This window comes from Protomyctophum bolini (assembly GCF_963924005.1).
Source record: "Protomyctophum bolini genome assembly, chromosome: 5".
Classification (NCBI taxonomy): Eukaryota; Metazoa; Chordata; class Actinopteri; order Myctophiformes; family Myctophidae; genus Protomyctophum; species Protomyctophum bolini.
Genome location: NC_137866.1, coordinates 29,021,165 through 29,136,772, shown reverse-complemented (window position 1 = coordinate 29,136,772; position 115,608 = coordinate 29,021,165). Strand labels below are relative to the sequence as shown.

Genomic DNA, 115,608 nt, shown 5'->3' with positions numbered 1-115,608 from the left:
TTAAACCTAGAGTATCCGGATCTGTTGAAACACGTCATTGGAAAGTCCATCGGTCATTGGTTGGTTGGTTCCGTCAGAGTGAATGGACTCATCTCATCCGCTGCAGCTGTGTGTGGATTTACAAGCAGCACGCACACACACACACACACACACACACACACACACCGGCGAGTGGAAGTAGGCAGCCTGCATGCACTCACAAACGTGTTATATTAAATTAAATTAACATCATGAATGTTGTGTTCTTATATCCATACTGAATTGAATCATATACATAAGATTGTCTTTCTGGTTTCTTTATTATCATGACCGCTCCTGTCGACTTGCCGGTCTCAATCATAACATCCTGTTACATCACCTTTGGTGTCCCTATACATTTATGTTACCTGTCGTTACCTGCTTGCTTCCTGGTCATGTGACTTCAGTAACCAATACACGACAATGAATATAAATTATAAACGGTTTATTGATTAAAGAACCCTGAAAGAAGAGATATATAAACATAGCCTACTCTGTTGTAAAGTATAGGAAGTAAAACAAGTATAGGAAGTATACATGAATAGATAAATAGACAGACAGACAGACAGACAGACAGACAGACAGACAGATCTAGAATGGTTTGGACATACAGCAAATTAATGATACATGTGATTGTTCTTTATAGCAATTTTATGTTTAATGCATTTATATTTTATTTATTCATTCATAATTATTTGAATAAATTGTCACCTTTTACTTTGAAATGATTTGTAGTTTTTGAGCATTTTAACTTAAACGCCCAATGCATATATTTTGCCAATGGCAATAGCACAAACTTCGGCACGCTACTAGTCCTATACATACATACACCTATAGAAATATGTTCATCTTACGGTGGACTGCATGTTTGCCTGAAAACGAATCTCTGAAATGTTCCATAGATTTAGAAATATTATAGTGCTTTAACATTTGAGGATTTACAATGGGGGTCATCCCAGTCATGCTTGCAAAATATATGTAAATAATTCAAATAAAATATACACAATATACAAAACATGGGGTCAGTTTCCTTCAGCCCATGAAGGCCTCGGAGTGATTTTCGTCTTTTTTTCAAATCCTCAAAAATGATTAAAAAAAAACGTCATGCATACAATTTACAATTTACAATTTAGGCATTTAGCAGACGCTCTTAATCCAGAGCGACTTACATTAAGCAAGAACAAAAAAGCATGGGAATACATCACATAAAAACATTTATCATGAAACATGCGTAAGCTAAGAAAGTAACAGTGGAATATCTATAATGAAACTATACATATAAGCTATACATCTATACTACTATGCTATACATATGTACTATGACGTGCTATGACAATAGCACATACAATGCACTTATGCTGTCTACATAACATGCTATAAGTCTGTATCAAATGCTATCTAAGTCTACAGAATTGCTATCTAAGGGGGTGGGGTAAGTGCTATGGGCCATGATGGAGTCTGAAAAGGTGGGTTTTCAGACTACGGCGGAAGATTGGGAGTGATGCTGCAGTTCTGACTGCAATGGGAAGTGCATTCCACAGTTTTGGAGCCAGAAGGGAGAAGAGTTTGGGCCGTGTGGAGTGTTGTCCCGGCGTTTTTAGTGAGGGTACTTCCAGCTTCCCTGCGTTGGCTGATCTGAGTGAGCGGGAGGGTTTGTAGGGTTCGATCATACTTGCAAGATATGGGGGAGCCATACCTTTGGTTGCTTTGAATGCCAGCATCAGAGTTTTGTATTCTGTGCGGGCAGCGACCGGGAGCCAGTGGAGGGAACGGAGCAGGGGGGAGACATGTGAGAATTTTGGCTGGTTGAAGACCAAGTGAGCTGCGGCATTTTGGATCAGCTGGAGAGGTTTAAGTGCACATGCTGGTAGGCCAGTAAGGAGGGAGTTACAATAGTCAAGTTTTGACAAGACTGTTGTCTGGATTAGGAGCTGGGCTGATTCCTGGGTGAGGAACGGTCTAATTCGTCGTATGTTATAGAGTGTGAACCTACAGGATCGAGTGACAGCTGTGATGTGAGTTTTGAACGAGAGCTGACTGTCCAGGACAACACCAAGATTCCTGGCTGTTGGGACAGACGTTACCAGGGCGTTGTCTACGGAGATAGTTAGCTCCCGCATAGGGCAGGACTTAGCTGGGAAGAAGAGAAGCTCAGTCTTGTCTGGGTTCAGTTTGAGGTGGTTGGAGGACATCCACTGTGAGATGTCAGCCAGGCATGCGGTGATGCGCTCTTCCACCTGAGTGGCAGAGGGGGGGAAGGATAGAAACAGTTGTGTGTCATCGGCGTAGCAGTGATAGGATATATTGTGAGCAGAGATGATAGTGCCAAGGGATTTAGTGTACAGTGAGAAAAGGAGGGGACCAAGTACAGATCCCTGTGGGACCCCAGTTTGGAGGGTTCGGGGGGATGATAACAGACCTTTCCAGGAAACCTGGTAGGTCCGGTCGGTGAGGTAGGAAGAGAACCACTTTAGTGCCGTTCCACCGATGCCTAGATCCGCTAGGGTGTCTAGGAGCAGCTGGTGGTTCACTGTGTCAAATGCTGCCGATAGGTCTAGGAGGATCAGTACTGCAGAGTGGGAAGCAGCTTGGGCAGCATGTAGTGCTTCTGTGACTGCCAGCAGGGCAGTTTCTGTGGAGTGGGCCTTCTTAAATCCGGACTGGTTGGGATCCAGCAGGTTGTGCTGTGAGAGATGGAGAGAGAGCTGGTTGGAGACAACACGTTCCATGGTTTTAGAAATAAATGAAAGGAGTGATACCGGTCTGTAGTTCTTGACATCTGAGGGGTTAAGAGTTGGTTTCTTGAGGAGTGGTGTTACTCTGGCTGACTTGAGGACAGATGGGACGCAGCCTGAGGTTACTGAGGTGTTGATGATGGAGGTGATGAAGGGGAGCAGATCAGGTGCGATGGTCTGGAAGATTGGAGACGGGACAGGGTCAAGAGGACAGGTGGTAGGTCTAGAGGATGTCACTAGTTGTAGAACCTCGTCTGGGGAAAGAGGAGAGAAGGAGGACATGCATGGTATGTTGGGGTTAGTGTTGGTTGAGTCAGATGCCACTTTATGTGGGAGGGGAGGAAAGGAGCTGCTGATATCATCAACCTTCTTCTCGAAGTAGTTGACAAAAACATCAGCAGTGAGGGATGCAGGTTGAGTGGGGGGAGGGGGTTTAAGGAGGGAGGAGAAAGTGGAGAAGAGCTTCCTTGGGTTAGAAGTACAGGATTGGATTTTGGTGTGGTAGAAAGAGGTTTTAGCAGTGGTTAGTGAGAGGGCGAAGGCAGAAAGGAGTGAGTGAAAGTGGGAAAGGTCATCTGGTAGCTTTGTCTTGTGCCACTTTCTTTCGGCTGCCCTTAGAGGTGTTCGTTCAGATCTGAGAGTTTCAGATAGCCAGGGAGCCGGTGGACATGAGCGAGCTGGCCTGGATGAGAGCGGGCAGTGTTGGTCAAATGCAGATGAGATAGAGGAGAGGAAGGATGAGGTTGCAGTGTCAGGTGAGAGGGAGAGGAAGGACTCCAGGGAGGGTAGAGAGGAGAGAATAGAGGATGAGAGGGAGGCGGGGTTTAGGGACTTGAGATTGCGCCGGGAGGTGACGTTCGGAGGGTTAACAGGTTTAGGCGGGAGGGTGGAGAGAGAGAGGGAGAAGGTTATGAAGTGGTGGTCAGACCTAGTTAAGGGGGTAACAGAGAGTGTGGAGGGAGAGCAGGCTCTGGAGAACACAAGGTCCAAAACATTACCAGCCTTGTGAGTGGGAGGGGAGGGAGATAGGGAGAGGTCAAATGAGGCCAGAAGGGATGTAACGGGAAGATTCTCTGCGGTAGGAAGGTTGAAGTTACCCAGTAGAATCAGAGGGGTGCCATCTTCCGGAAACGAGCTCATCAGAGAGTCTAGTTCTTCCAGGAAGTTCCCGAGAGTTCCTGGAGGGCGATAGAGCACAATGAGGATGAAGGGGACTGGCTGTGATATTGAGATAGCATGAAATTCATATGTGGACAGAGAAAGGTGAGAGAGATTTAAGACACGGAAATTCCATTTGGGGGATGTTAGTAGCCCTGTACCACCCCCTGTACCTGTTTGGCGAGGGGTGTGGGTGAACTTGTGTGAAACAGAGAGGGCGGCGGGAGTTGCAGTGTTATCTGGGGTGATCCAGGTTTCAGTCAGAGCAAGGAAATGCAGAGACTTGAGGGAGGCGTGGCCTGAAATGAATTCAGGCATATTCTTTTTGGTAGCTGGTGAACGAGCTGGATAGATGAGATTTGAGGGATCTCTGTGACTGGAGAGGTAGTGTCTAGGGCGACATGAGGAGGACAGTATAGGGACGGTGGGAAAGCACATTCTAAACAGGTATAAGGATAATAATAATAATAATAATAATAAAGTATAACTAATAATTATAACATAATAGTAGGAAGTAAGTTGATACAGAACCCCTAGGACGGCCTCCTTCGATGTGTCTGGATGTCCGGGTCTTTGGATTGGACGCTAGGCTATATTTAGTCAGCCTGTGTGATTTTCAAAAATAAAGAAAGGAAATGTATAGAAAAGGTTCGGAGTATGTGCTCACTTACTGTGTACCAGAGTGCAGGTTAACAAGCAAATGCAGAGTCAGACCGGTAGTCAGAGTGTATGTGAAAGTGGGCCCTATATATAGAGGGCTGGAGAGATTTTCTACAAATGTAGGTGGAGCTAATAGTTCAAATGAGCTGTTGTTGATGGCTCAGTTGATAGCAATTAGTCCTAATGATCTCTTGGTTCAGTTTCAGAGATACAGTCTGATTAGTGTGCTAACTAAAACACAGACAGAAGACAAAACAGAAGAGTTCAGAGTATGTGCTCACTTACTGTGTACCAGAGTGCAGGTTAACAAGCAAATGCAGAGTCAGAGTCAGACCGTACGATATAGGCTATAGCCCATGGTCCAAAATGATGAGAAGTGAGGATAACTTTTTTCTGTGCTTGTCAAAGATGTGTGGCGCATTTAAAAAAAAATAGCAGACCTACAAGCTTGAGTGGCGCGCTATGAGCTTGTAGATCTGCTATTTTCCAATAGCTAAAGTATAACATAATGCTTAGTTAAAACACCAAAGGGTTCCCGTCCAGAATGGGTATAAATCAGAGAGAACAATCACTTCTACATCAATAGTAGCTATAACTCTTATATCTTTATTAAATAAACAAACTTTAACAGCAATGAGATATTTTAAACATTGTCCACTTCGCATTCACAGTGCTTAGAAGACACACGATGTAAATGTTCTTCAGGGAATAAAATATGTATATCATGTATTATATTAAGAGTATTAAATACAATAAGACACAGTGGTTGACGGTTGCATTATCGCTGTCGTCAGGCACAAACATCTCATATCCATAAAATTATGCTTTTATTTGAATCCTGAGAAGTGACAGTTTTGGAAACTATAGGGATGTCCTGATGCACTATTTTCGTTTCCGATCTGATCGCGATACCACAATTTCTGTGTTAGCCGATACCGAATTATACCGACACCAGAGAATAATATTTATACCAATACAAAAAGAAAAACAACCGGGAATAGTGTTTATAGCTAATCTAGCAGTATATCTCGTGTTGTGTTTATAGCAGACTCCTCAACTCAAATGTGTACTTGCAGTTTGGGGCAACTCCAACGCAAACTCCACATCATGCCCCAACATTTACCTGCCATAGAGAGTCAACTATACCTTAACCCTGTGTCAGATCGCTGGTCAGACTGGCATAGAGTCAACTATACCTTAACCCTGTGTCAGATCGCTGGTCCGACTGGCATAGTGTCAACTACACCTTAACCCCGTGTCAGATCGCTGGTCAGACTGGCATAGTGTCAACTACACCTTAACCCTGTGTCAGATCGCTGGTCAGACTGGCATATTCACCGATATGATCAAATAAGGGCCGATACCAATACAGTATCTGGACATATCTCTAGTTTTGGACATGTGAGATTCCCCCCCCCACCCCACTTTATAGGAGGGGCTAGCGCCCCTCAAAAAATAGGCCATGGTATGCTATCTATGCTATAGATGTCCGTAATGAAATCAATTAAAACAATCTGTAATATATTTAATGATCCATATTCCATAATGATTATTAATTATTACGTCATGTCAGCACATTACTACAGGGGACGTAAACAATATTACTAATCGATATGGAAGTCTGGGCTCTGGAGCTCTCTGGTGGAGCTGTTGTCCTCGCGACCCAACTTAATCGGTTGAAGATAGATGGAAGGATGGATGAATGGAGACCTATTCTTTATCAGAAAGGGGAAGGTCTGCGGACGGCTCGGATCGAGGCTCCTCCTCTTCGGCGAAGGCGCTCTCCAGCACCTCCAGAACGGACTCTTTATTCCGGAGGTTCCGCCGCACGGTGGCGTACAGCAGCGGGTTGAGGCAGCGGTACAGAGCCTCCAGGCAGCCGGCGGCGTACGTCCAGACGGCGTGGAGCGCGTCAAACGCATCGTCTTCCCCGGGTGCTGCGTAGAAGACCGACGTGACGTGATAGGGGCCGAAGCACAGGAAGAAGGAGGCCGTGACGGCTGCAGCGACGCTGAAGGGCCGACCCAGTGGCGAGCGATGGCTGCCGACGCCACCAACGGCGTTTCTCCTCCAGAGAATAACGGCGTAGCAGGAGACGATGACGACGAGAGGCACCACGTACCCCAGGAGGAAGTAGGAGACGTTCAAGGCCCGTTCGTTGAGCCGAACCTGTAGGGTGGGAGATGTGGAAAACAAAATAATATCTGTCACCATTCTTTTTCAAGAGTATCATCATGATCCATGATATCATCACTAGGGATGTCCCGATCACGTTTTCTTTTCTGCTCCCAATCCGATTCCGATCATATGATTTTGAGCATCTGCCGATACCGATTTTTCCCGATCCGATATTTATATTTTATAGAACACGTTTATGCCAAATCACGATAGTTCAATATCCCAGTCAAATATCATGATATGGTTATAATATTGATACTAGGGATTTCATGATTATTTTTCAAGTTATTTTAACAGTACAATTAACCGCCTACAAGGTAACAAAAAAGGCAGGAACGAACATTTAGAAGCTCGTTCCACACACAAACAGCACACTCGTAGGGTCTCTCTTATCTGATTTACTAACGGCACAGCTGCAGTGCCTCTCTTTTCTTATTATTCACATCATGAGTGTCCAGATATTTACAAGCTTGTTTCACAAACGGCACAACCGTATGGGGGTCTCTCCTATAGCTTATTTACAGGCTGCAAAGCCGTGCAACCAAGGGGGGGGGGGTCTCTTTTTCCACAAAGAAAATGACACACAGTACCTGAGATAACTCGAGGTAGTCTGAGTTTGATTCGGATGATTCGAATTCGAGCACATTGAGGTAGTCTGAGAAGGCTGCGGAGGTGGAGTTGATGAACATGACCATGCATTCGGTGGAGTTCTCCAACCAGCGGCTGGGCGGAGTGTCCAAGGCGGCGAACAGAGGCGAGCCGAGGACCGCGGCCAGGGCCCAGACCCCCGCCACGCTCACGTAAGACGCCTTCCTCCTCCAAGCACCGCCGCGGCGGTTCTTCTGGACCCACGCTGACGATGGCCACGCCACGGAAACACATCTGCAGTGGAAAAAAGTACATATATTTAAAAAGTGTAATGTTGTGTCTTTACATGATGGAACCAAAAGTAGACTATTTATGATCAAACTGACTGCTTTCTTGTTCTTAATTCTTTCTATACGTACGTCGACGCTAGGTGGCGTCATATACCAAGTCCGTATATATACCCCAACATGGACTCTGTCTATATAATGGTTGATGCCTACAGAAGCCTTTAATATTGGTCCGGTTCCCATAGCAACGCCCCACCGTTCCAAACTTCCAACTATGGGAAGGCATAAATATATTTTCAGTTGAGAGCAGTGGAGAGGTGGATTTTCAAACTCTCATAACTCTTCTCCTAAAATCGCTGTCCATGGTGGATTTTCTGCCATCCACATTTCAGATTTAATTTGTGCAAACACAGTGTAGTTAGAGTGGAGTGCTGGCACCCGGAGCTGTGGTTAATGCTACAAAAAAGGAGTTAACAGAGGGATGTAGTCTGTAAAGGGAAAACTAAACAATGTCTCAAAGTCAACAGTTTTTTCCCAATTCAGTCAAGTACCAAAAGTAAGAGTACTCATGCAGAATTCCAAGTTTTCAAATTATTCATTTGTAAATATATTTTCAAATGGCCGAAATGTATATTGCTGAAGTAATGTATGCTTCAAAACAATGTAGTGGAGTAAAAAGTTCAATATTTGTTGTTGTGGCTCTTTGTTGGTTCCAAACATTTCTACCTTATAGCCAACAAACCCACTGATGCACCTAGGGACTATGGATGTACGCAGGTCAAAGAAAGAGATTGTCCACAGGTTCAATGTCATGTTGTTGTATTTACTTTCCTTTAAAGTGCATGGTACATTACAAGCAGCTCCTTCTGTGTTGTCTCTTCTGTGTTCTGTCTGGTAAAACTGGTTTGTCCACCAGGTGCATGCCACTCCCCAATCACCCAGGCCTACATATGCTCTCTCTCAATCAATCAATTAGGCCTGGGGAGGCGTGCCCTTGGTGTCCAAACAGTGATTCCAATACATAATAACCCCTCAAACCAATACCCAATAATGCCAAATAATAACTACAACAATTGTGATAATAATAATAATAAATAGACATACTAAACAGTGAGGATGGCTTCTACACTCCCCCCTAATTGTGCACAGTATATGGACACAATTACAAAATACATTTCAAAGAAGCCAAACACAAAACATTATTCAAAGGTATGTGGTATGTGTGTTGTATTTAGGCTTGACTGAATCTTCTTTGGTCGAAACTGCAAAAAAGAAAGAAAGGGAAAGATGGAGAAAAGAAAAGTTAAAGCTCTCAGTGGTCTGGAGAAGGCTTGATGTAGCCCTCAAGCCACCACAGGAAGCGGAGCAGGTGGTTGTCCCTTTCCTCCGGCACATCACCCTCCTCGTTCTCCTTCTGCTCTCTCTTCTCCTGGACAGGCCCTTTGTCCTCCTTTTGGTTCCTACGCCAGCCTCTCTTCTTCCTCAGAGGCAGCTCAGAGGCAGCTCCCTTGCCACCACGCTGGTCATGGTCAGATGCAGCCCTCTCCATGGTGCCATTTTCCCCTCCACCACTGGCCCTCCGTGATGGGGAAGGACGCCTCTCTCCACTGAGTGGATTCCTCACCACTCTGTTCAGCCTCTTTGTGTCATCTGACTCAACCCAGCTAGCGTTGTTGATCATGGCATCCTGCTTGCCGTTTTCATCTCCCTCACGCATCTGTCCATAGTGATCTCCAGCTTCAGATGTGACGCCGAGAGCTGAGGAGCCGCCCGTCTCCACAGCCATCTCACCGTCCTCCGCTCCGTCCTCTTCTGCAGGGTCAGTCAGCTGTTCCTGTTGGAAATCTTTCAGCTGCAGAATGTTCTCCTCCTGAGGGATGTTCGGCTCGGAGACACTGTCCTCTCCTTCCTGCCATGTCTCTCTGCCATCCTCTCCTGGGGGTGTATCTTCTTCCACTACGCCGTATGTGGCCAAAATGCTTTTTCTGTGCTCCCTCTCCATCTCTCGTGCCATCCACTTTTGCACGATAATTTCAATCTCCTTTCGACTGAGCTCTGGAGGGTCTTCCCACCAGTCTTCTACAGGTGGTAGAGCAACATCACTCACTGCTCTCGTGACATCTGAGTCAGACATTGTAATTTCCTTTTTTGCCACACGTAAAAGTGCAGTGCAGTGTAAACTTCCAAGAAAGTGCAGCAGCGCAAATGCAAATGCCCAAATAAATAAAGGCAGTGCAAAACAGCAGGTGTCACTAGTAAAAGTCCGGCAGTGACAAAAACGAGAATAATAATGGACGGCAGTGCAGCAAATGGCCAGCAAACAAGTCACCAATAAAAGTTAAGCAGTGGAAAAACACGAAAATAAAATAACTCCAATAGTTATTGCTGTTTTCCTATACAGCTTTTAAATTCGATGTCCAGTGTCCACTACATACCAGGCTCCTAATTGATGAGTCTTTGTGGCTTTGAGCTACGCGTCCAGTTAGTTAATTCCCTTCAGTCTGTTGTTCCAATCCTTTTTCCTTGTTGTCCCAGAATGTAACATTTCTGGTTCAGGTCCTCTTTTTTAATTTGAAAAACCAATACATCTAAATCCAACAGGACACAGTTTTACTATGTTGTGGCTCTTTGTTGGTTCCAAACATTTCTACCTTATAGCCAACAAACCCACTGATGCACCTAGGGACTATGGATGTACGCAGGTCAAAGAAAGAGATTGTCCACAGGTTCAATGTCATGTTGTTGTATTTACTTTCCTTTAAAGTGCATGGTACATTACAAGCAGCTCCTTCTGTGTTGTCTCTTCTGTGTTCTGTCTGGTAAAACTGGTTTGTCCACCAGGTGCATGCCACTCCCCAATCACCCAGGCCTACATATGCTCTCTCTCAATCAATCAATTAGGCCTGGGGAGGCGTGCCCTTGGTGTCCAAACAGTGATTCCAATACATAATAACCCCTCAAACCAATACCCAATAATGCCAAATAATAACTACAACAATTGTGATAATAATAATAATAAATAGACATACTAAACAGTGAGGATGGCTTCTACATTTGTACTACCGAGATGTAGTGGAGTAGAAGTAAAAGTTACTCAAGTGAAGTATAAATATCTCACAAGTAGCCTACAGTACTTAAGTAAATGCACTTAGTTAACATTACATCACGGAAACACACCTGTCAACGCTGATGACCACCAGAAGGTAGACGCTGGCGAACATGGTCAGAGAGTCCAGGGTGAGGTACAGCTTGCACATGACCCTGTGGTGTAAAAACAATTTGTGGTATTGATTAATTTAATGAAAATGTAGATGAAACTTGTAACCCTCAGCAAGGGGCCTGATTATGGGGGCAGCGGTGGATCAGGGGTTAGAGTGGCCGGATCGAACCCATGCAGGCTCCCCCAGAGTTAGTGTTGAAGTGTCCTTGAGCAAGACTCTGAACCACCAATTGCTCCCGATGTGCAGGTTGGTGCCTTGCATGGTTTCCTCCACCATCGGTGTGTGAATGTGTGTGAATGGGTGAATGTGTAATGCTATGGTAAGGTGTATGAATGTGTGTGTGAATGGGTGAATGTAATGCACAATCTATGTAAAAGTTTATGAATGTGTGTGTGTGTGTGTGTGTGTGTGTGTGTATGTGTGTGAATGTAATGCACAATCTATGTAAATGTGTGTGTGTGTGTGTGTGTGTGTGTGTGTGTGTGGCGGTGTGTGTGTGTGTGTGTGTGTGTGTGTGTGTGTGTGTGTGCATGCATGCGTGCGAGAATGGATGAATGTAATGCACAATAAAGCGCCTTGGATATAGTTTTAGATTTAGTTTATTTTCTAAGGTTGCTCCTACAACCCTTACTGTCAAGCGCACCTTTAAAAATGCGGTTGGATTTGGGAAGGTCCGCAGCTGGTAGCCAAACGATGTCGTGGTGTCTCGCATCTTCGTGCTTGGGCTCAAATTAAACCCCGACCTGCAGATGGCCGTTGGCTTGTAGTCAGGTAATATTATCGTTATAATGTAATATCTGGGAATACATTATTTTCTTACCAAGACTTTTCTTCATCAATGTGTTTGTAAAGATGTCTACTAACATATCCCACATTGGCTTCTATTCAACCACCCTAGGGGCATTTTTGACAGCTGCTGAAAGTTGGCGTACCATCAACAACCAATATAAGGCAAAATGCTCTAAATTTCATTATACTTTAAGTAGCATGTGATGTGTCAAACTAGGGCTATGGCCATGCACGATCGCAGTACAGCCGATCGCAGTACTTGCACGCTCTGCTTACGCAAGTAATAAAGAATTATGTTTGAATCCTCATGACAGTGTTGTCATGTATCTTCCTGATCTGTTTCCGTGTTGTTTTTGGCAGCACATTTCTATTTTAGTTTTAGTCATAGTCTTTTGAATAGTTTTAGTCACCTGGAATGTCTTAGTGTTAGTCTAGTTTTAGTCGACTAAATGCCATGGAATTTTAGTCGACTAAATCTACAGTTCATTTAGTCGACTAAAATGTATTTTGGCGGGCCTTGATGCCGTCGCAATGCACTTGCTGAAAATAGCCGATCTACGAGCTCACAACGCGTCACGCACGTTGTGAGCTTGTAGATCGGCTATTTTCAGCATGCAACAAAGTATAAAATGACTTGTACTGGATCTCTTGTCCACTAGTCCCTTCCAAACATTCGAGTCTAGATTTGTCGACAACATTGTCAATAGATCTAGTCTTAGATGTAGTCATCATATATAGCTTATAGTTTTAATTTAGTATCCATTTAGTTTTCGTCAGTAAAAAAAAGGTAGTCGACGAAATCAACGCTGATCTGTTTATTATGACATCAAAAAACCTTCCATGACAAACCTGCCCAGCGGCCATTCGAAGTCCAGCGCCTGGTGCATTATGCCCAGCGGCAGCGTGGCAGCGAACAGGAGGTCAGACACCGCCAGGTTGAGGAACCACACTGTGCTGGCGGTCCTCTTCAGCTTGAAGGCCGTGGCCCAGACCACCACGCCGTTCCCCAACGCGCCCACCACAAAGACCAGGCCGTAGACCACGAAGCACATGATGTCCAGGGAACGGAACAGTTCAAGACGGTAGTCTTCAGAGCTGTTGAAACCAGACAGAAACCAGACAGATGATCCATGTTGATAATGATCCATGATGAAATCGAAATGTTGATCCATGATAGTTGTTGAGAGACCTGAAATGACAAAACATGATTTAAAATCACACCCGTGTGAAGTGAGTGGTGCAACTCGGTGTGGGGGTTCCCGGGGGGCCCACATTTTGTGGCGGTCCCTATACTGTACCCTCTACTGTACTGTACTGTCACTGTACTGGCACACCCGAAAGCATCATATATACAGTTAATACATGCGTTTGTGTGTGTGTGTTAAGTGTTAACACACACACAAACACACACACAAACATGCTGTTTCCGTGCTCATACCCAGCCAGGCAGCCACCCACCCAGCCAGCCACCCAACCACCCACCCACACACAAAGCTCTGTAAGGGTTGCACCACTCACAAATCCAAAAAATATCAGATCCATCAGTCTGAACTGAGTGGTACTGTACTGTACTGTACTGTACTGTACTGTACTGTACTGTACTGTACTGTACTGTACAAGCTCTCCTCCCTGGCCTGTGTGTGTGTGTGTGTGTGTGTGTGTGTGTGTGTGTGTGTGTGTGTGTGTGTGTGTGTGTGTGTGTGCGCTCGTGCGTGGCGTTATAGGCTGTGCAACAACACTTGTCCCGATACCATTTCTTTCAGACAGAGTACAAATACTTAGGGACACACACTGCTGTCTATATAGGAGTGGCTAGCACCACTCAATAATAATAATAACATTGGAAGAATTAAAAAATGTATGGCATCGTGACTACGAGCTGTGCGGCCTCTTTCCTCTCTCAGTCAAAGTTTTATCTCCTCCGGTCAGCACCTCCCCACTACTGGTGTGCGCTCCTATACCTTTTTGTTTGTGTGATATTTGATATTGAAACATTAGAGCGAATACCTCAGTTTGCTCATATATATATATATATATATATGCATGCACACACACACACACACACACACACACACACACACACACACACATAAGTTCTAGGGCTAAGCATGCATTATACATGTGTTACATTACATTATACATGCATTACATTATACATTTACACTGCTGTGATGCCTCCTTCCTACTGATCTATAATTGTAGATTAAAACGTATAAACAGCAGATTAAAAAGTAAAAACAGCTCACCTCTCTCAGAGAACCGAATGTCCTGCTCAATGCTCTCTTAATGTCCTGCTCAGAGCCTCTCTGTCCCGCCCACACACCAGATGTGAGCTGGGGGAGGAAGACATTAAGAAAAATACCCCAGTGAATCTCTCTTTTGTGTGTGTGCGTGTGTGTGTGTGTGTGTGTGTGTGTGTGTGTGTGTGTGTGTGTGTGATATGACATGAACTTTATTTGTATAGCGCTTTTCAAAACATGGTTCCAAAGTGCTGCACAGAACAAGAAGAAACACACAGTAACAAAATTATAATGGCACACAAAACAATAGCAAGCATGTACAATTGGTTAATTAAGTGTGTGTGTGTGTGTGTGTGTGTGTGTGTGTGTGTGTGTGTGTGTGTGTGTGTGTGTGTGTGTGTGTGTGTGTGTGTGTGTGTGTGTGTGTGTGTGTGTGTGTGTGCGTGGTCGAGACAACGCCCCACAGTAGTAGTCCTGACAGACCTAGACTGTGTGGTCCTATATGCAGACCACACAGTGCCACCACTAGGCATACGCGCAGCAGCCCTGTGCACCAAAATAAACTAAGGCCATCACATTTTCTCACCTCACAACCTTGACCTCGAGGTGCATGCTCCCATGTGGATCTGCTCAGAACTGAAGCGGACCCTCCTCCCTGCCTGGTCTGGCTTTTTAAGTGTTATTTAGCACCAATATTAGGACAAAGATATTATGCGTAGAGCACGCAAATGGCCAGCAGCCGCCCTGGGACGACATCAGCCTGCTCCTCAGACAAGCACAGGAACTCCTGAACAGAATAGAGTTAGAGATTCAAGTTCGGCCTTAGGCTAAGTACCTGGGCTCATGGGTCAACTCAACTGAGCAAGACTTGAAAGGCGGGAGAGAGAGAGAGAGAGAGAGAGAGAGAGAGAGAGAGAGAGAGAGAGAGAGAGAGAGAGAGACTGGTCTACCAGCTGCAGACCTTCCCAGAGACTGGAGTACCAGTAGGTGGCACTATAGAATCACATGAAAATGAAAAGCTCTATAGTTGTAGAATGGTGAAAAATCAATGACTCAGGCATTGCAGTATCTGATTATCTGACAATTCTAACTCCAAAGATTGCAAAATAACTATGCAGCCTACACAAGGTTTCTAACTTTTCTGTGTTGATATTGTACACAGAAAATGTGATGTTAGAATAACTGAGTCACTTGATAATTCTTACAAAATTACGAAAAAATACGAGCATAAATACCTGCATAAAGCTGAACATGTTGAAGTTTGAACTAGATTTCTAGCACAAAGTATGTGGAAGTAGTTAGATTCTGTAGAGAACTATAGTGTGTGCTCGCTGGAGAGAGACCAACAACATACATACATAATGTGTCTGTTTCCTGCATGTTCGCTGGCCCATGGTGGCCAGATGGATCAGTGATTGTACAATAAAGGCCTTGGCTGCTAAATCCATAGATGAGCCTGTTGTTCTCTGCTATGAGAACAACCAAAACTCCACCACCCCCCCATGCACAACAACAACAAGTGTGTCTCGTCAAACCATGTGACTCCCATTGGAAATGAATTGCGAGCTTGCGACACGTAGAGAACGCAGGACACACTGAAGAGACAAAGTGTGTCTTATGTGTGAATGAGGCCTAAGGCCTGACTCACACGTGCACAACAGATGGATGTATAGCTGATGCATGAGACTTATTGACTGATGCAAGCTCGCAATGCATTTCCAATGGGAGTTACATGGTTTGACACAACATTTTTGTTGTATGAGGGGGAGGGGGGTAGTCGAAGACTCGAAACACAGCCGAAAGCCATACAACAATATGACTTCCATTGGAAATACATTGACACTTACCCTTTGTTTACATCTAGCATGCATCTAGCATGCATCAATGTTGTATGCTAGATCGAAAGGTGTGAGTGAAGCCTTAGTCATCTGCTATGTTTCCGTTTTGCAGATTTCTCCTAGTGAGATAATCAACTGTCAATAAAGACTTGAAGTGGGCTTAATGGGCTGAAGTTAGATTTTTTTTCTTACCACGCCACACACGTGGGAGAATTAGCGGGATCGTGGGGTTTACTTTACACACTTTATGGGAAGTTGTATTCAAAGGTAGACAGTACACTTCACAATGACGTCTCTCCCTGTCTCTTTCCCTACTAACTTAAATAAACAAACAAGAAAACAAACTCAAAACAACAATCAATATTTACATCCAAACCCCCCTCCCGCCCCAAACCAGTCCCAAAGTCAGCGGAACGCAACTGCGCAATTAAACAAAGATCGCGTCCGTCCTCCTCTTCTAACGAGGCGCGCGCATGTGAAAGTCTGTAGTATTTTAATCCAGCGCAATGAATGAACCGTGTGGGGTTCCCCTTAGTATTGACAACCCGAGTCCAAGAACACTTTGGAATGATCTCACCGATCGCAGCAGCTCTGTTAGACTCCAACCGCTGGCAGATACGTCCCTGATTCCAACGCCGATCCCCGACGGCAACAACAAGCGCGAAGCTTATTTTACCCGACGGCACGACTGTTCTTCAATTGTCACGGCTGCAGATAGACACGTTTGAACTTTGATAACTGCTCGAATGCTATCTGGCGCCTGGAGCTCCTCTTCTCCTCCGTGTAGGCCCTACACACTGTTTGTTTGGGAGATCCTTCCCGTGTGTCACTTCCTCCCCTTAGTAAACTTGGGTGGTGGCATCAATCAGTCATTGACACCTACGTATCAACCACCCTAGTACCAGACCCGTTACCTTTCACATAGAAATAGGAAAGAATAAGCCTCTCACAACCCACATGTTAATAATAATAATAATAATAATACATTTTATTTATATGGCGCCTTTCAGGTCACTCAAGGTCGCCTAACAAAACAGAAAAGAAATACAATACAATAAAGCAAGTTTTTAAAAAAAAACACACAAAGGCCTGCAGCAGACTTCTACTCAAGGTGGGAGTAGGCTTGTCTGAAAAGGTGAGTTTTGAGGTGGGATTTGAAGGTGGGGAGTGAGTCCATGTTACGAATGTCGGGGGGAAGGCTGTTCCAGAGGCGAGGGGCAGAGCGGCTGAAAGCTCTACCCCCCATGGTGGACAAACGAGCTGGGGGAACAGTGAGGTTGGTGGAGGAGGCAGACCTAAGTGACCGGGTAGGAGTGTTGATATGGATGAGATCAGACAGGTATGGGGGGGAGAGGTAATGGATGGCATTGAATGTGTTGAGGAGGATCTTGTAATCTATGCGGTATTTGATGGGTAGCCAGTGGAGTTGGTGAAGAACGGGGGTGATGTGGGAGATGGCAGGGGTTTTGGTGATGATGCGGGCTGCAGCGTTCTGCATTCTGGAGTTTGTGGGGGAGACCGAAGAGAAGGGAGTTGCAGTAATCGAGGCGGGAGGTGACCAGAGAAAGGACTAGGATGGCAGTGTTGTTGGGGGTGAGTGAAGGGCGGAGGCGGTTGATGTTGCGGAGGTGAAAGTAGGCGGACCGGATGGTGTTATTGATGTGGGTATGGAAAAATAGGGTGCTGTCAAGGACGACACCCAGACTCTTGACCTGGGGGAGGGGGAAACCGAGGAGTTATCTATGGTGAGTGTAAAACTGGGCTGCTTGGTGAGTGAGGATTTGGTGCCAATGAGGGTTAACTCGGTTTTATTGCCATTTAGTTTGAGGAGGGATGAGGTGAACCAGTCTTTAATTTCATGAAGACAGGCACAGAGGGAGGGTGGTGGGAGGGTGGAGGTAGGTGTGGAGGAGACATAGAGTTGGGTGTCGTCCGCGTAACAGTGGAAATTGATGTTGTGTTTGCGGAATATTGAGCCAAGTGGGAGGAGGTATATTATGAATAATATGGTGCCAAGGACAGAGCCCTGGGGAACACCAGAGGAGAGGGGAGAGGAGTGGGATATGAAAGATTTTAGCTGAATGAACTGAGTGCGGTCGGAGAGATAGGAGTGGAACCAGTGTAGGGGTGTGTCAGATATGCCAATGGAGGCTAGACGGTCGAGGAGGATGGAGTGTGAGATGGTGTCAAAGGCTGAAGTCATGTCGAGAAGGATGATGTTACATATCACACGTATACAAATAACATGCACAGAAAATAAAGCAGAATGACATTAATAATGTGCTTTTGTCACAACATTTTGTGATGATTTAAGAATGTTTTGTATGGAAAAAAACAAATAAACTAAACTAAACAATTCTTTTCCACTAATTTCTGTGTCTCTTAGGAGGGCTGTGGGCAGTTCAGAAACACGTCCACCGTCGTTATTATCTTGAGAACGATGGCTTCCATTATCGCATTGCAACTTTTAACCCATTTAGGCCTGAGGAAGATTCTATAAACTCTTTTGTTTTCTGAAAAACTTAAAATGTTTATATAGCAGCATCAATTATATATATATATATTTTAAATACTGTACTTTGGGTTCCTGAAGGGGTAAAACACCAAAAAGGGTTCCCGCCGAGAATGGGTTGGAATAGCTTGGATTCCCTGTCGGACAGTGCAGTGTTGTAGAGGAGGTCTTTCCGAACGTGTGCATTTTTTTTAACAAAGAAACAATGTGTGTTCCGTGTTGTAGAGCATCATTTCAATGCTTAATTTATAGTTTTAATGTGCAAATTAATAGTTTTTCAATGGATTCAGTTTACTCTAGACGGGTACTCTTATTTTGAACAGATTCTTATATTTGCTAGTTTGCTACCTAATATTTGGCAGCGAGACACAGCGCTATCAGGCCACTATATGTGTTTTAAAGAAATGAAAAATGTTTCACACGTTGAGACCATATCCGTGGTTATTATATCACATTAGTGATTTTTTTATATCAAACGTGTCTAGGCTCACATGTTTTGGCTCATCTGCAGCCAACAAGTTTCCTAGTCAGCTAGCTAAACTACTTGTAAATGCCCATGTGTTTACTAACCTGCTCTGTGTAGTCTGATGTGTGGCTGTACGTCCAGCAGTTTGTTCTGTCTCTCCAGCAGAGTTTCTAGTGTCTCCATCTCTCTCTGGAAAAGGTTGCACATTAACTCTCCCACCGCGCTGAGGCGCTCCAACACAACCACTCTGACATTAAGCGTCACACTACAAACATCAACACCACGCTGTTTGTCCAAAACACACAATATCTCCTCTCCCACCGACGTCATGTATTCATTTATCTTCAGCCGTACAGACTCCATTTGACTCCTTTTACCTCCTTTAGGAGACATTTTCACCAAGCTTTCTGTTCCTACTGTAATATATTTGTATAATAACGTCTAATGTGTAAACTTTAGGCACAAAGTCGACAAAGAGCAAACGAGAGCAACGGACGGTGCATGCTCCCACCATTACGCTAAAAATGAACAACACGCATTTACTTCTGGATCAAAGTGTTACAAGCAGGATCCAAGCACTGTTGTCTTTCGCCGCCTGGTGGAGAAGGTGTGTAACTGTCATTGAATACACAAGTCAGTATAAAAACTGCTACTGGGGATAAAACCAGTTTACATCCTAATAATAATCCTAATAATAATTCAGCGAATGTCTGAATGTCTGAATGAATGAATGTCACTGACAGCGCTTTATCTCATCATTCGCTGCACCAATCACTCCCACTTTTCACACAGGCATGGACCATAATTATATGGAACCCTAACCGAGCCCTTTTTTCGATTTGACACATTAATGATTTATAATGAATTTATTAGTGGATTAAAAAATGCAAAAATGGGTATTGTACTGTCAATATGACATGAATATGAATGCAAAGTAGCGGTCCATGTGTGGACAGGCTACCTGTCGCCGTTGTGCATGGTGAGATGTGTGCAAACCGTGTAGTTTATCAGGAGAAGAATACCAAAGGATGCAACATTTATTAGTCAATTAAAAACTCACCGGGCGCAGTAGTAAAAAAAAAATGTGGTCACTCGATCTTGTGCAAATGTAACCCCTATAGGCCTATATGCCTTGCAAAAATTCACATCTATTTCCCAAACTAACTATACAAAGCATTCGCTGCATTCTATGATGTTCAATATAAAGTAGGCCTTGATTATGTCAATAATGTGAAATTCATACTGTAGCCTACCACAAACAAAACAGGGCTCTTAGTTCTCAGTGCCTGGTTGTTGATTAACTTAAATTGCATGTTTTACTACTGTAACCTTTTATGGATAACTTAGACTTTGCATGACAAATCTGCGTTGTGACTCGTGAGTGAGCTCTGTGAAGCCTACTCTCAGTGAAATCTGGATTGAGGTTTAAAGGGGAATAGGCTACCACTCATTTTCAACATTGAACTATCTTAACTATAAATGCACCAAGTCTGTGTGTGTGTGTGTATATGTGTGTGTGTGTGTGTGTGTGTGTGTGTGTGTGTGTTCCAGGTAGGCCAGTGCCCCATGGGCACCGCTCTAGTGTCATTAATATACCTTAGAGTTGTTGTGTGGAAAGTCCCTCCTTAATTCTGTTTAGCCTAGAAATTGAGGTCATGTGATCAGATGATCAGTGTACATCACGTCAGTGTACTCTTTGGCCTGCAGAGTACGTGATCACATTGTTAATAGACTGGAACCTTGCTTGCCTAATGGCCCTATACACACTGTAGGAGTTTTAAAGTTGTCGCAGGATTCGAACTCGGGCCTCCCGCGTTAAAGTCCAACATCTTAACCACTAGACCAAATTAGGATATCCCTATGGACCGGGGGAGATATTAGACTATTGAGGCCATCAGGCAGAGAATCAGAGCCACTCTGCTACATAGGGATAACACACTTCAAGAGTTCACCAAGATGCGATCCAGACCTATACACATCATTCGTTCTTGCGGCACACTGCCAGACTGGATTACCTGGACTGCTGAGCCACGGCCCAGGCCTCTCAGACCTCTACTAATCCATGATCTGAACACTTACACTTACAAAGAACGTGCAGGTCATCAGTGACATCACAACGTCCTAACCCTGGTGTGTAGGTGACAGGTGGAACAGGTCCGGTGACTGATAACGACGTCCGCCCGAGAAGAGGCTGCTATTAGTCTATCTCTAATCTGTTGTGATAAGGAACGGCTCACCTACAGCCTACTGCTAGTCCGTTGTCACTCGCACCTTTTATGGAGACCTTAAACGTTGCATGACTTGACAAATCTGTGTTGTGACCTGTGAGTGAGCCGGACCACGCTCTGAGAAGAAATGCTGTGGATGAATGTACTGACAAGGACCCCCAAATTGACACTAATTAGCCCACGGTCCCCCATTTGAAAAAGATAGGGTGATTGGCTACCCTTTGCCCCCCTTTGAGACCCTGTTTAGGAGTAGGGCTTTGAGGAGGGCCAGGAAGATCATGGCTGACCCCGCACACCCAGTCTTTTTGCCCCACTCCCCTCAGGCAGGAGGTTGCGGTCCCTAAAGACTGTGAAGGCCCGACATTCAAACAGCTTTTTTCCCGACGTCTATCCGGCTCCTCAATGCTGCTGGTGTCTCCCCCTGACCACCTTCTATCCTCCCTCCACCCCCACTCAGAGTAAAATGCACTGACTTGTGCTGACTGACCTGAACACTTGAACTCTCTGCACTTTATATTTATTCACTATTCATTGCACCATGTTGTTCTTGTAACTGCACTCTTCTGTCCACCTCACCAAATTCCTAAAATGTTTACATGTCATGGCAATAAAGGCTCCTGATTCTGATTCTGATTCAGATAGCCTATGACAGGGGCCCCATGAGAGAATTTTTACGGCTCTAGCAGTGATTCTCAACCTGTTCAATTTCAAGGACCCCCACTTTGACATTTGAAACCCCATTTAATGGCCCCAATTTGTAAAATCAATGTTAATTTTAACTCTGAGAGGGTCCAATTGGTTCCATTTGTACACTCTCAGAGTTACAGACCCATAAGGGTCCATTTGGTTCCATTTTTACAGTCTCAGACTTACAGACCCATAAGGGTCTATTTGGTTCCAAACTATAATTTAGCTGGGGACCCACTGGAACTCCCTCAAGGACCCCTGGGGGTCCCCGGACCCCACTTTGGGAACCACTGCTATAGAGACCTATACTCTCAGTGAAATCAGTGTTCCCCTTTAATGGACAAGAGCAGTGGTTCTCAAAGTGGGATCCGGGGACCCCCAGGGGTCCTTGAGTGGGTAGAATTAGTTAACATAGCATCGATAATCTTGAAAGCAACACAATATATTTTTTAGATGGGGTTCGTTTGGGGGTACTTGACATGAACATGTCTGAGGACTATACTGAACACAATATAAGAATGAAAAAAAGGTTGAAAGTATATCTGAGCGTTGACCCTTGATATGAGTTGGTTACTGTAGTGAAGTGTTGGTTTATTACAGTGACATTTGTGCACACAACACAACGCAAACAGACATGTTGTGTCATGTCTGACATATCCATTACTTACATAACATTATTTTCATAGGGCTATTTGCAGGGTTAAACAGGTAGTTATAGAAAGAATGTGCCTCTGCGTTTGGAAAAGCGAGCACTGACATAATAATAAATACAAAATAACGTCATAGTAGTAGCAGTAGGACAGTATAGGTTATAGACTGCAATAACAAACAATGCAGTAGTGATTATCTCAAACAAATCTTTGTGTAAGTACTCCAGTACACCAGTGTGGGAAGCAACAAGCAAGAAGTGCTCAGACACGTGATGCTTCCATATTGGGCACATGGGGGCCGTCCCAGTATTGCTGCAGTGATTTGAGGCAGAGAGGGACAGGTCTCCTATAGCAGTTGTTGTTCAACTCTGCAGGGCTCAGGAGAGGAGAGAATCAGATCAGGACAACATCATGTGGTTCGTCCCAGACTTCTCCATCGAGACCTGGACTCTCATAGCCATCGCCTTCTCTCTCTTCATGCTGTGAGTGTTATTGGCACAATTATCAAGCTTGCTTTTAATAGTAACAATTATAAAGCTTGCTTTTAATAGTAACTATGGCTGTTTTGATTTTGATTTGAATTTATTTTTTATGTAACACTTATCTACATGTTCAATAGTTGTTCAAGTTCACTTAGGCTATTTTTTATTTATTTTTTAACCAAAAAACCAGTGGTGGATTACATTTACTCAAGTACTGTACTTAAGTACAATTTTGAGGTACTTTTACTTCACAGGATTATTTAAAATTACCAATACTTTTACTTCTAGTCCACTTCATTTCACAGAAAACTTTAGTTACTATAGTTACCTTGTGGATTTTGTTTATTGTTACAACACATGCATTCCGAGGACCCCCTCTAAAACATGGATTATACGAGGACCCCCTCTAAAACATGGATTATACGAGGACCCCCTCTAAAACATGGATTATACGAGGACCCCCTCTAAAACGAGATGATGCATGTCAAGGGGCTATCCTTTAAATAAATGTCAATAATAATTAACCACTTCAGCCCTATATGCATTTCGGCCATTTGAAAATAGCATATCTACAAGCTCACAGTGTGTCGCGACGCAATAAATACATTTGAATACAAATTTTGAAATAGGACATACTGAATAATGGGTATACTCTTACTTTTGTAACATTAAGTATATTTTGAAAATACCAATTAATACTTTTGTAGGCCTATAGTACATATTTTCCTCTAGACTTTTACGTCATCATTTATTTCATATTGCCGTATTGATACTTTTACTTAAGTAAAACATTTGAGTACTTTTTTTCCACCACTGAAAAAAACCCAAACACTGAACAGTTGAACTTGTCTGTTATGTAAGACTACAAGTTTCTGACCTGTAAGACCTCCAGTTCACCACATGTTAACCTTTTCTCCACTTTTGGTGTTTTACCCCCTCAGGCCGGGAACCCATTTTTGGGTTCTGTACAGTATGTACAGTATTCGAAAATGTAAAAACGTTTTTCAGAAACCTTAGGTCAGGATTTAGAGGCGTTTTTAGTCGGCCTCAGGCCTAAATGGGTTGAAGCTAGTGTGGATCCAGCATTGTTTCCACACACGCATGCAGACATGGTGGTTATGTAACAAGACAAATAACACGGCTTTTAAGGGTTAGACATGGCAGGTGCAATGGGTAAAATAATTAACTAATAGCTATCAGTCACAATTAAACTTCTCAAGTTGATTACTTGCATTGAGACTAAGAATGTTTGTATTAATATGTTTTCTGAAATTATATGTTTACATTTGGAAATTAGGCATTATATGCAATAATTTGCATAGGCCTATGCATTTCGACAATAAATCTGAAAATGGATAAAGCCAGGTTAAAAAGTATTGTTTCTTTATTTGACATATTAGAGACGAAACAAATTACAGCGGGATTTTAGATATATGTTCTTATCACTCCATAAATCAGAAAATAAATTTGACGACAGCGCTTTGTCGCTCTATGTAAAGTGTCTTGAGACAACTTGTTGTGATTTTACACTTTAATAAAATGTAATTGTAGGAAAAAGCTTTCGCACACCTAGAAATCAGGCGTATGCAACTATGCACAGGTGCGTAGGCCAGTGGACATCAATGGAAGGGATGAAAATACACTGCTCGGTACGACGGTACATGAGTTCTTTCTTTTGGACCTTCATGGACCTTCTGCAGGCATCAATGCATCATGCCTGAAGAAGGTCCGGAGGGACCGAAACGTTGCCTTATTAAAAGAAAAAAACTCATGTACCGAGCAGATACAGTGTGCAGGAGTATTTTCATTCCTTTCAATAAACTTTAATTGACTTCAATTTAACCCGGGTCCGTATAGAGATCTAAGTGGTTGAACTGCATGAAGTGACATTATTACTGGATTCCTAATATCACCAAAGCATTCGAGTATTCACCCCTGGACTTGCGTCAAGGCGCCCACTTTGAGAATCCCTCACTCACCTACAGTATACTAAAGGCCTGTCCACAGTCACAGTGTTGTTCAGCCTCACATGGACTTGAGACAACGATAACACTATCACAGTAATAATTATGGCAGTGCTACCGAGGTTAATGAGCCATGATAGCTGTAAAATGCACATATGCTGATATAAGAGTGTAAACAATACTAAACATCTAACGTATATGACCCATGTTATATTCCTGGTCCCGACTCCCTCCTATAAGCTGGTTGGTAACTTATGCAACATAATCATTTCCACCACTGGGGGGAAGAAAATGAACCAGATTTTTGGGTGCACTCAACACGCATGTTGAATGTTGATGTTGAAGGTCCGTGGAAATTGTAATTAATTTATTATAAGATGTATTTATATCGGCCACATGACGTTTTACGGTGTAATTTACTGCCCTAAACAAACATTAAAGTCTGCTGGCGTAGCCGTCTGCGGGCACCTTGGCTGGTAATCCAGTATGGCAGTGTGCCGCGGGTTCGACTCCCGATCCCAACGGCCTTTACTGCGTGTCACCCCCCCCCCATCTCTCTCCCCATTTCCCGCCAGCCTACTGTATGCCTATCCCTCTATAAAATAAAATAAAGGTGAAAGCTAAAGTCAATAGACTGCCACATGATGTCATTTGGGAAAGCCATGCATTGGAGGGGATATGGCTCCCCTCAAAACTAAAGCCATGCATTGGAGGGGCTATGGTGCCCCTCAAAACTAAAGCCATGCATTGGAGGGGCTATGGCGCCCCTCAAAACTAAAGCCATGCATTGGAGGGGCTATGGCGCCCCTCAAAACTAAAGCCATGCATTGGAGGGGCTATGGCGCCCCTCAAAACTAAAGCCATGCATTGGAGGGGCTATGGCGCCCCTCAAAACTAAAGCCATGCATTGGAGGGGCTATGGCGCCCCTCAAAACTAAAGCCATGCATTGGAGGGGCTATGGCGCCCCTCAAAACTAAAGCCATGCATTGGAGGGGCTATGGCGCCCCTCAAAACTAAAGCCATGCATTGGTCAAAAGCAGGAACATATTTATTTAAAGACCTTTTAAGCGTCGTACGAAGCCAACTCTTGTCGTGACAAATCATGACAACACACACAATATTTTGGACCAAACTAATAATTACAAAGAAGAAAAACAACAAAAAAAGTGTTGTAACCTGCCGTTTTTTTTCTACTTTCTAATTCTTTGTTCGGCCCCAAAAATTTTGTTTGTTGTCATGATTTGTCACGACAAGAGTTGGCTTTGTCCGCGGCGTAAATGTCTTTAAATAAATACTTTCTGAAAAGTCTATGAGGAAAATTAATGGGGATTTCTTTTCCGGGTCTCTCAAGGGGGCGGGACTGTGACGCTCTATAGGCAAGCAGACTATTGTTATTGCACCTTAGCTTGTAAATCCTTGAAAACCTTTAAATCGTTAAAAGAAAAAGGAAAAAAACGTAAAAAAATGTTGAAATCGTGCAATAACTCTCTATTCTCTCCTCCGATTGGCTAGCGATTGGGAACTCTTCCCAAGGCATCTGATTGGACAGTATACGGTGACATCATACCCAACTCAACTCTTCTAATTGAGCAATATTCCTGTAGAGATATGCAACCACACTCACAAATCCGCAGGATTGCATCTTTCTAGTTATTTTGTATTACATATTGTATAATTGTCTCTTGTTATTATCATCATCAGGTATGGATTATGCACCCTATGGGTTCTTATTACTTGCGCAAGCAGAGCGCGCAAGTAATCATTTCGCTTGGTCTCTTCGAAGTGAAGCCAAGTTTTCTTCAACCGTAAGTCTGTGCCTGGTTTGCTGGGACTAGTTACAAGTTACAACATTACGTCATATACACACCATGTACTCTCTCAAGGATGACGTAATGTTGTAACTGGTCCCAGCAAACCAGGCACAGACTTACGGTTGAAAAAAACTTGGCTTCACTTTTTGGAACCAAGTAACCACAGTATACTGCTAATCAAATTACAACTACATACTCTGTATGTAGTTGTAATGTGATTTGTAATTTGTAAATCTGTGCCTGGTCTGCTGTGAACAGACTACACAGATGACCATATCTCTTACGTCATCACTGAGAGCTAGTCATACATATACACACCATGTACTCTGGTCCCAGTTCTCAACGATGACGTAATGTTGTAACTGGTCCCAGCAAACCAGGCACAGACTTACGGTTGAAAAAAACTTGGCTTCACTTTTTGGAACCAAGTAACGACGGTATACTGCTAATCAAATTACAACTACATACTCTGTATGTAGTTGTAATGTGATTTGTAATTTGTAAATCTGTGCCTGGTCTGCTGGGACCAGACTACACAGATGACCATATCTCTTACGTCATCACTTACTATTTACTATTACTATTTTTCATATAAAGGCAGAAGATAGTAGAAAAGATAAAGACACACGGTTATTTGATCTGGATTGCACAAAAAGTAAACTATCACAAACAGGAGGTTTACCAACAACACTCAGTATAGCAATTGGTGCACAAGTGATGTTGACTACTAATGTAATGGTATCTGATGGATTAGTCAACGGTATCAGAGGACTTGTTGAGTATATTGACTTTGAGAAAAACGACACCTATGTTACAGTAATACTTGTTAAATTCCAAGACAAAGATGTTGGTCTTAAAGTTTATACGTATAAATTTCATTATATAGATATTCCACTGTTACTTTCTTAGCTTACACATGTTTCATGATGAATGTTTTTATGTGATGTATTCCCATGCTTTTGTTCTTGCTTAATGTAAATCGCTCTGGATTAAGAGCGTCTGCTAAATGCCTAAATTGTAATGCGAAGTCTAATAGTAAATATAAAAATTACCCAGAAGCAGTTCCAATATACAGACATGAAGCTATAATTTTCCATGGAGGCAGAAGAACAGGATCAACAAATAGGTTTCAATTCCCGTTGACATTAGCTTGGGGATTAACTATTCATAAGGTTCAAGGTTTAACTATACAAGAGATTGTCGTATCTATGAAGGGCTCACGTTTTAACCCGGGACAAGCCTATGTAGCATTCAGTCGAGTGAAAAGGATAAGAGATCTATATATACTTGATTTTAGTCCTAAAAAGATCAAAGTAGATAAGAATGTAGAAAGAGAAATGATACGATTACGACAATCACCTCTAGAAAATCCAAATATACGGAAGATAACTCAATTACCATTAAAACATTCATTAAAAATTGGATTGTTGAACATCAGAGGTTATCTAACACATTTACAAGATATAAACTCAGATTCCCAACTCGAAATGTTGGATCTAATAGCTTTTACTGAAACACACTTAAAGAAAAATAATAACATTACTTTTAAATTAAAAACAATGAACACCAATTACAAAACAATCAGGAATGACAGAGAATATGATATAGGTGGGGGAGTTATGTTTGCTATAAAAGAAGATATTGCCATTGAAATAATTCAAAAAGAAATCGAGATATTAGAAAAAGTAGAACACGTATGTATACATGTAAAAAATAAAGATCTATATATCATTCTTATGTACAGATCACCTAAAACAAACCTTACGGAATTAAACACATTTCTCAAGAAAATGGTAAAGTATCTATCATCTCCGACTTCCACAATTATGATAATAGGAGATTTCAATGAAGACCATTATACTGAAAAAGATATAAATATAAAGACCTTCATGTCAAGATTAGGCTTTAAACAATTAAATACAAATCCAACTACAGATTTCGGAAGTATTTTAGATCATGTATATTTCAACAAATTTGAAAGTATTATTACAGAAATTGAAGTTAGAGACACATATTACTCTGATCATGATTTAGTATTAATATCACTATAGTACAATTGACAATTTACAATAAGTAATAAAATAATTATACTGTATAATATATTTTAATTCAGTTTATATACCTTTTTTTTCATCACATATCAATGATTCATTTTTCTGTAAAAAAGTAGTTAGGTAGCAAATAGTTACACGTAATGATTATACATTTCAAACGTTCCTTCACAGAGATACTGAGATGTGATACTTTCCAGCGGTCGAAAGTACTTGCGCGCTCTGCTTGCGCACTAGTAGGCAATTTATGGCCTACTAGTGTGCAACAAGCAAGTATGCACTCGGCAGAGTGCAGTTCTAGTTGTTATTGTTATCATCAGGTATGGATATGCACCATATGGGTTCTTATTGTTATTGTTATCATCAGGTATGGATATGCACCATATGGATTCTTCAAGAACACTGGCATTAAAGGACCAAGGCCATGGCCGTTCATAGGGACCTTCTTGGAGTACAGACATGTGAGTCGCCTCCGGCTGATATGTTAATGTTTGTGATTATTATTATTACAACAATTTGAGATGTTTTTTCTGAAACTTAAAAACACACTGATTTCATTTGTTAGGGTATCCATAACTTTGACATGCAGTGTTTCCAGAAGTATGGTAAGGTGTGGGGGTAAGTTGGAGTGTATGGGCTGTATTTTCCTTCCTGAGGAGAATTGATATGAAATAGCCATAACTTTTAATGTACAGTATATATGCAGTACAAGGATAGTATTGTACAAGAATAAGAACACATTCATATAAATGCTAGTGCTGCACACTTCTTGCTCAAATGTGAATCTAGATTTTCCTCCACAAGAATTGAGATCACGATTCTCACACAAAATGTAATTTGGTCATCCCTGCACCTTTCCGTCATGAAGCTGTTTTCAAATTGTGTCGGTGCAGGTTCTTCGATGGCCGCCAGCCGATGATGGGCGTGATGGACACGGCCATGATCAAAGCCATCCTGGTGAAGGAGTGTTACTCCGTTTTCACCAACAGACGGGTAAGGACACTTACAGTAGGTCACTAAACAGTATGTAAGGACACTACACAGTATGACTTAACCAATAGACCGTTAAGGACACTACACAGTAGGTCACTAAACAGACAATAAGGACACTACACAGTAGGTCACTAAACAGGGTCACTAAACAGACAGTAAGGACACTACACAGAAGGTCACTAAACAGACAGTAAGGACACTACACAGTAGGTCACTAAACAGGGTCACTAAACAGACAGTAAGGACACTACACAGTAGGTCACTAAACAGGGTCACTAAACAGACAGTAAGGACACTACACAGTAGGTCACTAAACAGGGTCACTAAACTTGTAAGGACAAGTCACTAAACAGACATTAGGGACACTACACAGTAGGTCACTAAACAGTTTTTTGTGTTTTCTACTTTCCCTATGTGCCACCATGTGCTAACTAACTTTACAGCCAGGTGTACATGATGGATGCTTATTAGATTTAAGCTCACATGTTTTTTTAGTTTTCTAGATAAAGGGGGTGGTTCAACTTGCCCGCTGGCTCATCTTACCCCGTTCTCCCCTATCTGTAGGCTGTCAGGAAATGGGGGAGAGAGATGGGGGGATGACGGGATCGGGACACTGCCAGACTCTCTCTCTCTCTCTCTCTCTCTAGAGAGACAGAGAGAGATAGTCTAGAATCTAGATGTATACTGTACATACAGTACTACTAATGCCTTTCTTTGCTTGTGTTAAGGTTTGAGTGTATAAGATACTGTATGTTCCTCATCTGTACCTTGTGTGTGTGTGTGTGTGTGTGTGTGTGTGTGTGTGTGTGTGTGTGTGCACATGCGTGCGTGCGTGCGTGTGTGCGTGCGTGTGTGTGCGTGTGTGTGTGTGTGTGTGCGTGCGTGTGTGTGTATATGTGTGTGTCAGGACATTGGACTGAACGGCCCTCTGGCTGACGCTGTCTCAGTCGTGGAAGACGAGGCATGGAAGAGGATCCGCAGCGTGCTTTCACCATCCTTCACCAGCGGACGACTGAAAGAGGTATAACGGAAAGAAAAAGGACAATTTTAGATCCATCTCTTATTAGAATTCCAATATGTAACAAACAACAAACAATATGTCCATTCCAACAACATTTAATGTCTCCTCTCCTTGTACAGATGTAGAAGATCATACGAGGCTGCATTCCAACAACATTTAATGTCTCCTCTCCTTGTACAGATGTATAAGATCATGCAGGTCCATTCCAACAACATTTAATGTCTCTTCTCCTTGTACAGATGTATAAGATCATGCAGGTCCACTCCAACAACATGATCAAGGACCTTCACAGGAGAGCAGAGGCCGGGGAGGCCATAGTAGTTAAAGAGTGAGTGCAAGAGCCGCGATTACTTATTTTATTCATAGTCTAATCTAAAGTATATACATTACAATTAAGTCATCTTAACGGCACAATGCAAGAAAAATCGAATTCCAATTGGTATAACTTCTATTGTACTGGCTATTCTAACTCACTCAGTGCCACAGGACGACTTTGGACGCCTCCCCTTTATTTGGCTGATATTTTCATGACTTAAAGACTTATGCTATATTATGATATCCAAAATATCCAATAGGATATCTGGTCTCATAGTCTCGCGTAGCCATACAACTATTCCACAATCTCTGAATGCCATGTAGATTCTGGAACTACAGCTCCAGAAATCCGAATAAGGAAGCTGCCATTTCCGTTCACAAAAATATATTTTAATAGCTTTACATGTAGGCCTATCTAAATCCATTTCTGCTGAGCAGCACTGTATTTTATTTTTTACAGTGTGTTTGGACCGTACAGCATGGACACGGTCACCAGCACAGCGTTCAGTGTGGACATCGACTCCATCAACAACCCGTCCGATCCGTTCGTCAGCAACATCAAGAAGATGGTCACGTTCAACTTCCTAAACCCGCTGCTCGTGCTCGTCGGTACGTGTGTTTGTGTGTGTGTGTGTGTGTGTGTGTGTGTCTGTGTGTGTGTGTGTGTGTGGAGAGGAGACATCAAATGTTGTTGGAATGGAAATGGAAAGTGCCATGGCTTTTGGCCAAACGAGGTATGAGTTATGTCTGTTCAAAGGTTTCATTTTCAAACAATTGCTATTTGGCCCTTTGGCCAATTGGAGTAAGACTGGTTTCAGTGCTATTTGGCATGAACCTCAACCATACTGTAGTTTCATAAACATGTGCCGCTGCATGTACTGTATATAGGGTCAGGAGAAGAATTGTCATAAAACTGCAATTTTTATTGGCTTTTCCACTTAAAGAAATGTACTCCTAGTTTTGTGTCCGTATAGGTCCAAAGTTCATAGACACATTTTTGTGCATTTTGATCAAAGATCCCGAGTTCAGTTCAGTTGTAGTGAAATTAAAAGCATGATATTGTCCTCTGGGTAGAAGGAAAATTATTGGAATTTGAAATAGTTGAATATTTAAATACTCAAGTAAAGTAACAAAAGAAAAATGACAAAAGATTGTACTTAAGTTACTTTACACCAGTGTTCTTAACCAGCATTGTCTGTGATATTGTTTCTGCTAAGAACTGAACTTACATTCTTTCTTTTATTCCAATTCAGTTCTGTTTCCGTACCTGGGAAAGATCTTAGACAAGTTTGAGGTGTCCTTCTTCCCTGCTGAGGTCTCCAAATTCTTCTACTCCTTCCTGGCGAAGATCAAATCTGAACGGAGCATAAACGACCACAATGTAATTGTCACATTTAGTTTTGACACTTATTTGAAGATGATTAAAGGTGCAGTAAGTTATGCCTGAAGGAGGGGAAAGGAACTGGTTTGAATAACGTGTTCCTTGTGCACGCGCTGTGTCCTACCAGAGAAACTCCCCATTGTCAGGTGATAAGAAGTGGCCTGCTGACTCCTCATGCATTGAAGGAAGCATGAGCTCAGTTCAGGTTGGCAGATGGAGAGTAGACGCCTAGGCAATTGGCACCGGGTTAAAAATGGGCTACAAAATCATCAGATAAAAATTATAGTTTATATTATAATTTTTATCCAACGATTATGTAGGCCATTTTTAACCCCAGATTATATCAGAATAGCGATTTAACTGAAAAGGCTTAAAGGGGCCACTTCACCACTTTTGCAACCAGATCTTATTTGAATGCTGTTTAGTACCCTTTCCTGGGGTTTTGATCATGGTGCCATGTTCATGACCAAAATCCTGTCATGACAATGTGGTCTCACTTCCTTCCTGGACTACAAAGTCACACCTCCATGCAGCCTCCTCCCTCTCCACAAGGAGGTGAAGTGCACTAAAGCATTATGGGCATTGTAGGAATTTGGCAATCCAGTCAAACCTTAGGCAAACACACAGACTTCATTATTTTTCTTGCCATAGGGTGCAAATTTCAAATTGTGCTACTGTTATACTACAAATACTATTAACATTGAGTGACTGCAGTGTATTCCAGGGGTGAAATGTGTACCTTTAACCAAAAATGGTATCAGTGTGACCCACTCTAGTCCCTAACTGGGTTAATTCAACCCGGCAGAACCGAGTGGACTTCATGCAGCTGATGGTCGACTCTCAGAAACCTGAGACCGCCAACCATGACAAGGAGATCCAGAAAGGTAGGAAACCACGCGAATAAAATAGAGATCTAACGATACAGTTTAACAGTGATATGATCGCATCACGCTATGTAGCAGACCCAGCTGGCAATAAGGAGTTGTAGCTCGACTGATGATTTTTCCCATTGTATTGTAGTAAATCAACATGAAAACTGAAAGAAACATACAATACATACATCAAGGTCAATCAACATTACATCAATAACTTCACATATCAGTAAATCATATATCAGCAGTTTCATATATAAAAGTAAATCACATTTATGCATTGCACATTCCCCATACTGTACGTCTAATAATGTATACAATCAATGCATCCTGAACCATAAACAGTCCACCATAATCCACATTAGACAGATCAGGAAACAATAAAACTCTAAACAAACATTCAGTGAACAATAACAAGAAAACATCAAAAACTAGAAAAAGTGCCCTTCTGGCCACAGGTCTCCACCATGAGGACAGGACTCTGTGTGAGATGTTTGGCAAAATGTTCGTAATCGAAGTACCTGTAAACTATTATTTGCAAACTATTATTTGCATTGAGAAATGACACGATACGATACAACGTCAAACGGTACGATATGTTGCCATCTGCATGTAGATGCAGTTGTATTGTTGAAATTAAAATGGCGTCACTGCATCGTTACAGCCCTAGAAGAACATGAATACCATCAGTGTGCCGACTTGGACTCTCTTTATGTGGACTCGACTACAACAATAGTGGTTTGTTCATCTGTCTGTCTGCCAGGGCTGACGGATCACGAGATTCTGTCCCAGGCCATGATCTTCATCTTCGCCGGCTACGAGACCAGCAGCAGTACGCTCTGCTTCCTAGCGCACAACCTGGCCATCAACCCTGAGGTCCAGAAAGCCTTACAGGAAGAGGTGGACCAAGCCTTCCCACAGAAGGTATGAATGAATGAATGAATGAACGAATTAACGAATGAATGAATGAATCACGCACGTACCAGGTGTTTTTCTTGCTTACTGTAAATCGCTCTGGATTAAGAGCGTCTGATAAATTGCAATTGTAAATTGAGTGCTCCATCCACCACCTTCACCACCAGGCCAAGCCTACGTACGAAGGCCTGCATCAGATGGAGTATCTGGACATGGTCCTGAACGAGTCCCAGAGGCTCTACCCCATCGCCAACCGCCTGGAGAGGATCGCCAAGAGCTCTGTGGAGATCAACGGCGTCACCATCTCCAAAGGAACCTGCATCGCTGTGCCCGTGTACGCCCTGCACCGCGACCCGTCCCTCTGGCCTGAGCCCGAAGCCTTCAAACCCGAAAGGTAAGTTACGCCCTGCACCGCGACCCAACCCTGTGGGAGGAACCCGAGGCCTTCAAACCCGAAGGGTACAGACCCCTCCCTCTGGGCCGAACCTTAAGCCTTCAAACCCGAAAGGTATGGTGTTGAACGAAAACCCAAACTAAAATACAACCGGCGCTTGAACACATTTGGCTGTTGGTTAGAGCAGTGGTTCCCCAAACCTTTTAGCTCAAGAACCGAAATAAATTAGACGTTTGTATATTCTATACTTCCAGGTTCAGCAAGGAGAACAGGGACCAGATGGACCCCTACGCCTACCTTCCGTTCGGTGCCGGGCCCAGGAACTGCATCGGCATGAGGTTCGCCGTCATGTCCATGAAGCTAGCCGTGGTGCAACTGCTCCAGAACTTCACCATCGTCACCTGCAAGGAGACCGTGGTGAGAAGACATTCTACTACGAATACACACTAACATCCACAGGGCTGGCTCGTGTATATATAGGCCACAGGCAGATTGCCCAGGGCAGCAGTTGAGTCACCCCCCCCCCCCCCCCCCCCCCATCGTCATTTTTCAGATTTCTATTATGAAACTACAGAATGTAAGCTTTCATTGTATTGTTCATTGAAATTGGAAAATATTTGAAACTTGAAACTTTGAAAAAGCCGGCCTAGGGCGCCAAATTGCTTAGAGCCGGCCCTGAACATCCACAGTATAACAAGGAGACTGTGGTGAGAAGACATTCTACTAATATACACATTATCCACAGTATCAGTTTAACAAGGAGACTGTGGTGAGAAGACATATTCTTCAGAAACGCACATCTTCTGTTTTTTTATGCTGAGCCAAACCGTAAAAACAGTACAGATGTACAGTACTTGTACATCAAGCTGCCTCACGCTACAGAAACAGGAGATTTCTATGGGCCTCATGGCTCGGCAAGGCTTACTACTATTGGAATAGAGAGCTATTTAACTCTTACATTAAAAAAAGTATAGATCTATACATTTGAATGATCTGTGATGTTATTGTGTTTGTCCCGATTCCCATGGAGCTATAGGAGTTGATCTGTGATGTTATTGTGTTTGTCCAGATTCCCATGGAGCTATAGGAGTTGACCTGTGATGTTATTGTGTTTGTCCAGATTCCCATGGAGCTAGGAGTGGACGGCTTCACAACACCAAAGGACCCCATCCAGCTCAAGCTGATCTCAAGAGCAGATGTGGCTGCTTAACCTGCTAAATGCTAAATATGCCTCAACATCATTTGACTGCGTTTCCATTCTTATGTAAGCTTTAACCATTCTTATTGTATATAATAAAGCGATTATATTATAGAGTGATTATTACATTGACCACCTGACCACACACATGTGTGTTTGTATACAGAGAGCGAGTTTATCCAGGATATCAGGACATTATACTGCCTTCTCTGTGCAGAGTTCAACAATGACTGCTTTAGAGATGAAAGCACGGAATGAAAGATAACACCCAACAGGTTTCTGCTACCATACTGCATTCAACAACACCACCAGTGTAATATAATCATTAGCTCATATATAGTAGCTGTCACAGAACCAGTCCAGAGCACACATTCTAAAACAGTGGTTCTCAAACCTTTTCATGTCAAGGACCCCTAAATTGACACAAATTAGCCTGTGGACCCCAATTAGAAAATAAATGCCAAGGACACCCATAAGAGAAGACCCTATAGGGGTCCCCGGACCCCACTTTGGGAACCACTGCTCTAAACAGGTTTTCACTGCCAGACCGGCCTTTCTCTCTTCTTGGCTTTCTACTTCACTGAATAGATGGCCTCCTTTCAAATGTTTGGACATATTGTTTCAGGAGGAAGCAAGCACTCCCACTGCTATCTAATCTCACGCCCCATCTCTGCACACACACACACACACACACACACACACACACACACACACACACACACACACACACACACTACATAAACAAGCTCCACCTCTATGTTCGTAAATGATACGGTTTCAAGTCCCTACTCAATTCAATTTGCAATTCAAAGGAGCCTTTATATAGGCATGAGAGAACATATATGTTTGCCAAAACGCATATGCCAAAGCAAGTGTCAAAATATATTAAAAACAGTTGAAAATACAGCATTTTGTAAACTCTACTCAGCATTGTGAAAGTCTGATCTCTAGTGGAACACTGTTGCATTGAAATATTACAGAGGTTTTCAAGCCTTTTCATATCAAGGTCCATTATTTATTAGGCATTATTTGAGCCACGGACCACCGTTTGATGACATTCAGGCTTGCAGACCCAAAACTAAACAATAGCCTATGTTGTTATCATTGGATACATATTTGTCCACATTTCCATGCTGTATTGATGTTGGTACCATTAGGTGAGATAACTAGCCCCTTTTTGGACGGCGGCCATCCACAATTCAGAAAAGGTAACGGAGGGTCCCAAAAGGGGCTAGAGAGACAACAGGCAAACATTGATCAAAATAACAAATATTTTACATTATCTAATTGTGTAGACTTCTTGAAAGATGAAGTAATGCCAGATGTTTAACTTTTCTTTTACTCTTGAGAGCTTAAAATGGACCTGGTCAATTTTGGTTTAATTTTACACCCTCAATATAGTTACATATCTAATTAGGGTCCATTTGGTTGGACTCTCCATAATTTATCTTGGGACCACATGGAACCTCCTCCGGGACCACTGGTGGTCCCCGGACCACTGTTTGAGAACCACTGGAAAATGAGGACATGGCAGTGTGCTGCTATGATTTTGGGTAATATTTAGCAGAACTATTAGGCCTATACTGCATTATACCAGACCTCAATCCAGGTGAAAAGGTAAATATTTAAACACACAAACTATAGGGAATGTGTACAACCGTGGATGACTCACCTAGTTTAGTTTGAGCAAGGGTCGGGTAAGGATTGGGTAAATGTTTGCAGGGTTGTAACTTGTGTCTGGAGTCTGAAGACCATTGTTGGGAGGTGGCGAGGTGGTTGTAATACTGCTTTTGAGCCACCAAGGGGAGCTAGAACGCTACAGTGTGGTTGTGTCCGAGGTCAAGAAAGACTATAGGCTACTGTTTGTTTGTGGCAAACTTTTACTTGTTTAGTAATACGTGTAGCCTAAAGGTTTAAATGTACATGTATCCTAATGTAGTGAAGCTATTACAAAGTCCAAAAGTAGTCTTGGAGATCTGTCAAATTCTGTCAAAATCAAATTAATTCTAGCCTAAAATACCTAGAGATTAGACAAAAACCGATGGACATCATGCCATGGCATGTGTCCAAGGTGTCATTTTATATCATTAAATCTATTGTGTCAATGTGTCTACAACACCGCTGCTGGAACTGTGGGACTGGAGACCGAAACTGAACTGAACTGTGTGATGATCAAACAATTGAAACAAAGAGCTTTATCCTCCTCACCAGCGTTGCCAGATTGTGTCAGTGAGAGAAATAAGCAAACAAGCCCAAAATAAGCGACTAGGCTACGGTATTTGAAAATAGCAGATCTACAAACTCATAACGCATGCAATGCATTGTGAGCTTGTAGGTTGGCTATTCAAAAAATACAAATGTGGAAAATATTTTTTTAAACATTTTAAAGGACCACGTCACCACTTTAATTGGTCCTCACTACTGTACTGTTCATGATAAAATACCACAATATTAACCCCCTGTGTCTCATAGGAGGGCTGTGGGCAGTTCAGAAACCCGTCCACCAGTGACATCATCACATTAGGGAGATTTTTATTATTTATATTTATTTTAGTTTAAAAGATATATAGGCCTATGTTTACATTTTTATTATCGTGAGAACGATTGCTTCCATTATCGCATTGTAACTTTTCAGGAATAGAAAGCCTGCCGTTTCTATTAGGTTGGATTCCCCATCGATGATGTCACTGGTGGACAGGTTTCTGAACTGCCCACAGCCCTCCCATGAGACACCTGAGTAGGGGGGGGGGGAGTGCTGTTATATCATGAACATTATGCATTCAACTTCAACCGCTTATCCGTAGTCGGGTCACAGGGCAACACTTCCAACATAGATTTCCAGCCTTCCCTCTCCAGAGCAACATTAGCAACTTCCTCCTGGGGGATCCTGGGTGTTCCCAGACCAGTGTAGAGATATAATCCCCTCCATCTGGTCCTTGGTCTGCCCTGCCCGAGGGTCTCCTCCCAGTGGGATGTGCATTCAGGACCTCCCTAGGAAGTAGCCAATTAAGTAGGGAGACGCTCGAGAGGCATCCTAACCAGATGCCCGGACCAATTTATTGGCTCCTTTCCAAGCGAAGAAGCAGCGACTCTATACTCTGAGTCTCTCTCGACTCTCACATGACTGAACTTCTCACCCTATCTCTAAGGGAGATGCCAGCCACCCCGCCCACCTGTCTAAAAAAAGTCATTTTGTCCGCTTGTATCCGCGACCTAATTCGTTCCCTGAATAAACCCAAATGTTCACCTGGGGGTGCTTGACTGGAAATGTGTGAGAATCACTGGTTTATTCGACATTTAGGAAACAAGCCCAAATAAGCAATTTTTGTTTCTATAGCCTATAGCCCTATATATAAAAAAAAAAAAAAAAAAGGCAACTACCATTATTATTTTACAACTAACTAAAACCGTGAACCACTCCATACTGGTTAACAAGCTAAAAGCAATTGGTTTTGATAGCACATCAGAAATCTGCAAACTGTTAATAAATACTTCAATCAATCAAAACAATAGTCACTTACAATAAGTGGACATGGCAACAATGCTCCTCACACTGGGAACTCCCCCCATGCGCGTAAAGATGCGCATATTGGCCAGCCCTCTGGCTGCTGCTCTCCATCCTGATAGGCTGGCTTTCTTGTCACTGGAGCCGCTTATTCTGGGTTGCCATGTCCACCTATTACAATCGACGTTGGGCCACCTTTTCTGTAAATTTAGATGTGGGCTGCGCTTTTTTGGGGCTTGTTTCTAATGTGATTGATTGATTGAAATTAACAGTTTGCAGAATTACAGTACATTTCAAGCACAACTCAATACAAAGACTGTTAACTGTGACTGAGTGGACAACCCAATAAAGCATTACACTTGTTTACAAGAGGGTCCACCTTAATTGTTCAATTAATCAAAATTCATCATTTGCTTAATAGCTTATTTATGCTTATTTGTCAACACGGACCCCCATCTGAAAAAAGGTCTGTGCCAGGGACCCTCATACACCATACCATACCACTGATACCAGGTGTGATTGATTGATTGATTTGATTGATTGAATAGAATTATTTAAAAAATAAAATCCCAAGATGTTTTGGAAAATAGCAGATATAGTCTTGTAGATCTGCTATTTGCATAGGCCTATAGCTGATCAATGCATTATTTTATTTTTTTGGGTCTTGTTTTCCTAGAGCTGGTGCACCGTCGCTTATTTCTGTCACAAAATCTGGCAACACTGCGCTCAAGACTGTTCTTCACAACGTGCGCCTCCAGGCAGCCAGTCAGTCAGTCAGTCAGAGTGGCCGAGTCCAAGCGCTCATAGCCGGGGTGGATTCTCCAGTCAGTCCGCTGATGATAGCCGGGTAGGGTGGGACGCTGGGACGGGACAGCGACAGCGACAGGGACGGGGCTTGATTCATGGTGTGGTCCGGAGGACAAGGCGGATTATTTTTGGACTGGGAGAAACTTGATGCAGCAGAGGCGGAGGAGGAGCGCATGAAGAAGGTAGGTTTGATTTCCAGGAGGACTGAGCCAATATAAAATGACTGTTTTCCTTTCCCCAACTGTTTTATCACATTCTTATAAATATGTCATTAGAAGACACTACAGGTCAGTCTCTTTCTCTTACCCTAAAGCAGGGTGAAACTTTACTGCTGGCAGAATGATGCTCTGTAGCCTAAAAAGGGGACTTTGTTTAATGCAGATATATCTTATTTTTTTTTGGGCTGGGCTTATATCTTTAAAAATATGTATATTAGTTACAATAGTTAGCCTATTATCTGTGAGCCGGTCTGACAGAATCAATTGTTTCCCGTTGAACCTATTATCTGGTTATAAAGGGTGTGTGTGAGTGATAACTCAATTGGTATTGATGCGGTATTGATTTCTAGACATTACACGCATGCAGGGAGTAAGGTGCGGTGTAAAAGAAATGCATTACATTCAGTGCCTGCCTGGTGTATTATTATAGCGGAGACAGAATGTTGTGAGTGATTTAGTCTCCCGTGTTGTTGAGAGACAAAGGCTTGTGTTCCAGCCCAGGATGGCATGCATGGAGGAGGCAGGTGCATTCAGCTAGCTAGTATACTGGGAGGAGGAGGAGGCAGATCTTGGGTTGAACAAATTGTGCCAGTATCTTCAGTGCATTGTGGGGGAAAGTATACTCACTTTTTTTTACTGAAGTAAAAGTATCAATAGGCCTACTGCAATTTAGAAATACTCATCAAAATCAAAATGTACTATAAAGCCATGAGTAAAAGTATAGCTCATTGTGCAGAATGTCCCATTTCGAGATTTCAAATCCTATAGGCTTTTATAAAATCTTTTGAAGATAGCAGACTTGCTTGTTTCAAATGGCTGAAAGAAGTGGTTAATGTATGTTTTTTATGTTTTGTCATAATAATCAAAGCAACTAGTAAACTAAAGTTTTCAAATCAATGTAGTGGAGTAACAGTACCTACAATATCTTCCTCTGAGATGTAGTGGAGTATAGAAGTAAAAGTATTGGAAATTGGAAATACTAAAGTATTCAAACTTGAAGTACAGTATTAGTAGTAAAAATTTACTTTTACACCACTGGCTATCTTATTCATCTTCCTTAATTGTTGCAGTCTGTCTCGTCTCCACATGCTAGGAGCTCTCATTTACAGTCTGGCATGAAAGGAAATAAATAATTATCGCATAATTATTCTCATAATTCTCATAATTATTGAAGGATTTATATTTGCTGCTGGACTGAGTCTGAGAAATGGAGAGAGAGAGAGAGAGAGAGAGAGAGAGAGAGAGAAGAAATCACTGGAGAAGAAATCACTGAAGTGCAGAAAACAATGAAGTTAAAGAGGGCTGTGTCTGTCAGAAGATAAATGTGCACATGCACACACACACACACACACACACACACACACACACACACACACACACACACACACACACACACACACACACACACACACACACACACAGTCGCACACAGTCGCACACCACAGGGAGGGTACAGAGAGTTGCCTCTTGGCACACACACACACACATCAGTGTTTGTCTTAAATGGGCGTGATGATGATTGTGTTTCTATTGAGAGTCGTAAATCCATCTCTGTTGTCCTTCCTGAGAAATCTGTGTGAATGCAAAACTGAAAAATGTGCGCATGTACACGCACACACACACACACACACACACACACACACACACACACACACACACACACACACACACACACAGAGAGAGGGGGAGAGAGAGAGATGAGTTGGAGATGAGCTAGCTGCTGTGGCGTATTTTCTACATTGCAGTATTGATACTTTTACTTTAAGCAAAATATGTGAGTAAATGGTACATTTATATAGCGCCTTTATCCAAGGTGCTTTACAGAGATTGTGCATTACATACACTCATATTCACGCACTGATGCAGGAAGAAACCATGCAAGGCACCGATTAGGGGTTCAGAGTCTTGCTCAAGGACACTTCGACACCAACTCTGGGGGGAGCCCACAGGGTTCGAACTGGGAACCTTGCGGTTGCCATATCCGGCCACTCTACACCCTGAACCACCGCCGCCCAGTACTTGAGTACTTGTATTTCCCCGTGTCCCCTGAGAGCCGCTGGCCATGATGAGAGGGATCCAGGGATTACCTCTGTGTGACAATTCCCATGGCGAGGAAACATCCCAGGAATGTGCTGCTAATATCCATGCTTTTCCATGGAGGGAGGGAGGGTCGGGAAGCATTATGCTACGATTGTTGCTTTAGTTCAGAATGTGCTGCTAATATCCATGCTTTTCCATGGAGGGAGGGAGGGTCGGGAAGCATTATGCTACGATTGTTGCTTTAGTTCAGAATGTGCTGCTAATATCCATGCTTTTCCATGGAGGAACTTAAGGAAGGGTCGGGAAGCATTATGCTATAACGGGTGCTTTAGTTCAGAATGTGCTGCCAACTATAATATCCATGGTTTTCCATGGAGGAAGGGTCGGGAACATTATAATGAATTGCATTTTTATAGCGCTTTCCCAAGTGCTCAAAGCGCTTTCCAATGGTTCATCCATTCATACATTGGGAGGTGAAGCGGCGAACAGTCGACGCCAGCGTCCTCACTATCCCACATTCACACACCGACGGTGGCGAGCTCACACCGACCGACTCATTGGAGGCAATGTAGGGTTCAGTGTCTTGCCCAAGGACACTTCGACATGTGGACAGACAGGAGGAGCCGGGACTTGAACCGCCTAGCGCCTACCCACGGATTATTGGACGACCTGCTCTACCTCCTGAGCCACAGCCACCCATTATGCTATAACTGTTAGTAATAAGGTTTTCCGTGGAACCCCGCCCTGGTTTGGTGCTATTTTATCATGGTGCTATTTTATCATTAGTGAGGACCATTTATAGGAAGATAGGTTGAAAAGTGGTGACGTGCATGGTCTTTTAATCAGATATCAGTTTATACAAGTCTACAATCTACATATATATACCGCTGCTAGAGAGTTTAGCTAAACCGCTTTGAACCTGGCCTTTCCTATTTTGGTCATGTCTGTCATCATAGGTAAAGAAACATTCTTTAGAAAATAAGGGAAAAACAGGGCGGGCTTAAGTGGCAGCTCAGCCAAGAATAGGCTATTACTAACAGAGTGTGTGTGTGTGTGTGTGTGTGTGTGTGTGTTTACCTGACGGCTCAGCCAAGACTACAGGCTGTTACTAACACAGACACGACTAAGAAAACGAAAGCAGGAAGACATAATACAACAAGACCAGACAACACAATAGATGAGACACACTGTGTGTCAATGTGATTTAAGCGTGCGTGCGTGCATGCCCTATCCTCTCATATTCAAGCAGTAGCACCAAGTAGCTAACCATTAATTTGTCCCCCAGTGTCGTGTCGTGTTGTGATTGAGTGGCGAGCCACAGAATGCAGTGTGTGTGCGCGTGTGTGTGCGTGCACGCATGTGTGTGTGAGAGTGTGTGTGTGTGTGTGTGTGTGTGTGTGTGTGCGACTGTGCGTGTGTGTGCGTGCACGCATGTGTGTGTGAGAGTGTGTGTGTGTGCGACTGTGCGTGTGCGTGCCCCAGTGTGGTGATGTGATTGAGTGGCGAGCCACAGAATGCACTGAGCTGTGTGTGTCTGTGGTGATGACATGGAGGGAGGATGTTTTGGAGCCCAGAAAGAGCACAACAGATACAGATACAGGAATGCAAACAATGCCAAGAGAGAAGTGATCGACCGTAAAAAATAAAACACGTTGTGAGCTTGTAGATCAGCTATTTCCGGGGCGCAACCCCAGCACTCTTTAGCTAGTGGAGATGCGGTGTATACGACATGGATTTAGAAAAAAAAAAAGTTCAACATAATATGCTGCATTCAAGTTTATTCTCCTGAATGCTGCCTTCCGGCATGGCATGGAAAGGAGAGGCATTTGTTTTACAGACGGGTGAAAGGGCAGGGGCTGAAGCCCCCTTTGGAATTGGGTCCCATTTTTAGAGTCTTTGGTATGACCCGGCCAGGGATCAAACCCCAGCCTCCCAGTCTCAGGGCAGACACTCTAACCACAAGGCCACTGAATTTGTGTTTTGCAGTGCTGTAACTGTAAAGTACATTTACTCAAGTACTGTACTTAAAGGACCACTTCGCCACTTTTCAACCTAACTTTATATAATTGGTCCTCACTAATGTTCATGAAAAATACTCAGTCTGTGTCTCATAGCAGGGGTGTGGGCAGTTCAGAAAACCGTCCACCAGTGACATCATCGTTGGGCAGATTTAGTTTTAAACAAGATTTAAAAAGAAAAGAAAAACAGATTTAGATTTGTATTATCGTGAGAACGATGGCTTCCATTATCGCATTGCAACATTTCAGGAATAGAAAGCCTGCATGCAGTTTCTATTAGCTTCAATGATGTCACTGCGAGGAGACAGGTCAAGATGTCCTTCTCACCCATTGAGATGCATGTTAGATGACGGGATTTCTCCATATAAATAATGGATTATTTCAGAAGCAAAACCTTCAAAATGTCTTCTAAATCTATAGTCAACCAGGCCTGCATGACATTATTTTAATAAACTAGAAATACGGGGAAATGACAGAGGGAGAAATCAACTTTTAACGACTACCCGACAGGAGTTTTCATGTACGGTAAGACTACACTCATTAGCTAGTATTGCCATCACCTGGGTGGGTCAGTCGTGTAACTTTCCCGACGTTAAGCCTGTGTAAATGTTCAACAGCCATGCAAAATAACATTGACAGCTATGATGTGACGAAAGCTGACCTGCATAGCAACAGTTGCTAAACTATTTGGATTGGCATTGGACAAGCATTTTTGGGATGGGATTTAGCGAAGGGCTAATTAGCTAAATGGATAGTTAGAAACAAGTAAATGTTTGTCATTTTGTAAATTTTGTAAATGCGACCGTTAGCACTTCAGAACTATATATATTTCGGCCATTTGAAAACTTGAAATGGGACATTCTGCTCAACGAGTACTTTTACTTTCGGTACTTCAAGTGCATTTTGATGCCAATTAAAACTTTTGTAATTTTTGAAATTCCAGACTTTTACTTGTAACACAGAGTATTTATAGATTGCAGTAGCCTATTGATACTTTTACATACTGTAAAAAAATAAAATAAAAATAAAGTAACTTTGCTAAGCAGAAAGGAATATGAAATGTGGTGGAGATCACATCGTACTGCAAATGGCATATTATACGTTCAAGATTGGAGGTTCAACTTTAGTGTCCCTGGGGGGTTACATTCTGTCTTGGCACAGCAGTGCTGCACACATAAAACATCTTAACCTCTATTGAGTTTGGTCCCTCAGGGTGACTCCTTTTTCCCCTCTACACCAAATCTCTTTGCAATCAATCAATCAATCAACCAATTCACCCAAACAGATCGTCAATCTTCAGGAGTTTAGACGTAGACGAAAAAGACCAAGTATAGAGCCATGCAGCTAAGGTGAAGTTCACCAAGTATAGAGGGTTTAGTGGCTATAGGGATGAAGTCAGCTGTGTGAGGAGAGTTTTGTGACCTGACCAAGTGACCAGGCCTTTACAGAGAGGACCTTTATGATTCACACGCACACGCACGCACACACACACACACACACACACACACACACACACACACACACACACACACACACACACACACACACACACACACACACACACACACACACACACACACACACACACACACACACACACACACACACACACACACACACACACACACACACACACTCTTCAGTATGCTGAGTATTGCGTCGCAGAGTGGAGAAACGGACAGACAAGCGTTCCTCAGTGCTTCGCAGGGGCTACACATTGACATGCGGATATGCTAATGAGTTCCTGTTTATAACCCTGAGCACAACCCTGACAGGACCCCAGAGTCAGTCATAGGGCTCCCCCAGAGTTAATGTCTTTGAGCAAGACTCTGAACCCCTAATTTATAAGACTCTGAACACCTAATTGCTCCCGATGAGCAGGTTGGTGCCTTTGTTTCCTTCGCCAGTGGTTCCCAAACTTTTTCATGACAAGGACCCCCAAATTGACACTCATTAGCCAGTGGACCCCCATTTGAAAATATAGTCCAGGGTCCCCCACACGAGAAGCTGTTTCCGGCTCTAGCAGTGATTCTCAACCCGTTTAATTTCAAGGACCCCCAGTTTGACATGCATTAGTCTACGGTCCTTGAGGAAGTTCCAGGGGGTCCCTAGCTGAATGGATAGTTAGAAATTAACATTGATTTTACAAAATAAATTATAGGGTCCCAAAGAAAAATAAATAAAAATCCCATTAAATTAAATTAAAATGTCAAACTGAGGGTCCTTGAAATGAAAATGGCTGAGAGTCACTGCTAGAGCCTAAAATGTTCTCTTATGGGGGGTCCCTGGCATATCTTTTCATATGGGGGTCTGCAGGGCTAATTAGTGTCAATTTGGGGGTCCTTGACATGAAAAAGTTTGAGAACCACTGGCTTATGCCATCAGTGTATGAATGTAACGCATGTACCCCTCTCCTCTCCTCTCCTCTCCTCCCCTGTAGGAGATGATGGATGTGGAGGCTCTGAGCAGAGCGGAGCTGCTGACTCTCCTCTCCATCCTGGAAGGAGAGCTGGAGGCACAGGATGTGGTCATCCACAGTCTGAGGGTGAGTCCACCACACACACGCACCACACACGTATGCACACGCAGGCACGCAGTGCACCACCACAGAGAGAGTTTAAATTAACTAGAAATACGAGGAAATGACTGAGGGAGAAACAGTACTACGGCGATTAGTATAATTATTGCCATCACCTGGGCGGGTGAGTCGTGTAACTTTCCCGCGACGTTAAGCTGTGTATATATTATATATGTGTTCAACAACACACAGCCATGCGAAATAACACTGACAGCTATGAGGTTGACGACAGAAGCTTGCCAGACCATAATATTGCCAGCTTAGCAACGGTCGGGTTTGCTAAAATATTTGGATTGGCAATTGTGGAGGGGGTCCATTAGCAGCAAAAGGATGGCATACCATTGCCAACCACGACACGTTGGCACTCACATGGCAGCAGGAGTACGAGTAAGAATGTGTGAGTGAGTTATAGGCCAAAAAGGAGAGAGAGCAGAGGCCGTCTGTCTTTCTGTCTTGGCTGGCACTCTGGATCAGGCACGTGCAGAGAGTGTTAGAGAGGCAGGGGCTGAAATCCCGTAAGAGGGCACTTTTGGGCAAAAATAGAGAAAATAGCTGATCTACAAGCTCACAGAGCTTGTAGATGAGCTATTTTCGGGGCGCAACCCAGCACTCTTTAGTTAGTGGAGATGTAGGGTGTAACAACATGGATTTCGAAACAAATTTGTTCTGCGTTCCAAGTTCAGGAGACTGAATGCTGCCTTCAGGTATGGCATGGAAAGGAGGCGCATGTGCATTTCTTTCACCATCAGTAAATGCTGCATTCCTGGTCTGAAGAAGGCAGTTTGTTTTGCAGACGGGTAAAAGGGCAGGGGCTGAAGCCCCCTTTGATGTCTATGTTATTGTGTACACGTGTTTACTTGGCTGGTACTCTGGATGTACTGTATATAGTCTACATGCCAGCATTTTGAGTACATTTTGAGAAAAACATTTTTTTATTTTTTCCAAAAATGAGTTAATGGCACAGGCAGACTCTTCACATACTAGAGCATGTCTGAAATAAGTGTCAGAGCTGAAATCGATGTGTAAATATGAAATAAATGCTTAAACATGTAGCTACATAGGTGTAATGTTAGAGACCACAGAAGTGAACCTTTCAAGCCTGTTTTCTCAACTCGCTGTTTTCTGCAAGACATTACTCGATAAGCCATATCTCCAAAACTGGTGGGTCAAACTGAACAACCAATATGTCAATTTGAAGCTATGATTCCCTGCTTTCATATATGACATGAAAAAAAACAAGAATTCAAAAAAATTCCAATGGCAGTCCCTCAGTCAAATTTGACATAATAAAAAAACGAAATAATAATAAAGCTTTATTTATATAGCACCTTTCAAGAACAAGGTCACAAAGTGCTGAACAACATATAAATTCATTATGCTGTTGCCTTTGGATGTATGATATTATATTCTATTTCCAAAGGCAACAGCAAAAACACAGAATAATGGCATATCGAAAAACATAAAAGAATAAAAAAGATGAAAAAATACATCAGAAAGTACAAGGAAATAACAACGATAAAGGATTAAAAGCAGCTTTGTAGAAATGGGTCTTCAGGAGTGATTTAAAACAAGGAACCGAGTCGGCAAGCCTAATCTCCAGTGGCAGGGCGTTCCATAATGAGGGTGCACGGATTGCAAAGGCCCGATCACCAATAGTCTTAAATAAATACATCTTCATTCTTCAATACAAGAAATAAATGTTCAGAAGTTTGGTATAGACTACAGGTAACCAACACTCCAACATAGCCAATGCAAAATGTATGCTTATCAACAACATGCAGATAAACATATCGGCTACTGCCATCGGTTTATGTCAGTTTTATTTGATCGATAACCGCAATATCGACCGATACTGATTATGTGGCCGATACATCGGTGCATCACTAGTGTTTAAATGTTCAGTATGGGTTCCCCGCATGTATAAAACCGGATGCTAACTCGCATATGTTGAGCAATTTTCATTATTTGCATAATATGTGACCATAGAAGGGAAAGAAAATCTCAATGTTATTATGCTTTAAGTAGCATGTGACGAACTAGGGGCTTTTCATGATCTGAATCCATTCCAAGCATCAGTTTTGCAGAAAAAACACTCCTTGGGCTGAAAACGGCCATACGTGTCATCACAAATGTGACGATGTCAAGTGGCTATATGGCTGTGTTTTTGTAAACGGTATGTATGGTCACATATTATGCCAATTATGAAAATTGCTCAACAAGTTTATAAATGCTGGGGGGACCCATACTCAACATTTCTAACATAAAACTTGAGGGTACTCAAAATGCCAGAGTTCACATTCCGGCAAGTGGCCTAATGCCCAGAGAGATGGAGCTGAACTGGGCAGAGTGTCCTGCCCTGGCATCGCCCCTAACCCTTACCCCTCTAGAACAGTGTCCCCCACAGCCAGGCTCCTGCAACACACACACACACACACACACACACACACACACACACACACACACACGGCAGTGAATGGAGCCGCTGTGCAGTGCAGTGCAAGGGGCACCCCCACCCCAAGCACGGAACAAGTGAAGTCAGTGATTGAGACTCTGCGGACCGCGATTTCCTACCCACTGTAAACACTGACCGCTCACACACTGAGGACCACCCCAGTGTCACACTGAATGTGTGTGTGTGTGTGGGGGGAGGGGGGGCACGACGACATGCAAAGACCCCCGGTTGGTAATAATGTGGCTGACTGTGTGGCTGCCTTCCTTCCTTCCTGGGGGGGGCCCTAAACACGCTACATTCTCAGCAGAGCAACCACCAGATCAGCGCAGATAAAGAGAGGGGGGGTGCAGAGGAGCGGAAAGAACAGAGAAACTGTACAATCGTCCCGAGGGGACGTTTGTGTGTGTGTGTGTGTGTGTGTGTGTGTGTGTGTGTGTGTGCGTGCGTGCGTGTGTATGTACAGTATGTGTGTGTGTGTGTGTGTATATACAGTATGAGTGTGTGTGTGTGTGTGTGTGTGTGTGTGTGCGTGCGTGTAGAATTTCGGGGTCAGGCTGTGCGTGTGTCAGATCTGGACGTGTGCCATCCTCGATGCGTCTGAGCGTCTGTGCGTGCGAGTGTGTGTGTGCGCGTGTGTGTGCGTGCGTGTCAGATCTGGATGCGTGCCATAACCATTATGGATGCGTCTGAGCTTGGCTGGTTCAGAACCGTTTGCCCTCAGGCCCGAACTTCTCTGATGTACTGTACAGTAGTACTACCACTACTACTAGTACTACTGTAGTACAACACTGATGTACTACTACTACTACTGTAGTACAACACTGACACTCATTTAGGAGACATACAGTAATACTAAGGGCTTCAGTGCAAGAAACGGTACAGAACAACAGAGAGTTGGGTGATTCGTTTTCCAGTGGGAGAGCAAATCTGACCTCATCTCTTACTACTGCTGCACAATAATACAAAATAGATCCAGATTCAGATTCAGACAATCTTATGCAATCTCATCATTTCTAAATTTGAGAAAGAATGGTGCAGCACTATAGTTGGCTGTCCAATTCATTTTAGTTACTCTTGTGTTTTTGCTACAAGAGAGAGACTTAAAGAGAGGTTTAAGTTAAGCACTTTGATGTTGTCTGTTTAAAGCCACAGGAGTTGGCTCCTGGTGACACATTTTGAACGTAGTAATGTTCAGCAAGTACAGACAAAAGACAATAAATACAGTTTAGAGAAATAATCGAGCAGCAATGCAACATAACAACAGAGAAAGACAACGTCTTAGTTTTTGGTGATTCATTTTCCAGCGGGAGAGCAGATCTTACTAAGGGGTTTGGGTCGTATGTTTCTATCATTGCTTGCTGCGTTCCACTTTCCATCATCGACCCAAAACCATGAGGAAAACGTCAGGGGCCAATTCACTTCCGCTAAGCTACATCGCTCACAATCCGTCGCATTACAACGCATCGGGAGCTTGTAGATCGGCTATATTCGGCAATTTTTTTTTTTTTGAAGTGGACCAACACAGGGCCCTGGGGGACCCCGGTCAACTATAGGCTATAGTTCCAGGTTCCGTGCCCAAAAGGTAGCAAAGCTTTGACATGCCCCTAAAAAGATATAAGATATAAAAAAAACTGCCACTTGATTTAAGGTGACTTGATTGACCCAAAACCACAATACGATACTTTGTTTTCAAGGGTGTTGTGCACAAAGGTCAGTAGCATTACAAAGTTAGGTCCATGTTTCCCCCCCTCTATTTCCCATTCCGAGTGCGGTTTTCTATAGGCTATGCAACGCCAGCGCCTCTATTCCAAAGCCCCCTCAGGTACATTTTTAGACGATTTTCAGCAATGGGATAATATCTTGTGGTGGGTCTGCTATATTCTGCAAAGCGGTTTGGTGTAGAGAGAAAAGGGCAGCAAACCAACTACAAGGGGTAAAACAGACAGGAATGTGGCTGAGGACGAGGTAACTAAGTGGTGTATGTCTGAACAGTAGCAGGCTGGATGCTTCCTATAGTGCCATTGTCTTTGCTGGCTCCACTTCTTCTGCTTCCTGTTTACACATTTCTAATGCTTTTGTAATGCCATCATGAGACTAATTTTAGCATCCCGGGAGGCTTTCACATCAGAGGACTTGAAAGGCAACGGGAGGCAAGGCCTCCTGCGTTTGTGTGCGTGCGTGCGTGCACGTATGTGCGCTCCTTCTCTCTCCAAAGGCAAACAAACTCAAGATGCCAGTTAGGTTGCCTCTATTCAAACTAACTCAAGATGCCAGTTAGGTTGCCTCCATTGAAACTAACTCAAGATGCCAGTTAGGTTGCCTCCATTCAAACTAACTCAAGATGCCAGTTAGGTTGCCTCCATTCAAACCAACTCAAGATGCCAGTTAGGTTGCCTCCATTCAAACTAACTCAAGATGCCAGTTAGGTTGCCTCCATTCAAACTAACTCAAGATGCCAGTTAGGTTGCCTCCATTCAAACTAACTCAAGATTCCAGTTAGGTTGCCTCTATTCAAACTAACTCAAGATGCCAGTTAGGTTGCCTCCATTCAAACTAACTCAAGATGCCAGTTAGGTTGCCTCTATTCAAACTAACTCAAGATGCCAGTTAGGTTGCCTCCATTCAAACTAACTCAAGATGCCAGTTAGGTTGCCTCCATTCAAACTAACTCAAGATGCCAGTTAGGTTGCCTCCATTCAAACTAACTCAAGATGCCAGTTAGGTTGCCTCCATTCAAACTAACTCAAGATGCCAGTTAGGTTGCCTCTATTCAAACTAACTCAAGATGCCAGTTAGGTTGCCTCCATTCAAACTAACTCAAGATGCCAGTTAGGTTGCCTTCATTCAAACTAACTCAAGATGCCAGTTAGGTTGCCTCCATTCAAACTAACTCAAGATGCCAGTTAGGTTGCCTCCATTCAAACTAACTCAAGATGCCAGTTAGGTTGCCTCCATTCAAACTAACTCAAGATGCCAGTTAGGTTGCCTCCATTCAAACTAACTCAAGATGCCAGTTAGGTTGCCTCCATTCAAACTAACTCAAGATGCCAGTTAGGTTGCCTCCATTCAAACTAACTCAAGATGCCAGTTAGGTTGCCTCCATTCAAACTAACTCAAGATGCCAGTTAGGTTGCCTCTATTCAAACTAACTCAAGATGCCAGTTAGGTTGCCTCCATTCAAACTAACTCAAGATGCCAGTTAGGTTGCCTCCATTCAAACTAACTCAAGATGCCAGTTAGGTTGCCTCCATTCAAACTAACTCAAGATGCCAGTTAGGTTGCCTCCATTCAAACTAACTCAAGATGCCAGTTAGGTTGCCTCCATTCAAACTAACTCAAGATGCCAGTTAGGTTGCCTCCATTCAAACTAACTCAAGATGCCAGTTAGGTTGCCTCCATTCAAACTAACTCAAGATGCCAGTTAGGTTGCCTCCATTCAAACTAACTCAAGATGCCAGTTAGGTTGCCTCCATTCAAACCAACTCAAGATGCCAGTTAGGTTGCCTCCATTCAAACTAACTCAAGATTCCAGTTAGGTTGCCTCTATTCAAACTAACTCAAGATGCCAGTTAGGTTGCCTCCATTCAAACTAACTCAAGATGCCAGTTAGGTTGCCTCCATTCAAACTAACTCAAGATGCCAGTTAGGTTGCCTCCATTCAAACTAACTCAAGATGCCAGTTAGGTTGCCTCCATTCAAACTAACTCAAGATGCCAGTTAGGTTGCCTCCATTCAAACTAACTCAAGATGCCAGTTAGGTTGCCTCCATTCAAACTAACTCAAGATGCCAGTTAGGTTGCCTCCATTCAAACTAACTCAAGATGCCAGTTAGGTTGCCTCCATTCAAACTAACTCAAGATGCCAGTTAGGTTGCCTCTATTCAAACTAACTCAAGATGCCAGTTAGGTTGCCTCCATTCAAACTAACTCAAGATGCCAGTTAGGTTGCCTCCATTCAAACTAACTCAAGATGCCAGTTAGGTTGCCTCCATTCAAACTAACTCAAGATGCCAGTTAGGTTGCCTCCATTCAAACTAACTCAAGATGCCAGTTAGGTTGCCTCCATTCAAACTAACTCAAGATGCCAGTTAGGTTGCCTCCATTCAAACTAACTCAAGATGCCAGTTAGGTTGCCTCCATTCAAACCAACTCAAGATGCCAGTTAGGTTGCCTCCATTCAAACTAACTCAAGATTCCAGTTAGGTTGCCTCTATTCAAACTAACTCAAGATGCCAGTTAGGTTGCCTCCATTCAAACTAACTCAAGATGCCAGTTAGGTTGCCTCCATTCAAACTAACTCAAGATGCCAGTTAGGTTGCCTCTATTCAAACTAACTCAAGATGCCAGTTAGGTTGCCTCCATTCAAACTAACTCAAGATGCCAGTTAGGTTGCCTCCATTCAAACTAACTCAAGATGCCAGTTAGGTTGCCTCCATTGAAACTAACTCAAGATGCCAGTTAGGTTGCCTCTATTGAAACTAACTCAAGATGCCAGTTAGGTTGCCTCCATTCAAACTAACTCAAGATGCCAGTTAGGTTGCCTCCATTCAAACTAACTCAAGATGCCAGTTAGGTTGCCTCCATTCAAACTAACTCAAGATTCCAGTTAGGTTGCCTCTATTCAAACTAACTCAAGATGCCAGTTAGGTTGCCTCCATTCAAACTAACTCAAGATGCCAGTTAGGTTGCCTCTATTCAAACTAACTCAAGATGCCAGTTAGGTTGCCTCCATTCAAACTAACTCAAGATGCCAGTTAGGTTGCCTCCATTCAAACTAACTCAAGATGCCAGTTAGGTTGCCTCCATTCAAACTAACTCAAGATGCCAGTTAGGTTGCCTCCATTCAAACTAACTCAAGATGCCAGTTAGGTTGCCTCTATTCAAACTAACTCAAGATGCCAGTTAGGTTGCCTCCATTCAAACTAACTCAAGATGCCAGTTAGGTTGCCTTCATTCAAACTAACTCAAGATGCCAGTTAGGTTGCCTCCATTCAAACTAACTCAAGATGCCAGTTAGGTTGCCTCCATTCAAACTAACTCAAGATGCCAGTTAGGTTGCCTCCATTCAAACTAACTCAAGATGCCAGTTAGGTTGCCTCCATTCAAACTAACTCAAGATGCCAGTTAGGTTGCCTCCATTCAAACTAACTCAAGATGCCAGTTAGGTTGCCTCCATTCAAACTAACTCAAGATGCCAGTTAGGTTGCCTCCATTCAAACTAACTCAAGATGCCAGTTAGGTTGCCTCTATTCAAACTAACTCAAGATGCCAGTTAGGTTGCCTCCATTCAAACTAACTCAAGATGCCAGTTAGGTTGCCTCCATTCAAACTAACTCAAGATGCCAGTTAGGTTGCCTCCATTCAAACTAACTCAAGATGCCAGTTAGGTTGCCTCCATTCAAACTAACTCAAGATGCCAGTTAGGTTGCCTCCATTCAAACTAACTCAAGATGCCAGTTAGGTTGCCTCCATTCAAACTAACTCAAGATGCCAGTTAGGTTGCCTCCATTCAAACTAACTCAAGATGCCAGTTAGGTTGCCTCCATTCAAACTAACTCAAGATGCCAGTTAGGTTGCCTCCATTCAAACCAACTCAAGATGCCAGTTAGGTTGCCTCCATTCAAACTAACTCAAGATTCCAGTTAGGTTGCCTCTATTCAAACTAACTCAAGATGCCAGTTAGGTTGCCTCCATTCAAACTAACTCAAGATGCCAGTTAGGTTGCCTCCATTCAAACTAACTCAAGATGCCAGTTAGGTTGCCTCCATTCAAACTAACTCAAGATGCCAGTTAGGTTGCCTCCATTCAAACTAACTCAAGATGCCAGTTAGGTTGCCTCCATTCAAACTAACTCAAGATGCCAGTTAGGTTGCCTCCATTCAAACTAACTCAAGATGCCAGTTAGGTTGCCTCCATTCAAACTAACTCAAGATGCCAGTTAGGTTGCCTCCATTCAAACTAACTCAAGATGCCAGTTAGGTTGCCTCTATTCAAACTAACTCAAGATGCCAGTTAGGTTGCCTCCATTCAAACTAACTCAAGATGCCAGTTAGGTTGCCTCCATTCAAACTAACTCAAGATGCCAGTTAGGTTGCCTCCATTCAAACTAACTCAAGATGCCAGTTAGGTTGCCTCCATTCAAACTAACTCAAGATGCCAGTTAGGTTGCCTCCATTCAAACTAACTCAAGATGCCAGTTAGGTTGCCTCCATTCAAACTAACTCAAGATGCCAGTTAGGTTGCCTCCATTCAAACCAACTCAAGATGCCAGTTAGGTTGCCTCCATTCAAACTAACTCAAGATTCCAGTTAGGTTGCCTCTATTCAAACTAACTCAAGATGCCAGTTAGGTTGCCTCCATTCAAACTAACTCAAGATGCCAGTTAGGTTGCCTCCATTCAAACTAACTCAAGATGCCAGTTAGGTTGCCTCTATTCAAACTAACTCAAGATGCCAGTTAGGTTGCCTCCATTCAAACTAACTCAAGATGCCAGTTAGGTTGCCTCCATTCAAACTAACTCAAGATGCCAGTTAGGTTGCCTCCATTGAAACTAACTCAAGATGCCAGTTAGGTTGCCTCTATTGAAACTAACTCAAGATGCCAGTTAGGTTGCCTCCATTCAAACTAACTCAAGATGCCAGTTAGGTTGCCTCCATTCAAACTAACTCAAGATGCCAGTTAGGTTGCCTCCATTCAAACTAACTCAAGATGCCAGTTAGGTTGCCTCCATTCAAACTAACTCAAGATGCCAGTTAGGTTGCCTCCATTCAAACTAACTCAAGATGCCAGTTAGGTTGCCGGGGACGACCATCCATTCAAAGAGATCTTGCTAGTCCTCAGTGTGTGCGGATCAGTGTATGGACAGTACATTCACTTAAGTACTGTAATTATAGTAGTTACTTTGTAGATTTTGGAGGGGCGCTAGCCCCTCCTATATTCAGTTATAGTGTGATGTTTGTCTTAACACAACCATTAAATGCCATTGACAAATTAATGGAGAATTTGCATCATATAGAGCAAATCGGATAATTTGGTCCTACACAAACATAAATTCCCATTGACAACATGTTACGTGACTTACGTCATGATGACGTACGATGAGATAAGAGCGCCCCTCACTTCACACGGGTGTGATTTTTATTATTATTACAAAACATACATTAAGCACTTCATACGTTTCGGCCATTTGAAAATAGACGATCTACAAGCTCACAATGCATTGAGAGCTTGTAGATCTGTAGTTTAAGATTTTCATACAAGATCTTATACATTTGAAAACTTGTGAAACGGGACATTCTGCATTCACTGTACTTTCTACATTTGGTACATTTTGATACCAATAGTTCTGTACTTTTACTTAAGTACATAACTACAGAACTTTAGTTTGTAACGGAATATTTCTACATTTCAGTATTGATACAATGAGAGTACTTTTTCCACCACCACTAGTGCGGTTAACATGTTGTTTTTCTCATCCTTTCACTAACCCATTCAGCCACGTTTTTCCTGACTTTCCTGACCAGAAAACCCGACCCCCCCCCCCCACACACACACACACGCACACACACACACACACAGCACCATTTTCACACCACAGGAGAACTTGTGCGGCGTATCATATTCGTTCAGCGTATATACGTTTTGGTCGTACCTGCTGTGTGGGACATGTCCGTACAACTCCTCTCTTTGCCCTGCGTGCTCATGTTCTTTTCCGTTGCTTCATTATCCCCATCTCTCTGAAGGAGAGAGACAGCTTATAGACGCATCACTGGAGGCAACATTCCTCCTGGAAAACGTGATGACATGCGATACATGTGCCCAGTGGTGGTGGTGTCATGCATGCTTGTTGCACGGGATATACCACGTTGTGGGGGCCAAAAAGAAAATTCACGTGCACACGCAGGTAGACGGTGCACAGCTGCACGCGTGTGCGTGCACGCTAGAACGCGTGTCCCTCTCGATCCATGGGCCGAGTACATGGGAACTCCAAACGGCTACTGTTTTTGCATAACAGGTTTACAAGTGAGTGTTCAAAAATGCATCGTCACACCTCGCGTCGCGTAAACGCTATAGCAACACAACATGTTGGCCAAGTCTGTTAATTTGTCGCATTTTTTTTCCAGAGTTAAGGTTTCATTTTTTTGGGTAGCATATAAATGGGCTACCAATTGGTTTGGGGGAGTGTGAATCACATTGAGTGACAGAATGGGTCTGGTGTCTACTTATTAAGCCATGTTGTATGTGTGTAATAGTATAATAAATTACCAAAACATACATTATTATAGACATACCAGGACCATAGAGTGAGACAGAGTTACGACAACTCTCTTCACTTCATGGGGCTTCAGTCCAATGGCGGGTCTTCTATTGCCAAAGAGCACAGCAAACAGTGACAAAGTCCTGGACCGGAAGTTGGCAGAATGCACTGGACTCAGGCCCATCTTAAATCACTTTATTATAGATAGTTTTTTATTAATAGTACAACATAAACATTACAGATATTGTAGTTGTCACTGTGCAATACTTTACAACAGTTGGCATGTTGCACACATGCATAAAATAGCTCTTGTTTCCGCCGCCCTCGTTGGAAACAATGCATTTCAAACTCCAGCTTGTCACTCTCCAGGCTGTATACAGCGCTCGAGCACTCCGTTTTCTGCCCCCTCAATGTTGTAACTCTGTCTCACTCTATGGCTCTGAGACATACATAGTATTTAGATAAATGCGTCAAATCTGTTTTTATTAGGATTATAATATGGCCATATTACAAATGTTTTACTTGTTTACTATGTGGCAGTGAATTTATAGTGGAGAAAACATTTTTGATATTGAAACTAATCCCATGCCAACAGACTATAAGGAACTCCTAACCCCTCCTGACCCTTTGCCACTGGAGAGCAGTTTATTATAGTTAGATAGCAGTTTAATTGTGGACAGCGATGTTTCCGTTGGCCCCTACGGGGCGGTTTGGGATGTTTTCGTTGGCCCCGCCCCCCTACGGGGCGGTTTGGGTTTGAACGCGGTGGCTGTGTCCGTTCGTTCCGCCCGTTTTGTTTTTCCATCTGATTTCACGTCCTGTAATCTTTATAAAATGCTTTTGTCTATTTTTACTGGGCTGGCATTTATATCCCCGACTGCATAAACAACGTACTGGGCCTGTACTGTACTTTATATACGGGGCCGGGGAAAAGAAAAGGGCATCTGTTTTTGTTACTGTAGCAGCATTATTATTATTACCCAATATGGGCAGGGTTTTCTTTTGTGTGGCATTGGATCAGAAAACAAGCGATAAGGTCATGTTGAAAGAATGATGAAATGGAGAGTGGAGCCATGGAATGAAATCTACTGATACAAGTACTGTATGAAGTAAAAGTATCAATACTGCAATGTAGAAACACTCTGTTACAAGTAAAGGTCCAGTATATACAATTTACTTGAGTAAAGGTACAAAAGTATTGGCATCAAAATGTACTTAAAGTACCAAAAGTAATTCAAAAAAAGTGCCCATTATGTAGAATGGTACACAAATCTTCTGAAAGTAGCAGATCTACAAGGTCACAATGTGCTGACACATTGTGAGCTTGTGGATCGGCTCTTTTCAAATGGCCAAATTGTATACAGTATATAGGGCTGAAGTGGTTAATGTATGTTTTGTAATAATCAAAATCTGTGTGTGTGTGTGTGTGTGTGTGTGTGTAGGGCTGAAGTGGTTAATGTATGTTTTGTAATAATAATCAAAATCTGTGTGTGTGTGTGTGTGTGTGTGTGTGTGTGTGTGTGTGTGTGTGTGTGTGTGTGAAATATGTGTCCATGTATGATTGTACATTATAGATCAGTCGTCAGCCTCTTCAATTTGTGGCACCGCCCACATTCCTCTGTGGGTGATGACATCACCCGCAGTGAATTATGTCATCACTGCGGGTGATGACATAATTCACTGCGGGTGATGACATCACTGTCATTTCACACTGAACGTCTTTCATCTCTCCTTCGTCTCACTTTATTTTCTGTTCATCTCATCATGCGCGTGCATCATGCATCATGCGTCATGCGCGCGCACAAACACACACACACACACACACACGCAAGCGAGGCACCAGCAAGGAGGCCATATTTTAGGCACCTTTCCCTAGTTTAACAAACAAGGAATGTGACCTCTCTCTCTCCCCCACCCTCTCTCTCTCTCTCTCTCTCTCTCTCCCTGTCCTCTCACTCTATGGGCGAGGCGAGGAGATTACAGGACTTGCACAAAGACACTGTCTCAATACCTCAGGCCTCTCGCATTGTCCTAGTGTCTGACCCACTAGTCCTCACTCTGTGAGAGGGAGGGAGGGACTTCAACAACTGTGTGTGTGTGTGTGTGTGTGTGTGTGTGTGTGTGTGTGTGTGTGTGTGTGTGTGTGTGTGTGTGTGTGTGTGTGTGTCTCTGGGGTGAGGCTACTTTTGTCTCGCAGGAGGAAGAAACAAAATGGCAGTTTCCTGCACTTTAATAAATGTTTAAACTGGCCATAATGGGGCTGGCTGTGTGTGTGTGCGTGTGTGTGTGTGTGTGTGTGTGTGTGTGTGTGTGTGTGTGTGTGTGTGTGTGTGTGTGTGCGTTTGTGTGCGTGTGTGCGCATGCCCATTGGACTAAACCAAATTATAAAACAGCAAAGGGAAAACTATCTGACACATTGGAAAGAAGCAACACAAAAGCAGAGTAAACTAGAATGCTATCTGGCCCTAAACAGAGAATACACAGTGGCAGAATACCTGAGCACCGTGACCGACCCAAAACAAAGAAAAATCTTAACTAGGTACAGACTAAGTGAGCACAGTCTCGCGATCGAGAAAGGCCGTCATAGGCAGACCTGTATCCCGAGAGAAGACAGACTATGCACCCACTGCACACTAAACGAAGTGGAAACCGAGCTACACTTCCTAACCATCTGTCCATTGTACCAAGACATCAGAGACACATACTTCCCACAGATTACAACCACACACGGAGATTTTGAAAACATGACCAATGACCAAAAACTCCCATATCTGCTGGGCGAAGTACAACAATGTGCAAACACAGCAGCAAGATTTGTGAGTTGCTGTGATAGGAGAAGGATATCAAATGGAACACAACCACCCTAAAGACTAATCATTGTGTATATTCCTGCACTATACCTGCATCGAGTTATCTTGGTACACAGAAGTTGATCTATTGAAGATTCTGACCTTCAAAGTACATCATTTTTGTTTTGATTGTATTGCTGTATTGTTGTTTTGTTCTTTCTGCTTTGGCAATGTAAACGTATGTTTTCTCATGCCAATAAAGCCCTTTGAATTGAATTGAATTGAATTGAATTGCATGCCCATGGACCATGCAGTCTCCAGTGGTGGAAAATAACTATTTTTAAGTATAAACAATTCAATATAGATGTTACAAGTACAAAGTCCAGAATTCAAAATTGACTTGGAAGATTATGTCACAAAACCGTGGCCGCCCATACCCGAGGTGGGGTTGGAAAAAGGGGTGCAGGTCTTTTTTCCGACAGCATATTGATCCGAAACCTCAATCCTAACCTAACCCTCACCGCAAGCACGGGAGCAGCGCATGTCGGACCATCGCTTTTTCGCATCGCAGCGAATGTCCCCCCGCTGCGGAGCGGACCGTTGCCCTGTCGGCTAGAATGCTGTCGGAAAATAGTCCGCCTCCCGGAAAAAGGGCCTTTCTGTGTGGAGTTTGCATGTTCTCCCCGTATCCCCTATGGTAGGTACCCTCACAAAAAACATGCAGTAATCCTGTCCTCTAAAACTACCTCCCCCTCCCCCCCCTCCCCCCCAGGTTGGCAGAGGAAGTGTAGCACCCAGGATTACATTAGATAATGGACACTGGGTGAAAAAATGGGTTGCGGAAATTGTGGCATAAAACTGAGAAAAACAAAACAAAACATGGCTCCTCTAATCTGGACCTGTCAACAAGGTGGTTAATTTCCTCCAGATCCTCTGAAGTCCCGCTGAATGTGTTCCCTGCAGCTGTTGGCATGGGAGAGACATGCTGGAGGTTTGTTTTCACCAAAGCCTTAGATATAGACAGAGTTACGCAAACTTCGTTCACTTCATGGGGCCAGTCCAATGGCGGCTCTCCTACATAGACTACGCATTGAGACAACCAACTGGGCCAAGTCCTGGACCGGAAGTAGGCAGAAATTCATTGGACTCAGGCAACAGGCCAGCTTTAATGATCTTAAATCCCTTTGTTTTAAATTGTTTTGTAGTAATAGTACAACATAAACATTAAAGAGACTTTAGTTGTTACTGTACAATACTTTAAAACAGTTGTCATGTTGAAAACAATGTATTTCCAATTCCAGCTTGGCTCAGTTCAGGCTGCATGAACAGCGCTCGAGCGCTCGGTTTCTGCCCCCTCAATATCGTAACTCTTCTATTAGATGGCTCTGGTTTTCACCTGTACGGTAAACCCCCTCCTTCACTCTGTGAATGAGTTATACCTGCAGCCGGCCCGCAGGCACAATGGTGTCCCTGTGCACACAGGGAGGGCTCTGAAAGGAAGACAGCTCATGGTGTCCCTGTGCACAGCGCTAAAAGGAACACTGCTATCCAGTTTCCTTTTTAGCGATGAGGCCTCTCCTCCTTTAATCACTGTCACACAGCTGTGTGGCGAGGAGAGGAGAGGACATCACGGTATACTGTGTGCACAGTGCGCTAGCCGAGCAACCTACAGCTCCTGTTACAAGACCTAACACAAGACTAACACAAGACTAACACAAAAAATCAGACCAGTCTGGGTACTGTACTGTACTGTACTGTACTGTACTGTACTGTACTGTACTGTACTGTACTGTACTGTACAAGCCCTCCTCCCTGGCCTGTGTGTGTCTGTGTGTTATGCTGTGCAACAGTGACACTTGGTGGTGAACAAACGCTATAACGCTATTTCCGTGCTCGGACACAGCCAGGGACACAGGGACAGACCCAGGGACACAGCCACATACATAGCTGTCTATAGGAGTGGTTTGCACCACTCAAAAATCCAAAATATGTATGCAATAGGAGGGGCACGGTGGCACAGTCGGTAGCACTTTCGCCTCACAGCTATAGAGCAGTGGGCGTGTTTTTCTGGACCCACTGAAAAGTCGTCCGACCGACCCGCTCAAACGTGGCGAGTGCGTCTGATATGGAGCCTGAGGCGGGCTGAGCGTGCTGGTGAGGAGTATTATGGGATTGTGTTTTTGTTTTTTACTTTCAGTTTCAGTTCTGGTATGGAGGGAAGCGGACGCTCTATAAATCCCAAACACCAAAGGGTCGGGTTGGGACAAAACTTTATTTTAAAGTAAACCACACCAATGCAACTCATTGCAACTCAATGAGTTGCATTGGTGTGGTTTGGTCTTTATATGAGTTGCAACTGTTTTGTCCCAACCGAACCCTTTGGTGTGGTTTGGGCTTTAGACCGAGGAAGTCATTGATATTTGTGGTTGTTACTATTGAAACAGAAGTAGAACCCTGGCTGATCACGTTTGTTTTGTTGAATCTTTTTTTTTTTTGTTTTTTTTTTAATCAGCAGTTCTCCAGCACGGACCCCTCCTTCCTTTTAGCATAGCAGAAAGCATCAGGATTACTCCGGAGAAGAGAGGATGGACATGGTGGTTATAACGGACCAACACTTTCCCAGGAACCACAAATATCTGTAAATAGCTGGCGGCTGTAGCTCAGGAGGTAGAGCAGGTCGTCCAATGATCCATGGGTCGGCGGTTCGAGTCCCGGCTCCTCCTGTCCACATGTCGAAGTGTCCTTGGGCAAGACACTGAACCCTACATGAATGAATGAACCATTGTAAAGCGCTTTGGGCACTTGGATAAGCGCTATGAAATTGCAATTAATTCAAAATGCAATTCATAATTTCCTGTCAGCCTGCAGGTCTGAGAAAGAGACACACATTCTCAGGACCATTTTCCACGGGGTTATTTTTTCCCGCCTAATATTGAAGTGTTTACACTGACAATGAATTGGTTTAGAACCCTAAAAGTTGGTTCAGAAAAAAAGGGGGAAAAAAGAATGGCTGCCGGTTCCGTGAAAGCACAGAGGTTCCAAATAATCTAGAATGATACCAGTTCTAGAACCAAAGTTATTTTGGTGGAAAAGGGGCCTCAGTGTGTTCGGGAGATTGTATATGCTTCGGCTTCCCCGATTGGTGAACCCAAACCGCTTGCTTCACCGATTGGCTGAGAGCCAATCCGTGGCAACAAATGCTCCGTCCTCATACTTTCATTCACACATTCTCTTAAATGTAAATGCAGATCAGCCTCATATCAGTGTGACTGACAGGAGAGATGAGCAGGGTTTGTACCATTACGGTTCATACATGGACAGAAGTATGGATGTCTCTCAGTGAAGGTGCAGCCAGTGAAAGAGTAGAGATGAACTCTGTTCTCCACGTCACAAACACGTCCACGTCCACAAACACTCCCACTTTCTGGAGATGCTCTCTTACAGGGAGGTGGACAGGAGGGGAAGCATTAGCTTGGTACTGATCTTCATTCCTCAACCATACAGACCAGTAACCATTGTTGATGCCTCCCTTCCTCTCTGGCCGTCCTATTGTCCAGGCGGCCTTCCCTCCGACCTGAACCTCATAGTAAAACCTTCCTGAGGAGAAGCTCTGTTTTCCCAAGACACTGTAGAGATTCTCTCTTTGTTGTTTGGCAGATTCTTCATTACGTTTCCACAACTCACTTGTTTTCCATCCTCAGATATAGATGAGGCAGGGATATGCTGTATCAGGATCCAGAGTTACATGCACAGCGTATTGCTGAATTCTCCTCATCTCAGAATCACACAGTTCCTCCATCTCTTCACTTGGTTTGGTTTTGGAGGACCTGGTGTTCTTCTGGAGTTCACAGACTGAGGTTTCGCTTCAGAGCTTTAGACACGTTGCAACTATAAGGCTGTATAGAGCATATAGCAGTGGCCGTGGTTTTCTGGACCCACCAGCTTGTCTGCTGTCGATGTGGATAAATAAATGGGTCAGAGCAGAGATATCACTGTCTCAGAGGCTCATTGAGTGTCAACCGCAAACAACTTACTTTTTTTCAGATATATTAAAGTTTTGCGACCATGACGGAGGTGTGCCTTTTCTGGTGGCCTTGAGCCAGGTGAGGCACCGCCATGAGAGCCGAGCAAGTCGCCGTGCCGAGCGTTGCGACGACCACCAGAGCCCGACTCTGCGCCGGTTCGAGTTGCGTACCGACAGGCACAGAATAGCAATATTAGTAGGCGACCAAAAATACATATTAAAGATGGAATGCCACATTTTTGTATTTTCCAGTTTTTCATGTTTCTATGAGGTGACAGTACTTCATTAGACACCCTGGAGTCGTTTTTATGTGCAATGGTGTATTAACTTTGTATTTAGGGATTCTTCCTGGAGGCTGAACCCTTGACAGTCAAACGGGCCAATGACATAAACAGTAATATAGTGACATCACCTATCAGCCCCTTCCCTAACCCCTCCTCCCCCTTTATCGTAACTACAGCTGTGGGTGTGGCTTCAGTTCAGGAAAACCAGGCATACGTAATGAACTGGTGCACGTGACCACATAAAACAACATTTTAACAAATACTGTACACTTTTTTGAAAAAACTCCTCCTTATAACAATAAGACCTTATAATCATGTTTTAGGGTGGAAAAAAATCACTCCATCTTTAAGTTCGGGGGTCCTTGACATGAAAAGAGCACCACTGACATGACATATACCGTACGTGTTTCCTGAAAACCGTTAGGATTCAGAAGACATTAGCAGAATCGACACTCAGGTCTAAATGGGTTTTGAGTGATTTGAACACAATGGTTGAGGAACGGAGAGAGACTTTTTAATGAGAGGGAGGGTCACGCTGCTTTGATAACCACCCCTCCCAATGCACGCACACACACACACACACACACACACACACACACACACACACACACACACACATACATGCGTGGATGCACACACACACACACGCCACAAAATGTAGGTCATTTTCCTGTCAATCAAGTCTTCAGAATTCCATTCATCTATCTAGCTGGCAGCTCTCTCTCTCTCTCTCTGTGTGAGACATGCTCTGCATGTCGACCATTCCTGTCTGAATGAGCAGTGCAGGTCGATTTGTTTGTTCACTTTCTTTCTCTCTCATTTCTCTCAGTCTCTCTCTGCCAACAGGGCAGAACTGTCCAAATACCGCTACAATTACCATTTGGGAATAATAGCAGTAGCATCAGTTCACCGCCGTCCATCCAAACCGGCAATTAGTCTGCGTGCCTAAGCCCAGCTGAGCGCGAGGTATGGCATTTAGTATGGTCTGGGTGCCTAAAGCCCAGCTGAGCGCGAGGTATGGCATTTAGCATGGTCTGGGTGCCTAACCCATTTAGACCTGAGAAATTAAAAAAAATGTCTTCAAAATCATGACAGTTTTCTGAAAAACCTATGTTTCTATGCAGTGGTTCTCAAACTTTTTCATGTCAAGGACCCCCAAAATGACCACCATCTCAAAATATGTTGTTTCAGGAACCTCTCAGAAGCAAAGAGAGTTAAAAACGTTTGCTCTGAAAGAATATATATTCAAAGATTTGTACCACATTTTCATGATTTTCCAAAAATAGCAGATCTACAAGCTCGTAGCGCAGCACTCGGTGCCGCGCTATGAGCTTGTAGATCTGCTATTTTTCAATGGCTAATAATAAAACACCAAAAGGGGTTCCGCCCAGAATGGGCTAAAGCCCAGCTGAGCACGAGGTATGGCATTTAGCATCAGGGACGTGCACACATAGACATCAAAGGGGGCTTCAGCCCATGCCCTTTTACCTGTGTGTAAAACAACTGCCCTCTCCAGATCACGAGTGCAGCATTTACTTATACAGGTATAGTGAAAGAATGCAAATGCCACTACTTTCCATGCCATACTGGAAGGCATGCATTCAGGAGAAGTCTCCTGAACCTTGAACACAGTATTTTGCCATACACACTGCATCTCCACTAGATAAAGAGTGATGGGTTTGCGCCCCGAAAATAGCTGATCTACAAGCTCTCAATGTGTCGCAGCGCGACGCGTTGTGAGCTTGTAGATGTGCTATCTTCGCTCTTTTTGTCCAAAAGCGCCCTCTTAACGGGACTTCAGCCCCTGTCACTCTAACCCTCTCTGGACGTCCCTGTTTAGCGTGAGCGAGCGTGGGTTTAGTCCACTCCCTCAGGAGGACTGTAATGAACAGAATGGCTAAGAAGTAAACATCACCATTAGCTGTAATGCACTAAGCTAGCTGGCTTTACAGAAGTAAGCGCCACCATTAGCTGTAATGCACTAAGATAGCTGGCTTTACAGAAGTAAGCGCCATTAGCTGTAATTCTGCAGTCACTCAATGTAAATAGTATTTGTAGTAGATAACGGTAGCACAATTTGCATCCTACAGTTTATGGCCAGCAAAATAATGAGGTCTGTGAATTCCCATAATGCTTTAGTGCACTTCCCCTCCCTGTGGGAGAGGGGGGGGAAGTGCACTAAAGTCGATGTGTTTCGTCCAACTTCGCCTTGGTATTCCCCGGGGTCTCTTCCCAGTGGGACGTGCATCGAGGACCTCCCTAGGGAGACGCCCGAGAGGCATCCTAACTAGATGTCTGAACCACTTAAGCTGGCTCCTTTCCAGGCGAAGAATCAGCGACTCTACTTTGAGTCTTTCTCGTGTGACTGAACTTCTCACCCTATCTCTAAAGGATCATTCATAGTCTGGATTTTCGGTGGTGAGGTGACCACCGGAGCTGAAATAACGTTGAGCGGTGGTGAGTAAAAACAGAGAGAAGGGCCGGGCGGTGGCGGTGGTTTGCTCTTCACCACGGCTTGTGACGTCATGTTGTAATTCGGTGGTCACCTAACCACCGAAAATCCAGACAATCAGTTCCGGGATTCCTTCAAAATAGAGGCTCTGGGGTGCCGGAAAGACATGGCCCCTTTTACTGTGAGGATTTTAGTGGTTAATATAGGCAGTCTTCAGAGTAAAGCCAGTGTATTTTGCAACGTGTTCCACTTGTGTTTGTTGTCACGCCTCCTGGTTTTATATGCTATTTATCTCCCTTTGTTTTCTCACCACGTATTGTTCTTGACAGCCCAGTGTAGGGTAAAGAATATTTATAATCACGCGTATACAGAAGCTCATCTGGTTGTTACACTCCACTGGCCAAGACTGTGTGGAATGTTCTCGGGAGTTTAGCTGTTATTGACATCGTAAAATGTGCCACAGGTGACATACCTGATGAAATACTGTCTCAGCGCGTGATGTGGCATAAACTCACCATGCAACCTTATGCTATGAGAAAGAATTATTGAGCTTGCTGTAATGGGAAACAGGTTTCCTTTGATATTAATCCCTGTGCAAGTGCGTGTGTGTGTGTGCGCCTGTGTTTGCACGCGTGCCTGAGTGTGATGTCATTCCCGAGCCATGCTGCTAAATCTATGCCAGTTTTAAGTTTTATCTCTCCGTCTGCATTATTTTAGAAGGATGTCAAGTAATGATAATCAAATCAGTTTATTTAAAAAATGCATGAATATTGACATCCTCTAACGAGTCATTATAGGCCATGCAGGGTACAGTATGCACAGCCATGCATTAGTCACTCATTAGCAAAACATTAGCTAGTCTTACTGTATTCGAGAGAGCACTCAGCCAAGGACAACACAATAACAGATAGAGAGATAGATAATCTTCTCTCACATCACTGTGTGTGTGTGTGTGTGTGTGTGTGTGTGTGTGTGTGTGTGTGTGTGTGTGTGTGTGTGTGTGTGTGTGTGTGTGTGTGTGTGTCTGGGCAGCACAGAAGGTTAGTGTTGAGCTTCGGCTGCTTGGTATTGATAACCCTTGATAACCCTTACTACACGCCATCTGACGGGTATGGCCACCTCCGGGGTTAAATCTTAACCCGTCATCTGACGGGTTGCGAGGCGTTTTGGCGTGCACCGTGTGTGTGTGTGTGTGTGTGTGTGTGTGTGTGTGTGTGTGTGTGTGTGTTTTAACCCCCCATGGATCTGAACATGGATCGGTGACGTGATAGTCAATCTCTGACACGTGAATTAAGCCATATCAGTCTGTAGCAGTTGTTGTAGTATCAGGTCAGTCTATGACGTCAGGCATATACGTACGACACACCAACTTGGCCTACATGTGACATCATGTCTACGTCACACGTAGGCCCGCAAACCTATATAAATGCTGACCCACACATCCGTTCAAAGGTCTGCATTATTTTATAACAGGGAGAAACCTATACATTACTGTGTGAAATGCTTTGTTGGGCTAAAAAGGGCTTCCAGAGACATTGTATGATGCTGCTGTAGCAGTGGACCACAAAGTGTACTGATTTAGAGGAGACTTTATCGAGTCCGAGTGTCTTCAACACTTTCTTTTTCTAAATAAAAGCTCTCGTAGCCTGTAGCTTTTATTGAGAAAAATCGGTTTGAGGGAAACGGAAGTTGCCGCCTGTTGTTCCTGCCTGTCGACTACAAAACAATACTACAACATGACGTAACGATATTATCCGCTCCCGACAGGATCATATACCCTAAATGAAATGGTGCCCAGGCTAAGCTCAAAAAAAAAAAAAAAAAGCAAGGCATACAACATTAAAAAATAATAGCACTAATGCAATACAGTGAGGACATGAATAACAAAAAAATATATGTACAGATCAATTAAAAGCAAGAGTGTAAGTGGGTCTTGAGCTGTTCTTCTACAGACATTTAGCTGTTGTGCTTTGATTCGCCTTAAAACAAACGCACGCACACACACACACACACACACACACACACACACACACACACACACACACCCACCCCAATGCAGACACTGCGGTTTGATAAGTCAGTGAGTCACAGTTGCTATCTCTCATACTGACGTCTGGGTTTCTATACCGACTTCCTCAATCACTGTTTATCTGCAGCTGGCAAATAGTCTCCTTCTCTGAGCAAACAGTAGACTAGGTGCAGTACACAGCACAGCATTATCTTCTAGTAGTTAGTCTCAAACTGGAGACTATAGGTATAGGTCATAGGTCACTGAATGTACTCAATATGAAGCTGTTGGCAGCATCTTCATGCGTGCATGCTCCATGTTCAGACCAGCTGCTGCTAACATGTCTGTCCGTGTCTAATGTGTGATTTGTGCGTGTGCGCGCGCGCGTCTAATGTGTGAATTGATGTTCTAATAGTCCATGTTTATGCAAAGAGCAGATGGTGTCGCCCCCAACCCAAACACAAAGACGCGAGGAGGAGAGGGGGGGGGGGGTCCCTGGGGGTCGTCCCCTGCAGATGTTAACCCCTCCCTCCCTCCCTGGGGGCACGGTGGACGGATGTGAGGGGTGATCGCCCGCTGAACGCCGTTTAACACCGGGGTGGGCGTGAGAGGTCATCTGCATGCTGGCTTGTGGTGGACGTTTATTTTTGTAAACATTTAAGTGTTGCCACAGACATACAAAATGAGCGGACAATACTGCAGAAACACATAAAGCGCTATAGCCCTGAATGACCCTTACAGGTCTGTACCTCTGAGAGTGTTCACATTGAACCAAATGGACCCTTGGAGTGCTGTACTCTTATATATGACAGTGTATGTCTGTGTGCGTGTGTGTGTGTGTGTGTCTCTCTCTCAGGCTCAGCACAGGGATGCGTTCGTCCAGGAGCGTTACGGTCAGTACGACCTGAGCGACCCCTTCCTGGCTCTGCAGCGCGACAGCGCAGTGGAGGAACGCCAACCGCACGCGCACCACCAAGGGTAGGTCCGTCCGTCGCACCATTATGACATCATACACACGCACCACCCTGCGTGCAGTATTTGATTTGGCTTTTGTTCTAGACTAGAGGTACTAGAAACTGTTGATTTATTGATGCATGTAAAAATATATATATTGTAATTTATTTATTTTTTGTTGGCGAAAACCGATTAAATAATCTGTATTATTTTGACACCGTTCCGATACCGATATGGCATTTTTATGGCCGATATGGCCGATTCCGATGCGCTACCGATTATATTATGCATCTCTAGTTGGTCCTCTAAACAGACATAGGGACACACAAAGCTACATGACGGAGAGGTGTGCCACCGGCACCGCTCAGAAATCATTAATGTGTCAGTGAATTATTTGTGTAAGTCATTTGTCATACAGTATCTTCCCTGTGCAGTTTGTGATTGATGAAGCCTAAAAAGAAAACACAAAAACACATAATTAAATCGCAGATCGCGATCATCTGTGTGAAAATTGATGGTCATTTAAATGTGTTTTTCTTTTCTTACATTTTGATCCCACGATTTTGTAACCCATTTTTCACCCCTGTGTCAAATTTAAATGCGTTTAATGGTGAAACGGTGGGACGCAGGGACCCAACCCTCCGGCCTGTGTATTAATCATAATTTAAATGTGTTTAACACTGAAACAGCGCCACCTAGGGACCCAACCCTCCGGCCTGTGTATTAATCATAATTTAAATGTGTTTAACACTGAAACAGCGCCACCTAGGGACCCAACCCTCCAGCCTGTGTATTAATCATAATTTAAATGTGTTTAACACTGAAACAGCGCCACCCAGGGGCCCAACCCTCTGGCCTGTGTATTAATCATAATTTAAATGTGTTTTAATGGTGAAACAGCGCCACCCAGGGGCCCAACCCTCTGACCTAGTTTGTATTAATGGTCATTTAAATGTGTTTTAATGGTGAAACAGCGCCACCTAGGGACCCAACCCTCTGACCTAGTGTGTATTAATGGTCATTTAAATGTGTTTTAATGGTGAAACAGCGCCACCCAGGGGCCCAACCCGCTGGCGGTGCTCAAGCTGGTCATGGCGCACTGCAAGAGGATGCAGGAGAGGATGATGGGACAGCTAACGGCCTCCGAGAGCAGACACAGGCGGGTAAGGAGAGGAGAGACCATGCTACTATAGCATACTACTCTTGAGTCTTGAGACCCTTGCGGTTCCATTTGGTTTCATTTTACGCTCTCAAGACTCTCCTAATGGTATACCAACATCAAAACAGCATGGAATGATTGTAGATCGACTATTTTCAAATGGCAGAAATGTATAGGGTTGAAGTGGTTAATGTATGTTTTCTAATCAAAATTAAAAAAAACTAGTAACTAAAGTTTTCAAATAATTGTAGTGAAGTAAAAGCACAAATTTTGTCTCTGAGATGTAGTGGAGTAGAAGTAAAAGTACTGTAAATACTCAGATAAAGTACAAAAACCTCAAAATTGTACTCAAGTACAGTACTTTACCAGCTCAGTGGCCTTGTGGTTAGAGTGTCCGCCCTGAGACTGGGAGGTCGGGGTTCGATCCCCGGCCGGGTCATACCAAAGACTCTAAATAATGGGACCCAGTGCCTCCCTGCTTGACACTCAGCATCAAGGGTTGGATTGGGGGTGGGAAGTGAGGACGCTGGCGTCGACTGTTCGCCGCTTCACCTCCCAATGTATGAATGAATGAACCATTGTAAAGCGCTTTGAGCACTTGGAAAAGCGCTATAAAAATGCAATTCATTACTTAAGTAAAAGTACTTAGTTACTTTCCACCACGTAATGCACTTTGGATATAGAAGGATCCGGATAAATGCACCATATGTGATGAACAAAAGGACGGATGAACTTCATAGTTTCCTGTAAAGCAGGAGGAGTGAACCTGCTGAGATGAAATATGAGTCATCAGTGCTTACTAAAGGAGCTGTAATAATAAGATGATAAGTCATCATTATATCCTCTCTGGGTCTCAGAGCTTTAAGAGTCCCACTAGGCCTCCAGTTGAACTGTGATGATTAGTCATTATCCCCTCTCTCTCTCTCTCTCTCTCTCTCTGACGTCTTACAGAGCAGAGCAGACTGTTTCAGAGTCTCAAACCTTTTCTTGTCAAGGACCCCCAAATTGACACTTAGAGGGTATGCGTGTGACATCATCACCAAACCCGGAAGTTATGCAGGAAAGCCTACTGAGTGGCAAAAAACTACTTTCTACATCCAAACAGAAATGTATGCATCTGATTGCATTAAATGACATTAAACAATGTTAAACTCACTTTGCATGTTGCTCTGCCACTCGATGGGCCATTCACTTCAAGCATGCGCATAACCTCCATTAGCCCGTTTGAAAACAGGGGTTAGGGTTAAGGTTAATGTTCTAAGAGTCCCTCTAAGGCCTCCAGTTGAACTGTGATGCTAAGGCAGCTGCATACATACCGTATTATCCACTCTTTAACCGATTCACGGTGGGAACGCCTTTTGGTGTTTTAAGCATTATGTTATTCTTTATATTTAATTTTTTCATCTCATATCTTTGCTTCTGGGAGGAGGTCCCTGGAACAACATATTTTCAGATGGGGGACAAATACAGATAATTCTGGGGGTCCTTGACATGGAAAAGGTTGAGCACCACTGATATCGAAACATGTACTATAGGTATTTATGTCTGCCTGCCTACATTACCCAGCATCCACTTCAACCACGTCAGAAGCATCATGGCCGCATGCATGAGCATGCATGCGTGCCACGCACACACGCACCAGTGTTGTTTTCGTCGACTAAAACTAAGACAAATCGGCTATTTTCAGCAAGTGTAAAAACAGACATTACGACGGCAAAATACATTTTGTTCGACTACATCAACTGTAGACTAAAATATTATGATAAAAGTCGACTAGACTAACAAAATGTGACTAAAACTAAATGAAAACTATTCAAGAGACTATGACTAAAACTAAAATAAAGAATTTCTGCCAAAAACAACACACCCACCCACTCACCCGCCCATGCTAGCACTATAATATCTAACGATAAATGCGTCTCTCTCTCTCTCTCTCTCTCTCTCTGTGTGTACATTTAACTGTAATCCACGTAACTTAAGAACCGTTCGCCCCACCGACGTCAAATTCAACACACACACACACACTGCACACCACCACCACACGGAGCTCTGTGCCCGGCCTCGAGTGGGTCGGATACACGGTTGTCCGGAACTGCCACAAAAGGCCAGTGGACCTAATGGCCAGGCCCATATATCACATGACTATTCTCTGTTTTTTATTACAATGTACATTGTTTTATTTTACTAATGTCTCGTTTTCTGTGTCTGTTTGTGATCTTACCTTGTTCTCATTGGTGTGGTTTTCTTTGGCGTGGGGCGTGGCTACAGGTGATCACTGATCTGGAGGAGGAGAAGAGGCGGCGAGCCCAGGACGTGGCGCAGGGTAATGACATCACCAGCATGCTGCAGAATGAGAGAGACAAGCTGTTACAGCAGGTACAATATACAGCATGATTTATGTCTCTATACTGCCTCCCCCTGGTCAGAGAGACAAGCTGTTACAGCAGGTACTGTATTGTACTGTATATACGTATGATTTATGGTGGAAATCCTGGTCTCTATACTGCCTCCCCCTGGCCAGCCGGGGGCGCCTGATGGAGGGGAAAAGAACTGGTCTCTATGCCTCCACCTGGTCAGTGTGTGTGTGTGTGTGTGTGTGTGTGTGTGTGTGTCACACTTTGTCCTAGTGTGAAGGTAGTGTGGGCCCAAAAATGGCACTGAACCAGCTCAAAAATAGTGAAAGGTACTGAAAACAAGTCTTTTGATGAACAATCAATATGTTTTTATTCACCTTGCAGAGTTCACATGAAAGAGTCGTTCCAACAAACAGCATACAAAAAAAGAAGTATATACAGCCCACTGGCCAGGTTGGCTCTATCTAGGTCTGCTCTGCACCCTGTGCAATCCTACATTGATTGCCCGGGCAGTGGCAGGTGCTCCTTATAAAGGCTAGGCCCCTCCCATGGACCAAACCAACCCTGGATTGATTCCACAATCATACCAGTGCAATTGATTCCACAATCATACCAGTATACCAGTGCATTCCCAATGTCCAGAGACATCACAATTCATAACATATTTTAGTGTCACATAATATTATAAATTATCTACATAATATGATGAAAGAGTTCTCTAAACAAACCCTCCCACTGTTGGCATGTTCCCCATACCCCACAGTAGTTGCTCCCTTCAATGAAGTCAACAATCAATTATCAATCAACAAATGCACAATAAATAATGTCAAACTAAACTCATTTTATGTAAATTCAAACTCTGTTGGTTATCTTCAGTCTCAGTGGCAGGGTGAACTGCCACAGTGTGTGTGTGTGTGTGTGTGTGTGTGTGTGTGTGTGCACGCGTGCGTGCGTTTTCAACCTTATTTTTTATCTACAATGTCTACCTACAATCACACATAGTCAGCTCGTAGATCGTCTCCCCCCCCCCCCCCCCCCCCACCCAGCGCCGCTGTACAATGAAGTTTAACATCTACAGTATACAGTGTGTACACTACAGTAAAGTCATGACGTTTATAATATTACTGTCGTAGCAAAAATAGCCGATCTACAAGCTCAAAACGCGTCGCCCTCACACAGTGAAGTGGTTAAAGACACCGAAATGACCGACTGGCCGGCACACACATAATTCCACCCGATGAATGACAGACAGGCACATCTGTGCGGAGCAGACTTCCCCTGCTTCCCTTCGCACGCACGCACACACACGCGCATACACGCATACACACCCCACCCCTGGGTTTCCTCTCCGCAGTTCGAGCTTTGATTTAAGACCTAGTGGACCAGAGTGTCAACGGTGCTCCATTGTATAACACAGTAGGGTGGAGCAGGCATTGTAGACGCACACGCAACGCACACACGCACGCAATAACGCATTACAAAATTCCATGATACAGCATTTATGACCTCCTACTACCTCATCCCTATAACTATTTCACCCACAGGATACACACGGGCTCGCACACACACACAGTTACGTGCGCACACACATAAATAGGGAGATTAATCATCAGCCTGGGAGAATATGATCTTAAGCCTGCTTTTGAGACACTCTTTCTCTCTCTCACACACACACAAACACACACACACACACACACACACACCAAACAATGATTTTTTCAATGTTTCTGTGGTGCTGGCAGATCTCAGGTCATATAAGGCATAGGTATAAAAGGAATATGTTGTGGAGACAGATCATGATTGTGATTCACTCTGAATGTTCCACTCACATTATCAAGGACCCCTAAAATTGACACTAATTAGCCCGCGAAGAGATACGCCAGGGACCATGATCAGAGAATTTTTTTACGACTTGATTCTCAACTATTTTCATTTCAAGGAACCCCCAGTTTGACATGCATTAGTCTACGGACCCCCATTTAAAGCTGCTATAAGCAATAATATGTCAAAACTTTAATGACACAAAATGTAGTCTCTGTGACTCAGGGGCCGCAATCTGCATTCAAAGTTGTTCCTAGAAGCTTTGTCATTGGTCGAAAAAAAAAGAAAACCCTGTCGAAATGACTAACCAATCAGGAAGTAGACAGGGAAATCGACCAATGACAAAGCTTCTAGGAAATATTTGAATGCCGATTGTGGCCCCTAGATGTGTCACAGAGACTAATTTATTTTGGGAGCATTTGGGAGCTGTCTGAATAGCAAAAAAATTCAAAGGTCATTACAATTTTGACATATTATTGCTTATAGCAGCTTTAATGACATTTCTACTGTATCTCAGGGACCCTGATGTTTATAGTCCATGTTAATTTAACTCTGAGGGTTTGGTTCTGGCAACCGTTTATTTTTTATCAGGTTCTAAGCAAACATTAAAAGTCCATAGACTTGGCTGCCTGCACATGATGTAATGTCAGAAAGCCATGAGTTGGAGTGGCTAACGGAGCGGCACGCCCCTCCAAAAGCCTTTGATGAGTAATAAAAGGAACGGTGCTCACTGGTGAAGTATTGTACGAGTTTACAAAACAACAGGAAGGCCAGAGGACTCCTCAAAAAGCCTTCATTAGAATCATTACATAAAAATGTTCGTGTGCGTGCGTGCGTGTGTGCACACGTGTGTTGACCTATGGTCAGGGACAGCCATTATCTCGGGCCTTCCTGTGCCCGTATAAAGCCCCATGGCGGTGCCGGTCATTCTGAACAATGGTTGGTTTCCTCTGCTGCTTCCTATGGTGCAGCCGTGCACGTGTGAGTGTGAGTGTGAGTGTGAGTGTGTGAGTGTGAGTGTGAGTGTGAGTGCGTGTGCGTGTGCGTGTGCGCGTGCGCGTGCGTGTGTGTGTGTGCGTGTCTGCACATGTGTGGAGGAATATTTTTTTTTGTTACGTTTCGGCCACAAGAGTTCCTTCCAAGGGTCACCGCCATGCTGGCTTTGTGGTGGCCATTTTTGTCAAACATTTGGTTCCATTTGTACACTCTCAGAGTTAAGGGGGTCTTTGGTTCCATTTGTACACTCTCAGAGTTAAGGGGGTCTTTGCAAATAAAACAATTGAGAACCACTGGTACTAGTTGGACTCCCCATGTGCCTTAACTATAATGCATATTCTGAAGAAAGACTTGACATTCAGTAGTTGGGTCTTATATGTTAAGTAAGTAAGTTCCTTCCTAGACGTGTAGTGTAGTCAAAAGTACAAAGAGAGACATTATGTTGTTGTGATCATATGAAATTAATATGCTGTAATGAGACTCAAATTGATTTGATGTGAATATATCTCTGTATAGACACCGCTATGGTGGAGAACAGCACTCTTTTGCCCCCTGGTGGTCAAAAACAGATGCTGTCAAAGAGCACTAAAATATATATATTTTTTCCCCAGTGGTGGAAAAAGTATAATTATCAGTACTGCAATAAAGAAATACTCTGTTACAAGTAAAAGTCTGGAATTCAAAATGTACTTGAGTAAAAGTACAAAGTATTTGTATAAATAAAAGCACATTGTGATGATTTGATTGGCTGAGCACGGAATGTGATGTATAATGATGATGTACGATGATAATAGTGCCCCTCACTTCACACGTGTGATTTTATTTCTTTAGATTTCTAAGCGTTTAATAAATGTATGTTTTTTTTAGCACTGTATATTTGTATGTCATTAAATGCCTATCCTAGCCCCTTAGATAGCACTTTATGTAGACTTAGATAGTATTTAAAACAGACTTATAGTATGTTACGTAGACACTAGACAGCACTAGAATTGCATTTTATGTAGTCATAGCACTTTATAGTACACATGTATAATATATAATATAGTATAGTAAGTATATAGTTTACAGTTTCATGATATACTAGATACTCCACTGTTACGTTCTTAGCTTACGCATGTTTCATGATAACTACTTTTTATGTATGTGATGTATGCCATGCTTTTTTGTTATTGCTTAATGTAAGTCGCTCTGAATTAAGAGCGTCTGCTAAATGCCTAAATTGTAAATTGTAAATGTTCTGATGAATGGAAACATAATCCTTAGTGCTTGTTTGGATCTTTCAATCCTCGTATTGTATTGAACTGTGCTTTCAAATAAACGTTTTCAATTCAATCCCACAGCTGGAGAGTGAGCATGCGGTGGTGCAGCGGCTGCATCAAGAGCACGCAGCGGCATCGAACCGGGCAGAGGAGTCTCTGTCCCGCCAGCGGGAGGTCCACGAGGGCCTGACGCTGGAGCTGCAGGAGGCCACGGGACAGCTCCGCGAGGAGGCCCAGAGGACCGCCCAGCTCACAGCCAGGTATACCGTAGTTTATAGAGGCCAGCTCCGCGAGGAGGCCCAGAGTACTGTATACTACTTTAAAACAGTTGTCATGTTGCACACATGCCTAAAATAGCTATTATTTGCGCCGCTCTCGTTGAAAACAATGTATTTCCAACTCCAGCTTGTACCAGTTGCAGGCTGCATGAACAGCACTCGAGCGCTCGGTTTCTGCCCCCTCAATATCATAACTCTTCTATTAGATGGCTCTGGCCCAGCTCACAGCCAGGTACCGTTGACAATTTCGTCAACAAATAAAAACTATGTTGGGAAGGGACTAGTGGACAAAGAGATCCAGTATAAAGTTACACTTGCATTCTGAAAATAGCCGATCTACAAGCTTACAACGTGTCGCAGCTCGACGCGTTGTGCTGTGAGCTTGTAGATCGGCTATTTGAAGCAAGCGTAAAAACAGCCATTACGACGGCATCAAGGCACGGCCAGAATACATTTTACTCGACTCTTCGCACTTCACACGGGTGTGATTTTGTTAGTTTTCATTAACTCTAATAACCGTTCCCCTCTCCTCTCCGCGCCACGCTCCAGGCTCCAGGAGGAGAGCGACGCCCTGGCGAGCCTGCGGGGGGCGCTGGAGGGCGAGACGGGCCGGGCCGCCAGGCTGGAGGCGCGCGCCGAGAGGCAGCTGGCCGAGCTGGACACGGAGCGCGAGCAGATGAGGCTCCGCCTCCGCAGGGAGCAGGAGAGGAGTGGCGAGCTGGAGAGACACGTGGAGGAGCTGAGGAGGAGGCTGGGGGAGGGGGGAGGGGGGGAGGGAGGAGCCAAGGAGACCGCCAAGGAGGTGAGTGTAACACAGGCAGAACATTTTGGTTTTAGTTTTTAGTCATAGTCTTTTGAATAGTTTTCATTTAGTTTCAGTCAAATTTTAGTCACCCGGAATGGATGAAAATAGAGCCCCTATGGCAGGGGTGGGCAATTATTTTTCCCAAGGGGCCACATGAGCAACTGAAAATATGTTGGAGGGCCGGGCCAAAAGTCTGAACTCAATTAAGCTTAAATACACATTTTATTTCTATATAAAAAACAGTAAATTGCATTGTTTTGACAGCTGGTAAGAGCGTATGTTATTATTTGGCAATGAAAAGGTGAGGTTGTCTTACAAAAATGTAATTTATTCAAGCAAAATTTTCAATGGTAAACAATATTTGACTAATTTCCAGTCACATTAACACCAAAGGGCATTTTGTTGCATATTCTGTTGAAACAAGGGTTTTCTTAGCTTTTTAAAGACATCACATCATCTTTGTAGCAATGTAGCCCAAATAGACAAGACAACACTGAACTGTGCAACTGTGTAAAACTGTGTCCCAGTTATGTAGTTTTAATCATGCCTATACTAACAGTTTAGTGTTTTTTTTCCAGAACTGTGCAGAAAGGTAAACAATATTTGACTCATTTCCAGTCACATTAACACCAAAGGGCATTTTGAGTTTCATATTCTGTTGAAACAAGGGTTTTCTTAGCTTTTTAAAGACATCACATCATCTTTGTAGCAATGTATCCCAAATAGACAAGACAACACTGAACTGTGCAACTGTGTCCCAGTTATGTAGTTTTAATCATGCCTATACTAACAGTTTAGTATTTTTTCAGAACTGTGCAGAAAGAAAAAAAGTGTCCCATTTCACTAGTTTTATCATACATTTACATGGCTGTATATTTCCACATGTTAGTGTTCAGTTCATTTTGTTCTTGTTCAGTGTGAGAAATCCAGTCTCTGTTGAGCTTTAACAAGTCCATCAAAGTCAGGTTGGATGTGTGAGGTGGAGATGCGAAGCAAAGCTGACAGGTGTTCATCAGTGAGAGAGGATCTGTACCTGGATTTGGTAAATGTCATCACTGAGAATGTTTGTTCACATATGTAGGTAGATCCAAAGAGAACCAACATCTTCTGAGCATGTTTCCTCATGTTTGGAAAGTTCTCCTCATTGAGAGCAGAGTAGAACTCTAGCAGGGATGCTGACTTAAAGTGCTCTTTCAGTAATGAATCAGACTGCAGGTCAATGAGTTCAAGTTGAACATCAGTGGGTGCATTATCCACACTGCAGGTAAAGGGAGAGGAAACCAGCTGCATTTCATCCTCAACCTTTTTGAAATCTTGAAATCGCCTTGAAAACTCATCATGCAGTGCTCCTAACATGGTTGAGTACCTGTGGCGGTGATGAGCTGATGGTTTGACTTCTTTCAAGGTTTTCATGTTTTCAAGATTGTTGCTGCCCAGTTGCCTTGAAAATAACTGCAACTTTGTCATGAAAGCTTTCACATGGCTATGCATTTCATGAGCAAAAAGGCCCTTGCCTTGCAGTTTTGTGTTCAGTTCATTCATCAGTGCAGTCACATCAACAGCAAATGTTAAATCTGCCATCCAGTCCTTATCTGACAGCTCTGGGATGACTTTGCCTTTCATCTCACAAAACTCTTTAATTTCTGTTTTCAGGTCCCAAAATCTTTTTAGCACTTTGCCCAGGCTGAGCCATCTGACAGCTGTGTGGTACCTGACGTCACTATGCTCACTCTCTTCCTCCTCCAAAAGTGAAACAAACTGCCTGTGATTCAATGCTCGTGCTCTGATGAAATTGACTGTTTTTGTAACAACATCAACAACATGGCTAAGTTTTAGCACTGACTTGCACAACGCTTGCTGATGTATAATACAATGTATAAACACCAATTTCTGCTCTGCATTGAGTTCACTCACTTTATCTTGCATTCGTTTCAAAAGCCCGACATTTTTCCCCGTCAGATTTGGACAACCATCCGTTGTGACACCTGCCAGTCTGTCCCATTGCAGTCCCAGCTTTTCCATGGATGCGGTTACCTCCGTGATCAGATCACTCCCCGTTGTTGTTCCTTTCATTGGCCGCATGGCTGCCAGCTCCTCCGTAATCTTGAAGTCGCGCGTTATCCCCCGGAGAAATATGAGCAGCTGGGCTGTGTCACGGATGTCACAGCTCTCATCCAAAGCCAAAGAAAAAAAGTCAAAGCTTGCCACTTCACTTTGCAGCTGAAACTCCAGATTCTCTGCGATGTCCTCCACCCTTCTAGTCACGGTGCGCCTGGAGAGGGGGACTTTTTCAAACGCCTCTTTTTTCTCCGGGCATATTAGCGCTGCAGAGTCCACCATGCACTCTTTCACAAACTCCCCCTCCGAGAAAGGCTTACTGTTTTGGGCAATTTTGTGGGAAATCACAAAGCTGGTTCTGGTCGCTGCATCCCTGGCTTCGTGAATCTTTGTAAAACAGCCTTGTTGTTTCTGTAGCTTCGCTTGCAAATCTTGTGATGTCCGCGCTCGTTCAGCATCAGACAAGTTTTTGTATTTCTCTGAATGTTTAGTCTCGTAATGCCGACTTAAATTGTACTCCTTAAACACGGCGACATGCTCTCCACAAACTAAACACACCGCTTTACCTTTGACTTCAGTAAAGAAAAATTTAGTCGTCCATATTTTATTGAATACTCTGCATTCGGTATCCACCTTTCTTTTTTTGGCATGAGCCGGCATTTTCGCATGTTCAGGGGTGACAAGGAAGCGAGACAGGTTGTCAATCACACGCAATCAGTTACAGATTGCGTGCGTGCCCCGTGAGAATTCATGTGGGCTTCAAAATAAAAGCAATGCCGTTTTAGTCCCCCGTAAGGTAATTAAAGTATGTGTTATTTTCTAATTATCAAGTAATTTTCCACGGGCCGGTCAGAGTCAGCCGGCGGGCCGTATGTGGCCCGCGGGCCGTACAATGCCCAGGTCTGCCCTATGGGCTCCATTTTCATCACCACTAAACCCCTTATCCCTAAACTTCTTTGCCTTTGTTACTATTTTGAAAAACATTGTTGAATAGTTCAGCTAGCCTCTACATCGACACGTTATGAGCTTGTAGACTGGTCATTTTAACTATTCAATGGAGCCCATAGTGTTTTATGATAATTTTTTTGTGATATTGAATTTTGTTATTTTTCCGAACGTAATTCCGATGGAGCATTAGTCCAACATGCGGGAACAACGGTCTGACAATACCGCTCGAACATGCACTGCAGTAAAAGCCTCATCTGCATGGCACAATAGTGCCTTTATTATGAAAAAAGTGTTTTAACCCATTTAGGCCTGACGTCAAAATAAAAAACAAGCCTATTTTTCAAAAATAGCAGACCTACAAGCTCGTCACGCGCCACTTGGTGGCACACTATGAGCTTGTAGATCTGCTATTTTTCATTAGCTAAAGTATAACATAATGCTTAGTTAAAACACCAAAAGGGGTTCCCGCCCAGAATGGGTTAATGCTTGACTGTACTCTGTTGCCATGCACATTTCTGTCTAATAAACGATTCAACCAATCAGGTGAAAGAGTCGCCTGCAAAGACGACGACGACGCCCGCCGTGCCCGCATCCGCGTCCAGCCCCGCTAAGACCGAGCCCGACCTCAAGGCGGTGAGCTCCGCCCACAAAACCACCAGCCAATCGCCAAAGGTCAACGGCCACGCCCCACACCACCACCACCACCACGGCCATAAAGACACAACGGCACCCCCGCAGGATGGGAGGAGAGCAGCGGAGAATGGAGGCGGGATGATGGAAAATGGAGTAGGAGCGGCGGCCATGTTGCATTCACCTCCTCTTCTTCATCCTCATCCTCAATCTCCCTCCAGCACCGCCTCCTCCTCCCTCTCCTCCTCCCCCATCTCATCCCCTGTGCTGGCCAAGCGCCTGGGCAGCCCGCTGTCCTCCTACCAGGTACAGTAGAACTACAGTACAGCACTCGCCCCGATTAATATAATTTGAGATAATCCTTTTCGTCTTTCTTTTGCACAATCACGGATTTTCACTACTTTTGGAGAAACCTATGAAAATATGGGGACTAAATCGTTACCAAGAAATTTCTTCTCCAATATGTTTCTGAAGGTGTCTAATAAGATTGAAATTCAACTCCCGTGGGGAATTTGAGTTATTAGCATAGTATGTGACAATACCCTTAACATCCTATATAAGGCAAAAATAAGTTTCATCATTCTAAAGAACTAAAAACACTCCTTGGGAAGAAAACAGCCATAGCCGTCATCACAAATGTGATGAGGTCAGCACATTTGGGATGTGGATATGGCAGAATTTAGCCCAATGGATGTTCTTTGTGCAAAACTAATGCTTGGAATGGATTCAGAATCATGAAAAACCCCTAGTGTCATATGTCACATGCTACTTAAAGATGGAGTGCCAATTTTTTTGTATTTTTTCATGTGTCTATGAGGTGACAGTACTTCATTAGACACTCTGGTGTCGTTTTTATGTGCAATGGTGTATTTACTTTGTATTTAGGGTTTCTTCCTGGAACGGGCCAATGAAATAACTTGTGCTGCTCAGCACAAGTTATCTGATAAATCTCCTTTTATAACCTTCCCTCCCAGGCGGGGATAAACCAGCGCTTCCACGCCGCGCGGCACAAGTTCCAGACGCAGGCGGAGCTGGAGCAGCAGGCTCCGCCCCTCTCGCCCCGAGACCTCTCCCCGACCGCCACGCCCCCCATGGCCCCGCCCACTCCCCCGCCCGAGAACAGCACGGCCAAGCAGCTGGCGCGCAACACCGTCACACAGGCACGTAGCACTAACCCATGTAGACCTGAGGTCTACGTCTTGTAACCACTTTAACCATAATTTAAAACGTCACCTGTTGAAAAATAGCAGATCTCTTTGAATATATTTTCTTTCACAGCGAACGTTTTAACTCAAATATTTACTTCTGGGGGGGGGGGGGTCTCTGGAACAACAATATTTTGAGTGTGAGCACCACTATTAATTGCAATTATTTGTGTGACAATTAGCCCATTTAGACCTGAGAACAGATTGTACAAATGTCTTCTGAAAAACCTGTTTCTTTAACGATTTAATTGTGTTTGTTTAATTTTAATATTAACTGACGAGTGTGTATGAATATTGTATGTTGTTTTTATGCTATGATGTTTCATGTGGACGTCAGGAAGACTATCGACCGCGGAAGCTAATGGAGATCCGAATAAATCAAATAATGTGTTTTTTTCGCATCGTCCATAATATCCACAGGTCCTCTCTCGCTTCACCAGCCAACAGGCGGGCGTGAAGCAGCTCACTCCCATCAGCAGCTCCCCGTTCGGCACAGACTACCGCAACGTAGCGTCCCCTCCTCTCCCCACCACCGGGGGGCGCTCTCCTTCCTCGGGGGGACCGCTCTCGCCCGGCGGCGGCAGCCTCAGCGGCGTCCGCTCCCCGCTCACGCCTCGCTCCGAGCGGAGCCTCCACAGCCAGAGCCATCCGCCCGTCCCGCCCAAGAAACCCGGGATGAGTCCAACGCCGGGTTCGCCGGGCGTCGCCGCGTCGCCAGCGTCGCGCTTTCCGGAGCTGACCGGGAGCTGTGGGCACGGCGGCAGCAACGGCCAGGAGGGCGGCGCCAAAGAGCCCGATCTGCTTTTGTCCTCCAGTTAGCTTAGCTAACGGCTAGACGCCATTTGGTTCTCGTGTTGGGGGCACGGTGGTGGTAAATGGTGCATTTATATAGCGCCTTTATCCAAGGCGCTTTGCATAGATTGTGCATTATACATTCATCCATTCACACACATTCATACATCCATCGGTGGCAGAGGAAACCATGCAAGGCACAAACCTGCACATCGGAAGCAATTAGGGGTTCAGAGTCTTGCTCAAGGACACTTCGACACTAACTCTGGGGGGAGCCCACGGGGTTCGAGCTGGCAACCTTGTGGTTGCCATCCGGTCACTCTACCCCTGAGCCACTGCCGCCGGTATAGCACTGACAAGTAGAGAAGGTCCCGGGTTTGATTCCCGCCGGGGACGCATGTGGGTGTGTTCTCTCCTCCGCGTCATCAGCGCACATACCCTATAGGTGGGGTTGGCGAAAAGGGCCTTTCTGTGTGGAGTTTGCATGTTCTCCCCGTGTCCCCTAGGGATAGGTACCCTCACAAAAAACATGCAATAATCCTGGTCTCTATACTGCCTCCCCCTGGCCAGCCTGATGGAGGGGAAAGGAACTGGTTGGAATAATGTGTTCCTTCCATGCGCTACGTCCAACCGGGGAAACTCCCCCAGTGTCAGGCGATAAGAAGAAGCGGCCTGCTCAGTCACTCCTCATGCATTGAAGGAAGCATGGGCTCAGTTCGGGGCTCTCCCCAGGTTGGCAGAGGGAGAGTAGCGCCCAGGATTACAGATTAGGCAATTGGCACCAGGTGTAAAAAAAAATGGGTTACAAAATCGAGGGATAAAAATGTAAGTAAAAAAAAAAGCCACTGGTAGCTCAAAGCCTCATTGCTTCAAACAATGCATTTACAAGGGCTATGTTAAAGGGCTATGTTAAAGCCTAGCCATATTATATAGGACTGTGTATTGTCCAAAATAGGCCTAATTTAAGTACCTAGATTCTATGCCACTACCTAGCAATGGATTGGAAAAGAACACTGATGCAAAGTATAGTATATTCTGGATTATTTTTTATTGGAATTTATTTGCTTTTGTTTGTTTATTCTTTTGTATGATTTTTGTATCTTTTTTCCTTTTTTTTTTATTGTCTTTTTGTATTACCGGTCCGCCGTTTTAAAATATTTGACTATTTATCTGTTACTGTCAAGATTGGCTTTCTGACGATGATACAGAAAGTCAGTCAGAAGAACCAATCACAGGACATGTTGGTCAATGATGTTGACAGTCAGAACGAATCACAGGACATGTTGGTCAACCCAAACTTTAAAGGCCTTTTAGGATTCACACTGAATGTAAAGTCAAGGTTTCTTTAACAATGACACGTCCTTTCGGTTCCCTTGATGCTTACTTTGATACCAATACTGCAATTTAGAACAACTTTGTTACAAGTAAAAGTACGGAATTGAAAATGCACTTGAGTAAAAGTACAAAAGTATCGGCATCAAAAGTAAAAGTACTCATTGCTCAGAATGTGCCATTTCACAAGTTCATAATGTGTACAAAATCTATTGAAAATAGAGGGTATGCGTGTGACATCATCATCAAACCCGGAAGTTACTACTAACAATGCCTACGGAGTGGCAAAAAACTACTTTCTGGCCTTGACAACCCATGCATCTGATTGCATTAAACAACATTAAATGATGTTGACAGTCTGTCACTTTGCATGTTGCTTTGCCACTCGATGTGCCATTCACTTTAAGCATACGCATACCCTCTATAGCCGATCTACAAGCTGAAAATAGCCGATCTACAAGCTCACAATGCGTCACGTTGCGACTTGCGACGCATTGTGAGCTTGTAGATCGGCTATTTTCAAATGGCCAAAATGTATACGGTTGAAGTGGTTAATGTATGTTTTCTAATCAAAATTAAAATCGTCAAGTAACTATAGTAACTAAAGTTTTCAAATAATTGTAGTATAGTAAAAGTATAAATTTTGGCTCTGAGATGTAGTGGAGTAGAATTAAAAGTACTGGAAATTGGAAATACTCAAGTACAGTACAAATACCTCAAAAATGTACTTACTGTAAGTACAGTACTTAAGTAAAAGTACTTAGTTACTTTCCACCACTGTACTATAGCCCAAACCTTTGGAAGCTCCGAGGAGGAATAGGGCTCTGTCTGTAGCACGTAGAGACACCTGTACTCCAGTCCAAAGCCGAGCGGTTGTACTGACTATAAACACAAGGGACAACGTAAACAGATCTACAAGCTCACAGCGTAGAGTAGCTTTGGAGTAGAGTAGGGCTGCTGTTTTCGTCGGGGGACAGAGAATGAATTAAGCACAACAGTCAGATATAACAGCATAGAAAATGTAGGTGTAGTCTGTCCCCCGTCCCCACAACGTTATTTCAAAGTCGTCGGTTTAGCTCTTAAAGGTTTGGAGATGGATCGGTGAATCCTGTATGGGTGCTACAGTACATAGGGCTTTCACTTCTAGTGATTTTTACGAGTTGACTAGTTGCCTAGTTGACTAGTCGACTAGTTGTTTAACTACCTATTGTGTTAAAAAAGAACTTTAAAAAAATAGTTGCACATTTAAAAACTGTACATTGTGACTATGATCTTGAGGCCTACAAAAACGGGGGGGGGGGGGGGGGGGGAACTAGTCAACTAGTTACTAGTACAAACACAAACAAGGTCAACTAGTGGATTTACTAGTCGACTAGTTGAATAGTCGACTGGTTGCTTAAAGCCCTATGATGGAAAAATTTACACGAGTAATCCGACCAATACATTGTGTATTGTGTATATACAATACATTGTGTATTGTGTATATACAATACCCGGCAAGACATTTTTGGTCACATTTTGTACATGGTTACAAATGGATAGATTTAACACTGATGATGTTACTGTACAGCTGAAATCACAAGTCTTTACAAAATGAGTGCCAGTTTAAGAATGTGACTGCATGATATAATTCCGTGCATGTTTTTTTGTTTTCTTTTTATACGATTTCTACTACAATAGTCATGAATACACTGGGTCTTGTATTGAGAAGGGAGAGTACACCATGAATACACTGGGTCTTGTATTGAGAAGGGAGAGTACACCATGAATACACTGGGTCTTGTATTGAGAAGGGAGAGTACACCATGAATACACTGGGTCTTGTATTGAGAAGGGAGAGTACACCTTGCACTATATACTTTAAAAAGGTGCTACGAATGATATTCTGTTGTTAAAACTCTCCCGAATGGAATCGCTATCCCGACCGGCACATGTATTGTCTGATGGGGATGAGACCCCCGTTACTGAACAATGTATTGTCTAATGGGGATGAGACCCCTGTTACTGAACAATGTATTGTCTAATGGGGATGAGACCTCGGTTACTGAACAATGTATTGTCTAATGGGGATGAGACCCCTGTTACTGAACAATGTATTGTCTAATGGGGATGAGACCCCCGTTACTGAACAATGTATTGTCTAATGGGGATGAGACCCCTGTTACTGAACAATGTATTGTCTAATGGGGATGAGACCTCGGTTACTGAACAATGTATTGTCTAATGGGGATGAGACCCCTGTTACTGAACAATGTATTGTCTAATGGGGATGAGACCCCCGTTACTGAACAATGTATTGTCTGATGGGGATGAGACCCCTGTTACTGAACAATGTATTGTCTAATGGGGATGAGACCCCTGTTACTGAACAATGTATTGTCTAATGGGGATGAGACCTCCGTTACTGAACAATGTATTGTCTAATGGGGATGAGACCTCGGTTACTGAACAATGTATTGTCTAATGGGGATGAGACCCCCGTTACTGAACAATGTATTGTCTAATGGGGATGAGACCTCCGTTACTGAACAATGCATTGTCTAATGGGGATGAGACCCCTGTTACTGAACGATGTATTGTCTAATGGGGATGAGACCTCGGTTACTGAACAATGCATTGTCTAATGGGGATGAGACCCCCGTTACTGAACAATGTATTGTCTAATGGGGATGAGACCTCCGTTACTGAACAATGCATTGTCTAATGGGGATGAGACCTCCGTTACTGAACAATGCATTGTCTAATGGGGATGAGACCTCCGTTACTGAACAAACACGCTATACTATAGTGTTTGTTCAGTAACAGGGGTATAGTCTATAGCAATGATCAGGGGTCATCTTGTCACACTTGTTCAAATGGAACCAAATGGACCCGCCATTTGTACGCTCTCAGAGTTAAGGGGCATCCTTGCAAATAAAACATTTGAGAGCCACACGAGTACTAGTTTCCTAATATAATATGCCATAGTTTCATGCTACTGTACCTAATCCTGAAGAAAACCTGGAGACTTGATATTCAGTAATTGGGTCTCGTGAAAATGTTAACATTATAACGGTGTGTAAAAAAGAAAATCTAAACTTTGCCACGCACACATTACACATTTATCCGTGTATGCACATGTTGATGACCCCTGGCAATGATTACGGTGGGGAATATTAAAGGGATTGTGACATTAAAACAAGTTTTTGTAATTCTTCTTAATTTTTGTTTTGTTTTCTGAGCTCAATTGCACCCCAAAAAAATCTGAACTTTTAACATTCAGTAGATTTTCTGTGTTCTGGGGTTTTCTGGCTCAAACAAGTGCCTTCTGTTTGTAATGTCACAGCCTGCAAATCCCATAGAATTATGTCAATGTGATTTGCCAGCAGATGCCACTGTTTTCACAGTTTTGCCTGTTTTCATTGCAGCTCAAAAGGCTTCCAAACCACAGATAAAATCTCCAGACCACAGAAAATCCACTTAATGTTCAAAGTTCAGGTTTTTTGGGTGTACTTGAGGTCATGAAACCTAAAAAAAAAAAGAAAAAAAAGAAAATGAATGTCATGAAACCTTTAAGCTTTTTAACCATTTACTTTTTAACCAAAATAAAATATCACAACACCTTTAATAGGATTTCTCAGTACGACACACATGCCACAATTTTTATTCAGGGAAATGTCTTATAGTCCAAACCAGGGACGTGCAGAGTGTTAGAGAGGCAGGGGCTGAAATCCCATAGGCCTAACGGGGCACTTTTGGACAAAATCTATAAGCTCACAACGCGTCGTGCTGCGACACATTGAGAGCTTGTAGATCTGCTATTTGCGGGGCGCAACCCAGCACTCTTTAGCTAGTGGAGATGCGGTGTAGCGACATGGATTTCGAAACAAATTTGTTCAACGCAAAATACTGTGTTCAAGTTCGGGAGACTTCGGGGGGGAAAAGCAATTCTCCTGAATGCTGCCTTTCGGCATGGCATGGAAAGGAGTGGCATTTACATTTCTTTCACCATCAGTAAATGCTGCATTCGTGGTCTGGAGAGCGCATTTGTTTTACAGACGGGTAAAAGGGCAGGGGCTAAAGCCCCCTTTGATGTCTATGTGTGCACGTCCCTGGTCCAAACCAAAAGGGACCAACTGTACTGTTTATTAAAATCACTTTGTGTCTAACGAGCAATGTTTGTTTGTGCCATTAAGTAACAGAATGGAGGATTTTAAGATTGTAATTGTTTACTGTAGTTAATTATTGATCTTATAGTTTCAATCAAATGTTTAGCTGATTTGTTTCTTGTTTTGTTATTTTTCTTGCCATTAACCACAGCCTAACATGGGCATGTCATGATATAGGAATATTTGGCAAAAGAACATTCTGCAAAATAAAATGCAGATCTGCAATCTCGTGAGCTATGTTCATCGCCATACAATTTAATATATTGGGTTCAAGTGATTACATTTTCACTTTGGACACATAATCAATTAATACATGTTTAATTTTGGTAATCCCTCCCACCGGCTTGCTTCAGCCAGCTGTTTGTTGCAACTCTGCATCTCATGTGTGATTTTCTGAATTAAAAAAAATGTCTCATGCCTTAAACGTTTCAGAAGTGAAGTGATTCAGTTGATTATATCAATCTACAGGTCTCCACCAGAGGGTGCAATTGACCCATTGTCAGCCTTTTGATGGGTCCCTGACTTATATACTCTAAGGTCCCTGACTGACCTAATTTGACTACACTGTAACTATTTGAAATATTTAGATAAAATAATACAAAACACTGACTGGCAGTGGCAGGCATCAGTGTTCAAATGCCCTAATAGTTAGTCCCCTGATAGTTGGCTTTCTGTTGTGGCGCTCATTGTCTCTTTCCCTGCTAGATTACTGTTTTTAAGCCTGTTAAAATAACATGAGAAATATATCCCCTAGGCCAGTGGTTCCCAAAGTCAAGTGGGGTCTCTCTCTGTTTAAAAGTACAGGAAAAATCTCAAAGTACAGGTGAAAATATAGTACAGGTATCCGTGGATATACACGGCTTGGGAAGCCGTGGATAAACAAGCTCCAAGTGTTGCGTACACATGCAGCGCGTTGTGAGCTTGCAGATCGTCGGTGGCCCACTCACCATGAATCCAAGCAGAGGTCCTCACAAGTATAGGTAAAACACTGCCAGTGCTCAGCAATGGCCCATTGCAAAGAAGTTAAGATTTAACTTGTGCGATATTCAGATAATCTTCAACCGATTGTTATAATTCGAAGTGGTATATATATATATTCTGTGAAGTTTATATTTTCATTGGGTGTACAAGTCATGTTTTTAATATGCCATTATCAAATGATATAGAGAGATGGTAGATACTTCCTTAATGTAAACGAAGTCCACACCCACAACACCAGAGGGAGTGCAACAAACCATGTACAACCCAGATTCAGCACAAACAAGGGACAAAATTATTTTCGCTCCTATGCCACCAAAATGTGGAACGCCCTACCAACAGTCATTAAGACATGTGAATCCCTTGACTCCTTCAAAACCGCTCTCAAAGCGGACGGCTGCAATTCGAAACTGGCCCCTGTAAAATCTGAATCCCCCCCTTTCCCCTCACTGTATGTTTCTTTTCCCTTTTTGCTTCCTTTATGATGAATTCCTGTTCTGTTCTTTAACTACATAGAAGTGTCTATTTGTACGTCTCTAAATGTTTTGATGAATTGAACAATGTGGACCCTGTTGTAAACAAGTGTAATGCTTAATTGGGTCGTCCACTCACAGTTAACAGTCTTTGTATTGAGTTTGTGCTTGAAATGTACTGTAATTCTGCAAACTGTTAATAAATATTTCAATGAATCAATCAATGGTAGGGTAGTGCCCAAGCCCTGTTAGCCATGCAGCCTATATGTGGTGCGCTTGCTAGGCCTACACTCTTAATTAGGGATTTTCCCAGAGGTTAATTTCACTGATGTGTACAACCTTTATTCAAATAGTTTCATTTGTATTGGAGTGTGAAGCTTGAGGTAGGTCATAATCGCTTCAACGTGATGCCTGGGTGAGATGAATCGTCTGTGGAAATTATGCCAGTCAGCATGGCCCACCATTTAATGCTGTGGCCAAAATAAGTATACACATTTTCTATGGTATCATAAAACTGTTTGAGCTCTGTGTTACGGTCCTATGTGGTGTTTTGGTCTGTGTATAATCCACTGTTTTCCAGTGCTGATGATGGATGGTGGGAGTGGCAGTAGAGATTGGAGGCGTGTCATGGAGATTGTGACACACCTGGGCCAGTATAAAATCACCAACCAGTATAAAAGGAGAGAGAGAACAGCCCACAAGCTGCTGAGACCTTGTTTTATGTTTTCCCAGTGAAACAATACTAGACAAGACAAAGTCACTAGTCAGATAAAGTTGATAGTCAAAGTTACTTTAAGCAACTCAACTCATATAAATCACTGTCCAAGTATCCCAAACCATTTGCCTGCATACTGTTTATAAATCAATACATTGAAACTGGGACTCAACTGATGCAAATTACAGCAATGTTGTTATTCAATTGAGCCATTTACACGTCACATCAAACACCAAACACAAATGTCGTCATGCTCAACAAACACACAGGATTTGTTTTGCTTTTTGTCTCAACATTCCAGAATACCTCAGAGCAGTAGCGGCTCTAGGTGATGTTGGTTGGAGGGGCTGCCTAAGAAATCTTATGCTACGGGCCAATATACGATAGTATATGCTGATTGATTGATTGATTTATTAACAGTTTGCAGAATTACAGTACAACTCAATACAAAAACATGCTATCCATTGTTCACCCTATACTACAGCATGTTCACAGAATACTGGTCTACAGCAACAACAGCATCAGAATCACATTCCACAACAACCCAGTACCCATGCAGTGCTACTCAGAAAGTCTATTACACTATGCTACCCAACTAGTTCAACCTGCAGCAAAAGCATCATATTCCAGATATCAAAGTATAGCAATGACACTACAGGCCTATACTTTGTTACAGCAAATGCTCCACAACAACAGAAGTGCATGCCCACAACAAACACTCCACTGAACATTGTTTGTATTTGTATGTACAGATAGCTGCTCTTATACTGTCATTAATAATAACAGTACACATGCACGCACGCACACACGCACGCGCGCAAGTGGCGCGCGCGTCGGTGCCGTTTCGAAACAAGCAACTTGCAAGGCACACACACATGCACGCACGTGCGCACGCACACGGCTCCGAAACAACACTAACACACGCACACGCACACATACACAGCCCCCCTCTCTCTCTTCCCAACTCCTTAACTTTGTGAGACGAATGAAGCAGACCACAATACCATTAATAATAATTATATAATACCACTATACCTTTCTGTGGGTCCGGTGTGCGGTCACCGGTCAGCTGTCTGCCCCAAGCAAGAATTTCAAACTCACAAAACGTATTCTTCCCTTTCCTTTTGTTATATCATCCAAAATGGACGATATGCTCCCAGTCTCTTAACTTCATTTTCCCCTCCACGGACACGGACACGGGACAAAACGGATTATAAAGTAAATAATAAACTTATTTCATTTAAAATACTTCCACCCGCCATTCTTTCACATCCACACACACATAAACAACCACACTGTCACACGAGCAGGTGCTGTGATTGATCAAAAGCCAATGACCTCACGGTCTGAGGCGGGCCTTAGGGCTGAGCACAGCCCTCTATTGGCTGAGAGATTTTAGCCCCAATGACAAGTAAACCAAGCAGGCGTGTTTTGGCAGCTGTCAATCATTCAACGCAATGAAAGCCAATGGAAGCCTTTTGGGATGTAAAAAATCAGCCCATTTTGACCTATTTTGTGTTTTTCTTGTAACTATTTGATGCTGTTGCTGCTTTAGATTATACCAGAATATAAAAGTAACTATTCTAAAACATTTTAATAATAATTTCTCATCTTTACTCCATAAGATAGGGGGGGCTCAGCCCCCCTTGCCCATACATACGAGCCATCCCTGCCTCAGAGGATCATGTTCTGTGTGAGAAAGTAGTTTATTTCCAAGAGGCAAATTAACCCCCATTTTATAGGCTACTTCGGATATTTGAAAATTTTACCTAGTAGGTGTTGATTTCGTCGACAAAAACTATGACAAAAACATTTGTTGTTGTGAGCAGCTTGTAGATCGGCTATTTTCAGCAAGTGTAAAATCAGTCATGATGGCATCAAGACACCGCCAAAATAATTTTAGTCGACTAAATCAAGCGCATAGGCCATATGTCGTAGTAAATCAGTGTCACACATTCTGAAGAAAACCTGCTGACTTGACATTCCCTTGTATGATCAAAATAAGATTATAATGGTGTGTAAAAAAGAACAAAAACATTTGCCACAGACACATTTAACACCACCGAGCAAATGTGTCTGAATGGTCTGTACTTTGTGAGCGTACAGATACGTGTAAAACCCCGGACATTCGAAGGAATAAATAACCCCCCCCCCCCCCTCCGGACAGTCCCCTAAAAGAGGACTTGTCGGGCAAAAGAGGACGTATGGTAAGCCTAGGTGTTACGGACTTGTTGATGGGCGATCGGAACACATGCAAAGACACTTGGTAAATTGGTATAACGGAAGATGATGGATCAGTTTATTGGGACAACAGAGCGGGGCAGTACAGTACAGTAGCCTACAGTCCTAAACGTTTGTAACAAGTGATCATTCGGCACAGTTTCAGTTTACATTGTGAGGCTTCAACAGAACACAGAGCGAGTTAACGTTGAACTGATCTTCAATCAGCCTGTTGAACACAACAGAACATGGATCAAGCTAACATGGATTGAACTGATCTTCAATCAGCCTATTAAAGATGGAGTGCTGTGCTGTGATGTGATCCCCCCCCACCCTAACACATAATCATCAGGTATTATATAAGGAGATTTTCTTTTTCAAAAATAAAAAAATAAAAAAGTACAGTAAAATGTTATGTGAACACGCTCACCAGATCATTAAGTATGTCTGGTATGCCCGGTGGATGGTGATCCACCTGAACTGAAGCCACACCCACAGCCGTTGCTGTATGATAAGGGGTTGGGACGATATTGTGATATTGTGTCACTATATCACTTTTTTTTCATTGGCACGTTTGACTGACAAGGTTTCAGCCTCCAGGAAGAAAACCTAAATACACCAAGGGGTTGTCTAATGAATGAAGTACTGGCACCTTTTACAAAAATCACAGCACTCCATCTTTAAACAGAACACATGGATTGAACTGGTCTATTGAGCAGTGGCGTTAACACAGTTCCGGTCTCCACCTTACATCATGGCATATCTGCCGTGTGTTCACTTGGCATCGACTAAATATACAAGACAGTATATATTTTTACAACCGTGTGTGATAAACTTAAGACTCCAACAAAACAAGAACAAAAAACAGCATATTAAAATATAGATTCGCATACATGGGTTGGTTGAGAGTATGGGATTCTTTACCATAGGAAAGAGATTTTGGCAAAACAGATCTTGGTTAACATGAGTAATGTTTTCTCTCCTCCGCAATAGCAGATTTGCTTGTCTTCATATGACGTAAATGCTCCATTCATTGTCAATGGGAATTTAATGTTTGTGTAAGACAAAAATCTATACACTAATAGCTGAATATAAGAAGGGCTATAGAGCCCCTCGGAAAACGAAATGGATTATGACGTCAGAACAGAAGCAACTGGGTCTTTATCATAAAGCAGTGGTTCTCAAAGTTTTACCATCATAACTTTAAAATTGTACAAATGGAACCAAATGGACCCACAATTTGTACAAGTTATAAAGGCCTATTCATACTGCAGTTTTAGGTGACAAAGTGACCACCGAAACCTACATGACGTCACTGAGCCGCAGTGATAAGCCACTTACAAGAACTGTTTAGAAAGAAAAAAAGTATACATCAGAGGACTAATCTATCAGAAATATTAACTTTATTCTCCAATTGAGTTCTGTCAGAGTGGGGCGGAGTGGAGGAAACCTTTTTTCTTTAGGTCACCAACACATCTTTTTTTTTACTAACCGGTCCCCTTATCACCTAAAACTGGAGTCTGAATAGCCCAGAGGCAGAGGACTTGTTAGGGGTCCATTTGGATGCACCCATAGGTGTACCACACTTTGAGAACCACTGTTCTAAAGTATTTCAGTATTTCATAGCTTCCATGGGTAGATAGAAGAGATGGGAGGGGACGGGGACAGTACAACAGAAAACAAACATTTCCTCAGCCCTGACATGACGTTAAACATAAAAATTCCTACAGTGCAGCAACAGAGCAATGCCAAGGACCATCTATGCTACTGAAGACATTTAACAGTACTGTCAATTTCAATAGTTAAGTAGGAGTTTCACCTCTCAAAAAACCAGCGATGCGAGCGAGCAAACGATATATTCTGATCATCTCCCATCGCTGTATAGTGACTTTTTATTGTTGTACATTTTTGGTAAAAATCTGTCGCAGCTGTGCATTGAATCCATCAGCGGTACTAGTATTCAGACGTGTCAACATCATCCGTATTTCCATGACACATCTTTACCTTTCTCATAAAAACATCCTCTGGTTATGCGTCAGTGGGGTGCAATACTTAGTTTAGACAGTTTTTGGTTTAGACTAGTCATTAGTCCTACAACCTAATCTCAACCTCCCACGGGGCAGCACACCTAAACCTAACCCAGGTCTAACCAATGACTAGTCTAAACTAAGTATGCACCCCCGTCAGTGTGTGTGTGTGTGCTTATAATACGTCGCTGTTAAAAGCTGATCCACTAATGCAGTGCTCCTCAAATGCTTTTCATGTCAAGGAGCCCACAGCTCGGTTCCCAACCATCAACTGTTGAGCCCGGGGTTGCAAGGAGTTGCATGGTGAATCACTGGTGTGGTTTGGACCAGATTAAGGTTGGTGAGGGGTGCGTTAAAACGACCAGATTAAGGTTGGTGAGGGGTGCGTTAAGACGACCGGATTAAGGTTGGTGAGGGGTGCGTTAAAACGACCAGATTAAGGTTGGTGAGGGGTGCGTTAAGACGACCGGATTAAGGTTGGTGAGGGGTGAGTTAAAACGACCAGATTAAGGTTGGTGAGGGGTGCATTAAAACGACCTGATTAAGGTTGGTGAGGGGTGCGTTAATACGACCGGATTAAGGTTGGTGAGGGGTGCGTTGAAACGACCAGATTAAGGTTGGCGAGGGGTGCGTTAAAACGACCTGATTAAAGTTGGTGAGGGGTGAGTTAATACGACCGGATTAAGGTTGGTGTCGGTGATGGGTGCGTTAAAACGACCGGATTAAGGTTGGTGAGGGGTGCGTTGAAACGACCAGATTAAGGTTGGTGAGGGGTGCGTTAAGGGTTGGGAGAGGGTTAAGGTTAGGTTTAGGTGTGCTGCCCCGTGGGAGGTTAGGGTTAGAGTGAGGGCTTGAGATAGGTTGTAGGACTAATGACTGGTCTAACCAATGACTAGTCTAAACTAAGTACTGCAAAACCCAATCCATGCATCTCTCCTGTAACATGCAGGGTCCAGAACGGAACCTAAAATCTCCAACACCTTCCGAAGAACCTGTGCCTTAAACAAAGCTTGTTTGCACTTTGTCGCAACAACCGGTCTAAATGACCCCAAAAAAAGTACACATTTGACAAAAATGTATCACTTTTGTCATGACAAAAGTGATACACGAAGAACCTGCCTTAAACAAAGCATGTTTGCACTTTGTCGCGACAACCGGTCTAAATGACACAAAAATTTATCACTTTTGTCATGACATTTAGGTAGTTTTTTTAAATTGCCTAAACAATCTTCAGCTTTGCATTATCTTTTTCCTCTCCACCCCCCCCCATGATAATTCCATGCCCACATACCAATACAGATTTGCTTTGGTTAGTCCTTTGCATTGTGTCTAAAGAGGGGTGGCTTTGTCCCAGTGGAAGAGTGTGCGCCCGTCCGCCCGTCCTTCCGTCCCTCTGGTCAGCCGGTCTTCCTTCCCCCCACTATCCTCTCTAGGCGTTCTGCATCTCCTTGCCGATCTTGTAGCTGAGGATCTTGCTCCAGTCGATCTTGGTGCGCGTGACGGGCAGCTGGCGACGCAGCGCCTTGAAGGTGGTGTCCGACATGGTCTGGTAGTTCTCGCTGATGGCCGTCTTCATGGAATAAAATAAAAGCAAAGTGAAATCTCCACACTGAAAATGTAAAATGGCTGATGTTTTAGGGGTATTATTATGATTCTAAAACTATTGTTGCTGCTGTTTCACACCGACCCAGCTGAAGAAATTCAGATTTGAGGCGTTTAACCTCCTTGCTTTCATGGCATTTATGAGACCGTTCATGTCTCTTGAAGATGCTTCTACGCTTGTATTCTATTGCTAGTTTGAATGCGACGTGGTGTGAGCTTGTAGATCGGCTAGTTTCAGTGCGCAGCATGCATACTTTCGCGGAAGACACGCTGGAATCCAAATGACTGAAATCAGTCTTGGCGACTGAGAACTTTAAAGGTTTTTTTTTTCCAACCAAGGTTAATGTTTTAGATTGTTATTAGAGAAAGTAAAAGGTGGTAGTAGTATTTTTTGCTATTTTTGACAGGGGGGCGGGGGCATTCGAACATGGTCCTAAATAATATGCATTTATTTTTTTACAAAGAAATATGGTGATATTTTTTGTATTATTATATACTATAGTCCTACTAGACCCCAAGAAATCTGGCCAAAAAAGATCACGGGATCTATTGAATTTGACAAACTGACTTGAGCCTACGACACACAGTATGGCATCCCCCTAGTACCTCTACCTTCACATTCAGTAGATCCTGTGATTTTTTTTGTGGCCAGATGTAATTTCCTGGGGTCAAGTAGGACTATCTTAAATATTAATAAAGACATCGCTGTAAAAGGACGTATTTAGCCCCATGTTCGAATGCCCCCTCCCCCTGTCAAAAATAGCTAAAATCACTCAAATGAAAGAAAGCAGCACATTTTTGCAAAACTTTGTCTAATAAGAACCTAAAACATGAACCTTGGTTGACAAAAACTGAAGTTGTCCTTTAAACCAGTGGTTCCCAAAGTGGGGTCCGGGGACCCCCAGGGGTACCTGAGGGAGTTCCAGGGGGGACCCATCTATTTTGTTCATGTTCATAAAGTGCTAAAGTGTTTAAAGCAGTGGTTCCCAAACTTTTTCATGTCAAGGACCCCCAAATTGACACTACTTAGCCCGTGGACCCCCATTTGAAAAGATATGCCAGGGACCCCCATAAGAGAAGACGTACACATTTAGACGTCTACATTGACGTCTACATTTAGACGTCTACATTTAGACGTCTGTATACATTTAGACGTCTACATTTAGACGTCTACATTTAAACGTCTACATTTAGACGTATACATTTATTTGTTATCCGTGTTGCGAGGATGAGGGGGTACCTGGAAAAAGATCTACCCCAAAAGGGGTACCTGGTCCAAAAAAGTTTGGGAACCCCTGCTTTAAACCATGGTGCGGTCTGAGGATCGAGAGGTTGACAACCAACCAGAATGGGGCCATAGAGAGCAGTATACAGCAAAGCAGACAATTCAATTCAAACTTTATTCAAGACACTCACAGAGGGTTCCATAGCGCACAACACATAACATATATGAACAAAACAAAGCATGAACAAACATGGGGGAGATAAACATAAACAGGCAGAGGCAGGACATTCAGCCTCATCTCTGCTCATCCAGGCTGGAGTGCCACAGTCTAGCAGTGCTCTTGTCTCTCATAGCTTAGATGACAGTCTAGCAGTGCTCTTGTCTCTCATAGCTTAGATGACAGTCTAGCAGTGCTCTTGTCTCTCATAGCTTAGATGACAGTCTAGCAGTGCTCTTGGCGAGATTAGACAGTCCTACAATGTCACTAGATAGGCATAACATGCGACGATCCCTCGTAAATCCATTCAAACCGGTAACAATTTAAAATCGTGATGCAAACAGCACCGGGGCACGTAAAAATAGAAGAAAATTCTGGCTCTTTGTAAGAGAACTGATTGTAAAAAAAGAGCTTTCAGTAATTTGCTGCTGTATAATAGAGAAAGGAAATACTGGATTTGTGTAAAATAAATACGGGAAAAAAAGTGTTTTTAAAAAAACGTGAAAACTTGTATCGTGAACATAGTATCATGATTCAAATTGAATTGAGGGAATCAGCCCAAACCACACCAAAGGGCCGGCTTGGGACCAAACGGTTTTGAAGGTAGACCACACCAATGCCTCATTGCAACTCAATGAGTGGCATTGGTGTGGTTTACAATGAGTGGCATTGGTGTGGTTTACAATGAGTGAAATTGGTGTGGTTTACAATGAGTTGCATTGGTGTGGTTTACAATGAGTTGCATTGGTGTGGTTTACAATGAGTGACATTGGTGTGGTTTACAATGAGTGGCATTGGTGTGGTTTACAATGAGTGGCATTGGTGTGGTTTACAATGAGTTGCATTGGTGTGGTTTACAATGAGGTACAGATACAGTGAGGTACAGCAGACAGACAGATACAGTACACATACTGTATAGGTACAGCAGACAGAAGTCCCAAAAACTGCCTTCAAATCAGGGAAATGATTTCTAACACTTTTGTTCAACAATGTAATTCATTCTCGGTCTTATCTGTTATAGTTCTTTTAGTTTTGAGTTATCTCTGTCTTCCAATTCATATATTTGATATTGCTGTATTTAAATGTATATTGTTGATTTTGTGTTCTGTATTTCGGCTACATTGAAAATGAGGGCCTGCCCCTCAATTAGCCCTTCGCTAAATCCCACCCCTAAAAGTGATTGTCCAATTCCAATCCAAATAGTTTAGCAACTGTTGCTATGCAGGTCAAGCTTTCGTCACCTCATAGCTGTCAATGTTATTTTGCATGGCTGTGTTGTTGAACATTTACACGGGCTTAACGTCGGGAAAGTTACATGACTGACCCACCCAGGTGATGGCAATAATACTAATGACCGTAGTCTTACCGTGAAACATGAAAACTTGTGTCGGGTGGTCGTTAAAAGTTGATTTCTCCCTCCATCATTTCCTCGTATTTCTAGTTTATTTAAATAATGTCATGCACATTTGCGCAGTGCAAAGCCTACTGCAGGCCTGGTTGACTAGATTTTAGAAAACATTTTGAAGGTTTTGCTTCTCAAATGATCCATTGTTTATATGGAAAAATCCTGTCATCTAACATGCATCTCAATGGGGGAGAAGGACAGCTTGACCGGTCTTCTCACTGCTAACGTGCCTATTGGACAAGGACGGGTTGGGGAGGAACTTAGTGAAGGGCTAATTGTTCCCCGAGTTTAAATAAAGGTTATGATGATGAGAGACAGCTTAAAGACGTGAGTGAGCCTCCTCCCCCACTAGATAACACTAGGCCAGTGGTTCCCAAACTGTGGTGCGTGCACCCCTTGTGGTGCGCGAGCGCCTTCTAGGGGGTGCACGACATGAAAAGGCTAATGGTGGTGCTATGGTTTTATTTAAAATATATTAACATATTATGCCAATATATGGCAAGTATATGCAGAATATAGCCTATTTTATTTAAATGTATTAATTGCAATTTATATTTCCATGTGGGGGGTGCGTCAGCTAGGTCAGGAGGTAACAGGGGGTGCATGGCCAAAAAGGTTTGGGAACTGCTGCTAGGCCATTTAGTGTGTGCTGATAAAATAGATATATTTTTCTTTGATTGTAAAGTGTGGGGTCAAGAGAGGCCAACATACCTGGTAGTCGTTTTCAGCGTTCTCAATGATGTCGACAAATTCCTTGGCTGTCTGGCTCTCATTCTGTTCCAAAAACACACACAACAAATATCTCACGAACGTGAACGTACTAAAAAGGCTTCTTTTAGCGAGACAAATCAGGAGAAAATCTACTTTGTTATCGACCTCTCTTTATCCCAGCAACAAACTCTCGCGAGTTTTGAGAGGAGTCCGGAAGAGTCTCTCTGTCCATCTGCAATTTGACGGACGACACTGGACCCATATTTAAGATGACTTATGTGAATATTATAACGTGAAATTAATGGACATTAAAATGAAATAAAATGTGTTCCAATGCTTAATAATATAACTTTCCTAGACTTTCCTAAACTGTCTTAGACAGTTGATGGGTTCTGATTTGGGAAATGGGAATCATGACATTTGCAATATAATAATGCTCTCAATTCTCATCCACATGACGTTGTCAGTGTTGTCAGCATGGGAGAGGGGAGGGGGAGTGGTGGGTTATTTAGGACACCATTTGTAGGCTTTGTTTACCATTTCGCCTCTAGTGGCTCCAATGAAGTTCGCCCATCTTTATAAATAAATAATCTGTGGTAGGTGCCCTTAGATGACCAATAGGGACAGACATGGGTTAGTAGGTGCTCTTAGACGACCAATAGGGACAGACTGAGCCCCTCCCCCCCCCCCCCCCCCCCCAAAAAAAAAGAGTCTACTCACAGTGACTGCTATTGACTCTTCCACTTCCTTGTGGCTCACCAGCTGTACGTTGCCGTCTTCATAGTAATGCACCTGGAAAGACAAAGAAAGAAAGAAAGAAAGATTTCAATGTCTTCCATGATACGATTATTGTAAGCGTTTTCCAATTATTATTTTTTTATCCCATGATTTTGTAACCCCATTTCCCCTCCAACAGGCCAGGAGAAGGACACTAGGATTACTGCATGTTATTTTGTGAGGGTACCTACCCTAGGGGACACGGGGAGAACATGTGAGGGTACCTACCCTAGGGGACACGGGGAGAACATGTGAGGGTACCTACCCTAGGGGACACGGGGAGAACATGTGAGGGTACTTACCCTAGGGGACACGGGGAGAACATGTGAGGGTACCTACTCTAGAGGACACGGGGAGAACATGTGAGGGTACCTACCCTAGGGGACACGGGGAGAACATGTGAGGGTACCTACCCTAGGGGACACAGGGAGAACATGTGAGGGTACCTACCCTAGGGGACACAGGGAGAACATGTGAGGGTACCTACCCCAGGGGACACGGGGAGAACATGTGAGGGTACCTACCCTAGGGGACACGGGGAGAACATGTGAGGGTACTTACCCTAGGGGACACGGGGAGAACATGTGAGGGTACCTACTCTAGAGGACACGGGGAGAACATGTGAGGGTACCTACCCTAGGGGACACGGGGAGAACATGTGAGGGTACCTACCCTAGGGGACACAGGGAGAACATGTGAGGGTACCTACCCTAGGGGACACAGGGAGAACATGTGAGGGTACCTACCCCAGGGGACACAGGGAGAACATGTGAGGGTACCTACCCTAGGGGACATGGGGAGAACATGTGAGGGTACCTACCCTAGGGGACACAGGGAGAACATGTGAGGGTACCTACCCTAGGGGACACGTGGGGAGGGTTAGTGTGTATGTGAAAGTGAATGTTTGTACAGTATGTCTTGTCTTTAAACCTGAAAATGTATAAATAAAATTGTAAAAAAAACAAAAAAAAACAAGCAAACTCCACACAAACTCCACCCTTTCACCAACCCCACTTCGGGTATGGGCACTGGGCGGAGGAGAGAACACGCCCCCAGCACCCACAGCGGACCCAGGACCTTCTAGCTGTGAGGCTAGTAGTCAGTCAAGTGTTGCAATGCATGTACCGTTTCACGATTAATCAAATTTTATATATTTTCATGGAAATAAATGAGAATCACGTGAGAATTGCCATCTCAATTCTTGTGGAGGAAAACACTCTAAACACATTTGAGCAAGAATCGTGCAGCACTTGCATGCCGTGGCCTGAAGACATACAGTACATCGACATTACAATATACAACCCTATAGAGCGTCGCAGTCCCTTTCAGAACAACGAACGGCCCAAGAAATGAAAACGCAATGCATTTCCCCATAGGCAGTTCTAATTTATTTAAAGACCTTTTAAGCATCGTACGAAGCCAACTCTTGTCGTGACAAATCATGACAACACACAGAATTTCTCGGGCCAAACAAAGAATTAGAAAGTAGAAAAAAACGGCAGGTTACAACACTTTTTTTGTTGTTTTTCTTCTTTGTAATTATTCCCCAAGAACTGCCTATGGGGAAATGCATTGCGTTTTCATTTCCTGGGCCGTTCGTTGTTCTGAAAGGGGGAGGGACTGCGACGCTCTATTGTAAGGCTTAGCACAATGAAAACATACATCATCCCCAGGCACGTGCAGAGAGTGTTAGAGAGGCAGGGGCTGAAATCCCGTAAGAGGGCACTTTGACCAAAGAAAATAGCGAAAATAGCAGATCTACAGCTTGTAGATCAGCTATTTTCGGGGCGCAGCACTCTTTAGATAGTGGAGATGCGACATACGACATTGGATTTCAAAACAAACTTGCTCAACGCAAAATACTGTGCTCAAGTTCAGGAGACTTCAGAGGAAAAAATAGCAGTTCTCCTGAATGCTGCCTTCCGGCATGGCATGGAAAGGAGTGGCATTTGCATTTCTTTCACTGTAGTAAATGCTGCATTCCTTGTCTGGAGAGGGCAGTTGTTTTACAGACAGGTAAAAGGGCAGGGACTGAAGCCCCCTTTGATGTCTATGTGTGCACGTCCCTGATCATCAGCATATTGTAAGGCTAAGCACATTCACCTGGATCTTCAACACGCCCACCACCTGGGCAGTGGACTGACCGATGGTCAGCTTCCATTCGGACCTACAGCGACCGTTCCTAAAAACAAAATAAATCAGAGAAGTTTTAGTCACATTTTTGTCACCTGGAATGTTTTATTGTTAGTCTAGTTATAGTCGACTAAATATCATAAGATTTTAGTTGACTAAATCTACAGTTGATTTAGTCGACTAAAATGTATTTTGGCGGGCCTTGATGCCGTCGTAAATCTACAAGATCACAACGTGTTGTGAGCTTGTAGATCTGCTATTTTCAGCATGCATCCAAGTCTAAAATGACATACTGGATCTCTTGTCAACTAGTCTCTTCCTAACATTTTAGTCTAGTTTTTATTTGTTGACAGAATCAACAGTATATTTAGTCATAGTTTTAGTCATCATGGCTTTTATTTAGTAGTTTTTTTGTCAGTGAAAAAAAGGTAGTCGACGAACATTTCTCGTCGTAGTATATGTTTATGTTTACAAATGCCATCAAAGCACATTTAAAATATCCATCTGTTCAAACAAAAGAAGTAGGAGCGCACGCCAACAGTGAGGACCATGCGAGACAAGACTTGAAAAAAAAAAGAGGTCGCACAGCTCGTAATCACAATGCAAATAACGTTTAACCAATTTAGAACATGGGAACATTCATAACTAATCCAACTGACGGGTTGCTAGTGCATTTTCATTGATATCAAACGAGAGAAAGATATTCAGATTTTTTTTCTTTTCTTTTTTAGTTGGCCTCTCCTTCTGCACCATACACATGCGCATTGTCGTTCCCTGTATACGGCTCAGAAAGAATGCCTCGTATCGGCTAATCTAGGGAGCTCTCCGTGGTTGCGAACGCAGTGAGCACTTACTATGAGACCTAGCAGATCATGTCTGTCTGTCTGTCTGTCTGTCTGTGTGTCCGTGTGTCACGCTTTTGTGCCCATATATGGAGCTGCTTTGGGGACTCCTTATATGGTTATGGCTGAGTCATGGTGACATGAGTGTGATGGCGTGCTATAAATCCTTAAAAAACCCAAATATGTACGAGCTACGTTCGCTTCCCGCGTTTGCGCGTCTTACTGGTTTTGACCAGATGGATATACTAAGCTCTTCATTTCTGACTTCCAACATGCCCTCTCGTTCAAAATATGAGTGCGAGGGATTATTCAGAGATTTTATCGTAACGATAGCGAGGTAAGCAAGGACAAGTATTTCTCCAGGTTTTTCTCTGGAAGGGAAAGGGGGGGGGGGGGGGGGGGCTTACAGAGTAAAAGCTGCCATATCTGCACGGCACCCCGAGCTGTTATTTTGAAAGAAATCCCGGCGCCACATGCCCATGTATGCCCTACACTTTTCAGATCAACAGAGGGACAAAACGTACCAGAAGTTTTTGGGCTGAAACTGGTGTCCCTCGATGCAGGCGATGATGGTCTGCTGTCCGTCCACCGTTTTCCCATAGACCTGCACAGAGGAATCAATGGTTACAATCAGACTGATAGAATACACCTGCACAGAGGAATCAATGGTTACAATCAGACTGATAGAATACACCTGCACAGAGGAATCAATGGTTACGAGGCTACACGTGTTGTGTTTATAGCTATATATCTCGTGTTGTGTTTATAGCAGACTTCTCACTCATATGTGCACTTGCAGTTTGGGAAAATCCAAAGCAGTACCGTGCAGTACTGCGCACACTCCACTAGGGTAGTGCTTTGTGTGTGTGCGCGGTGTAGTACCGTGCACACTCCACTAGGGTAGTGCTATGTGTGTGTGTGTGTGTGTGTGTGTGTGTGTGTGTGTGCGTGTGTGCGCGTGTGTGGTGTAGTACCGTGCACACTCCACTAGGGTAGTGCTCTTTAACGTAGGCGCTCAGCGCAGCGTCACACGCGTCCCTCCAACCTCTCAGACCGCCGTCGCGGTCGTCGCTCGGCTGCACGTCGCTCACCTCCTTCCTCAGGTGGTCAAAGCGGAACGACAGGCGGTTCCGAGGGTCCAGGAAACGCCCCTGGCCCAGGTCGCCGTGCTCCGTGATCAGGACCTACAATGATTTAAATTCATTGAATTAATTAATGACTCAAGGTCCATAGGAATAACATATATATACATATATGCATCTCAGAGTGAGAAAAAATATAGCGGGAATAGTGGATCTACAAGCTTACAAAGCGTCACAAAGTGACAAGTCGTAAGCTTGTAGATCTGCTATTTCAGATTGTTTCATTTTATGTATAATAATTTGACCCGGCCGAAGCCCCGACCTCCCAGTTTTATGGCGGACACTCTAACCACTGTCTGGCTCTAAGGCAGAGAATCTAGCCAACCTATTAACTCAGAAAGTAACGGAGTTGGACCAGCCGTTGACACAAAGTGTTGCCCACCTGCCCCTATTAGGTAAATAGAACCTTCGGGCAGGTGGAGTTTTCTTTCGGGTTGACCGGGCGAGTGCTTATCATTTGAGAGGAGATACAACCTCAACACTTACAAATATAAAATAACAAGTGTGTGAACCCCATAGCCATTATTCATAGCTATGTAGGTATTTGGCATAAAAATTGAGGTATGATTTTTTTTTTATCGCACAGCCCCAGAAAGAAAAAATATATGTGTCAAATTGAACGGTAATTAAATTTTACCTATCATTTTATAATTGATCTCAGTGTCAACCCCATACAAAGTTTCCACTCAACAGTGACAATATTATGACAAAGTTTTAGGTTTTGATTTAAAAAAAAGAAAAAAACATTAAATAAAAAATATATGAACTTGCCGGTTCCTCGTAGCCCTCTAGTTTGGCAGGGGTGAACTGATCCATGTTGTACTGGGCAAACGAACTGGAACAATGAGGGAGAAATACAGGTTACGAACATCATGTCACAGAGATACAATCTACAATGTAGGCATTTAGCAGACGCTTTTAATCCAGAGCGACTTTACAGTAAGCAAGAACAAGACATCAAATACATAAAAATAGTCATCATGGATCATAAGCGAAGAACCAAACATCCTATATCTATATAAGGAAATTATGCGTACAGTACACACTATAGGTTGCTGTCTACATATTTATGCTACTGTATCTAAATTACAATGCAATACAATACAATACATAAGAGCTCAGTGACAATTTCAAACAAAAAAACACAAAATGTACACAATAAATATGTCAGAGCAAAAAAAGAAAAAAGCCCTCAGCAGGTTTGGTCGGGCCCCGCTCGGTTGTGATTGGATTTTGTTGCCCCCCAGTGGGAACCAATGAGGGCCCAGTATGCAAATGTCGTGGAAGGTTGATCACGGAGGCATGTTTCTCCCCCCTCCCCCCCCCTGTCAAATTCCAGACCAATAATCTACGCGCCGTGATATTAGTCTGGCCATGCCATAGTTAACATAGGACAAAGACAAGATGTATTGCGATCATGCTACCGATACTGAGGTATTGTAGAGCAACATCACCTTTGAATCTAGAACAGCGAGTAAAAACATGTGGGCCGCGAGGGAATTGCATGCGTGGACCTACAAATGTTTGGCAAACGTTAAGATTTTAAGCCAGTCTGGGCGGAAACCCCTTTTGACATTTTAAGCATTATGTTACACTTTAGCTATTGAAAAATAGCAGCTCTACAAGCTCAGTGTGGCACCTAGTGCCGCGCTACGAGCTTGTAGGTCTGCTATTTATGAAAAATTGTGAAAATGTGGTGCAAATCTTGTATGAATGTATATTCTAACTCAACTCTTTATGTCTGGGGGGGTCCCTGGAACAACATCTTTTGAGATGGGGGGGGGGGGGGGGGGGTTCGCGGCCAAATAAAGATAATTCCAGGGATCCTTGACATGAAAAGGGTTGAGCACCACTGACATAGAAACAGGTTTTTCAGAAAACGGTCATGATTTAGAAGACATTTGTAGGGGGGTCCCCAGGGGGTCCCCAGCTAAATGATAGTTTTGAAGACTAATTCATGTCAAACTGGGGGTCCTTGAAATTAAACTGGTTAGAATCACTGCTAGAGTCGTTTTCTTATGGGGGTCCCTGGCATATCTTTTCATATGGGGGTCCGCGGGCTAATTCGTGTCAATTTGGGGGTCCTTGACATGATAAAGTTTGGGAACCACTGGTGTAGTTACTCACTGTGACGCCCCTTCCCTGAGGAGGTTGTCATTGTTGAGGAGGAGCCGCACATCTGAAAACACACATGGGGAAAAAAACCTCATCAATGTCAGCATTACACAACACCACAGCTAGATCACTGCAGCGCAGTTTAGATGAGTTACGACAACTCTGTTCACTTCGCGGGGCTTCAGTCCAATGGCGGCTCTTCTACATAGACTTCTATTGCGAAGAGTGACAAAGTCCTGGACCGGAAGTTGGCAGAATGCACTGGACTCACGCAACAGTCCAGCTTTAATGATCTTAAATCGCTTTATTTTAGATATATTTTTTAGTAATAGTACAACATAAACATTACAGAGGCTTTAGTTGTCAGTCACTGTGCAATACTTTAAAACAGTTCTCATGTTGCACACATGCCTAAAATCGCTGATATTTGCGCCGCCCTCGTTGAAAACAATGTATTTCAAACTCCAGCTTGTCACTCTCCAGGCTGCATGAGCACTCGAGCACTGTTTTCTGACTGGCCCCTCAATGACGCCACTCTCCTAGTCTACAGTACACCACTATGGATCACTGCCAACGGGGATGACAGCTGAGGACACAGCAGCTCTGTAACTTGACTTATTTATACACTTACGTGCCATGCTCACTGAAAAAAAATTGCCGATCTACAAGAGATGGGCTGGGAGTGGACATCAAACTTTGACCTCGCCTATAAAAACAGCATGAAAAATATTGTGTACTGCTTGATAAGATATTGTGATATTATTCTTCCATCTCACCCACCCCTACTTTCAGCCTACAAAAATATATAAAAATCACACCCGTGTGAAGTGAGTGGTGCAACCACAGATCCACAGGAACGAGGCCAGGGAGCCGTCCCACGTCCGAAATGGTTGAGAAATGACAGAGTGACCGTGTGGGGGTCCCTCTAATGTACTGTAGTGTCACTGTACTGTCACACCCGAAATCATATGTGTGTGTGTGTTAGGCTGCGCAACAGTGAGTATAAATGAAGCCAACCACCCCCTATAGAGCGTCGCAGTCCTGCCCCCTTTCATGACGACGCCAGGCCCAGGAAATGAATCCCAATGCATTTTTAGTATTTATTTAAAGACCTTTTAAGCGTCGTACGAAGCCAACTCGAGTTGTGACAAATCATGACAACAAACACAATATTTTGGACCAAACAAATAATTACAAAGAAGAAAAACAACAAAAAAAGTGTTGTAACCTGCCGTTTTTTTCTACTTTCTAATTCTTTGTTTGGCCCAAAACATTGTGTTTAACGTCATGATTTGTCACGACAAGAGTTGGCTTTGTCCGCAGCACAGCAACGTCTTAAAATAAATACTTTCTGAAAAGTCTATGAGGAAAATTAACGGGGATTTCTTTTCCGGGTCTCACGAGGGGGCGGGAGCCGCGGGACTGCATGTTCTCCCCGTATCCCCTAGGGTAGGTACCCTCACATGTTCTCCCCATAGTCCTGGTCTCTAAACTACCTCCCCCTGGCCAGCCGGGGCGCCTATGATGGAGGGGAAAGGAACTGGTCGGAATAACGTGTTCCTTCCACACGCTACGTCCGGCCGGGGAAACTCTCCCGTCAGGTGAAAAGAAGCAGCTTGGACTCCTCATGCATGAGGTCAGTCCGCTGCCCCCCCCCCGCAGGTTGGCAGAGGAAGTGTAGCGCCCAGGATTACATTAGATAATTGACACTGGGTGAAATAAATGGGTTGCAAAATCATTAGGAAAAAAAAGATGAAGCATTAGCCACAGTGCACACTGCACATACATACCGTTGAAGACTTCGTTAAACTCTCCTGGCGGAGCGTGTGTTACAAAGTTAGCCGCTATGCGGACCTGCAGAGAGACGAAACATCAAGGGTCATTTCATTATTGTGTTCAACCAATCGACAAAAGAGGTTTATCTAAAGTGTTTGTTTCTTGCAGTAGTGTGCATCAGCCAATTATTGATTGATTCAATGACGTTTTCATTGACAAAAATGCATATATCAGAGATTAAAATAGGGTGCATTTTGCATCCCAAAACGCAGTTTATAGTTAAGGGACGCAATAAAACGACCTCTGCATCCACGAGATGCACTACTGTACTGTTTTTAATTCTAGTTTATTTTGCTAGCTTTAGTTATAATAATCATTTCTGCTTCTGCTTTTTACATGAATATAACCACATTATAACCATATAAAATGAAATGGGAGTTAAATGCTGCAATTTGTAAAAAATATGACTCCTAACGTCATTGAAGTGAGACTCATAAAATGTCCCTGGGACTCATCTAAAAGACCATCCCTGTATCCCGGGACTCATCACTTGTGAATGGTAATTAAAACATTGAGCGGCATAGAGCTTTATTTGTAGTTATATCACCTTTTAAGAAGAAATCGCAAAACATTAACCACACACACCAATAAGCATGGCCGGCAAATTCTTCTTAGCAGTAATAAGGGCAATACAAAAAAAAATCAGTAAACATAACAATAGATACTAAAACGTACAGCAAAATATGCAAGGGTTAAGGGGTTAAAACTTAAAGTGCGGCACAGAGTGCCACGCTGCGAGCTTGTAGGTCTGCTATTTTTGAAAAATCCTGAAAATCTGGCGCAAATCAAACGTTTTTAACTCAAATCTTTGTTTCTGAAGGGTTCCTGGAATAATTTTCAGATGGCGTTCGGTGGCCAAATACATATATTTTTTGGGGGTTCTTGACATGAAATATGGGGCACCACTGATACAGAAACATAGGTATTTCAGAAAACTGTCAGAATTTAGAAGACATTTTTTTTATTTCAACGTCAGGCCTAAATGGGTTAACTGGAGACAGCGACTCGACAGGCCTGATCTGATGCCCTGAGGCGAGGCATTCCAAAGTGTCAGAGTTGTACATGTCTATATGAGTTATGAAGTTCTTAGCCCGACGCAGCAGGCAGATATTTAAACATTATTATCCCAGTTCCTGAAACCTGACACCAGGGCAAAAGGCTCAAGCAAGGGCTCAAATGGAAATATTCATGATTCAATCCAAACCCCTAGAACAACTAATCATTTTAGGTGATATATCTCTTTCCCTGTTCCAACTCTTCCTGTAGCTTAAAGGTTGAGTTGAGAGCTCGAATTACGCACGCACGCACAGAGCGGTCCTGGACTGGTCACTGTGGTCATTTGAGTTAAGCTTTTCCCCTCTAGTACTGGCCTACTGGGGCAGTGTGCCTAGCCGCAATTTGCAACACTAGATTTGTATTAATTTATATGGGTTGAAATAAGAGTTGCAACAACCTCCGTTAACAGGTCCATTGATCCAAATAGTCCATTGATCCACCGTAGACATGTTATGAGCTACTTTCTGTCTAGAAATTCCGTGCAGGTGATTAATTTGGAAGCGCTCGTTTTCATTAATGCATCAGCGTGCTGCTGCCTCCTGCAGGTGGTACGCAGGGCCGCTCAGTGATTACAGACTACATTTGTTTTAAAACTTGAGTTACTAGTTGCTTGTTGTAGGTTTGGATTATTATCACAAAACATACATTAACCACTTCATCATACATGTTGGCCATTTGAAAATAGCCGATCTACAAGCTCACAATGCATCGCATGAAGATCTGCTTAACATAGTTGAAAACTTTTTTTGGGACATTCTGCATAATAGAGTAGTACTATTACTTTGGGTATTTCAAGTACATGTTGTACTTTTACTCAAATAAAGTCTAACAAGAGTAGTTCTAAATTGCATTGCATTAATACTTTCACTACAAGTCATTCGAGTATACTACCGTTTCCACCACTGCCCTGCCCTCAGGCTGACAAAGTATTTGAGCTGCAACTGAATCTCTTTGACCCATAAACAGAAAAGCCAAAGCAATGTAGCCGACAGTCTGACTGCCTTAACACCGACCACAGCCACTAGAACACTGGTTCTCACACCTTTTTATGTCAAGGACCTCCAAATTGACACTTGTTGCTAGCCCACGGACCCTTATTTGAAAAGATATGCCAGACTCTCCCATAAGAGAAGACTTTTTACAGCTCTAACAGTGATTCTCAACCATTTTAATTCCAAGGCTCCCCAGTTTGATATGCAATAGTGCTATGGAGCCCTGCTGTAATCAAATTTCTATCTCTGAGACCCCCAATTTTTATTGTAAAATTAATGTTATTTAACAAATGTACCTGGAATTATTGGGGTCCATTTGGTTACTGTTACAGACCAATAATGATCCATTGGCTCCTATCTTATGTAGCCGAGGACCCCCTGGAACTCCCTCAAGGACCCACTTTTAGAACCACTGGACTATACAGTGAGCCACTATCATACAACAACAAGGCGATCTGTTATGAATAAAATCATTTAGCTGCTGGCTAGCAATGTTGAAACATAAGTCTGTCATGACGCTTCTTCACCCTGTTTTTGGGCACCCTGCTCTATTTATTTACAACCTTAACGTCTACATAAAGATTTCAGATATAAAGTGCTCACCCCATGGGCCATGGATATCACAATGCTCCTCGGGCGGGTATTAATACCCTTGCATTCCGTATTGTTCAATAAAAAAACATTATAAATCCGACCGCCGGACAGTTTCTCAGTTTTTTTGCCATAATAATTCCAATTCCAACTACGTCTCCCCTATCGGCTGGCGAGGTGTATTGCACTCTGGTACATTATAACTTGATGAGGGAAATAACCACCGATCTGATTAAAATGCCTTTTATTAAACAATGCGGAACGAACGGGTGAAAATACCCTTCCGAGCACAATCCTAACATCTTTATATATCAATATACCACTTCATATCTGAAATATAGACCCTTTATGTAGACTTTGACGTTGTAAAAAAAAAACAGGGCGAAGTTCCGCCATGACTGCTCGTAGAAGGACGAGCTGCTGGCTAAGCTAACGACAGCTATTATACACACAAAACAAAGGAACACAAGTGTGTCATGTCGTTACGCTGTGCATTCTGAGGAAGACACTTAGGTGGTGAATGTGTACAACAAGATAACACCACAAACTGTGAGGATTATTAATAATAATAATAATAATATGCACAAACCTTCTCTTCCTCTGACAGCGGCTCCTCGAAGTCGGCCATCTTGGCTCTGTGTTGTGACCCCACCCACCTCAGCTGACTGAAGCATGCGTGGTGTGGTGTGGTGGTACCACGGTGTCGCCTTCGAATGCCAAACGACTAACCCCTTTCCAGTTACAGTGGCGCGTGCACCGCTTGTGGTGCATGAACGCCCTCTAGGGCACTTGTTCCCAAACGTTTTCATGTCAAGGACCACCAAATTGACACTATTAGCCCCAATATTCTGCGATTTAAAAAAAAATAGCGTGGCACTTTTCAATAGATAAAGTATAACATAATGCTTAAAACACCAAAAGGGGTTCTCGTCCTGCATTTTCAGTAGGCTACATATGTCTAATGAATTATCACATTTTTAGACTATAGTCATCAAGTGGATAGTGGACCGAATTAAGCTACTGTAGCCAGCACAACATCTAGCCCAGGGGTTCTCAACGTTTTTGGCCGGGGACCCCTGGAAATGCTTTGGCAATGTTCCTTAATAATAGAGACAATACACCATAAATAAATACTGAAACCAGATATAATCATTAGGGAAGGTGTATGCATGTACGGTGTACTATGTAAACTCTTAATTGCCATTTTCCTGCCATTCAGTTGCAAAAAATAATAATAATTGTATTCATCCTTAGGTCCTAAGGATGAATACAAAATGAATAACATCTTAAAACCAAAATGTTGAATTGTGGGTTTGAGCTCACATGCCCTTTTGATGGGGGGGTAACTACCTGTCAGTGGGGAGTGTTGGCTGGGAGGAGGAGTAGGACGAAGGCCCTATACGTCCTCTCTGGGGGGTAATACCTGTGAGTGGAGAGTGTTGCTGATGAATGAATATCAACATCCTAATACAGCCGAATACTTGGGGGTCGAATGATGACAGGCAATTCCTGCTGTCAAAATATGACCCCCCAGTCAAAAAACACTTTGTTTGAAATAGACACTCGTGCTTTCCAAGGTGTGATTTGGGGTCCTAAGGATGAATACAAAATGAATATCAACATCTTAAAACCAAAATGTTGAATTGTGGGTTTGAGCTTTTGATGTAAATGAAAAGGGGGGGGGTAACTACCTGTCAGTGGGGAGTGTTGGCTGGGATGAGGAGTAGGACTAAGGCCCTATACGTCCTCTCGGCCGCGACATATGCAAGCACAGTGCAAGGAATGAGTGTATTCGCCATGTATCTGAAGGAAGCCTGAGCTAAGGCTAACGAGCTCCAGACACTATATAAACTCTGGGATGTGTGTGAACACCTTTTGTCTTTCCTTGAGTTTGAGTTGATGTGGCAGGGGGTTTTGGACTTAAAAAAAGATATACAAGCTCATAGCGCGTTACGTGACGTGCTATGAGAGCGTAGAACTGCAATTTCAAAGATATTTTAACTAAAAATACATTACATGTTATATTAAAACATTGTATTCATGTTATATTTTTCCTCTCTCCTCATTCTCCATCGCAGATGCCTTTCCTGCCCAACTCAAACATATCTACAGCAGAAATTGTCATCTCAACCAACAGAGAATTCACACAGGTTTGAAGCCTTACCACTGTGACCAGTGTGGAACTAGGTTCAGTCAGAGCATTTCTCTCAAACGTCACCAGAGAATTCACACTGGAGAGAAGCCCTATGCATGTGACCAGTGTGGGAAACAGTTCAGTCAGAGCAGTTATCTAAAAAAACATCAGAGAATTCACACAGGAGAGAAGCCCTACACCTGTGACCAATGTGGGAAACAGTTCAGTCAGAGCAGTTATCTCAAAAAACACCAGAGAACTCAAACAGGAGAGAAACCCTACACCTGTGACCAGTGTGGGACTAGGTTCAGAACGAGCCATCATCTTAAAAGTCACCAGAGAATTCATACAGGAGAGAAGCCCTACCACTGTGACCAGTGTGGGACTAGGTTCAGCGCGAGCCATCATCTTAAAAGTCACCAGAGAATTCATACAGGAGAGAAGCCCTTCAAGCCCTACACCTGTGACCAGTGTGGGAAACGGTTCAGCATGATAAGTACTCTGACACTTCACCAGAGAATTCATACAGGAGAAAAGCCCTACGCCTGTGACCAGTGTGGAACTAGGTTCAGCAGGAAAAGTACTCTGAAACAG

General features: G+C 43.3%; 4 protein-coding genes and 1 long non-coding RNA gene across 8 annotated transcripts; 2 read left to right on the top strand and 3 right to left on the bottom strand.

Annotated features, from left to right (window-relative positions):
* Positions 1 to 5,167: 5,167 nt before the first annotated feature.
* On the bottom strand, positions 5,168 to 18,991 carry LOC308315429 (C5a anaphylatoxin chemotactic receptor 1-like). Of its 3 annotated transcripts, none has more exons than XM_080763392.1 (6): positions 18,795 to 18,991; positions 13,881 to 13,967; positions 12,484 to 12,823; positions 10,802 to 10,885; positions 7,340 to 7,631; positions 5,168 to 6,740 (listed from the first exon to the last, which is right to left on the bottom strand). In XM_080763392.1, the coding sequence occupies exons 3-6, from the start codon at positions 12,804 to 12,806 to the stop codon at positions 6,282 to 6,284; spliced, it is 1,158 nt and encodes a 385-aa protein (XP_080619518.1). In that variant the 5' UTR covers positions 12,807 to 12,823; positions 13,881 to 13,967; positions 18,795 to 18,991; the 3' UTR covers positions 5,168 to 6,281. The 3 variants fall into 3 exon arrangements, with proteins under 3 accessions (XP_080619518.1, XP_080619519.1, XP_080619520.1); XM_080763393.1 differs by lacking the exon at positions 18,795 to 18,991 and adding an exon at positions 14,461 to 14,548; XM_080763394.1 differs by lacking the exon at positions 18,795 to 18,991 and adding an exon at positions 14,461 to 14,548 and having other exon boundaries at positions 12,484 to 12,729.
* A 3,611-nt stretch (positions 18,992 to 22,602) lies between these two features.
* LOC308315209 (cytochrome P450 3A30-like) lies at positions 22,603 to 35,767 on the top strand. Its single transcript, XM_080763077.1, has 13 exons — positions 22,603 to 22,737; positions 28,932 to 29,025; positions 29,130 to 29,182; positions 29,458 to 29,557; positions 30,465 to 30,578; positions 30,818 to 30,906; positions 31,354 to 31,502; positions 32,147 to 32,274; positions 33,080 to 33,158; positions 33,910 to 34,070; positions 34,229 to 34,455; positions 34,710 to 34,872; positions 35,576 to 35,767. The coding sequence occupies exons 1-13, from the start codon at positions 22,667 to 22,669 to the stop codon at positions 35,663 to 35,665; spliced, it is 1,518 nt and encodes a 505-aa protein (XP_080619203.1). The 5' UTR covers positions 22,603 to 22,666; the 3' UTR covers positions 35,666 to 35,767.
* Positions 35,768 to 39,984: 4,217 nt separating this feature from the next.
* On the top strand, positions 39,985 to 86,135 carry cttnbp2nlb (CTTNBP2 N-terminal like b). Its single transcript, XM_080763765.1, has 10 exons — positions 39,985 to 40,147; positions 46,682 to 46,786; positions 69,941 to 70,062; positions 71,087 to 71,201; positions 73,466 to 73,573; positions 77,709 to 77,887; positions 78,455 to 78,707; positions 82,260 to 82,652; positions 83,321 to 83,506; positions 83,972 to 86,135. The coding sequence occupies exons 1-10, from the start codon at positions 40,061 to 40,063 to the stop codon at positions 84,368 to 84,370; spliced, it is 1,947 nt and encodes a 648-aa protein (XP_080619891.1). The 5' UTR covers positions 39,985 to 40,060; the 3' UTR covers positions 84,371 to 86,135.
* A 648-nt stretch (positions 86,136 to 86,783) lies between these two features.
* On the bottom strand, positions 86,784 to 88,461 carry LOC308315541. The gene is made up of 2 exons (XR_013964046.1): positions 88,432 to 88,461; positions 86,784 to 88,391 (listed from the first exon to the last, which is right to left on the bottom strand). It is a non-coding gene; the product is annotated as an uncharacterized lncRNA (long non-coding RNA).
* A 5,795-nt stretch (positions 88,462 to 94,256) lies between these two features.
* On the bottom strand, positions 94,257 to 113,558 carry LOC308315477 (F-actin-capping protein subunit alpha-1-like). Of its 2 annotated transcripts, XR_013964038.1 has the most exons (11): positions 113,470 to 113,558; positions 110,196 to 110,259; positions 108,418 to 108,469; positions 107,062 to 107,125; positions 106,123 to 106,332; positions 105,673 to 105,752; positions 104,277 to 104,355; positions 102,117 to 102,188; positions 101,397 to 101,459; positions 94,939 to 97,806; positions 94,257 to 94,881 (listed from the first exon to the last, which is right to left on the bottom strand). XR_013964038.1 is itself a non-coding variant. In XM_080763473.1 (10 exons), exons 1-10 carry the CDS (start codon positions 113,506 to 113,508, stop codon positions 97,666 to 97,668), a joined length of 864 nt encoding a protein of 287 aa, XP_080619599.1. In that variant the 5' UTR covers positions 113,509 to 113,558; the 3' UTR covers positions 94,257 to 97,665. The 2 variants fall into 2 exon arrangements, 1 of the variants encoding a protein (XP_080619599.1); XM_080763473.1 differs by having other exon boundaries at positions 94,257 to 97,806.
* Positions 113,559 to 115,608: the final 2,050 nt, after the last annotated feature.

What these genes read in the sequence shown, in the direction of transcription:
- LOC308315429 (XM_080763392.1), bottom strand. Translation starts at nt 12,806, where the DNA reads ATGGATCAACATTTCGATTTCATCATGGATCATTATCAACATGGATCA. An exon ending in GTGGTCATCAGCGTTGACAG is followed by an intron (nt 7,632 to 10,801) that starts GTGTGTTTCCGT and finishes TTTCCACTGCAG; the next exon opens with ATGTGTTTCCGTGGCGTGGC. An exon ending in ACTACCTCGAGTTATCTCAG is followed by an intron (nt 6,741 to 7,339) that starts GTACTGTGTGTC and finishes CCCACCCTACAG; the next exon opens with GTTCGGCTCAACGAACGGGC.
- LOC308315209 (XM_080763077.1), top strand. Translation starts at nt 22,667, where the DNA reads ATGTGGTTCGTCCCAGACTTCTCCATCGAGACCTGGACTCTCATAGCC. An exon ending in CCAGCGGACGACTGAAAGAG is followed by an intron (nt 30,579 to 30,817) that starts GTATAACGGAAA and finishes CTCCTTGTACAG; the next exon opens with ATGTATAAGATCATGCAGGT. An exon ending in GAGGCCATAGTAGTTAAAGA is followed by an intron (nt 30,907 to 31,353) that starts GTGAGTGCAAGA and finishes TATTTTTTACAG; the next exon opens with TGTGTTTGGACCGTACAGCA.
- cttnbp2nlb (XM_080763765.1), top strand. Translation starts at nt 40,061, where the DNA reads ATGGTGTGGTCCGGAGGACAAGGCGGATTATTTTTGGACTGGGAGAAA. An exon ending in TGGTCATCCACAGTCTGAGG is followed by an intron (nt 46,787 to 69,940) that starts GTGAGTCCACCA and finishes TCTCTCTCTCAG; the next exon opens with GCTCAGCACAGGGATGCGTT. An exon ending in CGCGCAACACCGTCACACAG is followed by an intron (nt 83,507 to 83,971) that starts GCACGTAGCACT and finishes TAATATCCACAG; the next exon opens with GTCCTCTCTCGCTTCACCAG.
- LOC308315477 (XM_080763473.1), bottom strand. Translation starts at nt 113,508, where the DNA reads ATGGCCGACTTCGAGGAGCCGCTGTCAGAGGAAGAGAAG. An exon ending in CTCAGGGAAGGGGCGTCACA is followed by an intron (nt 107,126 to 108,417) that starts GTGAGTAACTAC and finishes TCATTGTTCCAG; the next exon opens with TTCGTTTGCCCAGTACAACA. An exon ending in ACCCTAGTGGAGTGTGCACG is followed by an intron (nt 105,753 to 106,122) that starts GTACTACACCAC and finishes TCCTCTGTGCAG; the next exon opens with GTCTATGGGAAAACGGTGGA.